Raw genomic sequence first — 144,179 nt, forward strand, 5'->3', positions numbered from 1 at the left:
TGGTGAAAGGTAAAGAGCCAAAGCTACATGGCTCGAGCTTTAAAGGAGGCATACCATGTTGGCATTGCTAGCTCTCCCGCATGCTCATAGGCAAGGTCAAACTTACTGCAGTTTTACCTAATCTACTAACATTTTGTGCAATATTTCTTGCTCTTATTTACATACATAAAGGTATCTGTATAGATATAGTTCAAGTTCAAGTGAGTTTATTGTCATGTGTCCCAGATAGGACTATGACATTCTTGCTTTGCTCAGTAAATATAGTATAAAGATGTAAATTATTTTACATAGCAGGATCCTTCTATTCCCCGAAGATAGACCCAAAATGCTGGAATAACTCAGCAGGACAGGCATAATCACTGGAGAGAAGGAATGGGTGATGTTTTGGGTTGAGAGTTAGGGAAGAGGGAGCCAAGAGATATGGAGGGGTAAGGTGTGAAAATGACAAATGATAAGGAAATATAGAATGGTCCATTATTAGCTGAGGGAAAGGTGACAAGGAGGCATACAATTAGTAATATCAATCAGAAGGATAGTGAAACCTGTCAGAGAACTAGGGTGGGGGAGGAACAGAGAGAGGGGAAGCAAGGGTTACTTGAAGTTAGAGAAATCAATATTCACACTGCAGGGTTGTAAGCTGCCCAAGCAAAATATGAGGTGGTGTTCCTCCAATTTACGTTCGGCCTCACTCAACAGTGGAGGAGGCCCAGGACAACAAGATCAGTGTGGGAATGGGAGGGGGAGTTAAAGTGTTTAGCAACAGGGAGATCGCATAGGCCTAGGCAGAATGAGCAGGTGTTCAGCGAAACGATCGCCAAGCCTGGGCTTGGTCTCGCCGATATCTAGCAGTCCGCACCAGGAACAGCGGATACAGTAGATGAGGTTGGAGGTAGTGCAAGTGAACCTTTGCCTCACCTGAAAGGACTGTCGGGGTCTTTGGATGGAGTCGAAGGAGGAGGTATAGGGACATGTGTTGCATCTCCTGCATGAGTTAACCAGGGAGTTGCAGAGGGAACGGACTCTGCAGAAAGGGGTGGAGATGGGAAGATATGGCAAGTGGTGGGAGTCCGTTGGACGTGGCGAAAATGTAGGAGGATTATGTGCTGTATGCGACGACTGATGGGGTGAAAGGCGAGGACGAGGACTGTTCCTGTTGCGAGTGTGGGGAGGGAAGGCAAGAGCAAAGCTGCGGGATACCAACAAGACCCATGTGAGAGCCTCATCTATGATTGAAGAGTATGACTCCTGTTCCCTAAGGCCAGTTAATTGGCTATATTTAAGAGGGAGTTAGATGTGGCCCTTGTGGCTAAAGGGATCAGGGGGTATGGAGAGAAGGCAGGTACAGGGTACCGAGTTGGATGATGAGCCATGATCATATTGAATGGCGGTGCAGGCTCGAATGGCCGAATGGCCTACTCCTGCACCTAATTTCTATGTTTCTATGTAAAGAATGAGAACATCTTGGATGTTCTGGTATGGAACACCTCATCTTGGGTGCAGGTGTGGCGTAGATGGAGGAATAGGGAGAAAGGGATATTCCCCATTTTACAATCAGCTAGATCACAGCACACAGCCCTGCAAAATGTACTTCATGTTAAGCATCCATGCTTGGTCTCACTCATGTTAGCCTTGACTTAATTATACCCTTCTATTTTTTTTTTTTTAAGAAATCACAAGCTCAAATCAAGATACCCCAGTTGGTGTCAAAAACTGTCTACTACACGAAGATCATTTTCACATCCTCAACTTCGTCTTCCTGGCAACAAGTCTGTGCATTGTTACATGTTTGTTTCTGATACTGGTGATTTACACTGTCAAAAGAAGAAACCCCTTCACATATGACACTGCTGATTCCATCCACAAGACTGGTCTGCCTTTAGAAGGTGAGTGAAATGTGATTGTTTTGAAGCTGCAATGGGATATTGGATGTAATCTTTAGGCAAGCATGCTCATGGTGGGTTGGAGTCATTGCAGAGGGCACAGTCTTGATCAGAAACCCTAAAAAATAAAACCAGCATGATGTGTTGTGTTGTCACCCTATCTGGTGGCAAATGGCCCAAAGGCTCCAGCCAAAATTGTGGCTCAAGGACCTAACAGCAGGTTTGTTCACAGGCTGGCCTGTGTTTGCTGTTCTGGATAACAGCACAGGCAGAAATAGTGGTGGGCTCCTGCTGGCACGAGAGGTTGCAAGTATAGAGAGCTTGGATAGGCCCTCCAGATCCAGGAGTGCAGCAATAGAACTGGCCCTGTTCCTACCCACACACAAGGCTACTGTCTCTGGAACCCGGGCTGGCAGAGTGTAAACCCATAAACAAATGGCATTGGCGACTCAGTCTCCAAAAGATCTAAAACTGTAATATGATGCAAATCCGATCTACCGATGAGAGATTCCCCAAAATCTCACTAAAGGACAATTCTGATGAGGGATGAGGAAAACTCAGACTTTTGTCTCTGATGTTTCAAAGACAAGGGACAAGAGAGGAAGATAAGTCATTTGACGTTAGATCTGCCCGAATAGATTGGGAACAAATAAGGAAGCAATCCTATTACTATAGGTTGATTGGTGAGCCATTTCGTCAATGGTTTTGCTACCATTAGGTTGGGGCAAATCCTTTTACTAAAAATTGCAGAACCTTCGATAATATAGCAGGTTCTTAGATATTTGAACAGCTCATGCCCACATGCAAGATATCGGCACATTGGCCCACTCTATGACTAATTTTATTCAGAGCCTGACCACATCTACTTGACATTCAATCAATATCACTGAGAAATCGTCTGACAGTCTCATCCTGTGAACTGCCATTGACCAGAAACAGCCACATAATTGCAGAAGTTAGTAGTGGATGAAGGTTAGATTCAATTGAAACAGCCGCATAATTGCAGAAGTTAGTAGTGGGTGAAGGCTAGAGATTCTTCAGCAAATGGTTCACTGCCCAACTCCCCAAAGCTATTCCATCCTCCAGTTCACTTCAAATTTTGTCAACTATCATGTAAGTGGTAAGAAGAGTGGCTTGAGAATCATTAGGTTTAGACAGCGGTGTTCTTAGATGCACAAGGCATGGCTTGAAGATGTAGAATCCTTCATTGGTTTTTACTCAAAATCAGATTTATATAGCATAGAAACAGCTCCTTTGGGCCACCATGTCCTTACCAACATTTTTGCCTATTTACACTGCCCATTTTCCTGCATTAGAACTGCATCCTTCCATAAATGTATCTGTCTAAATGCCACTTAAATGCAGTGATTCCATCTGATTTCACTCCCTCCACTGGCAGCGTGGGTCAGATATCAACCAGTGTTAAAATTTGATTCATTAGATTCCCTTTATAACTCTTTTTCTTACCTTAAACTTGTGCCCTCTTGTTTTTGATATCAGTCTATGGGCAAAAAAGTTTCACTGTCAATGCTATTTATGCCTCCGTGCCAGGAAATATATATTGACAACATTTCAGTAGAAGTAGAGGTGATGGATAAATGAAATCTTGACAGGCTGGATGTTTTGGAGATGCTTTGAAAGATTAAGTCATCTGATCCCAAGTTGGGTAAAGGAAGTAGCCTTAAAGATAGTGGAAGGGCTTGTCAGAATCTTTTAACCTTCTCTGTATACAGCAAGTGACAAATGTGGCACATTTCCACATAAAAAGGTGTTAAGGTGTTCCTATGATCTATAGGTAATTCAGTTTAACATAGATAAAATGAATAAAAATGGACAAAATGGATAGATCCCGTTTTAAAACAACCGTATTTTCCGGCAATCAAGACGTTATTTTTTACACTAAAATAAGGCCCAAAAATTTACCTGCGACTTGGAGGCCGAACGTTAGATTGTTAGCCAAGAAAGATAGATTCGGCTATCCCTCAGTACAGCGGCTGTAAAAGGACAGCACCGCTGGGGGGAGGGAAAGAGTTCCTTCCACAGCGTGTGGGGAGTCTGGCCCGGGTCAGCAGGGCTGGGCCGCCAGGGGTAAAGTTGTGGGGAGGGCAGGAGTGTCGAGTAGCGGGGGGTCAGGGATCATGCCAGCAACTCACTCAGTAGTGGGACTGCAGCTAGACCCAGGCCTCACAGGCGACCTGGGAACTGCCAGCTGTTCCCGGGGCTCGCAGGCGACCTGGGAACTACAGGTAGTCCCGGGCACGCGAGGGATCTGGGAACTACAGAAAACTAATTGAAAAACAGGTGAAAACTATGTATTATTAGCATGTATTATTACTAATTTATATATTATTAGTATGTATTATTACAAATTACTAATTTAGTTAGTATGTATTATTACCTCCATTTATTAACAATGGCGATAGATGTGGCCCGCCATCCGCTCACAAACATGGGTCCTGGTCCCTATGCAAAAAAGGTTGCCGACCCTTGGACTAAAACCAAATCCTTGATCCTGTTCCACCAGCCTTTTTTCAAAATTTAGCAACTCAAAATGGGGGTGCGTCTTCAACGCAGGTGCGCCTTCATTGCCGGGAAATACGGTAGTTTTAAACTCTCCTACACTGGAAAGAAAACTTTGAAAAAAGTTCTGACAGTCTACTATCTACGCCTCTCATCATTTTATATACTTCTATCAAGTCTGCACGCAACCTCTGCCATTCCAGAGAAAACAATTCAAGTCTGTTCAACCTCTCCCTGAGGCGAATAACCCCTAATCCAAACATCATTCTGATAAACCTCCTCAGTAACCTTTCCAAAGCCTCCACATCCTTCCTGTAATGGGATGATCAGAATAATGTGCAATACTCCAAATGCAGCCTAACCAAAGTACTATAAAGCTGCATTGTGACAACCCGACTCTTATACTCAATGCCCCAACCTATAAAAGTAAGCATACTTATGCCTACTTTACCACTACATCTACTTGTGTTGCCACTTTCAGCGAGTTATGGACTTGGACCCCAAGATCCCTCTGTACATCATTGCTGTTAAGAGTCATTCCTTTAATTCCATATTTTCCCCTTGCATTGAATAGTGCAACAACCTGAGACTTGCTCGGATTAAACTCCATCTGCCATTTCATCATCCATTTCTGTAGCTGATCTGTATCCCGCTGTATACCTTGACAGCTTTCCTCACAGTCAGCGACCCCAGCAATCTATATGTCATCTGCAATCTTACTAACCAACCCGTAGTGACGTCTATGTTTACAAGTCACTTTCTCAAAAAAAAAACTCGATGCAGTTAGTAAGACACGACCTGCCATGCCATGGTACAAAGCCACGCTGACACTCCCTAATTAACCCTTTCTCTACCAAATGAGAGTAAATCTTATCTCAAAGAATCCTCTCCAATAGCTTCCCTACCACTAATGCGGAATCACCAGCCTGTAATTCCCCGGATACTCTCTACTTCCCTTCTAAAATAAAGGAACAACGTTAGCTACTCTGCAGTCCTCTGGGACCCGCTGAGTTACTCCAGCTTTTTGTTTCTATCTTCGGTGTAAATCAGCATCTGCAGTTCCTTCCACTCTCTAACAACTAATAGTCTTATAGTTCTCTGACTGACGTGTTGAAGTTTAAAAATTGAAATCTTAAGTACTTTCGGGAGGTTAATGTTCGACTCTCCCAGCCTCACAAACGGAGACCGTGCTGTGAGGTTTCAGCATAGCCCCGTAAACAGACTGGGGCGTCGCTGCTCGGGGGTTCAGCCTGGTGCCCCGGGCCCACGCTGCAAGTTTGCACGAATCTTTGCGAGACGGGAGAGCGAAGACAGGCGGGGTCCCCAGCACCTGTTGCCCTGGTTACTGCGAGCCCGACCCACGACCAGGCAGCGGGCAGCCTGGCATTGCCGTAGCACTCCGCCCACTGCGGTCCCGGTAGCCCGGAGCTCCGTTCCTCGGCTGAGACCAAGTTTGGGTAGAAACAAACGTTGAAGAAATTATAGACGAGTGGAAAAGTGCCAGAGGAGATTGAAGGAAAGCAATAAAATAACGATAACATATTTTATCTGTAAGATGTACACGTAAAGCAGCAATTTAGCACAGTAAATCTGCACTCTATTATAGATGGCGCCAACTCCTCTTCAGAAAGACTGCAGCAACGAGGCGTTGAAAAAGACGTCCAGAATCAAAGTATATCCTCCGATCCGTCGGAAACTTGTAGCTGCTGCTTCTCGGAGCAGAGGATCGGCGGGAAAGGCCGAAAGCTGCCGACAAACATCGCCACATCCCGCCAGTGCATCCACGAGCCACCTGCCCTCGACTTACGAACTCTGCCTTCTGAGACAATTCCCCAACACAAGCCGTTCCAGATCATCTGTTCACCCTCGCAACCCAGCACTAAAGAAATAGGGAGCTTCCTGGAGAAATGCCATATGAAGTACTGAAACCACTCGACAATGATTAGAAAGCACACTCTTAACAACAGGGTGTACTTCACTACGAGAGAAAAGCTTTAGAGAATGCTCTGTTTTAGCAAGGGCACTTTAGTTTAATTATTCTACTAGAGGGGAAGGATGTTGCCACCTACTATTGCTATCTAACAGCTATCTTCAGTAAAAGTAGGTAAATCATTTTAAGACATGGACGAGACAATATTTGGCTACTCAAGGATCATGTGTTATTCAGATTTGCTAAGTACCACAGGCGTCTTTGTGCCATTTGAGGAGCTGGATTTGGGGAGGGGGAGAACGGGGAGGGTAAGGGGAGAGGTTAGAGGGGGCAAGGAAACCAGCCAGTTCCTGCAGCTAACCTTATGACCGAAAGGTAAATGACACGAATGTACTGGTTAAATCTATTTTAAAAGCGTTAAGATCGACTAACACTGTGGAAGATTCAATCGTAGTCAAAGGGACAGCTGGATAAATAGCTGAAAGGCAAGCAGGGCTTTAGGTCGAGGGTGAGGAATTGGGAATAGCTGGATTACTCCGTTTTGTTATCAGTAGACCAAAATGCTGTAATAGTGAACTAAACAGAACTCACATACTGCATACATTTGTAAAATGGCTGCAGATTGTTTGAATAGTTTTGCCAGAAAAATGAAGTTTGCAACTTCAAGAATAGAAGAGAATTATAAAATGTCAAAATCTAATAGCAACTAGCAATCTAACGCGAGTTGCCATCACGACTGTTTTACTGCACCTGTTGAATTCTTATACCTACAGATCTTCTACCTTATGTAAAAAATATAAAAACATCTTCAAATTAACCTTCGGGAAGTTGCTGAAAAGGTGATTCATCTGATATTGGGAATTGCACTGAAGGATCTAAAAACGAATCAGAAACAAAGCAAGCTATAGATTTGATGGACTAAATGGCCTTACATCTTAAGGAAGCGTGAGAAATAAAGTTCCAGACCAGTTAACCTTACCTGGATTGTGGGAAAACATAAAATTCACTAAAATAACAAAACTAAAAAGTGAATATTAACAAGTACAATGTCAGACACGATGAACATAATGGCGAATTTAAAAAAAACACATGCATCATGCATCTAAAATACTGTTGACGCTTGGATTTTCAGAGGCCATACCAAGCGAGACTTGTGAAGCAAACTCTAACAAATGGGAATTATAAAGATAAAACAAAACTGATTGTAAAAGGATTTGCATTTTGTATCAATAAAAAAAAAATGGCAACAGTATAAAGTGTTCACAAATCAGGATAATTCAGGCTACGTACACCCATAAGGTTATAAGTACAGAAACTAGTGATCCTTTCATGTGTAAGGAAATAATACCTCACAAATAACAGAATCAAAATCAAGCACAGATTTAGAAAATACTGAACGTAGGTTTAAGACAATGAGAAAATAGGGGCATGATGCATGACAGAGCTAATATTCAAACTTGGTTTCACCAAAGGTCATCAGGGCTAAAACAAGTTTGTTCTTGCTACCACGGTTTACAAGTGAGATTAGGCTATCCAAAATTATATATACTTGGCGGCATTATGTAGGGAGAAAAGTGTTTCTCTGTGGTTGGATAATGAAATCTATAACTGGGAAATATAACATGATACAATACAAATAACTATGTCTCCATGACATTTGAAGACAATATCAAGTAGTCTCCCATAGTCAAATGATTTATTTTGACATTTCGCTTTTTCAGAACATGGAAAATAAAAATCAAATGAGATTACAAATGAAATTGGTACTGCAGGCAATACCACAAATGGAGAACTAGAATAACATAGTGGGGCTGAATTCAAATATACATTACCCTGTCTGGAGGATATTAATGGGAGTCCTTACATTTTTTTAATATAGAGGATAGTGCATTAACAAATGACCCTTAGCATGGGAAATGCCTGACCCACCTGGCACTCCGGGAAATGCATTTTATTTTAAGCAGCTTTTGTATACCAAACACTAATACCCACAAATAAAGAGGGCAACTCTCCGAATGCATTGTGATTACCCAAGCTCATGAGCTGAGGGCATCACTTATCAAACTGGGGAGGCTGATTTTTTTGTAAGCTTTGAGGGCAAGGTGTGTGAAAGCAGTCGTATTACAGTTGGATGTTTTCACTTCTGTTAGTGAATCCATTCCACTACAGTGGGCTACACATCTGTTTAAAGTGGAGCAAGAGTCCATTGCAGGATGTCAGACAATCTAAAGGCCAAGTGACATGTTTGAGATTTTTGCATAATTGTGAATGAAAATAAATAAAAACTCACCTTTTAAAAAAAATAAAATAAAGTAATTACCACTAACAATGCTACTTTGGAGATTATCTAAAACTACCATCAAAATGAATGTTATAGCCAATGCTTAGCAGTTGTATTAACAGTAGGATTATAAGAGTCATGTTGAACATCTTATTTTTGCTTTCAGATCAAAAATCAATTAACATTCATTAGCTATTACATCATTTCAGACAAAATCAGTGCAAGAAACCTGTATTACTAATCTGTACGAATCATTTTGTTTGCACAGCAACATTAAAAAGTTTAGATGGGAATGTATGGAGGGAAAATTTCTTACCACAATAATGGAAAACCTGTCACTTGACCTTAAATGTACGAGAAAACAATTCTCAAAATGTAGCTTACACTGCCATGTGGACATTGCCCATGCCATACCCAAATACTCAAGTTTCTGGCGCACCGCACAATACACAGGGGATGGCATATGAAATGCCCGCGTGGGACTTACACTGCATTCACCTACATGTAAACAGCACAGGTTCTACACTTCACTGTAGTTACAAGAAAACCCAATATTTAGAAGGCCTATTCCAGAGGAATGAACACGAATGAAACTCAACTTGCATTAGTATTTTTAAGCCGAGTGACAAAGTTTTGAGTTCTGAGCTCCTGAGGAATATAAAGCACTCTGGAACCTTTATTTGTTAATACACAGAGAGGTGCCGAGGGGAAAATTGACTAAAAATGCTTCCACAGGTTAACTGAAATTCCACTCCGGTATGACCAATTGCCTGGCAGGCAGATTCAATTGACAGGGTCTCATAATCCAATAACCAGCTGCCATATGTCTAGTTTGTGAATAAACTTATAAGCGCAAATTTCAGGCTAGACCACACATATTTACAATTTCCTGCTGTCGTTTTATGGCAAGAAAATAAAAAAAATCAAATTGAGTAGAACAGACTGTGGAATTCAAACAAATTATTCTATTTTAAAAGGAGAATAGCAAAAGGGAATATTCCAGATTCTATCTTCAGTCTCAGAAATACAAAATCTTGTTATTTTGAGGAGTTTGCCACAAGACTCAGCATTTCCACATGAACAAACTGCTGTGTCAAAGGTTTGGCCAAATTGGAAATAATCATTTATGTGCCAATTCCGTTGAAAAAAATGACATCTTGTATCATTGTAAAGCTTGTATCATCTCAAGTACAGCAGATGCTAGGAAAGTTTAATTGCATCAGTTTGCATTTGGATTGAGTTGTATTCTGCTTTTGTAAAGTTTGACTGTAGTTTTTCAAATATATGGTAAATACCAACTGGGATTCCATCTACTGATGCTACACCAAGAACTTCCTACAATAGTTACCCCGTCTAACTCAAGTGGCTAGAATTTGGATTTGGTTCCACAGTGCCTTGCATTTCTCTCTATGTTGGTGCCCTGATTACTAGCAGCTACACAAAAACCTATCACAATAAGCACAGAGCTGCAGCAACCACGATATGGATGCCATGTTCTCAGAAACATTGGTTTAATTGCTTCCCAATCTAGTAACTACAGTATTTTATGAAGGCTGAACCAAAAGCAAGTAACAAAGGGCTGGCTTCTTGCTCTGGTAGGGGAAGACACATTATTTCATATAGGCAATGGGTCAAAGCAACCCAGTGAGGGATTAACCTTTAACAGGATAATAGTGCAACAAATGGGACCGTGCCTTAAAAAGGTATATTTAATGGGCCAGATGGTTTACTGAGAATCAACATGGCATCCAGGATGCTTGCTAATCACCATGAACTTTTAATCATAGTTATGCTCTGTTTTATGATTTTTTTTTGTGTATAAATAAAACATTTATCTTTAACCGAGATTGTACAACATTATGAAATGAGCAATATCAGCTCCCGTGGAACAAGCTCTTCGGGAGTTGCTCCTCAACATCCCGTCCTGCTTAAGAAAGATGTACAGAAAATTTGATTTGTGAATCATAGTTCCAAAAGCAAAAATACAGAATATAAAAGTGAGAATAAACAGAACGGGCTGCATTTCATCAGCATTCCCTTGACTCAGGCCCCTCTGGTCTGATCACATAGTTTCGTATAATGAAGGCCACTCAGACTGCCACATGGATCCTACTTTCTGACAAAACAGCAAAAGTCTCAAACATTGATCTACTGCTATGCCCAGACTGCATAATTTAAAAAATAAACCGAAGGGAAGAATCCAGAGCAGTCACTGTGGCCACTATTCAAACTGCAATGTGTGTGTGCATGCGTGTGCGCACATATGCATGCACGTACACGCATGCATATTTTAAGACACAAACACAAAATTTTCCACCACTGTGATGTAAGGCCATCTTAAAACATGAGCGTTTGTACAATAAACAAATACCAAGTCCAGTACAGTTTCATTACGGCACAGCTGCTCTGAACCTTTGACAGGAATAAAAATAACAAAGCTAGAAGGCAAACAAACCTGGGCCCAATAGAGAGATCTGTCAGGTTGTATTAATCCGCAGTCCTCTGGCAACACATACATACTGAAAACCTGTCTCAGTACTGCATTCAGTTTTAATGGCCATTTTTCTGAAAATATATGCCTACGTTTCATACAGTACTCAATATCTAAATCCACAGAAGTGTATCTGCAAGTCATTAATACCATCCATTTGCTCTCAAACTCATCACATATCAATGGGATGGTTTGTTATTATTGTTATACACTTGGTCAGCTGAAGCTGGAGCACCATGGGAACAGAAGCAGAGATGTGTACCCTCCCCCCTCCCTTCTTTCCAGAGATGCGGGCTGCAGCTTTGAGGATAACTCGTGCCTCCTCAGTCGCATTCCATTGGGTGCCGTCTCATTCCTTCAGACCAAAGTCAATGTCAAGTAGGTTCACTCAGTGCTGACAGTACTTAGAGTTTCAGGTAGGTTGTGTATCGTTCTGAAGACTTCCCCCAGTCTGATAAGGCTACTCGTATTCAAGGAATTGTTTGTGATAAAACAAGAGATACCTGCAGAGAATGAAATACGTATTAATGTATATACAAAACAGGTGATCAACGTGTATACTAATGCACACCAGGGCTAACCACAAAACTTTATTACAGCAAATGTTTTAAAAGTGACACTAACTGCTGTTGTGCAGACAATACTAGGAATGCAAATACAACTATTGATATAGTATGTTCAGTACTATACAAATTTTTAAAACCTTGTTTAAATGAAAGGAATTGAAAGCTACAGAAAATACAAATACAAAATAAACCAAATAAGAAATCAAGTAGAACTCTATGATAGAAATCAGGAAAAAATAGATGGGATAAACACAAACATCCAGAGTAAATCAGCCAGCTATTATTGTATGCCTGATCCCTCATTCAAAAATATCACCCTACAGCATCCATGCCATATTTATTGATTCTCTTAATGTCTAACATCTTTCAATCAGTCTGCCATCAATACACTCAGCAACCAATCTGTCACCACTCCCCTGGATAGAGAATTATAGAGATTCACCACCTGCCATGTGAAGACATTTCTTCAATCCAGAATAGCTGATTGCTTACTTCGAAAGTAACCCCTGCTTTGAGACATTTAGGAGAAATATCATTGCATCTACCCGGTCAAGCCACTAAATAATTTTGCACATTTCGATGAAATTTTCATTTTTCTAAACGCAAGTATAGCCTCAATCTGCCTAATCTCTCCTCACATAATAAATCCACCACCCCAAGAATCAGTCTTGTCTGTCATTCATCTATTGCTAGTATACCTGCCCCATAGTTGATAAAGCAGATTAACACAATATTCCAAGCGAAGTTTGATGAGAACTTTACATAATTGGAGCGAGTTACAACATGGATTTGGGATTAAAACAAAAATATAATTGCCATAGGCAACAAAGAATTTCCACAAGAAACAACCAAGAACATGGCTAGAATATTATTATGTTTTCTGCATCAAAGCAATTATATCCAAGCATTAGAGGTAATGCAGATATGGGTTAGGACTTTACAAAACATATTCCAAAAAACAAAATTATTCACGAATCCCAGATTCTAAAGCAAACAAATGAATCTAGCCCTGATGCAAGAGTGCTGTAAAGTCTGGAATCGGGAGAAACAGACCCAAACTTGTAAGGAAGAAGATGCTTTAATAATTGAGATGTAACAAATTTTGCAGAAATTGGTGAATGGGTTTGCAAAGATAATCAAAAGGCAGAAATTGCAGTTTTGCATTGACATTTTAGTTACTGTGAATCATCGACCAGCATTTTTTTCATCCTTCCAAAATTTATACTAGCCACTGGTACGCACCCTTCACTATCTAGCACATCTTTTATGCTAGCCTTGGTGATAATTGCATCATCACATTTAAACCACTGGTCCTTGTGTTGTCGAATGAAGCTGGTATAGTGCCCACTTTCCAGTGTTCCCTGATGATTGACTACAGCAAACAGTGAATACCTGCAGAAAGTGAAAAGGACAACGTTACTGAGATCAAAAGATGTGCACAATTTCAACAGCTTGTAGGAGGGATGCATGTTCACACTGATCTGTCATAATTTCACTTCAAATATTCCTTAGGATAGCATTTCCTACCAGCCAAACCTGCTCATATTTTTTGCTATCTTCAAGGCATTTATGCTAAATGTTACTTGCAAATTTTTTCAGCGATCACATGTTCCTTTGTAGCTGCATTCTCAAAAGAAATGCAAGACAATAGATAATAGTGCTCAAGTATAGGGATTGCCCCAAAGGACAGCATCACTGCAGGTGCACAAAAGGGCAGGAGAGGTGAACCTTTGTAAATTGTTTCCCCATTACAGGAGGTGACCAATGTTCACTGTACACATGGGCAAACAATTTAATTGCATACAAGAATCCTCTGCTTTAGTCGCAACTTAAAGTGTCTAGCAGATATGATACATCCGGATCTTCAAAGTACAAGGGTGCTGAAGGAGTACTTTTGAATGAAATTATTTCATAATTAATGTCACATTTTCTCCTTCAATTGGAAGCAGACCTAACCACAGAAAACAGATGATAATAGGGAAGGTTCTGTTTGAGTTGCAATCGGAATCTGTGTTGGACCCCGCTGCTTACTTTTTTCCAAGTTAAATGCTAGAAAATTACATGAAAAGCTTTGCAATACAAAGCCACACAATGAAGACATCAAGTGAAAAAAACCTGCTTGAAATGGATTATATATTGACACAAAGCACATACATGAAGATCAATAGCATGGGTAAAAAGGTTTTTTTTGGCAGATGCCAGTCATTGAAGGGGTCATCAACAAAAACTTGGGGAGCCAATTAGGTATGGTTTTAACATAGATAAATCACTTAAGATCATGCTGGAATATTGTGTGTAATTTCAGTATTCTGATCTGCAAAGCAATACAAATATTAGTGAGGTTCAAGAGAGAGCAACAAGGACTTCTTTATAGTGAAGTCAATCCCAATCTTTAACAATAAAGACTTGTATACATCAATTAGAACAAGTAAACTATTGCCAGACAAATGAGCAAAGCACTAGAAGGCTCCAGTACAATATTCAGTAGCAACAAGCATGGTTAAATTTGCAAGAAAAAGGCATGGAATCCAGTGGAGAAAAACTCAAAATTCCAAAGGAGAGAGCTGATTTGGGTTCAAATGGCGCTCTATTAAAAAAGAGTTGAGAGGAAATTGAACAGAGATAGAAAATGCAGCTTTAGTATTTTTCCTCCCAAGGAAGATGGAGAAAGAAACTTATAGCACAGGGTATTGAAAATGGTATGGGTGGGAAAGCCATGATAACCAAATACTATTGTATCTGTGGTATTCAGAGCAAGAACATGAATTATGCCTGTTCTTGTAGATTTTGTTCTCAAGGCACTATTTTCCAAGTCAGGCAAAGGAAGGTGTAGAATTTAGATTCCTTTATTGTCATTCAGACCACAGCTACACATGGTTAATTTAGGTACTCAAACCAAATGGTTTAAGAGATACAAACTATTTTAAAGAACATTCAAAGAACAAACCATATGCAAAAATGAACAACTGTAGACAAATAATATAGAACAAAATATTTCAATCCATGGTGCTTCAAGTAAATCTACATATATGGCCAATAATGTAATTTAAGATTATGGAAAAAGACCAATGTTTAATCCTGCACAGAACTTTAGGATAACAAAGTTTCTTTCATGGAGTGCAAACAATAAATGTTAACTCCATGTTGATATCTAATGGATTTCGTTTGATTAGCTTGTGATAAAATTTGAATTGTGATTAATAATTTCCTTCAAATAAATTGAGTAGATTTAACATATATCTGATTGGACCAGTCTTCCAATTCTATTCTTTGCTTTGATAGGTTTGTCCCCTACCACCTTGAATGGAATTCTAACTCACATTCTTATGAAATATACACTTGCCTGCAATTATTCAGAAATGTATTACAGTTTGAATGGCTGTTGGAGTGAGATATTCTCTTTAAAGGAACCCCACAATACACTGACGAGTGAGACACTATTTTTTATTGAACACGTTCGGATAACGAAAAGACTCACTTGTGATTGGGTTGCTTGCCAGTTATGATGTCATGCCCACACATACACACAAGTTGCATCTCTCTCAGCCTGTGCTGTTCACATAGGACTCTGGAATGAATAAGTGCACTCACTAAGAACAGGCCTCTCCTTCCCACAACTACACAGATTATTGCAACGTACTCAGCAAGCCTCGTACATCAATGGTACCTCCAGATCAAATTCTGAGAACTGACCTTGGCTTCACAGCTACACATGGTTACTTTTCATATGATTGTATACGAAAGGGAATTGATGGATTTGGTGTGTATTGTGTTTATAATGGGCAGTGATTTATTAAACTACAATTTATAAATACTAGATAGCAAATAACTGTAGGAAACTGAACACCAAACAACAAGTGTCAGTGAATGGAACAGTTACATTTTGTCTCAACTAGAGTTAACTCATGATCAGATTAGGTTATCAAAAGGTGACAATATAATTTAAAATAAGTCCTCAAAAACAACAACCACTTAACAAACTCTAAAATAGGTTTTCAACATTGTCAAATATTGAATTAGACTCTGCCACAGCCCTGCCCCCAACCGCCCTGCCCCCAACCACCCTCCCCCCCCACCGCCCCGCCTCCACCCCCACCTCGAGTGGGTTGGAAAGAGCCACAAAGCATCCCTCTACTACACAGTTATTAAACAAAGCAGCCAGTTTCGACCAATAAATTGGGTGCTCTTAAGGATCGAATGGTTGCCTGCACTGAAAAATGCAGGCAACTTTAAAACCATTGCTGTGTCATTGACTTCCATTATGTACATACAGCATACTGTCCAAGCAACATTCTATAAATTACTGAGAACAATTTTTTGCATTTTGCAAATACAAACTTAAACTTACTTATTGTCATTGCTTAGACTATCCACAGGCTGCTGGTACTGTCCATTCATCCTGCTCTCTTTACTAAAAAAAAAAGAAAAGGTTACAAATAAAAGGCATAACATATTTATAATAACCAATGTGTCTATTTATGTACTCACATGAACACCAAAATAAAAACATGCAATGCAGCTCCTTAAGGACAAAGTATATTTTTAATGAGAAAGCAACACTTTCTGGGTTAATTTGCAATCGTTGGCAGTGCCACATGGTGGAACAAGCAAGGCCATACAAGATTTACTGACAACCCCAAAGTGCTTCCCATAACAATTACCTACTGAAACCATTGCTTGAAAATTGCACGGCTTCACCGCTACAGACTGCAGCAAGCCAAAGAGAACTTTGTCTTCTGGATAACCATCAACAGAACTAAAGTGCCAACAGCTTACTTTGGTTTAATAATCTATGTCAAATTCTGATAAGCAGTGTTTATAATCTTGTAACACAGGAAATTTAAGACATTTGTTCCCTTACACTATCCCAACTAGAATAACATCTTTAGATATGTTAAGGGAAAAAGAGTAGCAAAGTTAATTGTGGGTCCCTTGAAGGCAGACACGGGTGAAATTATTATGGGTAACAAGGAAATGGCAGAAGAGTTGAACAGGTACTTCTGATCTGTCTTCACTAAGGAAGACACAAACAATCTCCCAGATGTACTGGAGGACAGAGGATCTAAAGGGGTAGAGGAACCGAAAGAAATTATCATTAGGTGAGAAATAGTATTGGGTAGGCTAATGGGACTGAAGGATGATAAATCCCCTGGGCCGGATGGTCTGCATCCCAGGATCCTCGGGGAGGTGGCTCTAGAAATAGTGGACGCATTGGTGATCATTTTCCAATGTTCAATAGATTCAGGTTCAGTTCCTGTAGATTGGAGGATAGCTAATGTTATCCCACTTTTCAAGAAAGGATCGAGGGAGAAAACGGGGAATTACAGACCAGTTAGCCTGACTTCGGTGATGGGAAAGATTCTGGAGTCAATTATTAAAGAGGCAATAATGGGGCATTATGAAAGGGAAATCATGCTTGACTAATCTTCTGGAATTTGAGGATGTGACAAGTAAAATGGATGACGGGGAGCCAGTGGATGTAGTGTATCTAGACTTTCAGAAAGCCTTTGATATGGTCCCGCATGGGAGACTGGTGACTAAAATTAGAGCACATGGTATTGGGGTAGAGTGTTGACATGGATAGAAAATTGGTTGGCAGACAGGAAGCAAAGAGTCGGTGTAAGCGGGTCCTTTTCAGAATGGCAGGTAGTGGCGAGTGGGGTACCGTAAGGCTCGGTGTTGGGGCCGCAACTGTTTACCATATATATATATTAATGATTTGGAAGAGGGAATTAGGAAAAACCCCAGCAAGTTTACGGATGACACAAAGCTGGGTGGCAGTGTGAACTGTGAAGAGGATGTTAGGAGGTTGCAGGGTGACCTGGACAGGTTGAGTGAGTGGGCAGATGCATGGCAGATGCAGTATAATATAGATAAATGTGAGGTTATCCACTTTGGCAGCAAAAACAAGGGGGCTGATTATTATTATTATTATTATTATAACGAGACCTGGGTGCCCTTGTACACCAGTCACTGAAAGTTGGCGTGCAGGTACAGCAGGCAGTGAAGAAAGCTAATGGAATGTTGGCCTTCATAACAAGAGGATTTCAGTATAGGAGGAAAGAGGTTCTTCTGCAGTTGTATAGGGCTCTGGTAAGACCGCATCTGGAGTATTGTGTACAGTATTGGTCTCCTAATTTGAGGAAGGACATCCTTGTGATTGAGGCAGTGCAGCGTAGGTTCACGAGATTGATCCCTGAGATGGCGGGACTGTCATATGAGGAACGATTGAAAAGACTAGGCTTATATTCACTGGGGTTTAGAAGGATGAGGGGTGTTTTATAGAAACATATAAAATTATAATGGGACTGGACAGGCTAGATGCAGGAAAAATGTTCCCAATGTTGGCGAGTCCAGAACCAGGGGCCACCGTCTTAGAATAAAGGGGAGGCCATTTAAGACTGAGGTGCGAACAAACTTTTTCAGCAAGAGGGTAGTGAATTTGTGGATTTCCCTGCCACAGAGGGCAGTGGAGGCCAAATCACTGGATGGATTTAAGAGAGAGTTAGATAGAGCTCTTGGGGCTAGTGGAATCAAGGGATATGGGGAGAAGGCAGGCACGGGTTATTGATTGGGGACGATTAGCCATGATCACAATGAATGGCGGTGCTGGCTCGAAGTGCCGAATGGCCTCCTCCTGCACCTATTTTCTATGTTTCTATGTCTTCATCCTTGTTATTGCAGTCTAGATCCAGAAATGTACTGCATCTATCAGAAGAGTTTTTTGGAGATACTTGGCAGACCTGAGAAAATGTTTCATCTCCTGGTGCTAATAGTTTCTTTAAGCAAGCACCTTCCACTTCGGAGATGCAAAAAAGACCATTTCCCCCTCAGTTCTCCACGTATTTTCTTCTCCTTTCCCCATCCAAGTACTTGCCATTCTTCCTCATATTTGCTGTTCGGCATGCTTCAGCTCAGAGCTGGAGGCTGAGGTGTGGACAATGCAACACATATAGGGAGCGGGAAATTGCCTGGATATTTTGTACCCAGGAGGCAGTAACACACCATAAAGAAGAAAGGTAGGCAAGGCAAGCAAGGGAACCAAGATGGAAGCAGCGAAGGAGCCTAAATCTTTGCAATTGTCCAGTGTTTTGAGGTTCTTTCAGCCCATTTGAATGAGATTAGGGGCTAGAGAGAAAATAATGTCACTGACCATGGTACAGAAAGCCATTCAGTGGGTGGGAAAATAATGTTTTGATCAAGCCATAATATAGCCATGGTGATGGTGGGGATGCGTGTCACTCTCTTTGCAACAAAGAGCAAGTCCCGAAGGCAGCATTGCTTGTAGAAACTAGGAACAGCAGATGCTGGTTTACATTTCCTGCCAAAATGAACAATTTTACATTAACCCACGTTATATTCCATTTGCTGATCTTCTCCCACTCACTTATCCTATTTATATCCTGATATTGCCTCCCAATTTTCTCTTACTTTCTTTCCTATCTATGTGTCATCAGCAAATTTAGCAAAAAAACATTTTGTGCCATCATCCCAGTCATTTATATAAATCTTAAAAAGTTAAGGAAATGCCATCCTTATATATCTAGAATAGTTTAGATGAGTTTGTTCTTTGGTTGGCTCTCAAAATGTGTTGCTCTTAAAAACTCTGAGCTTCCCACGTGGACTCTCTTTTTACATCTGCCTTTTCCAATTTATATTAAAATCTCCCATTAGTGTTATATCCTTCCGAGCAGCCTCAATTTACTTCTTCCTTTATGCTCTGCCCTACCAGCTGGTTACTTTTACATAGTCTGTACGCAGGTTCCAAGGTGGCTAATTGGCTTATTTATTTCTCAAGTGTACCCAAACTGCTGCTACATCCTGGTTTCCTGAACTTGACTCATCCCCTTCTATTGCACCAATGAGCCATTCCTCCACTATTCCCCAAGCTCCCTAACTTTCAAAATATTAAGTAACCTTCAGCATTCAGGTCCCAATCTATGTAATCATGAATACCAACCTTTGTCTCTCGAATGACAGTAAGTTATGTTTTTCCAATTCCACTGTTTTGAAATGTGGTGTTTTAAGAACAATCTCTTTAGTTTGTTTGCCCTTATTTTTTAAACCATCCTTTCTTACTGATTTACTCTTAGACATACCGTTGGTCCTTTCACTGTTTATCATTTACCACATTAATATTTTTCTCTCTAGATTTATCTCTACACTATTTGATTTGCAGTTTTGTAACTTTGATTTCCTGCCTCCACTCGTTACATTAAATTCCTCATTGCCTTCCTATTACTTGGCTTGCCAGCACATTTGTCTCAGCATAGATCTGATTTAAACCTTCCCAACGATACAGCTCCACTTTCCCCTTAAATGGTGTCTGTGCCCCAAGAACTAGAAACCACTTTGCCCACACCAGCCAGATATTAATTGATATGATCACATTTGTCCTTTGCCAATTTGCTTGTAATCAGGTAGCAATGAGATTATTTTCTTTGCAGTTCCGTTTCTTCATTTAGCAACCATCTCCTCACATTATTGAGAAACCTGAATCTTGTCTATATTGTTGGCATGTACCATCTACATGTACCACAAAGTCAGATCCTTCCCCTCCCAATGCAAGTTCCTCTCCAGAAACAAGGGAAATGTCCTGAATCCTGACATTGGGCAAGCAGTCTGAAATAGGGTTTTGACCTAAAGCGTCACTTCCTCTTCTTCAGAGATGCTGCTTGACCCGCTGAGTTGCTCCAGCATTTTGTCTCTCTCTCTACGGGAAGTAATGGTGCCCGAAGGGAAAGAGTGCTGGAGTAGCTCAGCGACTCAGGCAGCATCTCAGGACAACATGGGCAGGTGAAGTTTCATTTAAGATCAGGAAATGGAGTACAAGGTGGATTAATGTAAAATTGTCCATTGTGGCAGGTAAAATTAAATGATTCTGAACAGAAACAGGGAAATATTGTAATTCCTATGGAAATTGGATTGCAAATATAGTGAGATTATGCTTCAGTTATATAGGGTATAAGTGGGATCTCATCTTGAGCATTGTGCACAGTATAGATCTTCTTAAGGAAAGATGTTAACATGTTGGAAGCAGTTCGGAGGTTTACTAATATCTGGAATGGGAAAATGATCTTTCAAGGAAATATTGAACATGCTCTATTTGTACCTGCTGGAGTTTATGGGCGAGTGGAGATTTAAGATTCTGAGGTGCTTTGACAGGATCTTTGACAGGTGTCTCTATTTAATAATAATGGATTGTCTATTAAAGACCAAGACGAGCTGACAATTTTCTGAAGGTTATTAAGTCTTTGAACCAGTTCCTCGGTGGGTCTTTGAATATTTTTTATGGCAGAGGTAGATAGCAAGTGTGGGAGTTGAAAAGTTACAGTACATCGTGGTACTGAGTAATTGGTACTGCAATCATGTCAGCCATGATCTTATTAAATGAAGGACCAGGTGGTTTATTCCTGCTACTAATATGCATATTTATACATAATATGAACACTTCACTCCAATTTTTAACTGCAGTGAAACATAACACTTTCCATCATATTGCACATCCCATGAGGGAAATCTCCATTTCTTCCTACATTTTCAGATTTTTAAATGCCAATCTTCGGTCACCTAATTAGTACGTCTTCAATGAACTCACTGACACGGCATTTTATCCCTCACTAAAAATGACACTTCATTGCCACATTGACAATGTGCTACAATGTCTCAGCAGTTAACTTTTAGACAAATGTTTAAAGCAAGACTCGGTCTGATCTTTTCAGGTACAGGTGCACAACCTTTTATCCGAAGATCCAAATAACGAAAACCTCCGAATAGCGGCCATTTTTTCGGTCCTTGAAGAAAGGTCCTTGAAACCGTTCACCGAGGGCGGCCCGCAGAGGTGACAGCGGAACCTCCGGTCGGTCCTCGAAGAAAGGGGAGCTAAATCCCCATTCATAAAAGAGAAGGTGAGGGTATATTGCGCGGGAGGGTTAATAATTGACAATATGCTGCTGCCTGCCCGCTGAGTTAAAAAGTTCCCATGGTAGACTCACGATATACAGTGTTTCGTGAGTCTTGCGTGGGAACTTTTTAACTCAGCGGGCAGGCAGCAGCAGATTGTCGCTCGCTTCAGTATCACCCCACCTACACCCCTCTGCTTCCCGGCCATGTGTGTGACCCCTCCCCTCCCCTCTCCAGCTCCCCGCCCATTGCACCGGCGCGGGGGCTTTGCGCTGTCTTCATGTCGGCGATAACAGGTCAGTGCCAGTCACCGGAGACGTCAGGAGCAACGGGACACCGACCCCCAGGCCCACTGCAAGCACGGAGATCCCAGAGACCCACAGACAGCAGCAACTCCAGCCCAGCCCCGCTCCAACTCCAGAGGAACACGTAGGGGCAGAAGCTGATGGTGTGCAAGGTACGTCTTGTTCTTGGGGTGGCGGATGAGGGGGCGCAGCTCGGGCTGTGGGCAAACTGCCACTTGTCGCCGTAGCGGCCCATCGGGGAGCGGATTCCTCTGGAGTTGGAGGGGGAGGGGGGTATTGTGCTGTTTGATCGCCCCCTGCTATCCCAGGGACAGGGAGACACAGCGGCTTTTTAGACTGGTGGGCAATCACTTCCAAAGTTCTGCCCACACAGTCAGTACACCTCTCCTACACTGCATTTCATACAGACAATTATTCTGCAAGAAAAAACTACATTGAAGACTCAAACTCGCGACCGAGTTTACTGCCGGGATCAAGGCGCAAACTCGCGACCTTGCGGATATGAGCCGAGCACTCTACCACTAACCAGCCATTAAAATCTACGCTAAAAAAATTCCATTCCGAAGACCGACAAATTCTGAATTACGAAAAGTGTCTGGTCCCAAGGCTTTCGGATAAAAGGTTGTGCACCTGTAGATCCATTTTCCTCCAGACCATAACAGTGTACTTTACCCAACAATCACCAGTTATCTTACTATATTTTGTAGGACAGTTATATAATTTAACAATAAAGTTCCGTTGGCTGTGAAGTACTTTGCAAGTCAAAAGATCACATAAAAATGCCTGATTTTAATTATTTTCTTGTCAAGCGTTGCAATGCTTTAGATACGAAGTTCTGAAAGTACCTAGAAGCCATGAACGGAGTCATGTCCAGCTCCAGTGGAAAAGAGACGTATGTAGTGATCTTTCGCCGTAACTTGGCCGAGTGTTCAAACCGCTAGAGGAGTGGAACAAGAGCAAATTTGTTTATTACCAGCAGAATCAAAATTCAAATAACCTTAACTAAATTATCTTCATCTTAGTGTTACTTCAATGCAAATTATGCTAAACATTGCATGTACCGATTCTAATGGCGGCAAAAGTATTATTGAAACAACGTTTTTTTTCCAATAATACTGGAAAGGCTCAACCGGTCAGGCAGCCTCTACAGTAGCATTATTGAAACACGGTTGGCATCTGCAATAAGCATAGCAAGTGCATAGAGCTCAGATCTGTACTCATTCATATCTGGCAAGTGCAGATTAAGAGGAAAGTTTCACAATCATGAGTAATCTTTGCATAGCCTGCAGCATTGTGCAAAACATCGGAACCAGAGCATCTACAGTAACCTCCATAATGTTTGGGCCAAAGACCCATCATTTATTTATTTGCTCAGTACTCCACAATTTGAGATTTGTAATAGAAGATCACATGTGGTTAAAGTGCACATTGTCAGATTTTAATAAAGGCCATTTTTATACATTTTGGTTTCACCATGTAGAAATTACAGCTGTGTTTATATATAGTCCCCCCATTTCAGGGCACCATAATGTTTGGGACACATTAATTTTAATGTAAATTAAAGTAGTCATGTTTAGTATTTTGTTGCATATCCTTTGCATACAATGACTGCTTCAAGTCTGCGATACATGGACATCACCGGTTGCTGGGTGTCGTCTCTGGTGATGTTCTGCCCAGAACAGACAAGAGTGGAGGGTCTTTGTTGCTCCCCTACATGCCAGGGGGCATAATAGGCAGTAAGTAAGTAAGTAAGTAGGTAGTAAGTACTCAAAAATTTACCGATTTTTAGCTTTGAAAAACTCTTTTGTTGCTTTAGCAGTATGTTTGGGATCATTGTCTTGCTGTAGAATGAATCGCCAGCCAATGAGTTTTGAGGCATTTGTTTGAACGAGCAGATAGGATGTGTCTATTTCCATTTAGAATTCATTATGCTACTACCATCAACAGTTGTATCATCAATGAAGATAAGTGATCCAGTACCTTCAGCAGCCATACATGCCCAGGCCATAACACCCCCACCACTGTTTCACAGATGAGATGGAATGCTTTGGATCTTGGGCAGTTCCTTCTCTCCTCCATACTTTGCTCTTGCTATCACTCTGATGTAAGTTAATCTTCGTATCATCTGTCCACAAGACCTTTTTTCCAGAACTGTGGTTGCTCTTTTAAGTACTCCTTGGCAAACTGTAACCTGGCCATCCTATTTTTACGGCTAACCTGTGGTTTGCATCTTGCAGTGTAGCCTCTGTATTTCTGTTCATGAAGTCTTCTACAGACATGGTCATTGACAAATCCACACCTGAAGAGCGTTTCTGATCTGTCGGACGAGTGTTTGGGGATTTCTCTTTATTATAGAGAGAATTCTTCTGTCATCAGCCGTGGAGGTCTTCCTTGGTCTGCCATTCCCTTTGCGATTAGTAAGCTCACCAATGCTCGCTTTCTTCTTAATGGTGTTCCAAACAGTTGATTTTGGTAAGCCTAAGGTTTGGCTGATGTCTCTAACAGTTTTATTATTGTTTCTCAGTCTCATAACGGTTTCTTTGACTTTCATTGGCACAATTTTGGGCCTCGTGTTGATAAACAGCAATAAAATTTTCCAAAGGCGATGGGAAGACTGGAGGAAAGACTTCTTCTTCTTCTTCTTTGGAGTTTTACGGCAGCCGGCATCCACAATGTTGCATTGCTGCCACCTTCTGGCTTCACTCCACAGTCCTCATGTCTTTACATTATATCCTTTTTATAAGGCCAGAGGCCCTCAAGAAATTAAACAACACCTTTACTCCTTTTCCTTCCCCTCCATACTCTAGAATGTTCTTTTCTGATATATCTGTCATTCCAATTTTCTTCATTTCACTGATCAAAACTCTTCTTTCTGTTTCATATCTTCTACATGCAACTAGAGCATGCTGAACTGTTTCCGGCTGATGGCATTCCTCACACAGCCCAGTAGGGTGTTTTCCCAACATTTTTAATGTGCTGTTCAGGTGAGTGTGTCCTATCCTCAATCTTGCTAATACTACCTGTTCTCTCCTGTTCCCCCCTCTTCTTGCTGTATTGCCCACTCTATTTTGTAGCGAATAGAGGTGTCTCCCCTTTGTCTCCTGTTCCCAGTATTGTTGCCATTCCTGATTTATTTTCTTCCACACAATGTGTTTTCCTTCAGATTTGGATAATTGTAAGTTTACCTCTATGTTCTCTTTTTTAACGGCCTCTTTTGCTAATTTATCCACTTTTTCATTTCCTAGCACACCAATGTGTGCTGGGACCCACAACAAAGTCACGTCACTGCCCTTCCTTGTTACTTGGCTTAATAGTAGTAGAATTTCATACACTAGGTCAGGCCGCCTATGGGATGCACCAGACCCAATACTCTGGATTGCAGACAATGAGTCGCTACATATTAATACTTTGCATGGTTGAACCTGTTCTATCCACCGAACTGCCATCAAAATAGCGTACAGTTCCACTGTATACACTGCCAAATAGTTATTTGTTCTTTTGCAAATCTCAACATTCATCCCTTGCACTACCACAGCTGCCCCTGTTGTTTCAGCTACTGGGTCCTTTGATCCATCTGTGAAGATTAAGAGGTGTTCCCTGTATCTATTATATATATGGTTATGGTATTCTGTTTTTAAGTCCGAATTTTTTCCCCTCCTTTTTGCCTCCCATATCTCCAGATCAACTTTTGGGATGTTTAGTAACCATATTGGGACAGATGGCCACAATACTGCAGGGCAGAACTCTTTGTCCTCTACTTCCATGTCCCTTGCCACACCTCCTCCAACCCAGCCGAAGCTTCCAGACTGAGCCACCCCTCTCTCCCAGCACTCCTGTACTACCTGTTTTGTTGGGTGGTTCTCTCCATGACCCTTAAGGCTTAGCCAGTAATTAGCCATTAGTTGTCTGCGGCGCAGTCTCAACGGCATCTCCCCAGTTTCCACCTGTAGTGCACATACAGGTGACGTCCGCACACCTCCTATACAGATTCTTAGAGCTTCCGCTTGGACTTTGTCCAACTCGGACAACACTGACTTAGATGCTGATCCATAAGCTATACTGCCATACTCTAGTCTGGATCTGATCAGTGATACATAGATATGTTTAAGAGATAATATATCTGCTCCCCACTCTAAACCTGCTAAGCATCTCATTACATTGATGGCTTTTTTGCATTTTCCAATTATTTTTGTAATGTGGACCCTCCATGTTAATCTGGAGTCAAAATGGACTCCCAGGAAACGGAAATCTTTTACTCTTTCCAAATTGCTGCCGTATAGTTTTAACTGGACATCCTCTTTAATTTCCTTCCTTGTGAAAACCATTGTCTTTGTCTTCTCTATAGAGAATTTAAAACCCCATTTCACTCCCCACTCTTCCACATGGGCTATCCCTTGCTGCATTTTTCCCACGATAAAATCTATATTCTTCCCCTTTCTCCATAGGCTGCCATCATCTGCAAAGAGCGATCGCCCCATCTCCGGTTGAATGTTTGCAAATATATCATTGATCATGATTGAGAATAGGATCGGGCTTATCGCACTTCCTTGGGGAGTTCCATTCTCGACTACACATTTACTAGAGATGTCTGACCCTATTTTAACTTGGATACTTCTACCGTTAAGAAAATCCATTATCCAGTTAAAAATATTTCCTCCTACTCCCATTAAATGCAGCTTTATTAGAAGACCTTCTCTCCACAACATATCATAAGCCTTCTCTACATCAAAAAATACAGTAACTACAGATTATTTTTTAACTTGTGCTTTCCTTATATCATCTTCCAAGCACAGAACTGGATCATTAGTACCTCTCCCGTTTCTAAAGCCACTCTGATAATTAGCCACTATACCGTTTTCTTCCATTAGATGCATTAATCTTTCATTTACCATTCTTTCCATCAGTTTACACATGTGTGCTGTTAAAGCTATAGGTCTATAATTTACTGGATTACTTGCATCTTTCCCTGGTTTCCTAATAGGCACAATGATTGCTTCCTTCCACCTCTCCGGTATTTGCCCTTCTTCCCACACCTTGTTATATAGTGCAAGTATCTTTTGGAGTCCCTCCTCACTTAGATGCTTTATCATTATGTAGCAAATATCATCCTTCCCTGGGGCTGAGTTCTTACACTTGGCCAGAGCTCTCTTTAGCTCCCCCAAATTAAATGGAATATTGTACTTGTCCTCTGTGATACCTTTCCTTTGTAAGGCCTCAACATTTTCCTCTCTTGTTCTTTCCCTACCTCTTCTTCCTTCATCTGATAAGTTGTGGGAGCTGTGAACCCTACTAAAAGTGTTAACCATTAGTTCTGCTTTGTCTTTATTTGAGACTACAGTTTGATCTCCATTTGTTAGGATAGGATAACTCCACTCCCTTTTATCACCTTCCATTTTTTTAATCATCCCCCATATCTCCCCTACCTGTGTTGTGTTTCCAATTGAATCACAATACTTCCTCCAATATGCTCTTTTTGTTTGTCTTATAGTCCTCATTACAATTGCCTGAGCCTGTTTGTAATTAATCATGTGTTGGTAGTTATGAGTTCTTTTTAATAATCTGAATGCTCTGTTTCTATTCACCACTGCCTCTTTACATTTATTGTCCCACCATGGCACAGCTTTCCTTTTTGATCTTCCTTTACTTTTAGGTATGGAAACTAATGCTGCTCTTTTGATACCTTCTGACAATTTATTCTCAAAGTTTTCTATATCTGTCTCTTCTTGTATCGGTTTTACATATCTATCACTTTCCTCCTTAAATTTCTCCCAATTAGCCTTTCCAAACACCCATCGTCCACTTCTGTTTTCTTTACTCATAGTTAAAGTAATATTTATTTTGCATAGCACAGGATGATGATCACTTCCTATGGTACCCTTTTCATATACTTCCCAGTTACATTTAGCAGCAATCCTATTAGAAACAAGTGTAAGGTCCAACACAGACTCCTTCCCTGTCCTAACATCTACCCTGGTCTTCTTTCCATCATTTAGACATACTAGATTACCATCATTTAATAATTCCTCAATTACCTGTCCATTATTATCTGACTTTCCACTGCCCCATAATGTATTATGTGCGTTAAAGTCCCCACACCAAATAACATTAGATCTGCTCTGGCCTTCTACTTCCTGTAACTTATTGACCTCTAATCGCTTACATGGATTATAGTAATTTATTACTATAATTTTCCTCCTCTCAGACCACACTTCTATTACCACATATTCCTGTTCCTGCCCAATTCCTAATACCTTGTATGGTATCCCTTTTTTAATGAAAGTGGCACAACCCCCTCCTCCCCCATTTCCCCAATCACATCTCACTGCAACATAATCATATAGAACAAAATCTAAACTTGGTTTCAACCAGGTTTCCTGGATACATACGACATCTGGTTTTTCCTTCCTACTGTCTATGAATTGCTTAAAGTCTTGCCCATTGGCTAACAAGCTTCTTGCATTCCATTGTAGGATTAACATTAATATTATTAACCCACACATGTTGACTCTTGGCTCGTCTGGATACTGAGACCATCATGTATTTCCTCCCACTTCAATCCTGCCATGCCCAAGTGGTGGACTGCAGCCTTTACAATGATTTGGATCCTTTCTGTTTTGGATTTTACTTCTGCTGTCGCATTTATTACTCCTGCTATAAATATAACCAGGTTTTTCTTTTCTTTCCATATACTCTTTTCTTTTTCTTTTATTGTTTCCATTATGCCCATATCTTGCTCCCTCCTGATCCTTCTTTCATTCATCTGTTTTGTAGGGTCAGCCTTTTTTGCTGCCTCTGCATAGGAGACCTTTTCCTTCACTCTTATGTTTTGTACTTCAGCTTCACGTTTCATCACCTCACAGCCCCAGTAAGCCACACTATGCTCTCCTCCACAATTACAGCACTTTGGTCTGACCCCCTCTCCACACTGACCATATTCATGGTCCCCACTACACCTTGCGCATTTCCTCGCCCCCTTGCACATTTTAGCTATATGCCCAAATTTCTGACATTTGAAGCACCTCGTTGGTTTGGGTATGTACTCTCTTACACTATATCGCATGAATCCAAAATGGACCACTTTTGGAAGGAATTCTGTCTTGAATTCAAGCAGGACTGACTCAGTTTCCTCTTTCTTTGCTCCTTTGGTCATTCTTTTGGCATTCATAATTAATTCACATTTCTTTCTGAGTTCCTGAACCAGTTCACTCATATTGACTTTGAGAGGGATTCCATAGATAACCCCTTTACACCCTGCCCTCCTCCGTTCTCCCACTCTCACTACTTTGATTATTTTGATTTTGTCAATCTTGTTCATTTTCATTGCCTTTTCAACTTGAGCCTCACTGTTGCACCCTATTAGCATGTTTCCATCTTCCAGCACTCTTGCATACTTTACTTCCCCAACCTGGGCTCTGATTATTTTTGTCAGCTTCATTGGCTCTATCTTCTTTACTCCTCCTTCTCCTTCAAACCTCACCACTACATTTAACGAAATTTCCTTTTCTGGTTCCTTTTCTGGTTCCTTGTCTTCACTCTCCGATCCACCAATATTGCTTTTCCTTCTTTTACGGCTGCTCTTCCTGGGACTACCCCGTGTTCCCACGGTTTCCCATTCCTTCTCAACATTTCCTTCATTATCCTCTCCTCCACTGGCCTCCATACCACTAGACCCACTCTCTCCTGTCATTTTGTAACAGCAGGGAATATTGCCAGAGCACCGTTTACCGGACCTATACAGGCCGTCGGCCGATACCCCAATACAATATTTCCCTACTATTACTACTCAGTGTCTCCTCTCTCTCTCTCCCAACCTCCGGACCGGCGCGGTCCCTCCCTGCAGCTGCACTCAATCGACAGCCAAACTCCGTGAGCGGCGTTCAACCCGCTCCTCAATCAACCTGCAATCCACTGCAGCCTCTTCTCTGGAGGAAAGACTAGGTGCTGAGAGCTCTCTTATACCTGTATTAAGGAGGCAATTAAACACACCTGAGCAATTACAAACACCTGTGAAGCCATGTGTCCCAAACATTATGGTGCCCTGAAATGGGGGGACTATGTATAAACACAGCTATAATTTCTACATGGTGAAACCAAAATGTATAAAAATGCCCTTTAATAAAATCTGCCAATGTGCACGTTAACCACATGTGATTTTTTTCTATTACAAATCTCAAATTGTGGAGTACAGAGGCAAATAGATAAATGATGGTGTCATTGTCCCAAACATTATGGAGGGCACAGTATGTAAAAAGATTTTTAAAATTGAGCTTGTCACTCAAGTCAAAATTCGCTGTTGGCTCTTCGCATTGCAACATACAGAACTTTCATTGCACATGTTAATTTTCAGCTGAATTTTTCAGTTTTTATTAAATCATTTTCTACTTGAAACATCACCTATCCTTTTTCTCCAGAGATCCTGCCTGACCCGGTGAGTTACTCCAGCATTTTGCACCTATTTTTAATTTTCAGCTGCTTGTTCCTATTGAAAAAGATAACCTTAAATGATCAGGATTTTACCACTTCATTTGAGTTTTTTTCGGCAAACATGGACTCGGTAACAATCTCATTTTTTTGCTGCACTTATTGCATGATCAACTTAACGGAGGACTTTGTAGAGTAAAATAAATCTCTTTCAGAGCATATAGAAGTGAATTATTTTGCTTCTTCTCCTATTAGTAATGGAGTTCAACATCAACAGACAAGAATTTAAGTTATTTCAGGTTGCAACTTACTTTGAGATGAAAACAGGCCACTATGGGAAGTTTCTTCATTGTAAGCTGTTTTGTTGATTCTTGGTAACTATGGCAACCACTACATTTTATTTTGGCACTGCTTCCGAGATGCTCAGGTCTTGTAAACCTGGGGATAGAATTAGTAAAAGAAACGATTTTAAAATAAAACATGTGATCTTGGGTATGGGCAAAACTGCTTCGGCAGGATTTATTGTCCATCCATAATTGTCACATGAATCTTGAGTTAATCAGTAAGCAGGCTTGAAGTATCGTAGACCACATCCAGTTATGGTGGAAGTTCTCTATCTCGATAACTGCTGTTTTTCTGAACGCAATTTTAATGGTATTCTTTCTAGCCAGCTCATGTTCCAACCATCTCAGCCATACAGCTCGGAAACAGATCCTTTGGCCTAACTTGTCCATGTCAACCAAGATGCCCATTTACTGAATTCATTTTCACAACTTGCCACGGTGATGATTGAACTCAATTGCTGGATTGTGAGTTAAGCCCCATAAATCAGTAGATTATCATACCATGCTTCCACAACCCTTATTTAGCCGTTATCTAGAATAAATCTCTGCACCAAATGCTTCATAACATGGTTTATAATAAACAACAAAAATCATGAGTTGCTAGAACTGCAATGCTGAGTGAGAACCATTTACAGAAGTTACCTTCGTAGACAGTCTGTGAGTGTGGTGGTACCGGAGGACATATGGCTTTCTCCATTCACAACATTCCCATCAGAGCCAGGGCTTAAGGGCCAGAATGGCGTGGAAGACCCGGGCAAGTCGAGGCTAATATCCCAGAATGGATCTATCGTAGTGGAGACACCACTGAAATAAAAAAGAGATTATGACAAGGTCATAGCAGTGCATAGTGCCAGAAGAACCTGATTTCGTCACACAACCTTTTGCCATTCAGAAGTTATGTTATTATGTTTCAAACCTCAGGTGCCCACAACTGAATGTTAATAGTATCCTAAATCTCAGCAGTATCTAATAACCCAACAGTCTATAATTGAGACGATCTGGCCAACGTGCCTCAGCATTTCTAGAACAAATGGAAAGCCTTTTTTTGAAGTCCACCCTGCAGAATTTCTTCAGCTTACAGTGGTTTTAAATTAGACCTTTATTGTCGTTTTATATATTAATTATCAGAATAACTGGGTTTAATCATTATATGTTTCAGTTGCAATTACCTGTTGAAAAATTAGCAAATGAACTCAACCAAAGGTTGAGTTATTCAAGTCACATTAGGTGGTAAATGGTACAAGAAAAAGTCTGAGAACCATATCAGGTCTACTATGAATTAAGCAATTTGATATTTAACAATAATTCAAGTAGACACAAAATGGTGGAGTAACTCAGCAGGACAGGCAGCAATTCTGGAGAGAAGGAATGGGCGATGTTTCAGGTCAAGACCCTTCTTCCGAAACCCATCCGAAGAAGGGTCTCGTCCTGAAACTTCACCCATTCCTTCTCTCCAGAGATACCTGTCTCACTGAGCTACTCCAGCATTTTGTGCCTATTTTCGGTGTAAACCAGCATCTACAGTTCTTTCCTACATAATTCAAAAGTGTGGTTTTCATCAAAATTCTAATTATCCAATCATTTCTATTAAGCAGCATGAATAGCACTAAGATCCCACTACATTATTTTTTTTAAATGATATGAATTAGCTACCTTGAATTAAGACGAGCAAAGCATACTTGGGCTACAGAGTTTGCATACTGGTGTACTTGGAACAGCAAAAGATTGGAGTTACAGTTGGCAACTTATTTTAAGAGATGTTCAGCATTACAAAATGATGAACCAAACAGAAATCAATGAAGCGACGAGATGGCTGTGTTCCTGAATATTATTTTTGAGCAAACACTCAAGAAAGATGCTAAAAACTAGTACTTTGTTTCTAAGTCAAGGATAGAAATACACGTTCTCCAGTTATAACCAAATATGTGAATATACAGTGCCCTCCATAATGTTTGGGACAAAGACCCATCAAGAGACACCCTTCAGGAGTCAGGTGTGAAATTGTCAATGACCACTGTCCGCAGAAGACTTCATGAACAGAAATACAGAGGCTACACTGCAAGATGCAAACTACTGGTTAGCCACAAAAATAGGATGGCCAGGTTACAGAAGTACTTAAAAGAGCAACTGCAGTTCTGGAAAAAGGTAATGTGGACAGATGAGATGAAGATTAACTTACATCAGAGTGATAGCAAGAGCAAAGTATGGAGGAGAGAAGAAACTGTCCAAGATCTAAAGCATACCACCTCATCTGTGAAAAACAGTGGTGGGGGTGTTATGGCCTGGGCATGTATGGCTCCTGAAGGTACTGGCTCACTTATCTTCATTGATGATACAACTGCTGATGGTAGTAGCATAATAAATTCTGAAGTGTATAGACACATCTTATCTGCTCAAGTTCAAACAAATGCCTCAAAACTCATTGGCCGGTGGAATGGGGGGTGACTGTGCATAAACACTGCTGTAATTTCTACATGGTGAAACCAAAATGAATAAAAATGGCCTTTATTAAAATCTGACAATGTGCACTTTAACCACACGTGATTTTTTTCCAATTACAAATCTCAAATTTGTGGAGTAGAGGCAAATAAATAAATGATGGGTCTTTGTCCCAAACATTATGGAGGGCACTGTAACCAGATCTAGATGGCTTAACATGGCTTCAATTAAAATCTACAACAAAAATCTATTCTCTTACTGGCAGACTTGGCAAGTGACATCAGACTGCAGTCCCCCAGTGAAGATTTGGTCAATTATGCAGTTACAGTGGTTTGGATTGCTGGCTTTCTTCCCGTTATCATCACCTACAATAAAAAGTGATAAAATCCATTTCGAAAACTCAGGGAATTGAAATGATTTAACAGTAAAAAGCAGAAATAAAACTGCAATATCATTCATTAATCTTCTCAGCATTTGCAAAAGCATAGCTGACATTTACTGACTCTTCTGTCTGGATCAGCATGGTTAAAAATCAATGTTAAATGCTTGCTTAAAGTTAAATAAGCTAACACGAAAAATAGTCAGAATTTTTTCAAAATGCAATGTATTTAAATAAGAGTCTGGAAATTACGCTTTTTTGGCATCAAAATAGTATTCTCAACCACCTTAAAAAGTCATAAAGAACAAGAACTTCAATTGTAAGATTTACAGGATAGCATTGTGATGTTGTAAAATGAAATTAATGAAACTAACATTGATGGTTTCACCACCCCCTTCCTCAATGATGTGTTACTTGTTCTCATGTAGGTTAGATTGTTGCAAACAACTCTTAAAGCCCTGTCCCACGGTACGTGTTCATTCCAAGAGCTCTCCCGAGTGTGCCTTGATTCGAACTCGGAGATTTACGGTAATGGCCACTCGTCGGTACTCGGGGCTCTCGTGGACATTTTTCAACATGTTGTAAAATCTTCACGAGTCTTCCCGTGCTTACCTGCCATTAGCGAGTCTTCCCGAGTACCTGCCGTTCGCGATACGAGCCGCTAAGAGGCGTCCCCGAGCTCCGACATACCCGCTACGTTCATTCTCCGTGCTTACCACGAGTTTGATTTTTTTTTAAACTCAGGAGAGCTCTTGGAATGAACTCGTACCGTGGGACAGGGCTTTTAGGGAGCATAATAATTCAAGCAACACTCTTCTACCTAAAGTGGAGTTTGGCTGCAGAATGAATGGAACTGCAGAAATAATGGAACCTGGATAAGTTACTGAAGAAAAGTGATTAAAGTTTTTATTTCAGTACGAACAAACGGTTCAATCCGAAGGCACGAACACAAGTGAATTTGAATGCCTATATTTGGGGAAATCCACCAAGCTAACAAGTGATCATGACCACTCTGACAACCCCCATGGTTTGAAGTGGTAGCTGTAGTCTTATTTGGAAGTATGAAGTCTGAACAAACTTCCTACTGCATCAATTTGCAGCAAACGAGTGATCAGCAGCAGGAGCCCGGAATGATCCCCAAATAATCCCAGAAGAACCAGGACATTATATTTGAGGTCAGATCATCATTGACTGGTTAACTAGCAGAATTTTAACCAAAATTAGGTTAATAAATCTTAGCTGCTCTGGTGTAAATAGAAAGTGATGCACTTTGTTACAGACAATTTGTGCAGATACTTGGGGATGGGGAGGTGCTTTACATTAAAATTTCTTAAGATGCCCAAAATAGCTTAACTCCCAGAAGTCTATTTTCAACAGGTTTTTTTCAACCTTGCCCCACGTTTAAGAACAGACAAAGCAACAGGACTTGCTATAACTTTGACATTTTGTGTCAACCAATTGACTGGTTGATCCTGTTACAGCCTCAACAGTATAGGAAGGAGAGCCTGATGAGTAAAGCTGATAACCAAAGAGTGGTTATAGTGGTGCAGTGGTTATTACTGTGGTTTCATAACTGCACAGATCCAGATTCAATCCTTGCCTTGGGTACTGTGTGTGGAGTTTTTATTTGACCCCAGGTCCTCCGGTTTACGCTCGCATGTTAAATGCCAATTGTGGAAAAAAAGGACTATTTAAATTTGGATTGGGAAAAATAATTTTTCCATCCTGTTCTATGAAGTGGTGCCATACAGAAAGCAAAATAGGAATCTGGAACCACCAAGGCTCAACCTATACTTCCACCCACAATCATAATACAGGCTTTGGCTTGATAAAACTCCACACAGCCGCCTAGAAAACATCAATTTTGAACGTCTGTTTAAAAATAGCACAGCTTGGCACAATACCATTTCATTGACAGTGCTGCACAATGCTGCCAATGACCCCTGCTGTTGATGAGAAAACTTGCAGCTATGAGGTAAAATGGTGCTATGAATTAATGCTTGTTTTTCTCCCTTTAACACATACCTTTGCAGTGCCTATGTAGAACATCTAGTGCAGCGATCAAAAACTCATGTGCATCCTGCTGTTCGTACCCTGCTAAATGCCGTGCATGTGTCCACACCAAATGCAGTAACCTATATGGAATATGTGGAGATCGATATCCAGAGTAGAACTGTAATAAAGAAAAACAAGTGAAAACATGGAAGCACATTTCTCTATGTTAAACGTAGTTATCTGATCTGACACAATTTGACGAATTAGCACAAGAGGATCCAACAGGTGAATTACTTTTCATTCATTGTACGTTGTCAACTGCACCCAGGCAAAACAGGAATATTTACCAAAATATTTGGAAACTCACCAACAAAGTTTGTAATCTACAATCAACAATTGCAGATTTGCTTAGGAAGCTCTGCTAAATTGGCAGGCTGCATTTTGACAAAAATCTGGAGACAATACTCACAGAAACGGGTGTTAATACAATGACATAATAAGCACTTTTATTTTTAAATGTTTAGGAGATGACAAGCAGAGCTCTGAAAGAAAACCTACTTAAGCATTTCACATTGCTTGGTGGAAACAAGCATATATCATTTTATGTTCTAATTACCTTTATGGTTTTTATATTGGATTCTAAAGAGCAAAGCACAATATAGCAACACAAAATGCCTCTTTAAATTTCACAGGGTAAAAGTAAATCATGTGTGCCCCCCCATCCCTTCCCCCAAAATCGCTGTGCCTGGAATTAGATACCATTCAGGGAGAATATGCATGATATATTTTAAGTAGAATATTTGTTGTTTTTTTTACAGAAAACAATGCAAAAAGCTAAAAAGTGTGAGGTAAAGATGGAGGAGAGATCAAAGAGCCCTTGGAACCAAATCCGATTGTCTACTCTGTTTATGCCTCTCATAACTTCATAGACCTCTATCTAGTTTCCCCTCAACTTCCGACTCTCCAAAGAAAACAATCCAAGTTTGCCCAACTGCTCCATACAGTTAATACCCTCAAGGCAGCATTCTGGTAAACTCTTCTGCACTCTCTACGAAGCGTCCATATCTGTCCTGTAATGAGACGGCCACCACTGTGCACAATACTTCAAATGAGGCCTAACCAAAGTCTTATAAAGCTACAAAATGACTTCCTAATTCGTATGCTCAATACTCCAACTGATGGCGTTTGTGCACAACCTTCTTTCCTACTCCATCTACATGTGTTATCATTTTCAGACACTTGCATCCCAAGATCCATCTGCGCATCAATGCTGTTAAGAGCCTTGCCATTAATCTCCAAGAGCAACACCAAAAATTTGCTCAGATTAAACTCCATCTGCCATTTCTCCACCCATATCTGCAATTAATCGATATCATGCTATGACCTTTAAAGCCTCCCTCACCTTCTGCAATTCCATTAATTTTGGTGTTGGCATCAAACTTACAAATCACCCATCTACATTCACGTCCAAGTAATCTCCCGCTCACAGATTCTATGGGAAAGCCAGTTCTGAATTTAAACTCCTAAGTTGCCTTAGATGCAGCTCATTAGGTCTGCTGAATTTGTCAGTCTTTAGTTTCAATGTTTATCTGGAAGCTTCTTCTAACGATAATCATCCCTTAAATTTCCTCCTCCTATATGACATTATTTCCCGCAATTTTAATATGCATGTAGTAAAATCCATTTTACACAGATACAAGACAAGTTTCTGTCTGTCCTTCTGGTACATTACAATGTCCCTTCACAGTACCTATGGCAACAATCTTTACTTTTACTACGTCTCCCAATTTAACCTAAAAATTCTTTCAAACTTATATATACCTTGTTTGTTCACATTTTCCATGTTCAATGAACTCTTTAGTTATCCTTTACCATGCTTCAAAAATCCCCCTACAATTATTATTTTATTTCCAATTTAATACTATATTTAATTTAGTTAATGAACTATCAGTGAATCCCTTGGCATATCCTGTCTTAATTTTCCAACAGTTTAAGTCCATATAAATATTTTTAATGCTTGCTCCTGCCTCTCAATTATTATACCGTAGATTCTAATTTCCCAATCCAGTTCAGCAAAAAAAATCTCAACAGAAATATTGTTACCTTTATTTAAGGTTTAGTTTCAGACTCAGTTATCATTCTCAATCTCTGAAAATTATGCCCTGATCATTCTTGCCCAGGGATCATTTTCTGTGAGACTACCAATTAACTTCAACTTATTATACATTATCTAATCCAAAAAAAAAATCCTATCCCCTGGTAGGGTGTGTAATGCATCATTCTGACTGCCTTGAATCCAATTCACAAAGTCATTCAAAGACTATATTGGGTAATTTGCTTAGACCCATCTATATTCAGATTTAAATTGCCTATATTTATTGCATTAACTTGGTCACAAGCCACTATTCTTATCTGATATTTTATTCAGTGAGACTGCTGGAGACTCAATGGATTGCTATCAATGCTTTCACCTTCTGTTTCACATTCCCACAGAAATGATTCTTCCTGGCTATTTTTGAGTCAAGATAATTTCTCACTGTTGCCCATCCTTAACAGCTAAGTTCTCTCACCAAGTTACCCAATTCTACTTTTTTTTCGAATACCAATTTTACTCCAATATTTTACCAACAGTTTTGGCCAACATGCAATCATTTTCTGTATAGCTAGACTGCAATATTTATCTTCATTCTTCACCATGTACTACATTACAATTCATTCAAGTGGAGCCAATCCATCAGGTTCTGACTTGACCGACATCTACCACAAACCTACTGACTCCCATAGTTATCTTGAGTACACTTCTTTCCACCCGGCTTCCTGTAAAGACTATCCCCTACTACCAATTCCTTCGTCTACGATGCATCTGCGCACAGGATGAGGTGTTCCATACCAGGGCATCGGAGATATCCTCATTCTTAAGAAATGGGGGTTCCCCTCTTTCATTATAGATGAGGCTCTCACTAGGGGCTCCTCAATATCCCGCAGCTCTGCTCTTACTACCCCTCTCCCCATTTGTAACAAGGACAGAGTCCCCCTTGTCCTCACCTTCCACCCAATCAGCCGTCATATACAGCATATAATCCTCCAACATTTTCGCCACCTCCAACGGGATCCCACTACTGGCCACATCTTCCCATCGCCACCTTTTTCTGCTTTCCGCCGAGACCATTCACTCCGTAGCACCCTGGTCAACTCGCCCCATCCCACCCAAACCACCCCTTCCCCAGGTACTTTCCCCTGCACCCGCAGGAGATGCAAGACCTGCCCCTCTACCTCCCCCATCGACTCCATCCAAGGACCTAAACAGTCTTTCCAGGTGAGGCAGAGGTTCACTTGCACCTCCTCCAACCTCATCTACCGTATTCGGTGTTCCAGGTGTCAACTTCTTTACATTGGCGAGACCAAGTGCAGGCTCGGTGATCATTTCGCTGAACATCTCCGCTCAGTCAGTCTTAATCTATCTGATCTTCTGGTGACCCAGCACTTCAATTCCCCCTCCCATTCCCAATCTGGCCTTAATATCCTGGGCTTCCTCCATTGTCAGAGTGAGGCTCATCAGTAATTGGAGGAACAGCACCTCATATTTCGCTTGGGTAGTTTACACCCCAGCGGTATGAACATTGGCTTCTCTAACTTCAGATAGCCCTTGCTTTCTCTCTCCTTCCCCTTCGCAGTTCTCCCACTTGTCTTACTGTCTCCGCCTACATTCTATCTTTGTCCCACCCCCTCCCCTGACATCAGTCTGAAGAAGGCTCGACCCGAAACACCACCCATTCCTTCTCTCCATTGATGCTGCCTCACCCGCTGAGTTACTCCAGCATTTTGTGTCTACCTTCAGGTTTTACCTTTCCATACTTTTGCCACTACTTTTTGTATTATATATCCTGACTTTATATACTCCTTTCATATGAATGTTTGACTATTCACAAACCGATATTCAATGATGTTCACCACTCGCCTCGCCGTCATCCTCTCAAGTTAAACTCAGCAGCAAATAATTTTCCTCTCCAAATCTCTTGTTCAGAAACTGATTGGTTTGTGATGACTTGAGAAGCAGCATCCTGCATTATGTTCAATGGTTGCAACCGACTCTACTAATAATCACTCACCTCCTGAAATAGCCTAGACATTTCACAGACTAGACAGCAATTGGGACTCTGCATTTCACATTTGTGTCGGTCGGAAAGGAAAAAATCACGGAGTAATGGAGTGTGGGTAAGTGCCTGGACAATGCAATTCATGAAGCAGGTGTTCCCTAGGTTTATGAGGCCTCGGAGACCTGAAACAGAGAATACATGAGTCAGTATGGAGCTTATGGTATTCTAACTCTCCAGGACAAAAGAAAATCACTATAAGTACAAATAATTATAAGTTGTATAAATTAATCATGAGTTCTATTTGATACATTTCTACAATTGGCATAAGTGTACGGCCATATACTACCAAAGCAAAATATAATCTAAGAACATGCATTTTCAAATTTCAATCAAAGCATAAAACATACAGAAAGCAGTACAACTTTTCACTCCTGCAGAACACCATTAAAGCATGAATGTTTTGGAAAATAACTGCCCCTAATTTGGATTACAGTTTTGTTTCGTCTAGACTGTTCCTTCAGTTCCAATCCATTTATAAGCAGCACAAAAGCAGCACAAACTTAGATTCTAATGGCCCGTAGCTCACCAGTTCATTTCATTCAGGATAATTGCCATTCACCCAATCTTCCTTTTCTTCCACCTATGCACCTCTCCCCATCCAACAGATTTGGAGCAATAATTATATGGATCAGGAGAAGAGTATATCTTAATCACAAATCAAGAGGCACTTCGGCTGTTGTTCTGGCAAGTGCCCTATCACAGTCATAGTAGTTGGGTTGGTGTTGTATAGCTTATCCATGCCACCCAAGGTGCCTTCCTAAACTATCAGGGCTCGAAATTAATGGTTGCCCAGGTGCCAATGGCCACCTAAAGTCCTGCCGGGCAACCTAAAAGCCATGCTATTTTGCCCGGCTTGGCAAGCACCCGGACTCAACTCTGAGTGGGCCCCCCTCTCTATCTCTCTGTCTGTCACTCTCCGCCTCCGTCCGCTACCCGTATCCGGGCCTTCGGGACTCCGCTCTCCGCCCTGCTCCTCATCCGACGGCACGGCCGGCTGCTTTGCACATGCGCACTGCCACGGCCTGCACATCCTCCCCCTGCACATGCGCACAACCACGGCCAGCACATCATCGGCCGCCCTGCAGATGCGCACTACCACGGCAACTGGCCGGCACCGGGCAATTTCTCCCTCCCTTTGCATTGTGGGAGATCTGTCCGCCACTGCTGTCCTGTCGCCACCTCGACGCGACCGCTGAAAACCAACGGAGAATCACTCCCTGGAGCTGGAGTAATCCCTGGAGTAACTCTTGCTTCTTGGTCCTCCAGAAATATTCCAAATGGAATTTAAACTGGAGTGGACCCTCCACCACCAAAGTGCTCATGAAAAGGAAAGGTTTAAAGGGATGTGGGCAAATGTACTAGCTGAGGAAGACATTTGGTCAACATGGATGTGTTAGACCAAAGGGCCAGTTTCTTTGCTTAACATTCTATGACTATGACAAAACTGGATTGCCCAATCCACTCTGCTGAACCCTTCCACACCTTTACTTTTACACAGCCCATATTTGAAATAATCAAGCAAGTCATTGCGATCATAGTTTGACAGAAGCGAGATATTCAATCCAAAGAATATAGCCCAGTCCCATTTGACATTATTAAGAATTCCAGAAAGAATTTAAAGGCAAATTATTTCCTGTTTGCATCACCTTATTATTTCCCTCACAATGAGGTTATCACAATGAAATACTTAACTCCCTGCAGGCAGTTCATTAAAATCACGAATGACTTGCTTTCACTTCAATCAAGTTATGGAAGAGGTCGGCAAGCAAATTATTTTAACTTGGTATGGCTGTTATCTACCCGCTACCATAATGTGCAGGCTGTGGCAGCCTTAGTCCAATAGCAAAGTCATACAAAACAATTGGAGGTTAGACAATGCACGTTACAGTGAAAGCATTGGAGATATTTGTGGTTTAAGGCTTATGGTGGGACCTGAGCAACTTCATCATCTTGTGTATTCTTCACGACCTCAGACCCAAAGTGTCTGTAAAGCATCAATGTTCTTTGATTCACCTGTATCCATTTGCAGCCATTATCCTGTTAAAATGGATGCCTATTACACATTAAATTAACTAGTAAGTGATGGAAACGACAATATAATAAACTTGACAACAATCCTCCAATCCCTGATACCAAACAGGTCCCACAACCCTCACTCATCTCCCAACCCCAGTACAATTTCATTACTATAAACAACATCTAATACTTGTCCTCAGAATTAAAGGACCACCATTATATGGGATAATTTTCTTGGAAATTGCAGAAACATCTTGCTGTGATAAAAGCAATTGTGAATGCAAGTGCTGCCCCCCACTGGCAGTTTGTAAGGCTGCAAAACTTGAAAGCAATCATTCTAAAAGACACCAAATTTGGCAATTTAAAATTTGATACATTTCCATGTGGTAGTATTGACGATCAATAGGGTTAAGTATCTTTAATTTTGACTTTAGCAGCAGAAAAATATTAAATGGCACCTGGAAATTTGGGCCGGGCACCTGGAAATTTGAGGAGCATTTGCTTTGAATACGATAAGAAATAGAAGGAAAAGGCAATATTGCCCTCAAGTGCACTCTGCCATTCCATCTGATAATGGCAACTCTGATCCTGGCCTCAGCTTCACTTTCCTGCCTTTCCATCATCCTTGACCCCCACAGAAAAATACAAATCTCAGTATATTTAATGATTCAGCCTCCACTGCTGCTGGGATTTAGAATTCCAAGGATTCATAACCATTGGAAGGATAATCCATTATTCTGAAACTATGTCCCAGTTCCAGATCCTCTGCCCTTGCCCCGTCACAGAGGGGAAATGATCTTTCAGCATCTTCCCTGATAAGCTCCTCAGTATCTCCTATGCTTCAGCAAAATAACATCTAATTTTTAGATTTATGTTTATTATTGTCACGTGCACGCATTGTCATGCGGTGGTACACATAGTGTACCTGCTTGCTTCACATTCCTTAAAGACAGTGTCTGATTTAATCATTCTAAACCCAACACGTTTCCTTTTTCTTTTGCAGGTTAATTGGCCTATGTAAATTGCTCCTAATGTGTACAGAGTGGATGTGGAAGTGGGGTAAAATAGAACTGGTGTGAACGGGTGATTGATGGTCAGCATGGACTCAATGGGCTGAAAGACCCGTTTCCATGCTGCATCTCTAAGCAATAGAGACTGTCATGTATTGTTGCATGCACATAGTGGAACTAATAATAATTAACTGTAACTGATGCATTTAATTTCTCACCCGATGGCACAGGTTAATTCTACCCATCCCCCACATTGTCCTGTAATACATGCAAAAACTTTCAACACATGGACTGCACAGTTAAGCAACTAACACTACGGAGATAATCTCATGATACAATAACAATCCACAATAAAAAAATGTTTGTAGATATTCCCCTGTAATAGAAATGAATAACAAGTCTCTGAAGTCAATTGAATCAAGGCTGCAGTATCAAGCAGCAATCCATTTATATCATTTGGAAAACAGATGACTCATTGTGAAGGTCCAGTGTAAATTTTTCTTATCAGCATTAACCATGAGCAATATTATAGGTATACTACAATTGCCCCCTCATCATGACACCTGCGGTATCAAGCTACGCTTAATTCTAGGGATCATCGTTCCTAGATAAGAATCAGCCTATCAGGGAACCTCCCTGCCTGAAGTCAAGAGTCAAGTGAAGAGCCAAGAGAGTTTTATTATCTAGTGTCCCATTTGGGAAAATGAAATTCTTGCTTGCTGCAGCACAACAGAATATGTACACATAATACAGAACAGGAGATAAAAGTTCAGTGTGTCTATATACCATAGACCATATATATATGTACACAATAAATAAATGATAAAGTGCAATAGGCTGTTATTGTTCAGAGTTTGCTTGATGTCGTGTTTAATAGCCTGATGGATGTGGGGTAGAAACGGTTCCTGAACCTGGATGTCCCAGATTTCAAGCTCCTGTACGTTCTTCCTGATGGCAACGGAGAGATGAGTGTGTGGCCAGGATGGTGTGGGTCTTTGATGATGTTGGCAGCCTTTTGAGGCAGCGACTGCGATAGATCCCTTCGATGGTGGGGAGATCAGAGCCGATGATGGACTGGGCAGTGGTCACAACTTTCTGCATTCTTTTCCACTCCTGGACGCTCAAGTTGCCGAACCAAGCCACAATGCAACCAGTCAGTAGGCTCTCTACCGTGCACCTGTAGAAGTTCAAGAGAGTCCTCCTTGACTTACCGACTCTCCGTAATCTTCTCAGGAAGTAGAGGCGCTGATGCATAATAATTATAATTGCATCAGTGTACTGGGACCAGGAAAGATCTTCAGAAATATGCACGCCCAGGAATTTGATGTTCTTGACCCTTTCCACCATATTGATATAAACAGCATTGTGGGTCCCTATCCTACCCCTTCCAAAGTCCACAATCAGTTCCTTGGTTTTGCTGGTGCTGAGAGCCAGATTGTTGTACTGCCATCATTTGGTCAATCGGTCGATCTCACTTCTGTACTCCGACTCATCACCATCAGTGATTCGTTCCACAACAATGGTGTCGTCGGCGAACTTGATGATGGAGTTTGCACCATGTCCGGCTACGCAGTCATGAGTATAGAGTGAGTACAGCAGGGGGATGAGCACGCAGCCTTGAGGTGCTCCTGTGCTGATTGTTATCGAGGATGACACATTTTCACCAATACGGACAGACTATGGTCTGTGGATGAGGAAGTCGAGGATCCAATTGCACAGGGATGCGCCGAGACTCAGATCTGAGAGCTTGGTAACCAGCTTGGAGGGGATGATGGTATTAAATGCTGAGCTGTAGTCTATGAATAACAGCCTGACATATGAGTTTTTGTTGTCCAAGTGGTCCAGAGCGGAGTGCAGTGAGATTGCATCCACCGTTGACCTGTTGTGGCTGTAAGCGAACTGCAGTGGGTCGAGGTTCTTGTCGAGGTAGGAGTTGATATGTGCCATAATCAACCTCTCAAAGCACTTTGTCTGTTGCCATCCCTGATTTGTCCTGTTATTTTTATTGCTTCCAGTCTCTCTCCACCCCCCCCCCCCCCCCGCCCCCACACACCCACAATCAGTCTAAGAAGAGTCCCAACCCGAAACATCACCTATCCATTTTCTCCAGAGATGCTGCCTGACCCACTACCTTACTCCAGCATTTTGCATCTATCTTAATTCCAGGGAATTCAGCAAAAAAAAGTCCTAGCAACAGCAGGCATTGTAAACAGCTTTTTTTCCTCACAAAATACTGAGCCAAACAAAAAATATTTGCAGTCATACACATTTTGAATTTCATGGATCCAAGTGAAAGAGTGTAAAAAATTATTGCATTGAGGAAACAAACTACTGAAAACATTCTGAAGTCTGAAGAAGGGTTTCGGCCCGAAACATTGCCTATTTCCTTCACTCCATAGATGCTGCCGCACCCACTGAGTTTCTCCGGCAATTTTGTCTACCTTCGATTTTCCAGCATCTGCAGTTCCTTCTTGAATACTGAAAACATTACTTGCAGCAAGGAGGAATAACTGGATCCCTGATGGGGTGGATCCCTGATAGGACAAACAAGCCATTGAAGCAACCAAAAATATTAAGCCAGAATCCAAGTGAATTAGGTGGCTCGCATCTTGTCCCAAAAAGGAAAATCAATTGCCAACTGTCAATATAGTAATTCTTTAATGGAGTAAATCTGTCCAGAATCTTTAGCTGGATTAATTTAAATGTGCTAACTCTGTACAGCTAATTTATTACTGCAGAATTCTACCCAAAGAAACATGATGCAACTAAAATGTGCACCAAGGACCGCAGTCCAGATTTATGAATCCCTACCGCAATTAGTGTAAATATACATTTCTGTCGAGATTGCGATGGCTTAGCTCCCTACCTGTAATTCTGCAATTCCCTTCCTCCCTCACATCCCCCAGCCCAAAAATCAATCAAAACAGCATTCAGGTTAATAGGGGCAGTGTTAGATAAGTTTAGGCCAATTGATCCAAATTGTGATGGTGTTGAAATAGATCAAAAGGATTACAAAAGGGAGATAATTTTGTGGTCACGATTCATCAGAACCACATTGATAAATATTTATAATTTATCCAGATATCCGCTGATATATTTTGCACAATGATGCTTAGAGGAGAGGAGGAAAAACCTAAACCACTATCTCTACTGCCGCACCCCCCCCCCCCCCCACCACCACAGGGAACCCCAGTAAAATTCCCCCCTCTCTCTGACATTCAGTAACCCCCCGCTACAGGGAACCTCAGTAAAACAGGCGACTCCACCTACCCCTGTCTCTCGTCTACCCATCAACAGGCCAGAGCCATCACCTCACCCGAGTTCCAGGCTCAGCACCAGGCCCCATAGCCGCCAGGCTGCACGCTCCTACACCACTGGGTCTGACTTTCCAAGGTCCCATTGCACACTTCCAGCCGTCGGACACCTCCTCCTACTGATCCTTGGACTATGACCCGACAAATGAGCACCAGGCCATAATCTCGCAGACTATTTTCCATTTTATAACTTCCGGCTGCCTTCCTCCACAGCCTCCAACCCCTCATGTTTCCCAGCCCCACGCAGCCCGGTTTTACCTTCTCCCCAAAATCCATAAATAGAACTGCCCTGGCAGACCAACCGATTCTGCCTGCTCCTGTCAATCGGAATACATTTCCAAATACCTCAACTCCATTCTATCCCCCCCCCCTGGTCCAATCCCTCCCCGCCCTACATCAAAGACACCTCACACATCCTTTGCCTCTTCAATGACTTCTGTTTTCCAGGCCCCCCACTCCCTCATCTTTACTATGGTCACTCAACATCTCTATCCTCCATCCGGAAGGTCTTAAAGCCCTCAGTTTCTTTCTCGACCACAGAACCAGTCAATTTCTTGTACCAACACTCTCCTCCAGCTGGCGGAGCAGATCCTTACTCTCAACAACTTCTCCTTCGACTCCCCACTCCTCCAGATCCAAGGTGTAGCCATTGGCACTCGGATGGGCCCCAGCTATGCCTGCTTCGTTAAGGGTATGTCAAACAATCCTTGTTCCAGGCATACACGGGCCCTATACCCAAACTCTATCTCTGCTACATTGACATCTGTGTCGGGGCTACCTCCTGCACTCATGCAGAACCCATGGACTTAATTATCTGCATTATTAATTTCCATCCTCCATTCAAATTCACTTGGACCATCTCCGACATCTCCCATTGGTTTCTTAATCTCACAGTCTCCTTCACAGGTGATAGATTATCGATGAACACCTATTATAAACCTACCGACTCCCACAACTATCTAGACCATATTTCTTCCCACCCTGCCTCCTGCAAAGACTCCGTCCTCTACTCCCATTCCCCCTTGATCAATGGTGTTTTTATCATTAATGTTTTATTATTAATGTTTAGTGTTTTCTGAGTCATTCGTAACTGTCACTGTATGTCATGTTGTTACTTGTGGGCGGAGCACCAAGGCAAATTCCTTGTATGTGAATACTTGGCCAATACACTTACTTACTTGTAATGGAACCGTACCAGTTTATGGTTGGGATGAATGCCCCAATCCAGCATGCAACTTCCATGGAATTACATTCCACATGATGTCAAACTGGAAGAGGGAGACTTATTCTTTAAGGATTCAGGTCTAGGTACAGAATTGCATTTCAATCTCACCATGGATGATCAGTCAATTACTGCACCAAATCCATAAAGCAAATAGGCAAAGTGGCCCAAGAGCTGGCAAGCACTGGTCATCGATTATTCTGTTGACAATATTTTTCAACAAAGATATTTTTGTGTGATTCAAACCTTAATAGCTATTGAGTGCTGAAATAATAAGTACATTGGGACGAGTTTTGCTTTAATCTTGTGTTAAATTTCTCTGTTAATTTCATTTAAATATTTCCACCATCAATTTGTTTTTGTCTTTTTGGCTTGATTTCTCTTCAAGCTTACTTCAATGACATCCAGGAAACACTAGGTTTGGAGATTCTGAACTCCTGTATCGATGTAAATATTCAAATCTCAGAAACAGCATTAAAAAATATTAGCAATTGGTTGCTCTAACCAGAATAGCCATAAGTGGTCATGTGCAACAGAAAATAAATACATCTTAAGGTCAGGATATCAACAAAATAATATTGCTTGAGGATGTTAACTAACATGCAAATGTTAGCAACTGAATATTTATTTCTTGATATCCATTTCCAGACACAAGTAAGTAAAATTCAATACTATTAATCTTTGGCACATAAATTAATACTTACCAAAATTTCTTGATACCAATCAAAGACTGTGACAATTGATAGGAAAATTAAATTAATTCAGGAAGAAAGCTGTCTTGCAGCTCTACTTTCAGGATTGTAATAGGGACTATTTCAAGTCGCTTGATGATTTTCTACTTCATATAGTAACATAATATGGTGGACGCAAACCTTTCAATCTCCTACCATAATTTAAATGTCATTCTGACATTGGTGTTATTTTCACCACAAAAGCTTCTGGCCCCATTTTCTCAAATTCTCATTCACTTACCAATGGTACAATTTGTAGTTATTTTCCTCCGTTTAGGATTGTGCCGTAATAGCTCCAATTCTCTTTTTGTTGGTTCCCATGTTGAATACTTTTCACCAACCCCTAACAAAAATGTAAAAGGACATTTCAGATCTTCATAAATTAATTACACCACACTCTAGATTCAGACAGAGACATTTAACCAAAATATTTTTCTAAATTTTCATAAATTTTAAACCCATATCCGCATCGAGCAATTAAAAAAAAAAAATATATATATATATATACACTTTTTTTTTAAGTCTACCATCTGGCTAATGGAACATTGATTATTCCAGATATAAGGAAATCAATGTCATGATCCACGAGAGCAATTCCTCCTTGAGATCACTGAATCAAAGCTCAGCCTCTGACCATCATTTGGTAATTCTATGCATTTCAGACAAGCCAGATCCAAGAGGCCCCATGTCTATTGGTGTCCTTATATTTATCATGTTATTATATATTTAAGCAAAACACTTCAAAAAATCACATTTCAAGTGAAATCTGGGAATGAAGTGTGGTCTTCTCGCCTGTGTCTACACCCAACTATCAGAACATTTAATGCTAAACTTTCTCCCCAGTTTTCTGAGCTTCAATCTTTGTTCATCTATTCCCACCACTGAGGCCCAATTTTCCAACATGCCCTATATCAGCAGACACATCAGCATTTTTGGAAAAGCATAAGCATATACAGTACATTACTATAATGATGTGCCAACTTTGAGATTTTAAATGGTTTTCCGTTCTATGCAAACTGGTTGAGGATTGCAAGGCAACACAGGTGGAAAGGCTCAACTCATTCACTGGTCTTTACATGTTGAAACTCTAGTTTCACTGTACACTAGTACACTAGTACACTGGAGGACTGAAAACCATGTCTCCAAGATGAATGAATGAGATTTGAAAGACAATCAGGCGAATTCTCTCTGGCAACAATCAATATGTATCCCTCAATCAAGCAACCTCTGGGTGGACGAACAGACCAGGTTTTAGTTGGCATACTTGCATTGATAGGCCAGGGAAAAGAAAACAAGAGTTAGGACATGATATTGCAATTTCACAAAACAATGCACTTGGAGTATTGTGTACACTTCTGATCGCTGCACTATTGGAAGGAGGTGTTTACACTGGAGCGGATTCACTGGGATGTTGCCTAGTTTCAAGAAATTGCCTAGTTTTATAGTTTTAAAGACACAACATGGAAACAGGCCCTTCATCCCACCAAATTCGCACTAACCAACGAACAGCCTTACACTAGTTTTATCCTACACTCCAGGGATACTTTACAGAATTAACCTACAAACCTGCACGTCTTTGGAATGTGGGAGGAAACTAGAACACCTAGAGAAAACCCAAGCAGTCACAGGGAGAAGATAAACTTCGTACAGACATCGCCCATAGTCAGGATTGAACTCTGATCTCTAACGCTGTAAGTGGGCAACTCTACTGCTGTGCCACCGAGAAAAGTTATGGGGAGAGATTGGAAAGGCTGGGCCAAAGGTGACCCGATTGAAGTATACAAGATTGAGAGGCATAAATAAGGCAGTCAACATCCTCCTCCTCCCCCCCCCCCCCCACCGTCTGAAGAAGGGTCCTAACCCAAAACATTACCTATCCATGTTCTCCAGGGATGCTGCCTGACCCACTGATTAACTCCAGCACTTTGTGCCTTTTTTTGTAAACCAAGATCTGCAGTTCCTTATTTCAATCCTCTTCCCATAATTGGGATATTAAAAACAAAAAGGCATAGGTTAAAGTGAGAGAAATGCATATTTTAAAGAGATTAGAAGGGTTGTGAGGGTATTTTATCAAGAGGTGGATATCTGGAATCAATACCACACGAGATGGTGGAATCAGTTATAATCACTATGTTTAAAAGGCATTTATACAAACACTTAAATAGGAGAGGCATTGGATGATGCAGACCTCTAATATTTGCAAATGAGATAATGTCGAAGGGTAAATAGTTGTCATGAATACTAATAATAGACACTAATTGGTGTTATCTACAGACCACCAAATAGTGGTCCGGATGCAGGGTGTAAGTTGCAGCAGGAGTTAAAACTGGCATGTGGGGGATTTCAATATGCAGGTAGACTGGGAAAATCAGGTTGGTACAGGACCCCAAGAAAGAGAGTTTGTAGAGTGCCTCCAAGATGGATTCTTAGAGCAGCTTGTAATGGAGCCGACCAGAGAAAAGGCAATTCTGGATTTAGTGTTATCCAATGAACCAGATTTGATATGAGAACCACTTGGAGGTAGTGATCATAATATGATTAGTTTTAATCTGCAATTTGAGAAGGAGAAGGTTAAATCGGAAGTGCCAGTGATGCAGTTGAACAAAGGGGACTATGAAGGCATGAGAGAGGAGCTGGCCAAGGTCGACTGGAAAGAGATCCTAGCAGGAATGACGGTGGAATAGCAAGGGAATTTCTAGGCATGATCATTTCATTCCAAAAAGGAAGAAAGATTCTAAGGGGAGTAGGCGGCAACCGTGGCTGACAAGAGAAGTTAAGGATAGAATAAAACTAAAAGTAAAGATGTATAACACAGCAAAGAGTAGCCGGAAGCCAGAGGATTGGAAAACTTTCATAGGACAACAGAAGGAAACAAAACGGGCAATATGGGCTGAAAAGATGAAGTACGAGGGGAAGCTGGCCAGGAATACAAGGACAGTAAAAGCTTCTTTAGATATGTTAAGGGAAAAAGAGTAGCAAAGTCAAATGTGGGTCCCTTGAAGGCAGACACGGGTGAAATTATTATGGGCAACAAGGAAATGGCAGAAGAGTTGAACAGGTACTTCGGATCTGCCTTCACTTAGGAAGACACAAACAACCTCCCAGATGTACTGGAGGACAGAGGATCTAAGGGGGTAGAGGAACAAATAAATTTTCATTAAGCGAGAAATAGTATTGGGTAAGCTAATGGGACTGAAGGATAATATAGATAAATGTGAGGTTACCCACTTTGGTGGCAAAAAAAAGGGGGCAGATTATTAACTCAATGGGGTTAGGTTAAGTAAGGGGGAGGTGCAGCGAGACCTGGGTGTCCTTGTACACTGGTCACTGAAAGTTGGCGTGCAGGTACAGCAGGCAGTGAAGAAAGCTAATGGAATGTTGGCCTTCATAACAAGAGGATTTCAGTATAGGAGGAAAGAGGTTCTTCTGCAGTTGTATAGGGCTCTGGTAAGACCACATCTGGAGTATTGTGTATAGTATTGGTCTCCTAATTTGAGGAAGGACATCCTTGTGATTGAGGTAGTGCAGCGTAGGTTCACGAGAATGATCCCTGGGATGGTGGGACTGTCATACGAGGAAAGATTGAAAAGACTAGGCTTGTATTCACTGGAGTTTAGAAGGATGAGGGGGAATCTTATAGAAACATATAAAATTATAAAGGGACTGGACAAGCTAGATGCAGAAAAATGTTCCCAATGTTGGGCGAGTCCAGAACCAGGGGCCACAGTCTTAGAATAAAGGGGAGGTCATTTAAGACTGAGGTGAGAAAAAACGATTTCACCCAGAGAGTTGTGAATTTGTGGAATTCCTTGCCACAGAGGGCAGTGGAGGCCAAATCACTGGATGGATTTAAGAGAGAGTTAGATACAGCTCTAGGGGCTAGTGGAGTTAAGGGATATGGGGAGTAGGCAGGCACGTGTTATTGATTGGGGACGATCAGCCATGATCACAATGAATGGCGGTGCTGGCTCGAAGTGCCAAATGGCCTCCTCCTGCACCTATTTTCAGTATTCAGTATTCAGTATTTCTTTAATATCATTTTCACTGAGTACTCGCATACACAGAGGAAACGAAAAAATGTTGCTCGATCGGTTTCTATGTTTCTATGAATATGATGGGCCAAAGGATCCATTTCTGTGCTGTACGACTCTGCAACTTAATCAAGGTTTGCATTTCATTAGCCTATTCTTGATTTTCTGTCTCTATTAGGGACAATTTAATCAAATGTGTACATGGATTCAATCATCTCTTTGCATCCCAACTGCATTGTGTAGAAAGTACTGTTCAGGCCCTCATGGGTCCAAAGTGGATCACACTAAAAACAATGACCACTGGCTACAACTTTGCTGAACTTACTAACGGATTAATGCTGCCATCTGCATTGCTTACAATACCCCTCTTCTTTGTTGGTTATGAGGCACAAATCTGGTTGTGTGGTATTCCAGCCACCATACACGATGCAAAATACACGATGCCTGGGAAACTACTGGTCACATCCTCCTATTAGCTTCTGATCATCAGTCCTTCAATCTCCTGGCTTTAACCAATTTTTTAAAACTTGTCAATTTCCTCCAACAGTCTTTAAAAGTTAAAGGTTTTTTTTAAAAAAGATTAATAACACTCGTGAATGAACAAATTACTTATTTTTGTACAGAAAAATCACATATTTATAGCACTGAAAATGGCCACTCGGCCCAGTGGTTAATGACATTTGGACAAAGGTTATTCAAGACTAACCCCACATATGAATGAAAAAAAATAAAGTGCTGGAGGAACTCAGTGGGTTAAACATCATCTGAAGAGGAAATGGGCAGGCGATGTTTTGGGTCCGGATTCTTCTTCAATCTGGTAAAGGGTCCCGAGTCAAAACATCATCTGTCCAATCTCTCCACAAATACTACCTGACCCTCTAACTTCCTCCAGCACTTGCTTTTTGCTCACAATTCCACCATCTGCAGTCTCTCATGTACCCACAATATGAAACACCAGTCAAACTCTACATTTGAGTGGCAAATTAGAATGTGTTAAAATTGTATGAATTGGTTAAAAAGTAACAATTCTGGAATAAAGCATGTAACAATTGATCATCCTGCTCAAAAATGCATATGCAAGAGATTACAGAAGATAGAACAGTACAGTGCAGAAAAGGACCTTTCACCCACATGGTCTGTGCCATACATGATGTCAAGATAAACTAATCTTATCTGCCTGCACATGATCCATATTCCCCCATTCTCTGCATATCTACATGCTTATCTAAAAGACTCTTAAACACCACTGTTGTATCTGCTTCCACCACCCATCTGTCTGTTATACCTGCCCTGGAAGCCCATTCCAGGCACTCACCACCCTCTGTGTAAAAAACCTTACTCCACGCATCCTTTTTTAAACTTTGCCCCTCTCATCTTACAGCTATTCTGACTGCCTACTCGATATCTCTTATAATTTTGTATACATATCAAGTCTCACCTCAAACTCAGGTGTTCCAGAGAAAATGCCAGGTTTGTCCTTGTAGCTATTACCCCCTAATCCAGACAGCATTCTGGTAAACCTGTTCCACACCCTTTCCAAAGCCTCCATATCCTTCCTGTAATGGAGCAAGGAGAACTGCACACAATATTCCAAATATTGCCTGATAGAGTTGCATCATGACTCTTATATTCAATGTGTATCCAAATCATTAAGAAAGAGCAAATACAGAATTTCTAACCATTACAACTTGTTACAGCAAAGTTGAGTTTCTGATCCTTCACTACACCATCTATAAAGATCATTCCTCTTCAACCCAACTAAGCTTGGTATCTTTCTACCTCAGGTTATCTTCATCCTCTGTCATCTCCAGACACTATTGCAGCAGGACTCTTACCAGTCTTGTTTTCCACCCGCATAAACAATAGCTTATCCAAATTTCATAACTAATGTCTCACGAAATGCCTTTGCCCTCAATGATTCATAACAATCAAATATTGGATAGTTTATTGTATTGGATAGCTCTACACAGTGTATTAGACCTTCCCGACTATATTTGTTACATTTCCTCAAAGCATCCTTAAGGCCAAATCCCAAAAGGAACCAAAATGTTTTTAAAAATTGTGCCACATACCTTGTAACTTCCATGCTTTCCTTTGTTCTTCTTTGGCAATTTGTTCCATGTCTTTGTCATATATATAATCTTGACACATAAAACAATATATACCCCCATACAAGAGGTCTATGGCTAAAGGAGAGAAGAAAACAATAAATAAACATTAAGGAGTCAGCAATAACCACCTTTTGACAAAAAATTCCTAACTGTAATCAAGTACAGGGTGTGAAAGAAAATTACATGTATGGAAAATGTGAATCACTTTTTCCAAGTATTACTGATGCATATTTCTTTCATTCCTTGAAAATTAAGTTTCTAAATCGCTTCAAATAAATAGCACCATGACACCAAGGTAATTAACATGTCTCGAGATTACATATGTACTATAGAAGGTTTTCCGACTTATTATATCATGGCCTGATATGGCAATTACATTGCACAGGGAGAAGACCCACAACACTAACTTCAGGTACAACTACTTTCCAATAACTATCAGGTTCTTGAACCAAACTATACAGCCCTAAAAAAGAAAGATACAAAGTGCTGGAGTAACTCAGTGGGTCAGGCTGCATTTACAGAGAACTTGGAGATAGGGGATGTTTTGGGAACTTGGAGACAGCACTCACGTCTGTCGCTGGATCCTCGGCTTCCTCAACGACAGACCCCAATCAGTGAGGATGGGTGATAAATCATCCTCTATGTTAATACCCAACACAGATGCCCCACAGGGATGTGTTCTCTGTCCCCTTCTATACACTCCTATATACTAGCGTTGTTACAAATTCCTGCCATCAGTGGCGCTCTTGATGTGCTCACAGCCTGTGCGTGCGACTCGAGAGGCTGTGGGGGGCTAGTAAAATGCAGGTTTTTATTGGTTGTTAGGGAGGGATTTCCTTGTAAGACAAGCTTATGAGGAAATTTTGTTCTGTCATCCCGTCCGCGATTTTTAAATTTTTTTAAATGGTGCTGAACTATTGAATCGTTGGATGAAAATCGGGATAACTTCAACGCCTTCAAAATCACAGATCACAAGTTCAGGACAAACCAAAAGGTATGTACTGTAGGACGTTTATTTAATATCTTATCTAGTTTTTGGTGTTATTTCATTTCAATCTAATGATGTGAAATATGTTATTTAGGCCCCGATATCGGCCGTGTCTTGCCTGCCAGCTGTGAGTGTGAGCAAAATCATGGCGGCGGCCACAATCCGATCTCTGTATCATAATCCACAAACATCCACTCTCAAGATAATCAAATTCATTATTTTTTGCACAATCATGTCATAAGAACATCTAAATTATCTATATTTTGTGTTATTGTGTATCCATGATCAATATTTTCGTACTAAATATCTGACTAAAAACTTCCACAGTACACAGTAAAACGGCCCTTGCCTGCTGCAGTGTTATAAACCAACAGAGTATATTTATGGGAATTAAACATCCAATTCCTTTGATTTGGCATAGAAATTCATGACAAAGTGAGATTTAAAATTCATGTTATATTGTGAATTCTTGTGTGAATGGGATCAGTTTGTTATTTAGATACTTTAGCTATTTGAACATTTATTTTTTGCCTTTTCTTAAGAATGGGATAGATGTTTAGATCTAGTAATTGAATTTAGATTAATTTAATTGATTTGATGACACTGATGAATATGAATTTTTTGTTGGGTATTTACTATTTGTTTTAATGTTACAATAATATTAAAGTTCTGATCTTGAGACATTCCCATTTTTGAATTTGAGGCAGTCTGGGTGTTTATTACTATTTCCATCACAACGGTTAATTTTGTAATTAGCTACTTCATTATTTAATTAACTAATTATATACTTTAATATCAGGTCATCCAAGTAAGATGTATCATATTTGTTTCAGAATGCTTCAATCTATAATAACTGTAATTTTCATTCAGTTCTCTTAATTTTTAAGAAAGTTATGGGCTTTTATGTCAATTGACTGTCCTCGATCACAGCTTTTGTGTTAAGTTAATGGAAAAGCAATAGGGTACAAGATGCTAATTTCCGAGTATGAAAATGACCATAACTTTTTTTAATACTGAAGATGTGAAAGTTAATTAGGTATCAAATTGAAGTTCTCTTTATGCTTTATCTGATGGGATAAATTGCAGGTTTGATTTTTAACATCTCAAAATGTTGGAACATCCCTATATATACACTATGCAGCCAAATGCCAGTTCAACTCAATTTACAAATTCACAGACGACACTACCGTAGTGGGCCATATATTAAGTAATGAAGAGATGGAGTACAGAAAGAAGATTGAGAACCTTGTAAATTGGCGCCAATACAACAGCTTCTCCCTCAATGTTGGCAAGACAAAGGAGATTGTGATTGACTACAAGAAACAAAGCAGTACAAACACCCCAATATACATTGATGGTGCCAAAGTAGAACGTTCATTGGAATAAATATCACCAGCAATTTTTCTTGGACCAGCCGCATCGAAGCTATGGCCAAGAAAGCGCACCAATGCCTCTACGTCCTTAGAAACTCAGGAAATTTGGCATGTCCCCAACAACCCTCACCAACTTCTACAGATTCGTGGCAAAAGCAATTTATCTGAATGCATCACAGCCTGGTTTGGCAACAGCTCCATTCAAGACCGCAAAGAATTGAAGATACTCCAACAGTGCTGCAGAGTAAGAGATTGACAGGATTTATATCCAGAAATGAAGGAAAGGCAGGACAATGGGTAAGCTGGCATGGAAAATGTAAGTGATGGTGTGGCCAGGTGCTAAAGCCCTTGCCTTTCTTGGTGGCAGAGGTTACAAGTTTGGGAGAAAACAGATGGAACACAATGGGAGAAATGAGATTGCCTCTCTAGGCAAATGGGGTTGTGTTTCTAGAAAACAGCCTGTATCGCAACTCAAAACTGTGTCAAGGAGTTCAAGTTCTAAAAAAAAATTAGCCTTTAAAAAAAAAGATTGAATTTTATTCTGTCCAGATTCTGAGAGATTAATTTGAGAATTCTGTAGAGAAGAATCTCTGTAACCCAAACAACTGTGAAGCAGGGTTTGCTTCTATGTATTTAATTTAATTTAATGTATGCAGATTTTTAATCTGCTGTATTGCCAAAGTCGCATTGAGTTTCCCTCTCCCCAATGGAAACAGGGTGACTTGCAATCGGGTCCAATATAAAAGATCGTACTGATATATAACCAATTCTTGGAAGTACAACAAAGGCAACACATTCTGCCCTTGGATTTGATTACTTTGCCTCAAGCCATCTTTAACCCTTACATTACAAAATGCTTCAACTTTTTCCCAGGAAATTATTTCCACATATTACCATAGTAACAGCATTTCTTCACAGTAACATAAAAAAAATATTATTAGCTTTAACAACACTGAATTGTGGTTTTACACATACCAGATGATACCAAATCTTATTACATGCAGATCTTATTACATGTATTGGCCCTGTAAAATCTAAGAATTTCTCTATATTTTCTAATTTTCTCATTCAAAAACATCCATCCACACGTTTACTAAAAATTAAAAACCAAGGATAACATCCATTCTATCGGGTATCTTTAAAGCCAGCATGTGCAGAAACAATAGAACGTGCAAATGACCATGTACTCAAGCCGTTATAATTAAATGGGTGGAAGAATGGAAGGAAAATAAATCATGATGGTTAATAAAAACCAGAGAAAGACACAAAGTATAACTCAGCAGGTCAGGCAGCATCTTTCGAAAATGGTAGGTTATGTTTCTGGTCGGGACCTTTCTTCATACTGATTGTGAGGGGGGGGGGGGGGGGGGGGGGAGGATGAAAGCTACAAGACAGGATAGGACAAATATAGATACAAAATGCTGGATTCACTCAGTAGGCCAGGCAACTTCCCAGGAGAAAATAGATACGTGACATTTCAGGTCAGGATCCTTCTTCAGACTGATTGTGGTAGAGAAAGTGGGCGGTGGGGTTAGTTACTTAGAAATTGAGTATTTAATGTACATACTGTTGGGTTATTGGTCCTCCAGTTTGCTTGTGGTCTTACTCTGGCAATGGAGAAGGCCCAGAAAAGAAAGATCAAAATGGGAAAAGCAGTTTCCCAGGATATTGGCTAGCACCTGGGATATCCAATAGGCCTTTGCGGACTGAGCACGTTTGGCGAAATGGGCACCAAGTCTATGTTTGGTCTCGCCGATGTATAGGAAGCCACATGCAGTAGATGCAGTTACAGGAGGCGCATGCAGTCCTCTGTCTCACTTCTAAGGACAACTGCGGCAGGAGGAGAGGGAGGAGGTTCGAGGGGAGACAGGCGTTACATCTCCGGTGCTTGCGAAGGAAGTATCTGGAGAGGGGGTGGTTTGCTGGAAAAGGACGAGTGAACCAAAGAGCTGTGGAAGGCAAATAGGAGTGGGGATGGGAAGATGTGACTGATGGTGGGATCATGTTGGAGGTGATGGAAATGTTGGAGGCAGAGTTGGGTGGAAGGAAAGATAAGGATCAGGGGAATTCCATCTTTGTTCCGTTTGGGGGTTGGAACAGAACCTCAATCTACTTAGGTAGCTTACACCCAAATTGAGCATTGAATTCTCTAATTTTAGATATCAAATATTGAAGAGACGGAGTACAGGAAGGAGATTAAGAACCTTGTGACCTGATGTCGACAACAAAATTTCTATCTATGTCAGCAAGACATAGTGATCGACTTCAGAAAGCAAAACGGTATACATATATTGCAGTATGCATTGATGACACCAAAGTGGAGATGGTTGAAAGGTTCAAATTCCTAGGAATAAATATCACCCGCAACATGTCTTGGACCACCCACATCAAAGCAATGACCAAGAAATCACACCAAAGCCTCTATTTCCTTTTAAGTCTTAAGAAGTTCAGCATGTTCCTAACAATTCTCACCAACCTACAGATGTGCCATAGAAAGCATTTTATCGGGATGCGTCACAGCATGGGATGAGAACAGCTCCATCCAAAACCACAAGAAATTGCAGAGAATTGCAGAGAACCTCCCTTCCATTGATTCCATTTACACTACACACTGTCTCGGCAAGGCCAGCAGCATAATCAAGGACGAGTCTCACTCCAGTCACTCGTCCATCAAGCAAGAGGTATAGAAGTGTGAAAGCGCACACCTCCAAACCTAAATTCTTTCCTCTAGCTTCACAATCATGTTGGAGGTGATGGAAATCCACATCAATACTGAACGGTATTGGGGTTTCAGTATTGATGTGGATAGAGAACTGGCTGGCAAACAGGAAGCAAAGAGTAGGAGTAGGGTCCTTTTCAGAATGGCTGGCAGTGACTAGTGGGGTACCGCAAGGCTCAGTGCTGGGACCCCAGCTATTTACAATATATAGTAATGATTTGGACGAGGGAATTGAATGCAACATCTCCAAGTTAGCGGATGACACGAAGCTGGGGGGCAGTGTTAGCTGTGAGGAGGATGCTAGGAGGCTGCAAGGTGACTTGGATAGGCTGGGTGAGTGGGCAAATGCATGGCAGATGCAGTATAATGTGGATAAATGTGAGGTTATCCACTTTGGTGGCAAAAACAGGAAAGCTGACTATTATTTAAATGGTGGCCGATTAGGAAAAGGGGAGATGCAACAAGACCTGGGTGTCATGGTACACCAGTCATTGAAAGTAGGCATGCAGGTGCAGCAGGCAGTAATGAAAGCGAATGGTATGTTAGCATTCATAGCAAAAGGATTTGAGTATAGGAGCAGGGAGGTTCTGCTGCAGTTGTGCAGGGTCTTGGTGAGACCACACCTGGAGTATTGCATACAGTTTTGGTCTCCAAATCTGAGGAAGGACATTATTGCCATAGAGGGAGTGCAGAGAAGGTTCACCAGACTGATTCCTGGGATGTCAGGACTTTCTTATGATGAAAGACTGGATAGACTCGGATTGTACTCCCTAGAATTTAGGAGATTGAGGGGGGATCTTATAGAAACTTACAAAATTCTTAAGGGATTGGACAGGCTAGATGCAGGAAGATTGTTCCCAATGTTGCGGAAGTCCAGGACAAGGGGTCACAGCTTAAGAATAGAGGGGAAATCCTTTGGAACCGAGATGAGAAGAACATTTTTCACGCAGAGAGTGGTGAATCTCTGGAACTCTCTGCCACAGAAGGTAGTTGAGGCCAGTTCATTGGCTATATTTAAGAGGGAGGTAGATGTGGCCCTTGTGGCTAGAGGGATCAGGGGGTATGGAGAGAAGGCAGGTACAGGATACTGAGTTGGATGATCAGCCATGATCATATTGAATGGCGGTGCAGGCTCGAAGGGCCGAATGGCCTACTCCTGCACGTATTTTCTATTTTTCTATGTAATCAACAACTCAATCCTTTTGTCTCACACCTTCTGTCTTTTCATATCTGGCCTTTATCCAACCATCAAAATCCCCCTTACCTCTATACCTGCCAGACTTTGTCCTGCCCTTCCCCTTTTCTAGCTTTCTTTTCCCCACCCTCCCCTCAATGTCTGAAGGGTTCCAACCCGAAACGTCATCTTTCCATGTTCTTCAAAGATGCTGCCTGACCCACTGAGTTACTCCAGCACCTCAAGTCTTTTTTTGTAAACCAGCATCTGCAGTTCCTTGTTGCTACAATAAAATCAGGGTACTTTCTCATGTGGGATAGAAAATTTAAGTATGAAAGCATGTTACTGATGTACAATGGACGAGTGAATTTGAACTGGCCATGTGAACTCTAGATTCTTACATTCCTTACGGACACAGATAATCCATACTTCATAACACTTAATTTTCTTCCATGTTCTTCAGAACTGCCTGCCCCACTGAGTTACCCCAGCATTTTATGTCTACCGTACACTTAATTTAAATATTTGCAAAAGAAATTCAACCTCAATCTGCAAATCTAGTTCAAATATTTGAACAGCATTTGAAAAATTAGGAGATTCAAATTAAAATCTCCAAATAGAAATAAAAAATCAACAAAGCCAATGAACATTAGCTAGAAAGTGATTTAATGTACAGTAGTGCCGGCAGAGTGTGTTTGTTCTGTGTAGGGGGGTTTCTACTAGGGTGGTGGCGAAGAAGAAGTACTTGAGCAGGGAGGCAGGAAAATGGGAAAGGACAGGAACAAAGTAAAAAAAAGTAGAAAGCAATTAAAACAAAAGAGGGGAAAAATTGGGTCATGGAGCAAAAAGCTGAATAATGCTGGAAATGTCAAACATTTTGTGCCTTAATGCTTAATATTCACAGCAAAGGAGATATGAGCACAGCACAAATAGATAACGGTTATGATACTGTTGCTCTTCCAGAGACATAGCTGCAGGGTGACCAAGGATGGAAACAGAATATCCAGGATATTCAATATTTTGGAATGCAGGCAGAAAGGGAAGGTGGTTGGAGGGATATCAATGTGAAGACAAGGCCAGACATTGGTTTAGTACTGCTATTGGCACAGCCTTGAGGACCAACCAGCATGGAAACATGGGCCGTTAGCATGGGTTGAGTTTGGTCCAGGCGTGGCTGAGATTTTGGCCTACCCGCCTCAGCATACCTCTGGCCAATGTACAATATGGGAAAAGCAACCAGAAGATCCAGTAGGCCTTTGCGGACTGGGTGCGTGATTGGCAAAACGGGCCCATATTGTGTTCTTTGTTTCACTGAAACATGCTTCACCTCTGGAGAGGGAGACACCATGACATTTGCAAGGATGCCATCCCTTACTCCCAATCTTTACACTGAAATAGAGTGGAACTGATTGGGTCTTCAAGAAAGAGCCCAATTTCAAGCAGCGAGCAGGGAATAGTGAGTTATTTAGAATTTAGAGGATACCAATGTTAAGCGGGCGAAGATGACAACCAAGAGCAAGTTTGAAGGAAACAGACAAAGTTTCCAAACAATTTTATAACTATTTGAAGAGAAAAGGGTTAGTGAAAATAAATGTTGGTCTGCTAGAGTCAGGAATTAGGTCATAGGTGGGGTGTAACTGAGAAGAAAAATGGCAGGAAAATTAAACTTTGATTGGTGTTTACAAAAAGATCTCAAAAATACTCTCAATATGTAAATGAACCAAAAAAGGTCGGGGGGGGGTGGGGGGGGAAGGAACAGAGGAAAATTAGCATCAGTAAATAAAGAACATCGCAAAAATTAACAGGGTTAATGATTGGCAAAACACTAGGTCCTGATATTTTACACCATGATAGCAAAGGAAGTAGCCCTGGGAAAACTAGGTATGTTGGTGGTCATCACTTAAGCTTTTTTCATTTGTTTTAGTTTCCATTCTTATAAATTAGAATGCAGCAAATATAATCACACTATTTTCCTCTCCCCAATGAAAAGAAAAGAGAACAGAGAATTACAAAATTCCTGGTGACTTTTATAAAATACACAAAACAGAACACTTGGAAAGCATTGAAGGTCTGAAGAAGGGTCTCAACCCGAAACGTCGCCTACTCCTTCTCTCCATAGATGCTGCCTCACCCGCTGAGTTCTTCCAGCATTTTTGTCTACCTTCGATTTTTCCAACATGTGCAGTTCTTTCTTAAACATTTGGAAAATATTAACAGGATTGGACAAAGTCAGCATGAATTTATGAAAGGGAACTAGAAATCTATTAGTGTATTCTTTTGAGAAAGCAACTAATAAAATAGATATGGGACAAGTAAAGAACGTAGTGCTTTTGGACTTTCAGAAGTTCCTACATAAGAGATTGGTATACACTATTAAGGTGGATGAGATTACGGGTAATATACAAGGAATATATTGATAATATGAGCAGCAAGGAGAGCTTATGGTATTTTGGGCAGCGCTGTGGCGCACCGGTAGAGTTACTGCCTTACAGCGCCAGAGACCCAGGATCGATCCCGACTACGGGTGCTTGTCTGTATGGAGTTTATACGTACTCTCTGTGACTTGCATGGGTTTTCCCTGGGATCTCCGGTTTCCTCACACTACAAAGACATGCAGGTTTGTAGGTTAATTGGCTTGGTATAATTGTAAATTGTTCATTGCGTGTGTAGGATCGTGTTAGTGTGCTTGTCGCCTAAGCCTGTTCCTTTCTAAATCAGGAAATTACTGACCAATGAGCCTTGTTTTTATTGTAGAAGAGCTTACACTCTTAAATATTTGGAAAAGGATGAGTTGATTAACTTTGGATTTGTATAGAGAAAACACACATTTGACCAGTTTTACTGATTCAATGTTTTTCCAATAAAATAGTGAGTTGATGGGGAATAAGTGGAAATATATTCTGCAAATAGCATAAGGATGCAAGAACAAAGACTTCTGGAACTCGTGTTGAAAATTTAGAAATAGATCCACGCTAAAAGGTTACCTGATCATTGTTGGCCATTCTCAGCTCCCCAATGTGGAAAAGGTTAAGAGCAAGATGTTTAAGAAGGAAGGTCAAGTTGAAAAAGCTTGTCATAAGAAAAGAACAATATAATAATCCAGCAATTTCCTTTGCTCAAGAATTATTGAAACAAAACTTTGCCATGAAAAACAACCTCGCTAAATGAAATTGGGCTAAAGCTGTGAAAAGTAATACAAGAGAGGACAAGGAAGTCGAAGCGAAACCCATTAATTAAAACACAGATAATTTTCTAAGTCATCAGTATTCCTGAAGCATTCAGAGCTTTCCATTATCTATTCATCGCAGCTCGCATAGAAAATTAAGTTAAAACAATACTCAACATAGTGACCATATATCATGTCTTATTTTATTCCACAGAACTTCCCGAAAACTTTTTAATGCAAACATCTGGCCATCCAATACTACCTCGCTCATTTATAGTCTATTTCATTCTTGCAGATAAATAAGCTTTAATACAAAAGACTTCATCCCAATTTATCATGAAGGACAGTAAATAACTACAATAATCGAAAATATAAAAGACAAAATACTCAATGTTCCCTTCTCGCATTCAGTTCTTTTCATACGCTTATCATGTAAGCTAGGTCAAACTGAGATTTTTCTCATCCAAATTGGACATTTACCATTTCTTGCTGATAAAACAAATAATTTCCTTTACTGTAATTTGCTTCATATAATTAAATAATAATTTAATCCAGCATTTGAACAGAAACACGATTATATTAAAAACATAAGTATGACTAATATTAAAGTAAAGCAAATTAAAAAAAATTGCATACATTATGTCTATTCATATTATGTGGAAATTGACAAATTAGATATATTGTAGCGAAATCAGCAATGAATAACAAATAAAAAGTGTTTGCAATGTGCTCACCTAAGTTGTGGCGCTTAGACTTTGCGTGCTCGTGTATGTGTTTCTTGGTGAAACAGCCAAAGAAGACACAGTATAGACAGGAATGGAGCCGGTTGAGGTGACCACCACACATATGACAAATGCAAGATTTTGCCTGTTAAAGAAAAAACAACAAATGTCAGAAGAAATAGTGTAGGAACAATCAAAAACACATGGGTTCATTTTATTCAGGTTATCTATCGCCATTCCCTCATATTCTGGGGTGAATGCAAGTAAAACAAAAATTGCAATTTTCACTCTAAATATTTTTCAGAAGCTAATATATGATTGGAGAAACTCAAAGGTACACACAAGGATGCGTTTCAGATTACTAATTAAATTTAAATAACAAATGCACTTCTAGCACGGTGCACAAAGCTCTTGGAGCTTCATGCAGATTTTTGCTACTTTTCCTCCATTTCCTGTAAGGCCTCCATCCCCTACTCCCAATTCATCCGTCTACGCCGCATCTGCACCCAGGATGAGGTGTTCCAAACCAGGGCATCGGAGATGTCCTCATTCATTAGGGAACGGGGCTTCCCCTCTTCTACTATAGATGAGGCTCTCACCAGGGTCTCTTCTATACATCGTAACTCTGTTCTTACTCCCCCCCCCCCCCCCCCCCCCCCCCCCCAGTCGTAACAAGAGCAGAGTCCTCCTTGTCCTCACCTTCCACCCTACCAGCCGTCATGTACAACAAATAAACCTCCGACATTATTGCCACCTCCAACGGGATCCCTCAACTGGCCACATCTTCCCATCTCCTCCCCTTTCGGCTTTCCGCAGAGACGGCTCCCTCTGTAACTCCCTGGTCAATTTGTCCCTTCCCACCCAAACTACCCCCTCTTCTGGCACTTTCCCTTGCAACCGCAGGAAACGCTACACTTCTCTTTACCTCCCCCCTCGACTCCATCCAAGGACCCAAGCAGTCTTTCCAGGTGTGGCAGAGGTTCACCTGCACCTCCTCCAACCTCATCTATTGCATTCACTGCTCTGGGTGTCAGCTGCTCTACATCGGTGAGACCAAGCGTAGGCTTGGCGATCGCTACGCCTAACACCTCCGCTTGGTTCTCAATAACCAATCTGAATTCCCGGTGGCTCAGCACTTCAACTCCCCCTCCCATTCCGAATCCGACCTTTGTCCTCGACCTCCTCCATGGCCAGAGTGAGGCCCACCGTAAATTGGAGGAACAGCACCTCATATTTCACTTGGGTAGTTTACACCCCAGCAGTATGAAGATTGACTTCTCCAATTTTAGGTAGTCCCTGCTTTCTCCTTCTTTCCCCCTCCCCTTCCCAGCTCTCCCACAGCCCACTGTCTCCGCCTCTTCCTTTCTTCTTCCTGCCCCCCCACATCAGTCTGAAGGGTCTCGACCCGAAACGTCGCCTATTTCCTTCGCTCCATATATGCTGCCTCATCCGCTGAGTTTCTCCAGCATTTTTGTCTCACTACTTTGTTTGGTAATTTACAAAATCTGGCTAATTCCAAGTCATTAACGAAGTAATATAAACAGCTGATGTCTCAGCACTGAACTCACTGGTCACCAGGTTGTCAAGCTGAAAATAATCCCCTTATCCCTGCTTCCTGCCCGTTGGCCAATCAACAGAAGAAAAAAGGTCCATAGGACTGCCAAGTGTAGTAGTAGATAATGTTTTCAATAAACGTTTTTTTTCAGACCAATAGGTTGGTGATGGCAATGGAGAGAGGTGAAGAAAATCAGCCAGAAATTATTGGTTCCCTACACACGGCAAAAACAATATGTGTATTGTGGAAGGAGCTTGATGATTCTACATTAAAGTCAAGGTAAGTAATCTCAGTTGAGTGCAAGGTATTGAAACAATTATGAATTTTCAAGAAAATAATAGCAGGAATATGCATAATACAGACTTTCAAATTTGCTTCCATTGAATACAACTGATCTTCCCCAACAACTCAATTTTATTCATAGATTCATAGAAAATAGGTGCAGGAGTAGGCCATTCGGCCCTTCGAGCCTGCACCGCCATTCAATATGATCATGGCTGATCATCCAACTCATTATCCCGTACCCGCCTTCTCTCCATACCCCCTGATCCCTTTAGCCACGAGGGCCACATCTAACTCCTTATGCCTTATCTCTATAGCCCTTTAATATCCAGAAAATTAAACTGGGGTAGAGTCTACTTTGAATACAAGCAGTGATGAACCTCCAAAAGAAATGTGTTATCACTGTCCCAAATTATCTTATTTTGATATTCCGAACTCTAGCTCTGGATGACTTAGCCTGGAATCATCCTTCACCATGTATACTAAATTGCTCTCTAAGACCTTGACACGCATCTTTCTTCTGCAAAATAAATGGCCTCTACTTCTCAATCTGTCCTCAAGTGACGGTTCTTCAAGCAAATGTAGAGTATTTTCATTTCACTCCCTCTGTAGCAGTTGCATCATTCCTAAGGATAACAAAGTCGTATGCAGTTTTCCAGCTGTGTTCTCACCAAGACAAGCGAGTAGTTCCCGCTTTCTCTTGCTTTCCTTGTTTTGTGGGTTCACATTTGAGACTCTCCATGTGCATGAAACGTGCCAGAATCTATAGAATTTCATATGATAAATAGAGTATCCACTATTTCCATGACCATATCTTAAGACACTATTCTTGTCCAAAGTATTTGTTTGACAATATTCCACTTCCACATTTGCACTAGATCCTTGAATCAACAGACTATTTTGTTATTGTCCATTTTAAATTATCCTGCCTAACCCTTTCCTTTTTTCCTAACTGTAGATGTTTTTACAATGTGCTTCTATGTTTCAGCCTCGATTTACTAGCTCAAAAGTGGTGCAAATTTATAAATCAGTAGTTACATTTCCTACATTATACGAGGAAATATGTTTTTTTAAATGCTTCATTTGCAGTAAACACGCTTTGTAAAATCCAGAAAAAAATGCGATACCTATAAATGAAGAGAACTTTAGAAATTAAAGCTCTAAAAGATCTTATACAAGCACTGTTAGAAAAATCAATAGGAGTACCGATACAGAAATTCATACTTAATATCAAAGCAACTATGTCTTTTTTTTTTAAAGCTGTATTTAAATCTTTTGTGATATTATAGAAATTTGGGGTCTGCAGTTTTAAATACTTATTTTGTTTCAGTGTGCAAAAGACATTCTTATCATTTGTTTGTACCAAAAACCCAACCATAATACTAAACACAAATGAGACAACTGCTTCATAAGTGTACTGAGCTATTCCAGTGTCGTTCTATTCGCTGCAATGCACCAGGCACTGCAGTAATGTGGAAAACAACATAACCAATACTGCAGCAGTGCACAGCATTGACTTGACTGCCATGCCAAAAACCTATTTGCCCATCAGTTTTACAGCAGATTGTACATCTCTAGTTGATGAGTATTGATTGCAAACTTAATGGATTATTTACAATGCAAATGCTGACTCTTCAAGTCAAAATACTTAGTGAGCACTTCTTTTGCTGCTGTACTGTTATGGTAAAAAGAGTAAAAATAAGATTCAGTCCCACAACAATTTGTTGTTTAGGCATGATATTTATTTATATTTTTTACAATGTATATGACAGACACACATTGTTCGAAAAGCCGTAGTAAGGTCAGTAGATTTATTCAATGTGTAATTTGAGAGCTACAGACTAGGATCGTTAGAGCTTCTCTGAACTTTTAAAATCAAGATTAGACCTGTACCAGAATTATCCCAAACATCTAGATTTTTCTCTATTCTCACTTTGCCATTCTGAACATTGGACAAGAATGGGAATGGCTTGAGCTGTAATGTCATCTCACAACATGAAATGCCCAGCTGAATCTAGCAAAGCCCAATGACAAAAGTCAATTTGAAATGTTCTAAAGACTCCAAATTGAAAACTCAATTAACAGTGAAAAATAGGTAGAATTTGATACTCCAGCAGGAAAGATGGTGACAAATAGATCTCAGGTGCAGTGAAATGCAAAATCATTCCATTACAACTTGTGAACACTTAACAATTAATTAACATGATACAACCCAAGTGTAGAGATCTGCTCTGACAAGAAATGAGCAGATAACCCACATTTAAATGCCCAAACCCAACTAATCAGATTTGTCAAAATTAGATCACATTGAATTAGGGTGATATTCTGCCGTGGATTGGCGATTGCCATCAGAAAGCAGCAGGAATAAACAAATCCAGAAAGGAGGTTTTGCTATTGTGGACCACAGGAGGGCACTAATGTTAGGGCATTATTCCTACATTATCATGTGTCTGTACACTGTGAATGGATCGATTGTAATCATGTATTGTTTTTCCGCTGACTAGTTAGCATGCAACAAAAGCTTTTCACTGTACCTCCGTCCACGTGACAACAAACAAAACTAAACAAAAAAGATGTTTACTCTGTGCAAATAAATTGGACCGGGAAATTTAAGTTTGCTAATGATACAAAGTTAGTGTCATTTTGAATTGTGGGGAGTATACAGAGTGACTTCCAGAAGACCCAGCAGGCTAAATGACTGGCAGATGACAGCCACGTGAAAAAAATGTGAATTTGGCCACTTTTATCTATTAATATATAAAACTCTCGCCCAAGATTCCGAAACGGAACTCCGTCCGGCTGCCACATTTCTTCCATTGATTCCCTGCAACTCCGAAACTGGACGCAGAATCGCCGACATCTTTTCCATTTCGGTAGAGATTTCACTTTTCTTTCTAAGTATCCGCTCCTCATTACATTCCGTCGTGTTTAAGTACACGTTTTTAATCAAATCCTTCCCCCCCCCCCCCCAATATTTCAAAACTAAACTGGCTTCACACCCACAGAACCTTCACCAGCCCCAGCCCCTGCTGAACGTTCCATCGTGTGATGTCACAATGCCCAATCTTCACATATGTCCAATCGGAATGGATCCATTTACATATGCCTATGCAGGAGCCCAAGCCAATGGTGAACGTTCCATCGTGTGATGTCACAATGCCCAATGCTCAAAGACATCGTTGCCATAGAGAGGGAGTACAGAGAAGGTTCACCAGGCTGATTCCTGGAATGTCAGAACTTTCAAATGAAGAAAGACTGGATAGACTCGCCTTGTAATCGCTAGATTTTAGAAGATTGAGGGGGTATCTTATAGAGACGTTTAAAATTCTTAAGGGGTTGGACAGGCTAGATGCAGGAAGATTGTTCCGGATGTTGGGGAAGACCAGAACAAGGGGTCAAAGTTTAAGGATAAGGGGGAATGCTGAATCGCCGACATCTTTTCCATTTTGGTAGAGATTTCTCTTTTCTTTCTAAGTATCCGTTCCTCATTACATTTCGACGTGTTTAAGTGTACGTTTTTAATCAAATCCTAACCCCCCCCCCCCCCCCAATATTTCAAAACTAAACTGGCTTCACACCCACAGAACCTTCACCAGCACCAGCCCCTGCTGAGCGTTCCATCGTGTGATGTCACAATGCCCAATCTTCACATATGTCCAATCGGAATGGATTCATTTACATATGCCTATGCAGGAGCCCCAGCCAATGGTGAACGTTCCATCGTGTGATGTCACAATGCCCAATGTTCAAAGACATCGTTGCCATAGAGAGGGAGTACAGAGAAGGTTCACCAGGCTGATTCCTGTTATGTCAGAACTTTCATATGAAGAAAGACTGGATAGACTCGCCTTGTAATCGCTAGATTTTAGAAGATTGAGGGGGTATCTTATAGAGACGTTTAAAATTCTTAAGGGGTTGGACAGGCTAGATGCAGGAAGATTGTTCCGGATGTTGGGGAAGACCAGAACAAGGGGTCAAAGTTTAAGGATAAGGGGGAACGCTGAATCGCCGACATCTTTTCCATTTTGGTAGAGATTTCTCTTTTCTTTCTAAGTATCCGTTCCTCATTACATTTCGACGTGTTTAAGTGTACGTTTTTAATCAAATCCTAACCCCCCCCCCCCCCAATATTTCAAAACTAAACTGGCTTCACACCCACAGAACCTTCACCAGCACCAGCCCCTGCTGAGCGTTCCATCGTGTGATGTCACAATGCCCAATCTTCACATATGTCCAATCGGAATGGATTCATTTACATATGCCTATGCAGGAGCCCCAGCCAATGGTGAACGTTCCATCGTGTGATGTCACAATGCCCAGTGCTCATAGACATCGTTGCCATAGTGACAGTACAGAGAGTCAGATGTGGGCCGAGGAGCCTTCAAGACAACATGAGATGTTCCCATATTGTGTGAAAATATTTACGTCATTCACCCCTGAACCTCGATAAGAACACCACCTGCACATCTTAATTAAATTAGAGAAAAACGGAAAAGAGGTCGGGCATTTACACTTTTAAGGCTCTGTGTGTGTCGAAGCTTCGTGTGTGTGATGCTGCACCGCTAACCCCCCCACCACCCCCCCCACGCGTTGCCGAGACGGACCCGACTTCGACGACTTCAAGATACGATATTTTAAGACGGCAGGGACCCGACTTCGACGACCAAATCTCCCCTGGGGGCTACAAGTAGGGAACGGTCTTTATGCACTTTTCCAACTCTGTGTGTGGGGGTGGTTAGTGTGTGTGAGGCGCCCGCCCCCCACCCCCCCCCCAGTGGGGGCTACGGGTAGGGAACGGCTGCGTTGGGGGATCAGACCCAACGGGTTTGCCATTGGTCGTCGTGTTTAAGTGCACGTTTTTAATCAAATCCTAACCCACCCCCCCCCCCCCCAATATTTCACAACTAAACTGGCTTCTCACCCATAGAAGCAGCACCAGCCCCAGCCCCTGGTGAACGTTCCATCGTGTGATGTCACAATGCCCAATGTTCAAATACATCGTTGCCATAGAGGGAGTACAGAGAAGGTTCACCAGACTGATTCCTGGGATGTCAGGACTTTCATATGACGAAAGACTGGATAGACTCGGCTTGTACATGCTAGAATTTAAAAGATTGAGGGGGTATCTTATAGAAACTTACAAAATTCTTAAGGGGTTGGACAGGCTAGATGCAGGAAGATTGTTCCAGATGTTGGGGAAGTCCAGAACAAGGGGTCACAGTTTAAGGATAAGGGGTAAATCTTTTAGGACCGAGATGAGAAAAACATTTTTAACACAGAGAGTGGTGAATCTCTGGAATTCACTGGCACAGAAGGTAGTTGAGGCCTGTTCATTGGCTGTATTTAAGAGGGAGTTAGATGTGGTCCTTGTGGCTAAAGGGATCAGGGGGTATGGAGAGAAGGCAGGTACAGGATACTGAGTTGGATGATCAGCCACGATCATATTGAATGGTGGTGCAGGCTCGAGGGGCCGAATGGCCTACTCCTGCACTTAATTTCAATGGTTCTATGTTTCCCTCTCCGAAACCCCTCTCCCACCCATCCCTCTCTCCCCCACCCCCCTTCCCTCTCTACGCCACCCCCTTCCTCCTACCCCTCTGTCCCTCTTCCATCACTCCCCCTACCCCTCTCCACCTCCCTCTCCACTCTTTCCCCTCTCTCCCCCACCCCTCTCCCCCTCCCTCCCTCCTTCCCTACCTCCCCATCCTCCCCCTCCACCACATCTATCTCCCCATCCCCCTCTCTCACCCCCTACCCCGCTCTCCTTTCCCTCCCAAATCTGTCCCATTTCCTCCACCTCCTCTCCCCTCCCTCCCCTCTTCACATCCCCCCTCCCTCCACCCACCTGTGTGTTTGGGGGTTGGTTAATATGAGTTTGATGCCGCAGCCCCCCCTCCCCCCCCCCCCCCTGCAAAACGCCGTTGGGGAAACAGACCCAACGGGTCTGCACTTGGTCTAGTATACAATAAAAATTAAAAAGGCTTAGAATTTAAATAAGAACTTAAATTTTCAGAGGGTCCTTGGTGTCCTTCGATGCTAGTCAGTGAAAGTTAACACAAGAAGCAATTAGGAAGAATGGTCCATTGGGCAACTATATATTGACATTTATCCTTTGAAGATTTCTACAGAGCGAAAATATCACAGCAATTGATATTGGTTTATTTTTATGGTTTGTGTGATACCCAGTCAAATCATACCATGAGTACAATCGAGGCACACAAGGTACAACGGGTATGTGCAAAGAGAAAAATACCAGAGTTCAGAAGGTAATATTACAGCTAGAGTGAAAGTACAGAAAGAAAAGAGCAATAGTCACAACGAGATAGGTTGGGAGATCAGGAGTGCACCTTAGGTATGCGAGGACCAGTCAGTGGTCCGATATCAGTTGGGAAGAAGCTGTTCTTGAATCGACAGTATGTGATTTCAAGCTTTTGTATCTTCTACCCGACAGGAGATGTGAGGAAAAGGAAGAATGCCCGGAATTTAAGTGGTTCAGTGTTGGAGAGTGGTACTGGGAATTAAAATAAATTATCAGCCACAGCAACACAGGCACGAAAAGCCAAATGACATACTTCCTGCTTCTATTTCTTATGTTCCAATTTGTCAGGTCTCCAGATCCACAAACTAGATGCAGTTGCTTATAGACCCAATCTAATTCTTGTAATGACATAATCTTTCAATAAATAAACCCAATAGCGTCAGACCCTGCCAAGTTTGCATTAGGTAACCAGAGCTAGCCAAATGTGCAAATAGACAAGCCATTAGAAGGTATCAACAAAACAAAAGAGGTAATGGCAAAAATAACAGATTACTAATGATAGGTGATTTAAAAAATATGGGGTCATTGCATAGTTTCAGTTTGGCATTTACCTCAATTATAATGGGTAACGATAAGTTTAAGGTAATTAACAGTTTACGATTTACAGCAAGCCAGCAACAATCCATAAGAAAATAAAGTTGATTAGGCAAAACAAAAGTCCATGCCAATATAATAAATTGACCACTGGAGAAATCAAGACAAGTATGGCTATGGAAAGGGTAAACAAGTATGAAATTGGGGAGTGGGAGAAACATCCTCAAATGGCAAATCACAATCCATAAAGCGTAGTTAAAATAGCAAATGAAGACAAGACACAGACGTGAATTGCAGCATTATCTGTACACAAAATTAAAAACTGGAGCCACATATGATCTGGTTCTCTTTAGCAAAATCAGAACTTGTTTTGCCCATGTTCCCAATCATTAAAGCAAAAGAACACACAGCTGGTAGGCTATTAAAGCATGGGCAAATGAACACCTTGGGGAATTGGAGTGACAATTGCAGTGCTGCTTTTGAAGAGTTCAGATGGTTCAAATGATTGAAATGATGTTCCTGAACAGCATCAGTTTGCTCATGGGCCAATCGGAAGATGTATAAAATGTACAGAAACTATCACAAAAATAGGGACATCATGGGTTCACCACGAGTTAACTAGACAAACATTTGTAGACAAAATGGTCAGTGGTCCTTGCAATCAGTCCTGAATACTTTATTTAATGAGGAGACACAAAAAATAGCCGGTCTAGCTGTTTCTAGATAAACCAAACAAAAAGTAATTTGAACGAAGGAACTATGAACTTGGGAAATAATGAAAAAGAAAATTGGACAAAGGAAGAAACTGAAGATAAAATCATTTAGAAACTAGCTAATTTCAGCAGGATGAAAGTAAACTGGACCAGAATTAACTGACAGGTAAAAAAGTAGATTCAGCATAACTGAGCAGCTATTGGAGACAATTAAATGCAGGACTAAGAAAACATATCTAATGCCAAAATTAATGTGTAAATTTACATATTGTGGTAAACCGAGAACTTAGATTGCACAATCTATTTCCGCAGTGGAACTGATGTACCAGAAATATTTAACTGCACATCCATCTTTAAAAGTAGGTAAAATGGATCTTGAATTTGATAATAATGTGGTACCCAACATAAAAAGTTTTGTTCCATGATAGTCATGCAGTGAATGTGGAAACAGGTCCTTCAGCCCAACTTGCCCACACCAACCAATATGTCCCATCTACACTAGCCCCACCTGCCCGCGTTGAACCCATATCCCTCTAAACCTGTCCTAACCATGCATCTGTCTAAATGTTTCTTAAACGTTGTGATAGTACCTACCTCAACTACCTCCTCCAGCAGCTTTCCATACACCCACCACCCTTTATGTGATATGTATGCACAATGGAGTTACAATGCAAAACAGTTTAAAATTTAAAGAAAAGGTGGCAGCAGTGTTGAATAAAAATTAGCTTAAAACAAATTGATTTGTCGTGAATCGATAATTTTCAGACTGCGAGGCATGTTGTGATTTCCCCTAGGTTCAATATGATTTTCTTGATCATAAAACAATTTTGGGGCATTCAGAGACCACGCCTTGAAAGTGTGGTAAACAGCAAGGAGGATAGTTATAGATTTAAATAGAGTACATGGTGCAAAGGCAACATAAAAGTATACAATTGTAAATGAGGAAAAAACGCATCTAGGTTAATGGAACCAGGCCACTTTAAGAAAGCAATCTTCCTTTACAATGCTACAGAGATTCAAAAAGAGAGGATATGTTGCTCTCTACTCAACATGGTACAACATTATTTTTAACAACAACGCTATCGAACGACATGAAGGCCCTTGCTGGTGCGATAAATGTTTGGACTGTGATGTGCATTTAAAAGGTAATTTAATGGAGGCGAAGGTTACAATTTAGGGAAACAGTGCATAAAGTGGTTATTTCCATTGGGATCTGGAGTGAACGTGAAGGGCAAAAGGCTGCAGCAGTGACTTCAATGAAACGTGCACTTAAGTATTCATTGCAGACACTCGCTGGGCTTAGTTCCATAAACCCTTACACGTCAGATTTTACACAATTTGGAATCACGTTAAAATTAGGTTAAAACAAAGAACTGCAGATGCTGGTTAATGCACAAAACACAAAGTGCTAGAGTAACTCAGCAGGCCAGGCATCTCTGGAGAACACAGATAGGTGATGTTTTGGGTCAGGAACATGTGACGAGTGGTGGGGTCACGTTGGAGGTGGCGAAAATATGATCAAGGACCCAAGCAGTCGTTCCAGGTGCGACAGAGGTTCACCTGCATCTCCTCCAACCTCATCTGTGGCATCCGCTACTCTAGATGTCAGCTGATCTACATCGGTGAGACCAAGCGTAGGCTTGGCAATCGTTTCGCCGAACACCTCCGCTCAGTCCGCATTAACCAACCTGACCTCCCGGTGGCTCAGCACTTGAACTCCCCCTCCCATTCCGAATCCGACCTCTCTGTCCTGGGCCTCCTCCATGGCCAGAGTGAGAACCACCGGAAATTGGGGGAAGAGCACCTCATATTCCGCTTGGGCAGTCTGCACCCTAGTGACATAAACATTGAATTCTCCCATTTCCGGTAGCCCTTGCTGTCTCCTCCCCTTCTCAGCTTTCCCTCAACCCTCGGGCTCCTCCTCTTCCTTTTTCCTTTTTCCTTTCTTCTCCCCCACCCCCCCACCCTCCATCAGTCTGAAGAAGGGTTTCGGCCCAAAACTTTGCCTATTTCCTTCGCTCCATAGATGCTGCTGCACCCGCTGAGTTTCTCCAGCATTTTTGTCTACCTTTAAATCAACTTTCTCTCTTAAATCCATGGGCTCTTGTTTTGATATCCCTACCATGGGGAAAGGATTTTGACCATTCACACAACAATCTGCTGGAGGAACTCAGTAAGTCAAGCAAATTTTTGGAAGGAAAGGAACTGTCACGTCAGAACACTGCATGAGAACCTGCCATGGCACCTTTCTGCAGGGAACATGGCATTTTCCTGTGGTGACATTTTGCAAGCAGCACAACAGCAAAGAATTAAATATAGCAGCTCTGAACTTATTTGGATAAATACAGCACTAATCAGAGCTGTAACTGACAAGCTGCCGGCCCATTTAAATGGATTAGCGCAATTACGATCTCCTGACGGCTATGGAGTTGCTGACGGTAAGGGAATTTCTGATTGTAGGGGATTCCCCAACTTTGCAGAGGACCACAGGTACAGCGAGTAGTGTCAAGAAACACTGGGGAGGCCTCCAATGTGTCCGGAAATGTAGCCAATTGGCAGGCATGCAAGAAAGACAGAAGCACAGGGGATGATGACCCTCCCTCCCTACCATTCTACTGGAAAATAAGTGAAAGACTTAAAGGCAAGGCTGCTTTATCAAAGGGAAATGAAGGAATGCTAGGTGTTCTGTTTCACATAGACACGGGATCACCCTCAGCAATCCAGCCCGAAGGTTTCTCCATCGATTGCATGGACAGAACAAAAGGTGATGGCATCTGCCTCATGGTAAACACTTTGTGGTGCTCAGATGCCACAGTCCTGTCCAACTATTGCTTTCCATACCTGGAGCACCTCATGGTGAAGTGCCGCCCCTTCTACCTCCCAGGGGAATTCATCTCCATCATCATGACCGCCGTGTACATACCACCCAGGCAGTTGCAGACCTAATTTATGGACTTGAAACCCAAGAAATCGCTCTTTATCAACATTCCTTAGTGTCCTACCATTTATTGTGCGCCTTAACCCCAATTCACTTCTACCTCGTACTTGTTAGGATTAAATTCCACCTACAACACTATTCATCAATCTACATCCTGCTGTCGCCTTCAATAATCTTCATTGTCTGCAACAACACCAATCTTCGGGCCATCTGCAAACTTAAACCTACTGCTATTTCAATTTTTTTTTAATGTTCTTACTCAACCAGACACCAACCGTATGTTTTAGACTTCAGCTGGGTTGAGCCAGGTCAGCCCAAACTTAATTCACCTATACCTAACCTGATCCCTTCCTAATGATGGAATGATCAAGAAACCACATCAGCCTATTTACTTTGTTCGACACCAAAGAAGATTCAACATGTCCACAAAGATTCTCTCGAGCTTCACCACATATGATGTAGAAACTATTGTGATGGGATGTATCTCAGTCTTGTATGGCAATGCTCTACCCTTCACTGCCTGAACCTGCAGAGAGTGGTGAACACAGTCCAATCCATCTTAGACTTGTCAACCCCTTCCATCCAGTCCATCTTTACTTTGTGTGGTATCAGGAAAGCTACTGCAACACACAGTGAAGATGGACTGGATGGAAGGAAATTACCATCCTTGATAGGAATTGTCGAGGATCCCTGCCACCTGGTCAAGACATGCAGATTTAAATACAGTTTCTTCCCCCAGGATATCACCTATCACGTATGAACCTTTCACACCCCATTACCAGAGTTGGGTCCGGAGGTGGAAAGCGCAGCTTTCAACTGCAAGTGTGATGGAATGATGTCCTGTGGAACACGGCAAAGCTCCAAAGTACTTAGGTGTGGTCCTCGATCGCACGTTATCATATCGCCAAGATGTTGAGAAAACCAAGGCACAGGTCAACACCCGGAACAATGTCATCGAAAAATTGGCAAACAGCTCATTTGGAAGTGACCCAACAACAATCCGCACTGCAGCCCTGGCACTCTGTTTCTCAGTGGCAGAATATACAAGCCCCGTCTGGAGCCGCTCTAAACATGCACGCAATGTGGACTCTGCATTGAACACTGCCTGCAGGAAAACCACAGGATGCCTGATGCCGACAAAGGTTGAACATCTGTACGAGCTGGCAGGCATCGACGAAGCATCTCAAAGACGTGATCGAGCAACTGCAGTAGAACGTTTCAATGCAGACACAGACCCCCGCCACCCCTTGCACAATCACCAACATGCCAAGAAACGCCTGAAGAGTCGGAACAGCTTCATGGAACTAGAGCCAACCGTACCAGGCACCAAAACCAAACAACAATGGCAGCAGGACACCACCTGTCTTATACTACCTGGAAAGCTCTAAACTGCCTCCGCGCTGGAGTGGGATGTTGCAGACTCAACCTGAAGAAGAGGAACCTCTCGAACTCTGACAAGTGCAACTGTGGAGAGGTACAGACAATGGCCCACCTCCTGCCTTGCGGTGGAGAGGCATGCACTGCGGACAATCTCCGCAGAGGCACAGATGTGGCAGAACGTCGTCTGACACACGAGTGAACGAAGAGTTGCTGCCACCTACTCTTATTCTTAACTTTAACTCATTCAGTTATTCCATTTGTAATTTAATATTCTTCTGCACTACCCAGGTTTTACACTGCAATACTGCACCATTCTGCAATTTTGACTGCTTTCTCACATCTACTCCATCAATATGAAGGGTCCTAAAACGTCAACTGTCCATTCCCTCCACAAACGCTGTCCGAATTTCTCCAGGACTTTGTTTTTACTTAATATTCCAGCATTTGCAGTCTCGTGTCTGTTGTATTAATGTAGTATTTATCATAATTGTATGTATACCATTTACTCATGTGAGCTTCCCGACAACATGATATCCATAACACAATGGTGTACACGACAATAATACTAATCTGATCTCAAAGTGTAGTTATGACTGCCACAAAAAAAAAATTAGCACTAAGTCAGGGAACTCGAGTTATAATTACAATCAGCAAGAATGTATTTATTTGTAATGAAGACTTGCCTTTTATTTTATCAATTGGCATAGACTTTTATACCCATCTCATCCTCGAAACCCTCATAACAATGAAAGAATTGAGCAATATACAAAACAACGATCTGCATTTCAAAGCTGCAAGGCAAAACAGCAAAGCAAAAAGTGCAATTGTGGTATAAAATCCCAAACTATTCATGATTGCAATATAAATTATGGGATACATAGGCTAAAAGTTGCATCCAAAGTCTGGCTGAGGATTTAAAATTTACATTGAACAAGGCAGGAGGAACAGAATTTGGAATGCCATTTGTTTTTAATTGACAATCCAGCAACAGGAATTGAAAGTCAGTGTTGAACCTTAGCTAAGATCGCACTAAAAACTCCTTGTAACATGCAGGCACATCGTGGTGTTCTTTTCAAACGTCTTCATTCCAATCTGCGTAGTTCATCGAGAGCCTCTAGTGGCAGAATTGGAGAATACGGCTAGTTTTACAAAAGATAAAGAACAGAATATTTTTGATAATCATTTATGGAAATCTAAAATAAAAGCAAAGTGCTGGAAATACTGAGCAGCAGAATCTCTGCAGAGAGAAATATTATGGGCAGAAGGGTGCTGTACTGTTGTATTTCAGGTCAATGTTCTTTCATCAGACACTTTTGGCAGTTCATTAACCCATAATACAAAATGCTGTTCCTCTCTCTCCCCACAGATGATGCCTTACTTGAATGGACTTAACACTTAATTGGCAATTACAAGCAACTAGCCATGAGTAAATTCTAAGAGCAAATATATGACATTACTAGCTATTTAGATGCAGCAGGATATTATTGCAAAGTTACCTAGTAAGGATTTATAGTTCTAGTGATCCAGTCACAAAATGAAAGGGTAAGGTAAAATGTCACAGGAAGTGGTCAATCGTACATCTTCATCCACTTCAATGTTATGGCTCATGCTGCCTTAACTTCCATCACTCCACCATACATAATGAGGAATGTTATTTTAAATAGATGTTTTTCTTTCATAGCCTCTCTACTGCACAAGATCTGGAATAAAATGCCAGTATTACAGTCTATCCTGTAGGGCCCAATGAAAGCAGGCCACATCGTTGAAGCTTACTTGCAAAATGGCAAATTAAAATGGATGCAAAGGGAAATAAAATGAAACTGACAGACCAGCCAATGATTTAATTTAGGTACTGTGAAAAGCTTTTGTTCCATGCGAACCAGTCAGCGGAAAGACTATATGTGATTACAATCGAGCCATCCACATTATACAAATACAGGATAACGGAATAACATTTAGTGCAAGATAAAGTCCAGTAAAGTCCAATTAAAGATAGTCAGAGGTATGTTTTTTCATACTTCTGTATCTATTGCCTGATGGGAGGGGGGGGGGGGGGGAAGAGAAGAGGGAGTGTTCAGGATGAGACTATTCCTTGAATATACGGGCGGCCTTGCCGAAGCAGATTGAAGTGTAAATGAGGTCAATGGAAGAGAGGGTGTCTACAATTCTCTGCAATTTCTTGCAGTCTGTTGCAAGACTGGAGCTGTTCCCTAACCATGTTGTAATGCATCCCAATAAAATGCTTTCTACGGTGCATCTGTAGAAGTTGGTGTGAGTTGTTGGGGACAGGCCGAACTTCCTCAGCCTTCTAAGGAAGTAGAGGTGCTGGTGTGATTTCTTGGCCATTGCTTCAATATGGGTGGTCCAAAACAAGTTGGTAGTGATGTGTGTGACTGAAGTCAAAGAACTAGTCTGCACTGTTCAATTAAACTTTGAAATTTGTTTGACCAAAAGGAAGTTTGTTCATAGAAAAAAGAGATTTGTACCTGTAAAAAAAAATTCTTGCTGGCTACAATCAACATTAGATGCAAAACATCAAAGGATTAGCAGGTCTGAAGAAGGTTCTCAACCTGAAATGTCACCTATTCCTTTTCTCCAGTCCGTTGCTGCCTGACCCGCTAGTTACTCCAGCATTTTGTGTATCTTCGGTGCAAATAAGCATCTGCAGTCCCTTCCTACACGAAGGATTAGTGTGCTCTTTAAAAGGAGGTATGTAAAGTACTAATCTAAAATGGTATTCACGGGAAATGTGTTGAATTAATAGAACCAAAATTGTATTTAAAATGCTGGCAATCAAAACATTTCTGCCTTGTAATTTAGTACCCGATCCCAATGTTCATACTGCTGGGGTGTAAACTACCCAAACAAAATATGAGGTGCTGTTCCTCCAATTTGTGGTGGGCCTCACTCTGGCCATGTTATTGCGAACTGAGTGGAGGTGTTGTGCGAACTGATTGTCAAACCTCGCTTGGTCTCACCGAGGTTGATCATACGCTGAATAATCCAACCACATTTTTGTTTGGAAGTGGAAAGAACTAATAGAAATTGCATTCATTGCAACGTGTAAAAAGAGTTGAGATACCGTATTATAATTTTGCTGCGTGTCATTGTGGTATATATCATGTCTTGATTGGAGAATGCTTAGTTGGTGACTTTATTTGAAGCAGAAATATGTGAATGCTTCATTGAGCATAATTTTGACCGGTAACTACGCACTTTGTCCGAGCACATTATGGCACGCGTCATGCAAGCCGTCTTAAATGACCACCTGAACTGAACAGAGAAAAAAAGGTTAAGCTTGAGCCCTGCTAATATTTAGAGAATATAAAATACATACTGAATTGTTGACTATTTGAAGCAGTAGGTTGAAGTTTAAGACAAGCCAGAAAAGTGGGGCCAGACAAACTTTAAATAAATAAATAAATAAATGTGTTGCTGCGTTCAATCACATCTCCTGATGTCACCCAAGTGGAGTTTGCACATTTTCTACGTGAATGCATGAGTTTCCCCAACATCCCCAAGATTTTGTTAGTTGGTGGGTGGGGCAGCAGGTGAAAGCAGGTGAAAGCAGGTGAAAGCAGGTGAAAGCAGGTGAAAGCAGGTGAAAGCAGGTGAAAGCAGGTGAAAGCAGGTGAAAGCAGGTGAAAGCAGGTGAAAGCAGGTGAAAGCAGGTGAAAGCAGGTGAAAGCAGGTGAAAGCAGGTGAAAGCAGGTGAATTGGAGATTCAATGGGTGTGTGAAAGAAAGTTGATTGCAGGGAAATAGGTGTGATGAGTTGGACTGACAGCAATGCTGAGAGGTAACCGAGAAAATGTGAAATAAGACATTGAAATCCAATTTATTACCATTTTAATAATTATGGCACCTCAATTTTTTATTCAATTGATTTCCAGAAGCGCTTTTGGACAATGTTGTGCTAATTACATTAATTTTAAGTTTTGTATCAATTTATTGCATCTCGCAGGCTGCAATCTATATCTTCTATCTATACATAACTAAAACTCTGATCTTGTTATCTTCCGGTTTGGCGGTCTTTCTATTTGCACAAAAACGGTTCGCGATAGTGCTATGATTTTTCGCCAGTTCACTCATCGTTCTCCTGTGCAAGTTTTGTTCTGATCGGTTGAATGTCGAGAAATAAAAATCTTAAAAAACGCGCGTGCGCAGATCGACATCTTCTCCTGCCAGTCAGCGCCGTGCGGATTAGTCTCTTCCCGTCACTCCCCGGGATGGTCCGCCCCTTCCTGCGCAATCACGACTTTACTGGAGCTGAGGATGGCCGGCGGAAGCTTCCAACCGGACACAATTTTCGGAGGGACCCGAAGCAGCCCAGCACCACGTAGCCCAGCGTCGGAGACCCGACCCAGCCCAGAGTCGGAGACCCAGCCCAGAGTCGGAGACCCAGCCCAGAGTCGGAGACCCAGCCCAGAGTCGGAGACCCAGCCCAGAGTCGGAGACCCAGCCCAGTCGGAGACCCAGCCCAGAGTCGGAGACCCAGCCCAGCCATGATTTGGAGATGTCGCCAAACGGAAACTCTGATCCTGGCGGAGAATGACCAGCGCCCGCTGCGAGTCCCCATCGCACTGCCGATCTCCAGCCACTACCCCCCTCTCCCCCATGGCTCTTCCCCGTGTTTTCTTCGAGCTCACTCCCCCCATCCCCGCCTCTGCCCACACACCCCTCTCCCCCACAACTCCCCCCATGCCCACACCTCCCCCCCCCGACACCTTTTCCCTTGTTGATTCCCTCACCACCTGCAACAGACCCAATTTGGAGGGTCAGCGGAGCTTACTCCTGTGTTAGCGCGATCAAGGGACCAATTGAGGTTATTCGCGCTGACACAGGAGTAAGCTCCACCTCCCGCTCTCCTGTTATCCATCGCCCTCTGACCCGCTCCGCTCTATGATCTTTGCTCTTGAGCTGGTCCCCTCACTGTCCGGTCTACATTGAAAGGCACGGACCGGGCAGTGAATGCCATGCAGTGTCACCCAACGCAGCAAGTGAGGCCATGTCCTGCTCCCGGCGGCAGTTGGAATTTAAGTAACGACGGCGGCTCATAGCCACCCGAGCCACATCCCTCCCCGGCCATAATGTGGTGGCTCCGTGCCCGGAGCGCCGCGTAAGTTGCTGGCATGATCCCTGACCCCCTCCTCTTGCCCATGCCAGACTCCCCACATGCTGTGAAAGGAACTCTCCGCCCAATTGGTCCCTTGAATTAGTATTGTCATTCAATAAGATCACAACTGATTCAACTTGTCCCTGTGTCCTCCCGTTTTTCCCCCCATCATCTCTCCACCCCCCACCCATTCAGTCATTCAGAATGGAGGCGATCTGGAAGCGTTGGGCAAATGGAATTGTTACTTTCTTTATTTTAATTTTTTATTTTTGAGCGTTAGAAATTCAATGTCCCGCCAGCCTTTTTTCAAAATTTCGCAACTCAAAATGGGGGTGCGTCTTCATTGCCGGGAAATACGGTAGTTTATTGTCTCATGTACCGAGGTACAGTGAAAAGCTTTTGTTGTGGGCTAACCAGGGGCAGGACTGGCAGGTCAATGTTCCAGGGTACAGGAGAGACGGGGGGTGAGGAAAAAAGAGGGGGAGTTGCATTGTTGGTTAAGGAAGATGTCACGGCTGTTATCAAAGGTGACATTACAGACGGTTCATCTAGTGAGGCTGTATGGGTGGAGCTGAGGAACAAGAAAGGGATGATCACCTTAATGGGGGTTGTACTACAGAACCTCAAATAGTCAACGGGAATTAGAAGAGCAAATGTACCGGGAGATTGCAGACACCTGCAGGTCAAATAAGGTTGTTGTAGTAGGGGTTCAACCTTTCCCAATATAGACTAGGAACATCATAGCATGAAGGGTTTAGATGGGGTGCAATTCCTCAAAAGTGTTCAGGAGAGTTTTCTTAAACAGTATGTGGAGGCCCCCACAGGTGAGAGGGCAACGCTGGATCTAGTATTGGGAAATTGTGATGGGCAAGTTAATGAAGTGTGTGTGGAGGAACCTCTTGGGACAAGTGACCACAGTTCGATTACGTTTACGGTAATTATGGATCAGGACGGAGAGGGTCCACGTGTTAAAATGCTCAACTGGGGTAAGGCCAACTTTGAGGGCATGACAGAAGGTCTAGCCAAGTGGGATGTTTTTAAAAATGTATTGAAGAGAGCTCAGGATGTGTACATCCCCGTGAGAATGAAAGGCAAAGCAGGCAAATGTAAGGAAGCTTGGCTGACGAGGGAAATTGAGACGTTAGTCTAAAAAAAGGATGCATGGGACAGGTATAGGCAGCTGGGATCAAGTGCATCCCTGGAGGAGTTTCGGGAACTAAGGAGCAAACTAAAAAAGATCAGAAGGGCAAAAAGGGACCAGGAGATAGCTCTGGCGGGTAGCATAAAAGACATTCCCAAAAGATTTTATAAACACATAAGGGGAAAAAAGGTTAACTAGACAGAGAGTGGGTCCTCTCAGGAATAAAAGCAGTCACCTCTGTGCGGAGCCACAGGAGATGGGCAAGGTCCTCAATGAGTATTTCTCCTCTGCGTTTACCGAGGAAAAAGACAATAGGACGGAGGAAATTGGGGCAGTCACTGGAGAGCAGTCCAGGTTACCATCGAGGATTAACTGAAGGTACTGTTGTTTGAAGGTAGACAAATCTCCAGGGCCCGATCAGATATAACCAAAGACATTAAAGGAAACTATAGAGGAAAATGCAGGAGCCCTGGTTGAAATTTATGAGTCGTCCTTAAATACAGGAGAGGTGCCAGAAAAGTTAGATCTCATGGAATCCAAGAAGCGATAGCTGATTGAATAGCAAATTGGTTCCATGGAAGGAAGTCAGAGGGTGGTGAATCTTTGCAATTCATTGCCACAGAAGGCTGTGGAGGCTGAGTCAATGAATATTTTGAATGCGGATAAAAATAAATATTTAACATATGTTTTTAGTGTATAGCAGGGTAGATGTGGAGACTTGCCGGGCCAGGATCGCCATTTTCACTGAACATCGCGTTGGAATATTGCGCTGGGGGATAGTTTTTAGGGGTGCCTTACTCACCATTCACCTGCGGTGTGCAGTATCAAGTTTTGTTCTATTTTACAAAGTAATTTGCTTTATAAACTTTACATTTATACTGTGAACGGGACAAGTTTCAAAGTGGCAGTCGCACCTGGACAGTGCGCTCCCACGTGCCAGGCCCGTCAGCCGCGCCTACGCAGTTCTGTGTTTACTTGACTGGCGTCACAACGGGAATCCAACGGGTCCACGGGTCATCATCTGCTGCGCACGCGCGGATAACGGATCCGGTGCCATTTTCAGATCGCAATTTTGATATAATATTTCCGTAATGACTGAATTTTTCGAGGATCTCCGGTGTCACAACGAGTCATCCATCCATCTTCTTTACAACTATTATACTAAAAGTGTGCGTGTGGGCGTGTGTAACTAACTCTCATTTTGTTTGTTTTTATCTATCTATGCGCGTGTATGAGATCCCGGAACTACGCCAAAACGGAACACGATAGCGCTAACATTTTTGCACCACCTTTCTCACAATTGTCCTGTGGTGGTTGTGTCAAGTTTCGCTCAGATTGATGTTATATTTTACTAGTTATTAACATTTTTACAAAATCCCACTTTGAGAAAGAATGACAAACATTGCAGTGCACTTGACAGTTTGAAGCTATGACGTCACAATGGGATCTCATTTACATTAGCTGCCAATAAAAGCTACAATGTTGCTATCCCAGGACACCGAGTCCTTCAGGGGAAGAATCTGTCAGCCTAACCCAGCACATATGTGATTGCAAAGCCACAGCAAAGTTTAATGGCCTTGTCTGTGGCACCTACATCACATTAAAGAATAAGAAAAATGTTAATGCAATTGCATTATTTTTTAAGTTTAAATGAGGGAGGGTGAAAAAATGAGCCAACCTGCACAATTGGGGGCTATGGGTGAGTGGTGGAATATTGCATTGGGGAACGGGTTGCTTTGAGGGAATGGGTGAGTGGTGGAATCTTACGTTGGGGAATGGGTTGTGTTGGGGGACCAGGCCTCCCGTGGGGGCTATGGATGAGTGGTCGAATATTGCGTTAAAAATGAGCCCACCTGCACTGTTGGGGGCTATGGGTGAGTGGTGGAATATTGCATTTGGGGAACGGGTGAGTGGTCAAATATTGCGTTGGGGGAACGGGTTGCATTAGGGGACCAGGCCTCCCGTGTGAAAGGGACCCAACTTGTCCCACTTGGTCACGCGCGCGTGTGCGTGTATAATATATATACAAAATATATATTTTTTAATTTACTCTCATCTTGTTTGTTTGTCTGTTTGTTTGTTTGTTTTCAAAACTCCGCAAAACGGCCCACTTACCATTGTCCTGCGGTGTGCAGTACCAAGTTTCGTTCAGATTTATGTTATATTTTACAAGTTATTGACATTTAAAACTTAAATAACTTAAAATAGAGCCCCCACTTGCCTACCGCGACTCCGCAGTTGGGGGAGGCCCGGCAGTGACGCAAAATGATGCCGTCTCCACGCTCGTGCGCAGTGGGCTCAGGTGTCCACGTGTCGTACGTAGTTGGGGAGGGTTGCTGGACCCGACACCATTTTTAGATCGCCATTTTGACTGGCGTCGCTATGGGGACCCAGCAGGTTCACGGGTCGTCTTCCGCTATCCGTGCCTGCGCAGTTGGGGGAGGGTTACCGTGCCCGCCGCCATTTTCAGATCACCATTTTGACTGGCGTCACAACGGGGATCTCTGGCGTCACAACGGGGACCTAACGGGTCCATGGGTCGTCCAGCAACAATTTTAGGGGTGCCTTGCTCACCATTCACCTGCGGTGTGCAGTATCAAGTTTTGTTATATTTTACAAAGTAATTCACTTTAAAATCGTTAATTAACTTTATATTCTGAACGGGACGAGTTTCAACGCAGCAGTCGTGCCGGAGTCCCACGGACACGTCAGCCGCGCCTATGCAGCTTGGGAGAGGGTAGCCAGGCCCGGCGGCTGCGCGTCTGGAAGAATGAAGAGACGGGATTTGAAATAACTGAATGTCTCGAGGATCTCTGGCGTCTCAACGAGGACCCAACGGGTCGTCTAGTAAAAACTAAAAACAACACCACATCGTAAACACACTTAAATATCTGATCAAATTCAACTCCCAAGGCTGCTGGAAGGATATTCAATGTGGTGCAATTTCACTGAAAGCAGGAGTAATTAAAAATTTGAACATGGAAATTGTTAAGACTTTAAGGGCAGGAATATCCCTACTCCAGCTGGAAAGAGAAAGCTTCTGATTAATAGTGTAGGAATTAGAGAAAGCAAAGTAGAGACACCCATAAACTATGGTAGAGGTGAAGAAAAAGGTATCTTAGAAAGTACCAGTGTAAAAAGTCTCAATATCAGAACTGATATAGCAGAAACTGGGGAATTGAATAGTTTACAAAGTGCACGGCAACCACTTCCAAACCCACAGCCCGAATATTTAGGGGAACAACATTAGCATGCTCATGGTAACAATATATCCACGTCACCCTCCTAGTCATAAATTATCTTCAAAAGGAAATTAAGGATGGGTGATTTTTTAAATTAGAAATGTAATTACTAATTTAAGTGTTCAAAGAAGATCCTGTTCTGTTATATTTAAATTGGCATATAGATGACAGACTTGATTTTACATCACTTTAAAAGACAGCACCCATGGCAATTCAACGTTTATTTATTGAAAGGAGAAAAACAATGTGTGGTCAAGTACAGGCACGAACCTGGAAATCAAATTTCTGACTCAGGACTGAGGCCACAAAGAGCTCCAAGATATCCAGATCGTAGATCTAGTTTATTCCTACTTCAGAAGTATCTACATGCCAGTTTTATATTTTACAGAAAACGTTGTGAGTAACATTAATATGTAAGCATCACGTCATTATCCTCAAAATAACATCTTGCAAGCAAGATGCCAGACTCCTCCATCACAACCCGACCCAACAGCAGAGCAGTATCACCAACATCCTCCCAAAGCTGATTAATCAGCACTCCTCAATGTTGAGCAGCATTTGGTAAAAACTCACTCAAACTAGCAAGGTCACAAATGTAATCTGGATGGAGGACTCCAATATTCATCAGCATTGTGACTTGGCAGCACTTGCACTGTCCAAGCCCTGAAGGACATGGCTGTCATACTTGCAGGTAATTTGAAAACAAACCCGAGGAATAAGCTTACCAGACTTCATCCTCACCAATTCATCTCTCGCAGATTCAACTGTCCGTGACAACAACGGTAAAAGGTGGAAATGAAGCCCTTTCACAGAGGAGACCCTCCATCACGCTCTACAGTAATATAATTGTGCTATATGAATAAATACAGAGCACACCTACCTGTTCAAAACTAAGCCAGAGGCTCAGTGGACCACCAAAAGCAATAGAATCTACACCACGACTATTACCATTGGTGCCAACACAACCAGGGGACTAATCCTAGTTCTACAAGACGCCGGGAGCAGCACAGATGCGTCAACATGGCAAAGCTGCACCAAACAATGTCACACTAAAAAAAAGACACACACAACAACTAAAATCCAACATATAAGATCAAAACACTGCCATCCAGCCACAATATTGTTATTCACCTGACAAATGAGGAACATTTCCCAGTCGCCTATCAAGAAATATGGGGAAAGCTACAATAAATGTTTCATGGTTAGGCGACACCAAAAGTGATTGTCAATGTCATCAGAATTATCAACTAGTAATTTCTCATGAATAGCTCGGCGGCACAGCAGTAGAGTTGTTGCCTTACAGCGCCAGAGACCCTGTACAATCGTGACTTCAGGTGCCGCCTATATGGAGTTTGTATATTCTCCATATGATTGCATGGGTTGTCTCTGTGCTCCAGCTTCCTCCCACACTCCAAAGATGTACAGGTTTGTAGTCTCACTGGCTTTTTTAAATTGTAAATTGTCCTTGGTGTGTAGGATAACGCTAGTGTACAGTGCGATTGCTGTACGGCACGGGCACGGAGGGCCGAAGGTCCTGTTTCTACAAATTCACAACTCTCTGGGTGAAAAAGTTTCTCATCTCAGATTTAAATGGCCTCCCCTTTATTCTGAGACTGTGGCCCCTGGTTCTGGACTCCCCCAACATTGGGGACATTTTTCCCGCATCAAGCTTGTCCAGTCCTTTTATAATTTTTTATGTTTCTATAAGATACCCTCTCATCCTTCTTAATTTCAGCGAATAGAAGTCCAGTCTTTCCAACCTTTCCTCATAAAACAGTCCTGCCATACTGGGGATTAACCTTGTGAAACTACACTACACTCCCTCAATAGCAAGGATGTCCTTCCTCGCATTAGGAGACCAAAACTGTATACAATACTCCAGATACGGTCTCATCACGGCCCTGTACAACTGCAGAAGGACCTCTTTACTCCTACACTTAAATCCTCTAGTTATTAAGGCCAACATGCTATTAGCTTTCTTCACTGCCTGCTGTACTTGCATGTTTACTTTCAGTGACTGGTGTACAAGTACACCAAGGTCTCATTGCACTTCCCTTTTTCCTAATTTGACACCATTGAGATAATAATCTGCCTCTTTGTTCTTGTCGCCAAAGTGGATAACCTCACATTTATCTACATTATACTGCATCTGCCCACTCACTCAACTTTCCAAATCACCCTGCAACCTCCTAGCATCCTCTTCGCAGTTCATACTGGCACCCAGCTTTGTCATCTGCAAATTTGCTAGTGTTACTTTTAATTCCATCATCCAAATCATTATATACAGTGCCCTCCATAATGTTTGGGACAAAGACCCATCATTTATTTATTTGCCTCTGTACTACACAATTTGAGATTTGTAATAGAAAAAAAATCACATGTGGTTAAAGTACACATTGTCAGATTTTTGTCACATTTTAGTTTCACCATGTAGAAATTACAGCTGTGTTTATACAGTCCCCCCATTTCAGGGCACCATAATGTTTGGGACACATGGCTTCAGTCATTTGTAATTGCTCAGGTGTGTTTAATTGCCTCCTTAATGCAGGTATAAGAGAGCTCTCAGCACCTAGTCTTTCCTCCAGACTTTCCATCACCTTTGGAAACTTTTATTGCTGTTTATCAATACGAGGACCAAAATTGTGCCAATGAAAGTCAAAGAAGCCATTGTGATACAGAGAAACAAGAATAAAACTGTTAGAGACATCAGCCAAACCTTAGGCTTACCAATATCAACTGCAAGTAAAATCATTAAGAAGAAAGAGAACACTGGTGAGCTTACTAATCGCAATGGGACTGGCAGGCCAAGGAAGACCTCCACAGCTGATGACAGAAGATTTCTCTCTATAATAAAGAGAAATCCTCAAACACCTGTCCGACAAATGAGAAATACTCTTCAGGAGTGGATTTGTCAATGACCACTATCGACAGAAGACCTCATGAACACTGCAAGATGCAAACCATTGGTTTGCTGCAAAAATAAGATGGCCAAGTTACAGTTTGCCAAGAAGTACTTAAAAGAGCAACCACAGTTCTGGAAAAAGGTCTTGTGGACAGATGAGATGAAGATTAATTTATATCAGAGTGATGGCAAGAGCAAAGTATGGAGGAGAGAAGGAACTGCCTAAGATCCAAAGCATACCACCTCATCTATCAAACACTGTGGCGGGGGTGTAAAGGCCTGGGCATGTATGGCTGCTGAAGGAACTGGCTCACTTATCTTCATTGATAATACAACTGCTGATGGCAACAGCATAATGAATTCTACTGTGTATAGACACATCCTATCTGCTCCTTCAAACAAATGCATCAAAACTCATTGGCCGGCGGTTCATTCTACAGCGACAATGATCCCAAACATACTGCTAAAGCAACAAAGGAGTTTTTCCAAAGCTAAAAACCAGTAAATTCTTGAGTGGCCAAGTCAATCATCCGATCTGAACCGAATTGATCATGCCTTTCACATGCTGAAGACAAAACTGAAGGGGACTAGTCCCCAAAATAAACATAAGCTAAAGATGGCTGCAATACAAGCCTGGCAGAGCATCACCAGAGAAGACACCCAGATGTTCATGAATCAGACTTCAAGCAGTCATAGCATGCAAAGGATATGCAACAAAATACTAAATATGACTACTTTCATTTACATGAGATTGCTGTGTCCCAAACATTATGGCGCCCTGAAATGGGTGACTACGTATAAACACAGCTGTAATTTCTACATGGTGAAACCAAAATGTATAAAAATGGCCTTTATTAAAACCTGACAATGTGCACTTTAACCACATGTGATTTCTTCTATTACAAATCTCAAATTGTGGAGCACAGAGGCAAATAAATAAATGGGTCATTGTCGCAAATATTATGGAGGGCACTGTATATTGTAAATAATTGTGTCCCCAGCGCCGTGCTCTGCGACACTCCACTCGCCACTGCCTGCCATTCTGACAGGAACCTATTTATTCCTACTGTTTCCTGTCTGCCAATCAATTCTCTATCCATGTCAATACCCTACCCCCAATACCATGTTCTAATTTTGCCCACTGATCTCCTGTGTGGGACCTTATCAAAGGCTTTCTAAAAGTCCAGATACACTACATCCACTGGCTCTCCTTCATCCATTTTACTCGTTTCACCATCAAAAAATTCCAGAAGATTAGTCAAACAGGATTTCCCCTCCATAAACCCATGCTGACTTGGACCAATCCTTTTACTGCTATCCAAGTGTGCCATTATTACTGCTAATGTCAGGCTAACTGGTCTATAATTCCCCGTTTTCTCTCTCGCTCCTTTCTTGAAAAGTGGGATAACATTAGCAACCCTCCAATCCACAGGAACTGATCCTGAATGTATTGAACATTGGAAAGTAATCACCAATGCGTCAACGACTTCTCGAGCCATCTCCCTGATGCGGACCATCAGGCCCTGGGGATTTATCAGCCTTCAGTCCCATCAGTCTACCCAATACTATTTCTCTCCTTATGAAAATTTCTTCCAGTTCCTGTCGCCCTAGATCCTCTGTCCTCTAGTACATCTGGAAGATTGCTTCTGTCTTCACTGAAGACAGAACCAAAGTACCTGTTCAACTCTTCTGCCATTTCCTTGTTCCCCATAATAATTTCACCTGTTTCTGCCTTCAAGGGACCCACATTTGTCTTTACTAATCTTTTTCTCTTAACATACCTGAAGAAGCTTTTACTATCCTTCTTTATATTTTTGGCGAGCTTACCTTCACATCTTTTCACCCCGTATTGCCCTTTTTGTTACCTTCTGATGTCCTTTGAAAGTTTCCCAAATCTCTAGCTTCCCGCTACTGTTTGCAATGTTATACACCTTTTCTTTTAGTTTTATACTGTGCGTAACTTCCCTTGTCAGCAACGGTTGCCTATTACTCCCTGTAGAATCTTTCCTCCTCTTGATTGAAATGATCCTGCATCTTCTGGATTATGCCCAGAAATTCCTGCCAATGGTGTTCCACCGTCATTCCTGCTGGGATCCTTTTCCAGTTGACCTTGGCTAGCTCCTCTCTCACGCCTTCATAGTCCCCTTTGTTCAACTGCAACACTGACTTCTGATTTAGCCTTCTCCCTCTCAAATTGCAGATTAAAACTCGTTGTATTACGGTCACTACCTCCTAGCGGTTCCCTTACCTTGAGTTCCCTTATTAGACATCACTAAATCCAGAATTGCCTTCTCGCTGGTCGGCTCCAATACAAGCTGCTCTAAGAATCCATCTCGGAGGCACTCTACAAACTCTTTCTTGGGGTTCAGAACCAACCTGATTTTCCCAGTCTACCTGCATATTGAAATTTCCCATAACCACAGTGGCATTACCTTTGTTACATGCCAATTTTAATTCCTGCTGCAACTTGCACCCTATATCCAGGCTACTGTTTGGGGGCCTGTAGATAATTCCCATTAGTGTCTTCTTACCGTTACAATTCCTCAATTCTATCGACAGCGACTCTACATCATCAGCCCCTTGCAAAGGACTGAATTTCATTCCTCACCAACAGAGCTACCCCATCTCCTCTGCCCACCTGCCTGTCCTTTCTATAGGACGTATAACCCTGAATATTCAGTTCCCAACCCCAATCCTCCTGCAGCCACGTCTCTGTAATCCCCGCAATGTCATAACTACCAATCTCTAACTGCGCCCCAAGCTCATCCACCTTACATCTTACACTTCACGCATTCATATATAATACTTTTAATCCATTACTCACCTCACCTTTCACATAGATTCCAATTTCACTTGGCCATACTCTCCTATCCCTTTGTGACCTTTCTGTCCCGTTAATTCTGGTGTCTTTATAAACTTTTCCTATACTCTTTCCCTTAAACTCTATCCTTGTATTTCCAATTTGTCTCTCCCCCCCCCCCCCCCAACTATTTAGTTTAAACCCACCCGTGTAACAGTGGAAAATCTGCCTGCCAGAATGCTGGTCCCCCGCCTGTTAAGGTGCAACCCGTCCCTTTTGTACAATTCACCCATACCCCAAAACAAACCCGAATGGTCTAAGAATCTAAATCCCTGCCCCCTGCACCAGCTCCTCAGCCACACATTCAGATCCCCTGTCTCCCTGTTCCTGCCCTCACCAGCACGAGGTACTGGAAGCAAACCGGAAATAACCACCCAGGAGGTCCAGCTTTTTAGCCTTCTTCCGAGCTCTCTAAAGTCACGCTGCAGATTCTCTTTACACCTTTTACCGACATCATGTGTGCTGATATGTACTACCACTTCTGGCTCCCCCCTTCTCCCTCGATTATGCCCTGCAATCAGTCAGTGATGTCCTGGACCCTGGCACCAGGGAGGCAACACATTATCCTTGAATCCCGCCTGTTGCCGCAGAAACCCCAGTCTGTGCCTCTCAATATGGAGTCCCCTACTACCACGGCTCTGCCTGATGTCTGTCTCTTCGGCTTTGCCTCAGCGCCACATTTTGACTCGCAGACCTGTCCGCCGCTCAGACTGGCAATGTCTTCTATCCCAACAGCTTCCAAGAGGGTGTACCTGTTTTCAAGAGGTACAAACGGTCCTTCATGAGCTGAACCTGGACACACTTTCCACAGTTGTTGCAGCCAGAGGCACCAGCAGTATCCCTGACCTCCCACATCCTGCAAGCATCTCACTGAATCAGCTTGCCTGTCATTTCTTCACTGCGTCTCGCCCTCGCCAACTTTTGGCGTATTCTCCTCACCTCAGCCTCCTTGCCGAAGACTCTCGAACCAAAGACTCTCGAACCAAAGACTCTCGAACCAAAGACTCTCGAACCAAAGACTCGCACTTTTCTCACAAGGCACCTTGAAGGTATGTGTTGCAGCCGGGCCCCGACCAGTTTATAAATCACCCGCTCCTGAAAAAACACTGAAAAACTCAGATTACCTTCTCAGCCAATCCCCGCACTCACTCCTTCACCTCCTCTTCTCTGCCGACCTTGAAGGTCCCGAAACATCACCTGTCCATTTTCCTCTACACAAATGCTGCCTGACCTGCTGAATTCCTCCAACAATTTATTTTCCACAAGATTTCAGCATCTGCATTCTCTTGTGTCCCCATTTAACAATCAACATTATTAACATTGTTTTACACAGTAAAGATCCTGATGGGTAGAGCAAGAATCACAATGACCAGAAACTCAACTAGATGAGCCACATATATACTCTTGCAACAATAGCAGGTCAGAGCCTTGGGATACACCAGCAGGGGGAATGGAACTGCTGCTTTAAAATAAAAAAAATAGCATATCGTGGCAAAGACGAGTAAGGAGATAATTGTAAATATCATCTCGCATTTTGAATTGCTATTTTTTTACTGGTGTATATATTATACTGGACATTTTTTAGTGCCTGTAGCTGATGAAAACAAAATCATATTCAGATCTTGCCATTCTGTTATGGCAAATGAAGGACACTAAACAATTGCTGTAGAAGGAAATCATGCTGCTCGATGTTGCATGGAAGTATCCCCTGTTTTCCTTACAAATTATTTACATCCAGATTTCCATTGAAAATTATGAAGAAAAAAAAATTCTGAAAAAAGGAAACTCCCTATTCAACATCTGAGCCTCTGACCCAATTCAAAATGAACTTAAAACACTAATTCATTCTTAGGGAAGTGAAAGCACCACAAAATCTCAAACTAACTGCCTCTGTCCATATCAAGATATCTACTTCCAGTTTTGTGTGCAAAATATAACTAGCTGAAAGCAAATGGTATGCCTTGATGGTATTTTGAAAAATAACATTTATCCCATCTTTCTTGTCCTTCATCACACATTTTACTGGAGCTATACATTTTAATCAAATATAAAGAATCATACAGCAGCCTGCATATACCACGTGTTTTGCCAAATCAACATTTCTTCCTTGGACTTGAAAATACTGTAGCATTCTGCATATTCTATTCATGTCAATGTTTAGGATCAACTTTAAAAACTTCCATAACAATTACATCTGGAAATTGTAAACATCCAAGAATGGCATACCATGCATGAATGCCAAAATGCTATTTCAGGGTCCACAAATAAGGTTTAAATAGAAAAAGGAAAAACAGGGGGTGAAAGCCTCCACATAAATAACATTGTTAAATACACCACCAGAAGTGAATTTTATCTTTCAGGAGTGAAGGGCCACTAGAATCTCCTCCCCCTGATAGGCAATAACAATGTATATTTGTGGATGAAGCCACTAACTGTTGAGTTCAGCATCAAGATGGCCGCGACGGCGGCCGCTGCAGGAAACAAGGTACCAGGAAGCAGATTGGAGTCTCATCTCCAGTGCCCTCAAAATCCCACTGTATGCGACAAGGTCGGCTGCGAGAGGCCCGGGGCATGAAGACTAAATGGTGGCAGGGTGAAGCGAAGGAAGATGATTCGCTGGTCGACATGTCCAGATCAAGGTTATCATGGAGTGGACCTAGAGGCCCTGCAGCAGCCTGGGGATCAAATGGATCAATTGGCACCACTCCAGGTAGCAAAGTGCACGTCAGATGTGGCCTGCAGTGATGGAGGATACCAACAACTTCACTTGGCCAGGCTGACCCTGCAATGCCACCAGGACACTGGACTTTTCTGGTAAAGTTAAGAACTCTACAGTTATAACAAAATGGACTTGAATCGTGAAAAATGGCACCAAAACATAGCGACTCTTGTATACGGTCTCAGTATACTTATTCCTATAAACTTGTACCTAACTAAGATTATACACATATAGTAATACTGTTACTAACTTTATTATCAAACAGTGAAATTCCTTTCGGTATAAAGTACTGTTGAACCATTAAGTTTTACTATTTCAGCAGGAATTACATCTTCTTCCGGGGCCTCGTTATGTAACTTGGAATACGGTCTTGGACTTATCGGTCAAGAGGCATGGTATGCATCTGCAATACTTACTCACTATTACTGCCGCCACCTCACCCCAACCCCACTGCCACCCCACAACACCACCTGGCTGTAATTTGGAGCATATCGCACACGTTTCTTTGTCATCCTCAGTAGACACAAAATGCTGGATTAATTCAGCAGGACAGGCAGCATCTCGGAGAGAAAGAATGGGAAATGCTGCCCGTCCCGCTGAGCTACTCCAGCATTTTGTGTCTCCCTTAGATTTAAACCAGCATCTACAGTTCTTTCCTACACTCTTTGTCATCCTCCATCAGCACCAGTAACAAGGAGACGCAAGGAACTGCAGATGCTGGAATCTTGAGCAAAACAAAAAGTGCCAACCCGAAATGTCATCTATCCATTCCCTCCATAGATGCTGCCTGACCCACTGAGTTCCTCCAGCACTTTGTGCTTTAGTGCCTGTAATAACTCATTTTCTACATAATTTCCAGCCACTATCAATCAGATATTCTCTTTGTCTTTCCCTTGGCTTCCCCACCTTTTGTCACAGATATTTCCTTCTGCAGCCGTAGTCACATATTTTGTCCTTCCAAGTTTCATTGGTCTTTTGTATGCAAAACATTAACTTTAACACTTTAACATGAACACTTTCCACTGATGTTGCCCAATCTGTTGGTTGTATCCAACATATTTTATTTTTGTTTCAACATCCCAAGGATATCAAAAGTATTTAGCCAACTATACAATGAAATTCTGCTATCCCCAAACCTAGACACCTTAATGGGCTTGTCATGCAGACAGCCTTTAAATATGAAAAATGCAATGGTAAATGTGCAAGATAAAACAAAATTATTTTATGAAATATATAAGGGAATGCTGTAAATCAAATAAAGGCATACAATACTGGAAATGATCTGCAATCAAGCAACATTCGCTGAGTAAGAAATATTGCAATTGTTAATAATCCACATCATCTGAACTGAATAAAGTTGAAGTTATGTAGAGTGATTTGTGAAAGTCGGGTGGATATATAGTTGTGACTGTTGCTAGTTGCTCAAAGCAGGTCCCGCTTCTTCCCAAATCCCCACTCATGCTGTTTAATAGTGTAAATAGCTGAGCATAAATGTATGATGGGAGAATCAAAAGGGGCACGAGACAGAAAGTAGGTTGCAAAGAAGGTGGGAAAATGGGATTGATGGATTTGGCTCTGAAAGCAAGCATAGTAGCACACAAAGACCACGTCATAATAAAATAACATGCCATGATGGGATTAGAAGTATCACAGCTGTAAATAAAAAGTTGGGTGGTTGGGGAAATAAAAAGATAAATGACAACATAAAAATTAGTTCAGTAAGGCAAGAAAAAAAGTGAAATCATCGGTCACAAGTTACCCAGTGAAGCACACCAAAAACTTGCAATTACTCTGCAGGTATTTTAGAAAATCAATGCAACATTTGTGCACATTGCTGAATAGAGTGTCCAAGTAAATGCAAATCAGACCCATTTAGTTCCTCCTCACTGCTAACAAATACCAGGAATTCACGATGACACCAGTTCTGGCAAAACCTCATCGCTCCCACCCATGTTCTGTCAAATATCATCCATGGGAATTCCAAATTACACGTCTGAAACAGCTCCCTCAAAGCAGCAAACACCCAAGATTGTACTTTCAGGAGTACACTTTGCAGATCAAAATTCCAGATATCAAATTCAATTTAACCTCAGATGATCTAATTCAGCATGTGCCCCATATTCTCCTCCCTCAAACGATGAGGTTTCTGTTATCACATCTCTTTATATTCTCCCAGATTTACACAGTTCCTCAACCCAACACATTGCTGCCTAAACCATTCTATGAAACAGAATAGCCTTTACGTAGGTTTATCTCATAACAAGCTCCTGCCCATGGATCATCCTGATGTTCTGTTGAAAGTGAGAGCTGTCAGAAGGCATGTGTGGCTGGCATAAAGCTGGGGAAAGCTGATACCTACATCTTAGTAAAATAAAACACTGCTCCTGGACTGTGCCAAAACAGGTCAGGGGTGAATCACCAACGATCCGATTCCTTCCTGCTACATGTTCTCCACTTTTACAAAGAAATGAACAAAATAAAGCATTCTCAAGCAAAGAAAAATGTAGAGGGAAAAATTAACCCCCCATTACCAGTTATAAATCAAAATCACAATACCGTGATTAGAATTTGAATGAGTATTTCCTGTAAATCTTCGAGCCTAGCCCCATTCCCTAAATGTAATCACAATTATATGTAATAATGACAATGTTTCATCCTCATAAGGATATTTTATTTAGCAGAAATAAATTGATAAACCAGGACCTTCCAACATAGTTTTAATCAAATACATCAGACAATAATAAGACTCATAGCAGCAGAATTGTAAAGAATTGCCAAAAATTTGAAACCACCAACCTGAAATTCATCCACATACACCTACAAGAACTTGGGTGAGATGGGCAAGAACCTGCAGCTTCTCCCATCTAATTCTATGTGAATTCTGGTGACAGAAAGAGGTGACAGATGCTAACATATGTATCATTCAGCTCACCCATAACTTAAGGGTCTGCATAAGTCTGGGACTTGTTTGCTTGGAAATAGATAAACACCAGAACTTATTTTCTGAACTGCTGGCCCAAAAATAATTGATTTTGTGGACAACAATCCTCAAGGACCATACAACAAAACAGAGCTGATAAAGTCTCAACTCCAGCATTTTGCGTCTATCACTTCATTCCTTTTATTTTCCCACTAAACGCATTTACAAATCATGTGCATCTTGAATTTTTTTTTTAATGCTGTACCAAAAGAAATCCAGAAAATAGCAGCAATGCAGTTAGCAGACTTTTAGAAGAAAATCAAGAGTTGGGAGTCAGTGAAGGGTAAAAAATATCAAAATTATAAACTATCACACAGCCTCCAGAGATAAGCAAAGTGCAAGACACATTTCATCTTTTCGCTCTCCCTTTATTCCCAAGAGTTATATAATGATTATTCTGACTCAGATACAGAAAAGTCTGCAACTCAATGCCTGAAGAGTAATTCCAACCATAAAGACAGCAACTCCTCAAATGAACTACATTCATAGCTAGCTGAATTCCAAAAGTGCCCCAATCAACCACCAAGGCTCTGTGGTAACAGGGCATCTCCTTGCAGGGAGAGAGTGCAGATTCCAGAAAGAGGGCAGAAGGTAAGAGAAGCAGGAAAGAGGACAAATGAGAAAGTGGGGGGAACTCCATAATAGCTGTGTTCCTTTTGCAGGTTTGAGGAAGACCGAGCCACTGCGACAAACAGGAGATCACCACCACCACCATGTGGTCAAGACTGGGCTGCAGTAAGAAGCCCAAGAGAGCCAGTGCCTCTACTGAGGCTAAGACTGAATGACTGGGGCAAGCCTGAGATGCCAGTGCCCCATCCTGCCCTCGGACAACAGCCACACACAGAGGAAAGGACTGAGCCGCCAGGACAAGCAGAGATCGCCAGCGCCACAGCACATGTGCCCCGACAATGAGGGACAGCGCCCCCATACAGTCCTTGGCATTCTTGTCACCGTAGATAAAACATATCATGCACGTCTACTGTACTGCAAATGACTGTGTGATCACTGCCGAACCCGGCTTCAACGACGGCCCCACAGTTTTCACGCTTGTAAAGCGAGAGGGATGTAAGAGGTGGCGCTTACTCCACTAATCAAGGATAACGTCACTGCAGCTCTGACAGATATTATAGCTTGTCAACTGAGCAATATGGGTAGTGCAGAAAAGTAAGAAAGGTGCAATCACTAATGGGATTGTACTATAACTGCCCCAATAACCAACAGGAGATAGATGAACAGATAAATAGACAGCTTACAGAAAGATGCAACTGCAACAGGATTTGTCAGTTTGTGAATTTAACTTTCCCAATATTGACTGGGACTTGGTGCATAAGGCGTAGGTAGGTGAAGCAGAATTTGTTATGTGTATCCTAGGAGGGTTTCCCCAAAGCAGTATGTGGATAATCCAACGTGAGGTGGGACCATAGTTGGCCCGGTATTCCTGGTGATGGACACAAAATGCTGGAGTAACTCAGCTGGTCTCTGGAGAAAAAAGAAAAAACCGACATTTTAGATGAGAAACCTTCTTTAAACTGAAAGTAGAGAGGGGGGGGGGGGGGGGGGGGGGGTGGGAAATAAACTGCAGGTGAGAAAAGACCTGACCAAATCAGGGTCGGCAACAGATGACCTCAGGAAGGGTGGAGTCTATAATGGCAGATTGTAGGTTGCAAAAGGTGTCATAACGAGAGGGATACAAGGATGACTAGGGTGGGGGAAGGGTTGAGAGAGGGGAGGGGAGGGGAGGGGAGGGAATGTAGGAGTAACTTGAAATGAGAGAGAACAAGAGATCGTTCTGCTGGGTTACAAACAGCACAAGCAAAATATGAGGTGCTATTCCTCCAATTTGCATGGTGCCTCACTATGACAGTGGAGGAGGCCCAGGACACAAAGGTATGGGAATGGGATGAGACAGTATGAGGACAGGTGTTGCATCTCATGTGGTTGTATGGGAAAGCCCCTGGGGAAGTGGTGGTTTGGATCGGAAGGGATGAGTGAACCAGGGAGTTGCAGAGGGAACGGTCTCTGAGGAAAGCAGAAAGGGGCGGATATGGAAAGATATGATCAGTGGTGGGATCCCAATGGAGGTGACAAAAAAGTAAGAGGGGGACGTGTTGATGGGGCGAAAGGCGAGGACTAGCAGGACTCTGTCCCATTTGTGACTGGGAGGCGAGGGCAAGAGAGGAACTACGGGATACCGAGGAGACGCGTGAGGAATAAATCCCCAGGGTCTGATGGGATATATCCCACGTTCTGATAAAAAGCAAGAGAGATTGCATGGACCTTGACAAAGATGTTTGCAATTTCACCAGCCACAGGCAAGGTCCCAGAAGACCAGAGAGTAACCAGTTATTTTGTTTAAAAAGGGAAGTAGAGTGAATCCACAGAATTATAGGCCATTGAGCCTCACATCAGTGGTAAGGAAGCTATTGCAGAGGGTTCTTCAGGACAGGATTGGCTCCCATGTGTAAGGGAATGGGCTAATTAGGGACAGTCAGCATGGCTTTGTACACAGTAAGTCGTGTCTTACTAATATGATAGTGTTACAAGATGACAAAGGCAAATAATGAGGCAGAGGATGTTGTCTATAAGAGTTATAGGAATGCAATTCATGATGTTCCCCATGATAGAGTGATCCAGGAGATTAAAATGCACAGGATTCACAAAGACCTAGTGATATGGACACAGAACCGTCTAGCTCATAGAAGACGGAGTGCTGTGACGGAAGAATGTTATTTTGGCTGAAGATCTGTGACTAGTAGAGTTCCACAGGGATCTGTGCTGGGACATCTGTAGTTTGTTATGTATAAAATGTTTTGTATGTAAATGTAGATAGATTCGTTTGTTAGTTTGATGAAAATACCAGAATGCTGGAGTTGCAGATCATGGGGAAAGCTGTTAAAGTATACAGCAGGATGCAGACCAACTACAGGAATGGGCAGAATAGTGGCAGATCATGTTTAAATCAAACATGCACTTCGGGAGGTTGAACATAAAAGGAGGGCAAGATTATTAACAGCATTGAAGTCTTGGGGTCCAGCTCCATAGCCACCTGAAATTGGCATTACAAGTAGATAGAATGGTAGAGAAGATGCATGGCATGATTGCCTTCATTGGTTGGGGCATCAAGTCAGGTTGATGTAGGTTGATGTAGACTACGTTTCGAGTTCTGCGTGTAGGCCTGATCACCCCATCACAGAAGGATGTGGTAGCTTTGGAAATGGTGCAGAAGAGGTTTACCAGAATGCTGCCTGGATTAGGGATTTTCAAAGGCAATAAGAGGTTGGACAAACTTGGATTGTTTTCTCCAGAATGGCAGAGGTTGAGGAGAGACATGATAGAAGTGTAAAATTATAAGAAGCATAGACAAGGTAATTCAGTCATAACATTTTTCTCCCCGGGATGGTGGTGGAGTCGCATACAATTATGGCATGCAAGAATGTTTTAGGTAGGAATGTGGATTTCCTGGGAATAGAGGGGTTTGGATCGTGTATAAACAGTTGAGATGTTCATGTTCTATGCTTTCCATGGCTTCACTTTGTGTATGGCTGATCTGGCATCTGTGATGGGTACAGGACCATCTGGCCAACTGAAATAATTTCACTGATTTTCTGTTCAAAACAAGCATTGAGTGCATGGAGCTCATTGGGGAGAGAGGTGAATTGTGGCCAGTGATTCTGCCCAACTTAGTTGTATAGGCCACTATAGCAGGCTAGCCTTGGCACAATCAATACGTGTCACTGAGCCAACATTTAGACATGTTCCATATAGAATTCTGAGCTTTATGATCAATGCTAATCTCCTCTTAAACTTGGGGGAAATTTCTCTCCATACACACCGTTACTGCCTCACCAGAGTATTTCCAGCATTTTCTCGATAAATGTTCACATCTGCATATCTTGGGGTTTTTTTTCAATTCAACTAATCTATGTAGACAAACAAAATAGGGATGCTAGGTAATCTTCCAGACTGGGAATTTTGACATACAAATATCCATTTCTTGCTGTCCTCCTGCCTCAAAGCAATGAAGGGTTCAAAACCAGTCTCAACTTTCCCCACTGTGAACAGCATCAGAAAAAATAGCATTCTCAGAGTCATCCAACAGAGCTGTGATATTCAATATATGCAGCCACTAATCTTTCTTTGGCGGTCACTCAGGATCAAATATGCTTACTTATACTCCATTTCCATTAGTTCTGAAATGACCTCTGAAGCCAATATGGGATTTGCAGACTCATGCCATAGGTAGGGCAGAAGATCCTTGATGGAGCTGTTTGGAATATGACACACTCTTCCACTGATTGCGTTATCCTGGTGTGTATTCCCAATGTGTGAACTTTTGGTGCTCAGTTCTAACTCAAGTCCACCTCCTTTATTTTGAACACAGTCATGGGCCAGGGATTACCAGCAGTGGTTAATTAAGAAATATTTGAAAAGGAATATCCTTAAAATGTATCTCTAATGGGCAGCACGGTGCTGTAGCAGTTGAGCTACTGCCTTGCAGCGCAAAAGACCCGGGTTCAGTCCTGACTACGAGCACTGTTTTACGGAGTTTGTACATTCTCCCTATGATCTGCGTGGGTTTTCTCAGAGATCTTCGGTTTCCTTCCATACTCCAAAGACGTACAGGTTTATATGTTACTTGGCTTGGTATAAATATAAAAATTGCCCCGAGTATTTACAATAGCGTCAGTGTGCGGGGTCACTGGTTGGTGCGGACTCGGTGGGCCGAAGGGCCCGTTTCTGCGCTGTATCTCTAAACTAAAGATTCACACATCACACAACTGTCAATACTATAGGAAATAAACTACCATCATTGTAGTACACAATATTCTAGACAAAAATATGTCTGGGAAATAAACCGTAAGAGGAGAGGGACTAGAACATAGAACAGTACAGGAACGAGCCCTTCAGCCCATGATATTTGTGCCAAACACAATACCAAGTTAAACTGATCTCATCTACTTGTGATCCATATCCCTCTATTCACTGCACATCTATATGGCCATCCAAAACCCCTTAAACATCACTATCGAGTCTGCCTCCACTGCCACTCCTAGCAATACGTTCCAGGCGTCAATCACTCTCTGTAAAAAATCGTGCCCTGCACAACTCCATTAAACCTTACCCTCTTATCTTACAGCTATGCCCTCCAGTGTTGGACATTTCCAATCTCAGAAAAAAGGTTCAGATTGCCTACCGCATCTATGCCTCTCATAATTCTATATACTTCGATCAAGTCCCTCGATCTTCGCACATTCCAGAGAAAACAATCCAAGTCTATCCTACCTCTGTCACCGAAACCCTCTAATCCAGGCAACATTCTGGTAAACCTGTTCAAAAAGGAACTGCAGATGCTGGAATATCGAAGGTACACAAAATTGCTGGAGAAACTCAGCGGGTGCAGCAGCATCTATGGAGCGAAAGAAATAGGCGGCGTTTCGGGCCGAAACCCTTCTTCAGAAACCCTTCGTCTGAAGAAGGGTTTCGGCCCGAAACGTCGCCTATTTCCTTCGCTCCATAGATGCTGCTGCACCCACTGAGTTTCTCCAGCAATTTTGTGTACATTCTGGTAAACCTTTTCTGCACTCTCTCCAAAGGCTCCACATCTGTCCTGTAATGCGTCGACCAGAATTGCATGTAATACACCAAATACAGCCTAACCAAAGTCCTATAGAGCTGCATTGTCACTTTCTGACTCTTGTATTCAATGTCCCTAGCAATGAAGGCAAGCCTACCATATGCCTTCTTTGCCACCCAATCTTCTATTGCTGCCACCTTGGGTGAGCTATAAACTTGGACTTCAAGAACCCTCTGCATATCTATGTTGTTAAGGGTCTTGCCATTAACTATATCTTCCCCTTGCATTCAACCTCCCAAAGTGCATCACCTCAGATTAAACCATGACTAATCAGAAACCAAAGAAGAAATTTATTCATGGAAGCAGGGACCAATTTTAACATACCAAGTGCAATATGGAAAGCCCAGCTATACCCAATAATCAGTATATGACTCAGATGCCTTGCATTCTAGCCTGCTAAGAGACCAAGGGAGGAAACTGCAGAGGTGTTACCTGTATTCTTCCAAGCATCTGTAGAGTCTGAGGTAGTCCCAAAGACTAGATTGGCAATTATTAAATCTGTGTGTTCAAAGGGGGAAATCAAGTAACTTCAGAGCACAATTTGCTTAACCTTCATGGGGAAATTCTAGAAACAATCAGGGACAGAATTAGTGTCACTAAGACAAATGTGCATAGACAAGAGAAACGTGGCATGGTCTTCTGAAAGACAAATTATATCAAACTATCATTGACTTTTTAATTACAAGGGTGGCAAAGTGCATTGTTGAGGAAAATGCAATTAGTGTAACAAGGACTTTCCGAAACACATTTGATAAGGTGTCACATAGTTGACTTGCCATCAAGATTGAAGAGCATGGAATAAGAAAAACTGCAGACTAAGTAACCAGGAACTGCAATAGTAAAAGGCTTTTGGGACAGAATATAAAGTGAAGATTTTCCCCAGGTCAATAACAATACCTCCATGTTTAAAAAATAAATAAAACATGTTAATGATTTGAAAGTATGTGCATGGATTAAATTTCCTCGTTTACAGATGGCTATACGTGTGGAGGATAGAAATAGACAAAGATGATATAGACCGGCTGATGGAATGAGCAAAAATAAAACATTGTATGTCCATAACTGGAGTAGCGTGTCTAGTTCTAGATGCCACACTTAGGGCTGATTCAAAGGTTCCAACGAGTGGAAGGAATTTACTAGAACAATTCAAGCAATGAGGTACTATACTTCTTTGGATACACTATTACTGCTCTTCTACATACAGGAAAGATAATGAGACAATCTGGCGGGAAACATGGCTTTGTATCATGGCATCCATACATTGGCTTTAATGTATAGGGAACGGATGCGAAAGTGGGATAACAGAGCTAGTGACTATTTACCTTATACCTTTATGAGGTCACCCCTCAACCTACTCTACTCCAGGCCAAACAAGCACAACCTATCCAATCTCTCCCCATAACTAAAGTCCACTAATCGAGGCAAAATTCTGATGAATCTCCTCTGCATTCTCTCCAGCACAACAAGAACCTTCCATTAGTGCAGCAACCAGGACTGCACACTATAAACCTTGGTAGACAAAAATGCTGGAGAAACTCAGTGGGTGAGGCAGCATCTATGGAGCAACGGAATGGGTGGCATTTTGGGTCGAGACCCTTTTTCAGACTGCTGTGGGGGTGGGGGGGGGGGGGGCGGGAAGAAGCGGAGACAGTGGGCTGTGGGAGAGTTGGGAAAAGAGGGAGAAAACAAGGACTACCTGAAATTGGAGAAGTCAATGTTCATATCGCTGGGGTGTAAACCACCCAAGCGAAATATGAGGTGCTGCTCCTCCAATTTGCAGCGGGACTCACTCTGGCCACGGAGGAGCCCAGGACAGAAAGGTCGGATTCGGAATGGGAGGGGGAGTTGAAGTGATGCGCCACCAGGAGATCAGGTTGGTTAATGCGAACTGTGCGGAGGTGTTGGGCGATGCGATCGCCAAGCCTAAGCTTGATCTCACCGATGTAGAGCAGTTGACACCTAGAGCAGCGGATGCAATAGATACAATACAATACCGTTTTTTGTCATTTGAACCTCAAATGAAGTTCAAACGAAATTTGGTTTCTGCAGTCATACAACAAGAAAAAAAAAAAACAAAGACACACAATTAACACAAACATCCATCACAGTGAATCTCCTCCTCACGGTGATGGAAGGCAAAGTCATTGTCTCTCCCCGTTTTCCATTTTTCTCCCAATGTTAAAGCCCCCGGCGGGCGATGGCAAGTCCCGCGGCCGTTAAGGCCGCGCCTGACGATGTAAGGCCTTGCTCGTGTCTTGATGTTGGAGCCCCCGGTGGGCGACAGCAAGTCCCACGGCCGTTAAAGCCGCGCCGGACGATGTAAGACCCCACTCTGGGTCGTTTTCAACCCCGTAATTCGGGCGGGAGAAGTTGCCTTTGCGGGAGCTCAGAAAAGCAGTCTCCCACCAGGGACCCACGAGCTCCCGATGTAACCGTCCACCAGGCCTGCGGCTGGAGCCTCCGAAGCTCTGAAGTTGGGTCACAGCCGCACACCACCACAGTTCTCCACGCTCCGAAGCCCTCTGGAGCCCCCGGTTGGAGGCCGCTTCACGGTGCTAGGCCCCAACAACAACGGAGACCCGACAGGGAAAAGATCGGTTCCCCGTACAGGGAAGAGACCCTCCCCCCCACACACATATACACAGCTAAAAACAATATATAAACTACAACCAGACTATACACTCAACAGGACAAACATTTTTTTTAAAAGATAGATGGACTGCAGAGGCCGCTGCCGCGAGACGCCGCCATCTTTACACGATGAGGTTGGAGTAGGTGCAGGTGAACCTCTGCCTCACCTGGAAAGACTTCTTGGGTCCTTGGATGGAGTCGAGGGGGGAAGGTAAAGCGACAAGCATAGCATTTCCTGCGATTGCAAGAGAAAGTACCAGGGGAGGGGGTGGTTTGGGTGGGAAGGGACAAATTGACCAGGGAGTTACGGAGGGAGCGGACTCAGCGGAAAGCCGAAAGAGGGGGGGGGGGGGGGGGGGGAGATGAGAATATGTGGCCAGTGGTGGGATCCCGTTGGAGGTGGCGAAAATGTAGGATTATCTGTTGTGACGGCTGGTAGTGTGGAACGCGAGGACAAGGGGGACTCTGTCCTTGTTACGGGGGGGGGGGGGGGGGGGGGGGGGGGGATGGGGAGTGAGAGCGGAGCTACGAGATATAGAAGAGTCCCTGGTGAGAGCCTCATCTATAGTCAAAAGGGGAACCCCGTTCCCTAAAGAATGAGAACATCTCCGATGCCCTGGTTTGGAACACCTCATCCTGGATGAAAATGTGGCGTAGACGGAGGAATTGGGAGTAGGGGATAGAGTCCTTACAGAAAGCAGGATGGGAAGAAGTGTAGTTCAGATAGCCATGGGAGTCAGTGGGTTTGTAGTAGTTTGTCAGTATTCTGTTACCTGCGATGGAGATAGTGACGTCTAGAAATGGTAGGGAGATGTCGGAAATGGTCCAGGTGAATTTGAGTGCCGGATGGAAGTTAGTGGTGAAATGGATGAAGTCAGTGTGTTCTGCGAGGATGCAGGAGGTAGCACCAGAGCAGTCGTCAATGTAGCGGAGGTAGAGTTCGGGGATAGGGCCAAAGTATGCCTCAAACAAGGATTGTTATAAACCATATGTAGTCTCACCAATATTTTGTAAATGTGTAGGAAGGAACTGCAGATGCTGGTTTATACCAAAGATAGACCCAAAATGCTGGAATAACTCAGCACGTCAGGCAGCATCACTAGAGAAAAGAAGTAGGTCACATTTTGGGTAAGAACCCTTCTTCAGACTGAAAGATAGAAAAGGCTGGAACAAAACAGCACTGGTAAATATGCCATATGCATTCTTTATTGCCTATCAAAAAACAATCCTTCCTCCATTATCATTTGCCTCCTATTACCAAATACACTTCGGATCAGATTAGCCAATTCCTTGGATCCAAGGTGCCTTGACTTTCAGGATCAGCCCACCACTCAGGGCCTTGTCCGTTGCCAAACTAAAGCCCATATAGACAATATCTACTGGCCTGTCTTTTTAATCTTCCTAGTTACTACCTCAAAAAAAAATCAATCGAATGAGGGAGACAAGATTTCCCCACTTACAAAGCTATGTGTCAATACCTAATCAGCCCCTGCCTTTCCAAATCAACATAAATCCTATCCCTTAGCATTGGCTCTAATAATTTCCTTACCACTGACACAAGATTGACCACTGGCCTGTAAATTATCTGGCTTACCTCTGCTGTCCTTCTTAAATAAAAGGGAAACAAATATAGCTATTCCCCACTCTCCTGGCAGCTTAGCTGTGGCTAAGATAGATGCAAAAATCCTTGTCAGTGCCCCAGCAATCTTCTCCCTTGCTACCCACAACAACCTGGATAGATCTCCTTGTATCCTACAACTATCAAAACCTTTTTTATACTACCCTGTTCCAGTATTCATTTGGGACCACGCCCACATTGCCTGGTCCCACATATAGATTCTGCTTTTGGCCTCCCAAGAAGAGCAGCTCTTGCCTCTTGCTCCTTCTAACATTCAAGGAACATCTTGGGATTCTCCTCCATCTCACTTGGTCCTATATTTCCCATCTGACTTTAAAATATTATCTCCAACATATTCAATGTTCCTCAAGAGACTCTCTTGATTCCTGTTGCCTATACCTGCCACATGGTTCCTTCTTTTCTTCCTCAAAACCTACAGAACAAGTTGTTGGGTGGCCTTCATAAAACAATAGTTTTTCCTAAATAGATACTAAACAAATCATAGCAAAATGTACAATCGATATAAAAAAGGAGATAGAAAGGAATTACATTGTGTAGCAAATATAATCACAGAGCAAGTTTAATCATGGAGTACAGTACAAAGCATTCTCTGAACAGACCTGCATCTATAAGGGATGTGGCAGAGAATGCGCAAAGAAAAGGAGGTTTGTGACACATTGTAGGCAAGGCATGATGGGGACACGCGGAGCAGCAGTGATGCTCTCTACACCATGTTTGCACACACCTTGCATGACAAAATTCAATATCCAATTCATGTTTAGATTTTGCCACAATGCAATAAAAATGAAAGTAACCAATAAAGTAATTTATTATTGTCCAGAACGCACATTACTAAAAGCTTTTAATCTTGTATTCAACTGCAAAAATTCAAAAACTATTTCCCCCCTTATTCATTGCTATATTTTTCCTATTCCAAGATTCCAATAGACTATGTTTCAACTTCCTGGTATGTAATACTGAAAAATAACAGATGGTTACCCCTCTTGGTATTAAAAAAAATCATAAAAATTCCATCCAAACGAACCCCAACTGTACAAGAGCAACTATTTTCCTTGAGGCAAATCTTCCTGCATTCACAAACAGATCACTTCTCTACTTTCTGCATTAGCCTTCTGTAATTACATACAAAATGTAGATTAAAAATGTACATTGTGCACAACCTTTTCCATATCCAATCACAAATTAGAGGAACACCCCCCCCCCCCCCCCTCCCCCTCCCTCCCATCCCCCTACAATGCTACCTGAAGATGAAGCCCTGTTACATTCCTTGTTTTCTGCTGCACTACTGTAAACTGATCCCCATGTGAACAATATTCTGGGGCTATCGCATTATTCCTACATCTACCTCACCTGAACATTAAGTTTGACAAATTGTAAAACTGACAAACTTCTCAGCAATCAGTCAGCTTCTTGTCAGACAGACAGAGACTCTAAAATACAAACATCACTAAGACATGAAGTCAATCTTAGTGAATGTTATCAAGTGCAGATTACGTTAATTTTCTTGGGTGTGGTGGGGTATATGTAAATAAGACCAAGTCAGAAGAGCAATTCGCCTTGTGCTAGATCTAATGATCACAAATTGTTTCCTTTGTCTTGCTGGTTACATAAAGTCATCAGTTATAAAATGCACAAAATGGGGCCACACATCCCACCAAGATCACTATTCCATAGAAACTACTTTTAAATAACATCCCACCATTCCAGAAAATATTAGCTCCTCTATAATCAAAAATGTTTCCCAGTACTAATCCCAATTTGACCCTTTTACCAATAAATAAACTTGTCACATTTCAAATTAAAACAATGTTGCAGATTAACCAGTTTCCTATCGTATGCATCACCTTACACATTTTTATCCTTAAAGTTCAGGCGTTTTACACAAAAGATCAGCCATATAGGCCTTTTATTTCACCAGTGAGGGGCGCCCATTCTGCCCACCCCTCAGTGAACGAGGCAAACGGTCCCTCTGCATCTGTCACTTATTGCACATGAAAAAACTCCCCCAGCATCGGTCGATTACTATGAAGTGATAGACTCCACCCATTTCCCTACCTCTTGTAACTCCATCCCTGTTTAACGGGGAGAGGCACCAAATGTACCACTGAATCATTGATAGGGAGGTATCCCGTACATCTGTCCATCACCGGGTCAATAGGAGTTATCCCTACATACCTGGCCATCACTCTGTCAGTCAAAAGGACATCAATACATATTTGCCCATCAGCCTATCGATCCGTGCGCCACTGTAACTCGTTCCAGGTAGGGCTACGCCAGTATCAGTCCCCGTGAGCAGCGACTCTTGTGCCAGTGGCCAAGCCTCCCTCTCCATCACTCACCGGGGTAGAGAAACTGTTCTAACAGGAGAATCCCTAGCCGCATCGAGACCGCCCTCAGCCACAGCCCTTCCCGGCGCGGCCCGGCGCAGCGCTTACCTTCCTCTTCCTGCTCTCCGCAGTCCCGCTCCACACAAAGCACTGGTAAATCACTCGCAGGCTCTGCTTCCAATTGTCCGCCTTAAAACTGTTCACATGGGAGCACCCGGCCGGACTCATGACAGGAGCCGCACCACAAGCACTGCCGCCACCACCGCGCAATCTCGGGCAACAATCTACCCCCGCGCCGCCACCTCCTCCACCGCCACCACCTTCACTTTCCACCCCCAAAGCGCCGCCCGCCGCCGTCGCGGCTCCGATTATTTATATGGAGAAAAGCCCATAGTGTCGGCAAAGGCTGATGGTCGTCAGGCGATAGCGCCGCGGGGGGAGGGGAGCAGACTCGCCGCACTGCCGGAAAATCCGCCCACTCCTTCTATTCTCATTGGCCCAGCGCCAACTCCCTTCTGCCCAGACGCACAGCTGATTGGCCGCAGACCCGTCCGTCAACTGTCCGTCCAGGTGAGCTCTGAGTTTCGGGAGGAGGAGTCCAACTGGCAGTGTCGCCGGAAGTACCGACCAGACACTTCCCCATTGGACAATCCCCTTTCCTTTTCGTTTAACTACCTCTTCGATTGGCTAGTGACCTGTCCATCATCGGCTGGTTCCGGCATATGGGACGGGGCAGTTGGATTTGAATTGGACTGGTGCGTTCTTTCCGGTTCCTGGCGACAGGGTTTCCTGTAAATGGAAAGGCGGATAATTTTGTTGCTGTTTCAGTTATGGGGGGAAGAGAGAAAAACTGCTTGGTTCTGGTCTATCTTTTAACTAGGGGAAACCAGAAAGCGGGATAAATAATAATTGCCTATTTTTTTCCTTTCCGTTTACCTTCAGTTTTTGGCGGTTGCCGTGGAGATAGGGCAGTGGATGCTGTGCGTAGTGAGGCTCTAGGCCGTTGTCAATGGCTTTTTCTTTCTCCCGCACTCCCAGTAAACATTTTCTCTTTCACAATGTCCGCTCCCACCGACCTCCCCTCCCAGGAACACCCTGTTTACCACGATGAATGGACGTTGTGGTGTCGGGTAGCGTCTGTCCATTAGATTGGCCGCGCCCTGCAGCAGCAACCAACGTGCAATCATTTGTGATTTATGCCACCTATTAAATCTCTTTAAATTGTCTCATTGTATGTATTCTCACCACAATCTCTCCACTCTCTGATCTGTATTAATGATTCAGGCTGTTTGGGAAGCGGACATTGTGTGTGAACACTTACATTGGGTGTGCCCACATACACACTTTTATTTTAATTCATTCTTTTTGGACTGGGTGTTGCTGGCTAGACCTGCATTTTTTTAAATTTTTTTTTGCTAATCCAGAGGATGATCTGATTAACTTAAATGTATCCATTTATCATAGGCAATCAAAGTACTTTATACACAGCAAGATTACTGGAGCAGTGATGACAATGATTTGTATAAAAGTTGTGAGCTAAATTCTGGTGGGTCACTGGGTTATCAGGTATATTGTCATGGCAGGAGTTTTATTGAACATCTGACGGTATAAGAACAGGATGAAAATCCACTGGTTTTCTTCAGGGAAGGAAATCTGCTGCCCTTGCCCACTTTGGCCTTTGTCACTCCACCCCATTGCAGTTTTAAATTTCAATTGCAGCAATGTGGCCACTAACTGATCACGTTAGTCTCCATTGTGCGGGAATAATGTCACTGCGCCTTCTAACATTGTTAGAGGCATAAAATAAATATTTATTTCTGCGCCTACTTGATAGAAGGCAAATATTGGTAACAGAAATAATAATAATAATAATAATAATATCTTTTATTGTCATTGCATGTCAGTGCAACGAGATTTAGTGTGCAGCTCCACTAATGTACAAGAAAGGTAAATAAATACAATACATAAATAAGCAAGCTGAATTGATTGACGTGACCATCTGAGGGAGACTGTCCAAAGGGGGTGGGTGGGGGGGGCACTCATTTGGGCCGGTTCAGAGCCGCTATATCTATTGGGATAAAACTGTTCCTGAGTCTGGAGGAACAGTTTTATCCCAATAGATATAGCGGCTCTGAACCGGCCCAAATTAGTGCCCCCCCACCCACCCCCTTTGGACAGTCTCCCTCAGATGGTCACGTCAATCAATTCAGCTTGCTTATTTATGTATTGTATTTATTTACCTTTCTTGTACCCTGAGTCTGGAGGTTCGGGCGTAGAAGGCCTTGTAACGTCTGCTGGAGGGAAGTAGTTGAAACAGACCGTGACAGTGGTGTGATGAGTCCTTATGGATGCTGAGGGCCTTCCTGAGGCACCGCGTGTGGTAGATGCCCTCCAAGGTTGGTTGCTCTATCCCGATGATCCGCTGCGCTCTGTTGACGACGCGCTGAAGAGCTCTCCTCTCCGCCTCCGTGCAGCTGAGATACCACACAGAGATGCCATACGTTAGTATGCTCTCTGTGGTGCAGCGGTAGAACGTTGTCAGCAGCTGTTGGGGCAGACCAGTCTTTTTTAATGTCCTCAGGAAGAACAGTCGTTGCTGTGCCTTCTTGACCAGCGCAGCGGTGTTTGTGGACCATGTGAGGTCTTCTGAAATGTGAGTGCCCAGAAACTTAAAGCTGGACACTCTCTCCACACTTTCCCCGTAAATGGAGTTTGGGGCCTGTTCTCCAGTATGGGACCTCCTGAAGTCAATAATCAGCTCCTTGGTCTTGGAGGTGTTTAGTGCCAAGTTGTTATTGGCGCACCAGTCCGCCAGGTTCTGCACCTCCGCTCTGTAGTTTGTTTCATCATCGTTGGTGATCAGCCCAATCACTGTTGTGTCGTCTGCAAACTTCACGATGGTGTTGGTGTCGAATGCAGGGACACAGTCGTGAGTGAAGAGGGAGTAGAGCATGGGGCTTAGTACACTAACTCCTTAACCAATTATTTAATGGCAGGGAAATTGAGATTCTTAAGAGAATGAGGAGCAGACACTTAATGATAGGGAAAATATTGGTAAACTATAACTGTATTCTAGTGTGCTCAAATAATTGGTTAAGGAGTTAGTGGATACATTAATGATGATCTTTCAACGTTTCTGATACATTGGAACAGTTAGCATCTTTGAAGGCAGCAAACATAATGCCCCTGTTTAAGAGAGGAAGGGGAAAATGGTAACAAACCATTGTCAATTGCTGTGTCATTTAGTGGCCTTCGATTCCTTGTGTGTTCAGATCAGCCAGTCAATGTGGTTTTTTGAAGGGAGATGCATGGTTGATAAATCTAATACCCATTTGAGTTTGCAGTGAGTAGGATGAACAGGGAAAATAAATGTATGCAATATATTTAATTTCAAAATGCACATGATGAGATACCACACAAAGGTTATTCATTACTAAAGGGTGCATGGGCTGTCATTGAGGTATAGACCAATACAGAATGAAAACAGGCCACAGAGTCTGAACTAACCATCAACCACCCAATTTTACATTAGTCCCATTTAATTCTCATTAACTTCTCTCTGGTTCTACCATCCACCTAATTTACAGTGGTTATAAAGAAGGGTCTCAACCCAATAGGTCACATTTCCGTGTTCTCCAGGGATGCTGTCTGACCTGCTGAGTTACTCCAGCATTTTGTCCGAGTCTGTTAACCTGGAGGAAATCCTTGCAATCTCGGGGAGAATGCAAATTCCACACAAAATAGCACCTGAGATCAGGATTGAATGTGTTTCTCTGGAATTGTTGGGCAGTGAGCCACTGTGCTGACCTCATTAGCATAGACTGGTTATAGGACAGAAATCAGAGAGTGGGTAAAAACAGAGGTAAACTAAAATGCTGGAGAAACTCAGCGGGTGAGGCAGCATCTATGGAGCGAAGGAAATAGGCAACGTTTCGGGCCGAAACCCTTCTTCAAACTGGGTAAAAACGGACTGTTTTCAAATCTTCTGACCTATTTGTGCTGATCCTCATAATTCATACATTATGTTAATGACAAATGAAAAGTAAGGATGTGATATGACCAAGTTTACAAATGATGCAAAGCAGGTTGGGAAATTATTATTTAGGAGGTAATCGGTTAGGAAAAGCGAAGGTCAATCAATGCACACCAGTTGCTGAAAGCAAAGGTTTAGGTGCAGCAAGCAGTTAGGAAGCAAATGGTATGAAGGATTTGGTTATACCGGATCTTCATGATGTTGGTTGCCTTATTTGAGGAAGCACGGGGGGGGGGGGGGGGGGGGGGGGGGGGAGAGTGATGACCCATTCTCCCGTCTCCACCGGCTTCATCCGCAGGATTTTCCTTTGTGTTAACTTATTTCCACTGTGATACATTAGTAGCACTCCTTACATAAGAGATTCTATTTGCTACAAATGTTTGAAAGCATTTGTTTTTGTTGTTGAAGTATTTAAGCACCGTTGTACTATCATTCTAGAGGATAGATTCTTCCAGCTGAAGCTGTAGTTCTTTTTGCAGCATTATGTCAATTTTGACAGCTATGACTGCATTCTGGGAATCATCATTTGCTGCAATGGTGCCACTCTGGCCTTTCCCATTAAGAATGCAACATGTACTTTGTTGTTATCATTCTCCAGTCTTAGATGTGAAACAATACCATAGCCACTTTCAACTGCATCTGAAAAGTGATGCAGCTGTGCATATCTGATTTGACCAAAGTTTGTAGGCTTCATGCACCGGTCCACTTTGAATTCTGAGACCTTGTCAAGATCTGCTAACCACTCTGTCCATCACCGAGAGAAGGTTTGCGTTATACTCTCATCCCATCTAAGTTTTTTTTACAGAGCTCCTGCATAATTAACTTGGCTAGCAGAGTAAATGGTGCAAGAAATCCCAAAGGGTCGTATCAATCACTGATAGGATGCCCCGTCTTGTACATGGTCTTTCCTGAATCGAGATTCTGAATTGGAACACATCAGTATTAACACACCAGTGCAATCCAAGTGCTCTTTCCATAGGCAGATTGGCTTTGTCCAAATCCATCTCCCTGGTCTCCTTGGCTCTATTATCTGGTGGAATGGTTTCCAATACAGCACGGCTGTTGCTGATCCACTTTGAGAGCATGAATCCTCCGTTTTGGCAGAGGGAAGTCTTTACCATTTGAATTGCTTCATCTTCCGAAGACATGGATTTTAAACAATCATCCACACAGAAGTTGTTCTTTTTAGTGTTTTTATCACTTCTTCCGTAAAGTGAGCTTTATTGTCCTCGGCAGTTTTCCTTAATGCAAAGTTTGCACAAATTGGTGATGACACTGCTCCAAAGAGATGTACTTTCATCCAGTATTCAACGAGATCTTGTTGTGCGTCACCATCAGGCCACCAGAGGAATTGCAAATAGTCAATATGCTTTTCTGATACTTTGACTTGAAACATAGCTTTAATATCAGCCATCAAAGCAACCTTGTCTGAATCTAATGAGAACTCCAACGAGTGAGTTGGTAAGGTCTGGACCCTGCAGTAGTTAACAGTTAAGTGATGTACCTTTGAAGACTGTAGCACAGTCAAAGACCACCCTCAAGGTCCCTTTCTTTGAGTGATACATCGCATGGTGTCGGATATACCAAAGATCTCTGTCACTTCAATTCAGCTGGTCTGTTTACCATTTCGGCATAATCATTGTCAATCATTTCCTTTAGGAAAGATGTATATTAATCATGACATTTTGTATTTTTGCCAAACTTGCGTTTCAGATTCTGGGTGCACTGCTCTGCAATGCAACGACTATTCGGCAGACTAACACTTTCTTATTTTAAAGGTAAGTCTAGACAATAGTGTCCGACTGTCATCTTTACTGAGTGATTCATAATATCCAAGAACTTTATCACCTCTCTGGACATTTTTTCTGATTACATGCTGGTTTTTTCATTGAAACATAGAAACTAGGTGCAGGAGTAGGCCATTCGGCCCTTCGAGCCTGCACCGCCATTCAATATGATCATGGCTGATCATCCAACTCAGTATCCCGTACCTGCCTTCTCTCCATACCCTCTGATCCCCTTAGCCACAAGGGCCACATCTAACTCCCTCTTAAATATAGCCAATGAACTGGCCTCGACTACCCTCTGTGGCAGAGAGTTCCAGAGATTCACCACTCTCTGTGTGAAAAAAGTTCTTCTCATCTCGGTTTTAAAGGATTTCCCCCTTATCCTTAAGCTGTGACCCCTTGTCCTGGACTTCCCCAACATCGGGAGCAATCTTCCTGCATCTAGCCTGTCCAACCCCTTCAGAATTTTGTAAGTTTCTATAAGATCCCCTCTCAATCTCCTAAATTCTAGAGAGTATAAACCAAGTCTATCCAGTCTTTCTTCATAAGACAGTCCTGACATCCCAGGAATCAGTCTGGTGAAGTCGTGATTGATTCAGATTCAGATTCAAACTTTATTGTCATTGTGCAGTGTACAGTACAGAGACAATGAAATGCAGTTAGCATCTCCCTAGAAGAGCGACATAGAATATGAGCAATAAATATATTTACGTACATACAGTCGTAGTAGTGCAATTTTTTCCGGTGGAAGGACTGTCCGGGGGGGGGGGGGGGGGGGGGGGGGGGGGGGGGGTGACTGGCAATCACTGAGGTACAGAGTTAAGTAATGTAACAGCCGCAGGGAAGAAGCTGTTCCTGGACCTGCTGGTATTGTATTACTTAATCAATAGCTATCCTAATTTTACGTTAGATATTCGATTGACAGAGACAGCAGGGTAGTTATTCTTATTCCTGCTTTTGTTTTTCCTTCTCAAGGAGCCATAGAAAACCCATCCGAATAAGGTTCTCATAGCAAATGGCCCGTCCACTTGACTGCTGACAAACTCTCTAGCTTCCAATGCCTTCAAAGCACTCGTTCCGATAAGTAGGTTGATACCAGAATTTATTTTAGGTATCTTGACATCCTCCAAGTAAGGCCATTATTTCAAGTCATCCTGCTTGGGTATATTTAGATGGTCTCATGTGTAAATACATCAGATAGTTGTATAAAATTGTCTTCATCCAGACTAGATATTTCTATACATGTAATATGATGACTACCGCAGCATTTCTTTTCATTTATGGTACGTAAGAGAATCTTAGTCTTTTCTCCTGTAATGCCCAGCCTTCTCATCAAGCTTTCTGTGCAAAAGGTAGCTGAACTTCCATGATCGAAAAATGCATATGTTTGCAGCACTGTATTCCCCTTGCTGCTCATTACCTGTACAGGAACGAAGGAGAAAATACAGGTTTCTACCCTGGCCCCAATATGCGCATTTATCTGAGGTGAGGTAACAGCATCACTCATAGTTGGCTTCTCCTTCTGTTCTACTTGCTCTGACTTCTCTGTAAGGTCCTGTTCAGTGTGAAGTAATTCAGGATGATCTTGTGTGCACACATAACAAGTTATACGACTCTTGCAGTCTTTAACCATGTGTCCTTTCGTCTAACATCCAAAGCAGATTCCCTTCTCCTTTAAGAAATCCATCTATTCATTACATTCCTTCTTCTTGAATTTTCGACACCACCTTATGACACAAAAAAAACAAAACCCTTGTGGCTTAATAGTATATGCATCTCCTTTTATTCCATATGTCATTTCTGCAGGTATTACAGCGGTAGCAAAACTGCTTTCCTTAGGTCCTTATCTTCCTTTTGTTTTAGTAAAAGTAGAACCTTTGACAGTTGCAATTGATTTAGGATCTTGGATACTACCATGGCGTGGATCTAACATTAACTGTACTTCCCTTTCCATGAAATTCACCAGGCCAGGAAACATGGCCTAATTATAAGTTTAATATTGTGCCAAAGAAACTCAATGTTACACTTGCTCTTTCAACCAGCATGCCAAATTCCACCATAATCAGAGTCATACAGCCTGGAAACAGGCCCTTCGGCCCAACTTGCCCGCGCTGACCAACATGCTCCATCTACACTAGTCCCACCTGCCTGTGTTTGCCCCATATACCTCTAAACCTATCCTATCCATGTATCTGTCCAAATGTTTCTTAAATGTTGTGATAATACCTGCCTCAACTACTTTCTTCAGCAGCTTGTTCCATGTAACTACCATCTTTTGTGTAAAAAAAAAGTTACTCCTTAGGTTCCTATTAAATCTTTCCCCTCACAACGGAATCCTATGTTCTCTGGTTCTCGATTTTCCCATCTCTGGGCAAAAGGCTGTGCATTTACCCTATTCAACCTCATAATCTCATTCACCTCTATAAAATCTCCCGTCATCATCCTGCGTTCCAAGGGGCAAATGTCCATCACAATAACACTAATTTATGCAATATTCAGCATGCATAGTTACTTTAATAAAATTTTGATAGCAAGTATGTAAAACATAAGGGCAAGTTATTTTAAAATAACATTTGTAATACCACCTATTTCCTCAAGATGACTTTACAAAGCTACTTGCTGCAGGTCTCTGATACAACTGCATCATTCATTGACATTTTTAGGTACTGCAGGGATGATATAAATGCAAGATTGCAAAACAATAATCGATAAAGCCTGTCTTTCATATTTCAGAAAGACTGGTGGTCTCTTTACTATGACATCCAATTGTTTATTTTAATGATGCCAAGGTTTTTCCTTCGACTATAACCAGAAGTCAATAGTGAAGGTTGCCTATGTGCCAAATGTGATGCTTGCAATGTGATATTTGTGTGTTAAAAAATGTTTTTATAATAGAGCTCAAGGCTGATGTTTTAACATCACAGATAACTGGGGTTTACAATATTTAAATATCAGAAATATATTTTTTGTTAACCTCATTTTATGGCAAACTGTAGATTTTCAGACATTCCACCAGGCGGCAGCAAAGCTTCAGGTGATATATTTGTTTTTAACCACAGCACCACTTCCCTGTACTAACCCTTTATAATGCCATCAAACCTATTGACCTCCACCTGGCTTAGCTCAGCAAATGAGCTTTTTTAGCCATTGTGTAAAGAATTTCCTCTCTGTGTAAAGAAATGTTTCCTCAGATCAGCAATTAATGACCAAGCCTTAATTTAGAGAGTGGCCCTGGCTCAAGAGACCTAAGACCCCAGCTAACGGAAACGTCAATTAAAAGGCAAAATGCGACTGGCCCGGACAGCCTGAATTTGAAAGAGGTTTGCAAAAAGGACATAAATATTTTAGCCAGAATTTTTCCTCGGCTAAATGTGGCAAAATACCACCTAGTATTAAGATCTGTTGGACTGTTCTCATTCACAAATGAACATCTATCCTATTAAATCCTTTAATATATTTGTACGCAACAAGCTCAAGAAACAATGAGCTATTGGTTGATTCACAGCCTTGTTTGGTAACTCAAATGCCCAGACTTTTGTGTCTATCTTCGGTGTAAACCAAAGATCATAGAGCTATGGTCTTCGGTGTAAACCCGCATCTGCAGTTCCCCCTGAACGGGTGGGTTGACAGTGACATTCCGAGATGATTGACACCAGATCCGCCGTGGCCAACGTGGGGCGGGTTTGGTGGAGGTGAAAGGTCGGGAAGATGGCGGCGCCCAGTAGGAGATGTACGTTGGAATGAAAGATCATTGCCAGCGTCGTACGGCTGGTGAGAGGTAACCCGTGCCCAGGTTTTCCCGTTAAAGTGGGAGGATGCTGGCCCGCCTCTGGACCCGGGCTCCCGCAGGCTTCAGACTGGGGCATGGTTTACGTTTGACGGGAGGCACGGTGGAGTGCAGGCGACGATACCCGACTGCAGGTGAGCAATAGTAACAGCGGAGACAACTATAAAACTAATTTGCTTGAGCCAATTGTCTATCATGTTATGAATCCTGTCTGCAACATTTCTTCTACTCTGACTCAACCGGGGAAAACGGGTCACGACCCGAAACGTCGCCAATTCCTTTTTTCCAGAGACGCCGAGTTACTCCAGCTGTTTGTGTCTATCTTTGGTTTAAACCAACATCTACAGTTCTTTCCTACACAACTATATAATTGTATCAAGGCTGGCGAGCGGAAACCATAGCCTCTGGGTCCAAAGTTTAGAGTCTAGGCTCTATCCAAACTATGCTGACTTCCACTATGGGGAGAGCATTAAAAAATGCAAGAATATACCCCCGGTTGTAGTCAGAGTAATGGAAATGTTGCATCCAGGATTCATAACATGATAGACAATTGGCTCAAGCAAATTAGTTTTATATATATAAAACCGTAGATTTTATAATAGCCGTTACAGAGACTTTATTGCAATATGAATATAATATTCCCAGATAATTATCTTTTAGAGAAAATTAGCAAAAAGTTAGAATTGTAGTCCCAATAAAAAAGGATAGTTAAAAATAAAAAGAGAAGAACGTCCTAGATCAGAAAACAAAATGGAATAAATGAAGCTGAAAGCTGCAGCTGCTGTCAATCTGAAACAAACACATAACATTGCTGGAGATGCTTGGCAGATCAGAGTAAGCTTCTTTGAGAGAAAGATATAGTCCATGTTTCAGGTTTTCATCATAACTGGAAAACAAGTGTGCATTAAGCTACAGGAAGAAGGAAGGGCAAAAAGAACAGAGAGAATGTCTGTGAAGGTAGAGATGAAGGGGGTATAGCTACCAATTACTTTCAATGTCAGCCGCTATAGAGAAAATAAATAAAACCACTTGCTAGAACTGTCATTTGAATGGTACCAGGACAACAACCGTGCTCTCAGCAAGAGTAAAACCAAGGAACCGATTGTTGACTTTAGAAAAGAAAGGCCGAGGATCCATAAACGGGTTGGTGATGGAGAGAGTCAGCAACTTAAAGATCCTGGGCGTGCATATCTCTGAAGATCTGTCCTGGACCTAGAACATTGATGCAATCACCATGAAAGCCCATCAACGCCTTCACTTCCTTAGAAAATTGAGATTTTGTTTGTCAACAAATACTCTCTTGCGCTTCTAGAGAGGTAGAGAGTCTATTGCCTGGTTGCATCAGGGTCTGGTTTGGCAACTTGAATGCCCAGGAATGAAGTAGATTACAAAAAGTGGTGAACACTGCCCAGTCCATCACCACCATCGAAGCGATCTATAGGAGGCACTATATCTTATAAAGGGAAGCTAGCATCATCAAGAACTCTCAACACTTGACCATGCTCTCATATCTATCAACATGGCTGTGAAGTGCTGTTCCTTGAGCTTGTGTTCAGCATAGTTGGAACAATGTAGGAAATCAAACACAGTGAGTGAGTGGGAGTGAGCTAGAACAGTGTCTCCTCTTCCATCTAGGCATAGTTTGGAGTTAAGAACTAAAGTTGGAACTAAGAAACAATAAGGGGTAGGAACCATTGATGGGAATTGCCCATAGGACTACAAATGTTGTCACACTATGGGATGTTCTATAAATCAGGGAAATTAAACAAAATATAACAAAAGTATTTTGATTATAGGTGGCTTTAATTCACCTATAGACTAGAAAAACAAAACAAATTAATAGTATGCCGGACAAAAATGATGCAGTGTATATAGGAGTCTGGAAACAAGGATCTGCAGATGCTGGTTTACCAAGGAAAGATACAAAATGCTGGAGTAGCTCAGTGGATCAGGCAACATCCCTGGAGAGCATGGATAGGTGGCAATTCAGGTCGGACCCTTCCTCCCATCAATTTGCTGCGTGTAGGACAAATCTTCAGAGATATGCACGCCCAGGAATTTGAAGCTTTTGACTTTCCATCACCGATATAGTCCACAGAATGATCAATACAACAACAAATACGACACTGAGTGCAAAACAGCAGAATAATGCAAAGATTGTCATGCAAAATGCAAATAGTGCAAAAGAATGTTAAAGTATAATAAAGGAATAACCAAATGAGGTAGAGTTAAGAGTAAGAGAACATAGTAACACCTCTGGGAATGGGATGTAAAAGAGAGATTGGTTCAGTAGTCGGATAGCCTTCCCCCTCTTCACCCCCTCCCCCCCCTCCCCCTGTATTGGTTCACAGCAGATACAAGCCTTGCATGATGTTTGTTTGGAAATAAATTGTCTGATTTCTCAAAATTTTCTCAAATTTTGTAGAACGAAAGAAGTTTTATCAGAATGTGAGTATTTCACAAGGAGAAGGTAAGATTTTTGTGATTGAATCCCTTCCTAACTCTTTAAAACCCTTCCATCATCGCCAAGGGTTAGGTCATGTGCCTGATCCAGAAAGACAAGCGACTGCAAATGCTGGAATCTTGAGCAAATAAACAAGGAGCTCTGGCTGTCAGACAGCATCTAGAGCCAGAAAAGGATAGTTTGAAGAAGGGTTCCAACTCAAAATACGGGTGCTGCCTGAACCGTTGAGGGCCTCCAGCAGTTTGTTTTTGGCTCAAGCATGTGATGCACTCTGTTTCTCTTGCCACAATACTTTTGAGAGATTTTCTGAGATTATTCCACTCTGTTTTGTTTTAGTTTTTATCCAGTCATTGGATGAATGTCTTTCTGCTAACATTTAAAAGTTAAATCCTATGCATCATGCAGCCCTCCTGATTGGTATTCTGTTTCTCAACTTTCTACCACTGCATCAAGATTCAGCACTGATTGATGCAAAGGCTTCTTCAACAAAACTCTCAATTTCTACCATCAAGAGGGATGGGGGTGGTTGGTGTCTGGGCATAACACAATCTGCCCGTACAAATTCCCCTTTCGGCTAATACACTGCATTGTCAGTTCAAAATCCCCAAACTCCCAACAGTATTAGAAATTTAGGGAATTATGGGATATCTTGATGTTGTAAAAGGCTCTATGTAAATGTAGCTTGTATAATGGTAGATGCTTATTGATATTGGGCAGTCTGTGAACTTTTGAAAATTTGTCTGTCAGACTTTTGAATGTTTTTTTCAACTTTAACCATTGTGGGAACTTTATATAGAACATAGAATAGTGCAGCAAAGTAACAAGTCTTTTGCTCACAATGATTGTGCCAAACATGATGGCAAGTTAAACTGATCTCATCTACCTACACATGATTCATATCCCTCTATTCCCTGCACTTCCATGTACCTATCTAAACGGCACTATTGTTTCTGCCTCCACACCATTCCTGGCAGTGCGAGCCAGGCCTCCACTACTCGCTGTGTAAATAAAAATAACCTGCCTCACACATCTCCATTAAACGTTCTCTCTCCCATCTTATATTTATGCACTCTAGAGTTGGACATTTCCACCCTGGGAAATCAGTTCTGACTCTCCCCTATCTATGTCTCTCATAATTTTATGTAGCTCTATCAAGTCTCTCCTCAACTTGTTCCAGAGAAAATTGGAGCCAAAAGCCTTTAATCCAAGCAACATTCTGGTAAACAGGCTTTTTGTACCTTACCCAAAGCCTCCATGTCTTTCCTATATAGGGTGACCAGAACTTCACTCAATACTCTAAATGGGGCTTAACCGGAGTCCTATAGAACTGCATCATGACTTCCTGACTCTGATATTCAATGCCCCTAGCAATAAAGCCAAGCATACCATACACTTTCTTAACCACCCTATCTACTTGTGGTGCTACCTTCAGTGGACTATGAACTTCTACTCCAAGATCCCTCTGTCCATCAATGATGTTAAGAGCCTGGCTATTAACTGTATATTCGCTTACATTCAACGTCCCACTGTGCAACACATCACACTTGCTTGGGTTAAAACCCATCTGCCATTTCTCTACCCATTACTGCACCCGATCTACATCTCACAGCCTTCCTCATTGTCTGCTCCTCCTCCTATTTTGGTGTCATCAGCAAACTTACTCGCCAATCCATCTATATTTACGTCTAGGTCATTGAAACATATCACAAACAGCGGAGAACCCAGCACGGATCCCTGCGGTACTTCACTGATCATAGACCTATAGCCAGAATGTCTTCCTTCCACCACAACCCGCTGCTCGCTATGAATAAGCAAGTTTTGAATCCAGATGAACACATCATCGTAAATCCCGTACATCTTAATCTTCTGGATCAACCTACCATGAGTGACTTTATCAAAAGTCTTACTAAAATCCAAGTATACAATATTCACCGCCTACCAGCATCAACCTCCTTCGTCATCTTCTCAAAAAGCTCCAATCAAGTTAGTGAGTACAAAGCCATGCTGGATATCCCTAATTAGCCCATTCTCTTCCAAATGGGAATAAATCCTATCTCAAATAATTATCTCCAATAGTTTTTTTACCACTGATGTGACACTCACCAGCGCTTAGTTCCCTGGATTCTCTCTACATCCTTTCTTAAACAAAAGAACAACATTGGCCACTCTCCAGTCCTCCGGGATCTCACCTGCTTGAGTTCTTTCCCACTCACTTTATATTCCTCATAAGCCTCCTCTGATGCAATCTTCTTAAACCTGATCAACCTTCCTTTTTCTACCTGACCAAATCTCCTTGGTCATCTATGGTTTCTTTACTTTGCCTTCCTCTTCCTTGCTGGAACATGCTGATTCTGCACTTTAATCAGCTGGCCTTAAAACTGCTCACACATGTCATCTGCAGACTTGCCCAATAACAACGGCTCCCAATCTACCATCCTTAATTCCTGCATAGTGACATTGTAATCTGCCTTGCCCCAATTAAATACCTTCCCCCAACATCCAGACATATCCCTATTAAAAACCATCTTAAAACTTATGGAGTTGTAAGACTGATTCCTGGGATGTCAGGACTTTCATATGAAGAAAGACTGGATAGACTCGGTTTGTACTCGCTAGAATTTAGAAGATTGAGGGGGTATCTTATAGAAACTTACAAAATTCTTAAGGAGTTGGACAGGCTAGATGCAGGAAGATTGTTCCCGATGTTGGGGAAATCCAGAACAAGGGGTCACAGTTTAAGGATAAGGGGGAAATCTTTTAGGACCGAGATGAGGAAAACTTTTTTCACACAGAGAGTGGTGAATCTCTGGAATTCTCTCCCGCAGAAGGTAGTTGAGGCCAGTTCATTGGCTATATTTAAGAGGGAGTTAGATGTGGCCCTTGTGGCTAAGGGGATCAGAGGGTATGGAGAGAAGGCAGGTACGGGATACTGAGTTGGATGATCAGCCATGATCATATTGAATGGCGGTGCAGGCTCGAAGGGCCGAATGGCCTACTCCTGCACCTATTTTCTATGTTTCTATGTAAGCACTATCTCCAAATTCTTCTTCCACAGTGACACCGATCTCCTGGCTAGGCTTGTTTCCCAATACAGGGTTCAGTATGGTACCTCCTCGAGTCGGACTACTTACATGCTGTTTAAGGAAACCTTCTTGGATACACCACACAAATTCTACCCCGTCTAATCTTTTTGCCCTGAGTGAGTCCCAGTCAATATTGGGGATGTTTTGATTTAAAAAAAATATATATATATATTGATGAAGTTAAGGTCACCCAGAACATCAATCCTGTGGTTTTTGCACCCTTCGGTAATCTGTCTACATATCTGATCCTCTGTTCCCACTGGCTATTGGATGGCCTATCCCTTTTGCCAACCTTATCCCTTTTCCTATGTCACTTTGCTGCTCTGTGATGCTCGATAACGCGTTCATTTAACAGGAAATGTTTTAGTTGAAATCTTTGGTGTTCAACTTGGCACTTTGAAAACTGAGACAAAGCTGAGTGAATTTATTTTACTTCACCTAATGTTAACATTGCATTTCATGTCTTTTGAAATAATTCAAATGCATTGGATAGCAGTTATATTGCTAAACTACTTTAATATTTACATAATTTCAACATAATTGGTGCCAATACATAGAATTATTTGCAAAATTGAAATTTGTATATGATTGTGTAGTATTTTTATTACTACGATAGTGTCTTTGTTAAACTGTCTGAGTGCATGTCTCAAGGATTGCCGAAAAGATATGCTTGTGCTGACCAGACATTTTTAAACAGCAAATGAATTTTCTTGGTAGAAATGTAAAGTGTTCCTTTGTTTGAAGGCTGCTATGCTCTGGTTTTGTTTTCCTGGCTGCTGCAGGAGGAATATTCGAGATAAACCTTGACCGCAGAAAGCTGAAGACTCCTCAGGGCAAGTTGTTCACAGTTCCAAATGAAGCCCTGGCGATTGCAGTTGCCACTGAATGGGAGACCCAAGGAGATGTACTACAGCACTTTACCATGCATCTGGTAGATATGTGTCTTTCATTATTTTTTTAACATGGACCAAAAATGTTAAACATTTTAAGTAGGCAAATGAGATTGAAATAAAATGAGAATGTATAGAAACAAAAAACTGCAGATGCTGGTTTAGAGACACAAAGTGCTGGAATAACTCAATGGGAAGGGTCCTGACACCACCTATCCCTGTCCTCCAAAGATCTTGACCGGCTGAATTGCTCTTGCACTTTGCGTACTTTTGTCTATTAACCTTCATCGGCAATAACAGACACCACTCCCTCTGCTATGGTCCATGTACAGTAAACTCTTGTTATAATTGACCATAGCCGGGGAAGTGGTGTCCATTGTTGCCAATGACGACCAATAATATTTAATAGACAAATTGCATAAAGTGCTGGAGTAATTCGGTTACTGGGAGAGGTTGGATAGACTTGGATTGTTCTCTCTGGAACTTTGGAGACTGGGGGCAAATATCGTAGGCTTCATCAATCCCTGAGGCACACCACTAGTCATAGGATTCCATTCCAAGAAACAACCTTCTACCATCATCCTCTGCTTCATTTCATGAAGCCAATTTTCTATCCAATTGGCTGGCTATCCCTGGATCTCGTTTGATCTAACCTTCCAGAGCAGCCTACCATGCGGAACCCTATCAAATTCCTTGCTGAAATCCATATAGACAGCTCTGCCCTCATCAAGCTTTTTGGTTACTTCATCAAAAAAAACTCAGATTTGTGAGACATGATCTCCAATGCACAAACCCTGACTATCCCTAATCAACCCCTTTTTAGCCAAATGCATATGGTTCAATGATTCTTTTATTGTCACGTGTACCAAAGGAACAGTGAAATACATTTTTTGCGTATAGATCAGTGATATTATTGCCATACACAAAGACAATCCCTAATTAAGTACCCCATGCATAGAAACCACCTACTGAGTCCATGTGCAACAGTCACCAGAGTTTGGCACCATTTTACATAGTCCAAGCTGCAGCTGGCCATAACGGCCCGTTACAGCCATCACCTCATTTGGTTCGCCAGCTGACCTGATGTAGAAGATTAGACCCCGGTTCTCCTACCGGCCCTTTGTCTAACTTCCGCCAGTGTCAGAGACTATCCTTCGGCCTCCGGCCCTCTGGGGCAAGCTGGTGCTCAGACCCATTCTAGACGGGCTCCCCCAGTTCTGCAGCTGGCTGCCTGTGGGGGTTTGGCAACCACCCGCACAGCCCTCTGAGAGCTTCTGCCGTGTGGCCTTGTGTTCATCATCACCGGTGTCTCCTCAGGTCTTCGGGGATGGGCAGGGCCGAGTTCCTTCGACAGACTACGGCCACTGGTCTTATGAAGTCTGGCCGCTCAGCTTGCTGGTCTTACAACCAGCGATATATATCTTTTCCCTCTGAATACTCGCCTACCATGGATGTTAGGCTCACTAGTCTATAGTTCCTGGGCTTTTCTTTGCAGCCCTTCTGAAATATAGGCACAACATTAACCACTCTCCAGTCTTCCAGCACCTCACCCAGCATGGCAACTCATTTCATATGTCTTTGATTTTCCCTGTTGTTTCACTTATTATCAGTGTTAGTTAAATAAATAGTTAAATCAGGCAATATTCTTTTTAATTAGACAAATTTGTGCAATACTGCACTGGATAATCCAACACACAGAACAAAAGAACAGTTGATTAGATCAGCTCTCAAATTCCTGGACACAGACACCGTGTGGTGAGTTATATTTGCTATAGGTGAGATGGTTAAATTGTGCATGTGGATGCAGACTCAACATTCAATCTATACCAATTCAATTAATGAATGAATCTACTAACATTGGCTTCGGACACTCATATTGAGGTGTGTTGAGTGGGTTGAGTGGGGTTGGGGTGAGCGGAAATGGACCAATGTTGGGTTGGGTTGACGGATCGTGGCAATATCTTTGGGGGAAACAGGGTAAAAGTGACTAGGTGGCCATGTGGATGGAAACGGTATGTCACTGAAGCATTTTGAAAGAATTGGGAATGCAATTTCATAGGAATGGTGGCAGGCCACCTATCATTTCATGCTCTTTAGGTCTATCTGTGTCCTGTTGGTCTTTCTTCTATGTTCCTGATGCATCAGCAAGTACATTTTCAATGATGAGATGAAGAAGAACAAAGTTTGGGAATTTCGTGAGGAAATGAAATGTTTGTGGGTAGTTGATCACTCATATGAATAATTTCAACTTAAAATGCCAATTGGTCTTTTTTTTTAAACTATAGCTCAATCATTGAACTTGGTTTAGAGATACTGCATGGAAAGAATCCCTTCAGCATGGTTCACCTCTGGCAGTCTGTACCAGATCTTTCTGGATGTATGGACTTTGAATATGATTTTGGGCAAACACAAACTTTGGCAACTTGATTTGGATTCATTTTCCATCACTATAATCTTGGTATTGATTGCTGAAGGAGAATTACACTGTCCTGCGCTATTTGTAGTTGTAGATTCTTCTGTCAGAAGATAAATATTGATTGATATGTAAATCCCAAAATCCAATTCGCAGTCGCAAATTGGCTAAAAAAATCATCACTTTTACTATGGACATCTGTGTAATGAAGGCAGATGCTGGAAATAGCAGGTCAGATAGCATCTGTGGTGGGAAAGACAGTTGATGACCTCTCAGTGGAACTAATTTGTTACTACTATAGGCCTAATTTAGATTCACTGGTTGATCCATCATCATCATCATCATCTTCAGGAAGATGAGTAAACAGGATTTAGGAAATGAAAATAGAACCTCAGCCACAAGTTTGAGAAGACCGGAATGATTTTGGGATGGAGGAGGAAATTGAAGCTGCAGAAGCGAACTATAATAATGAAAGATTGCGTTGACACTTTAATAGTGAAAAGGCTGCACAACTCGTAGAAGTTAAAGTAACTATTGGATAGAGCAATGGGGGTGACATCAGGGTCTTCCTTAAACACTGGGTTTGAACTGACCTTTATTCACACTGGCGTTTGTTTCTGTAGTTACAGAGTGGAGGAGCCACCTGGCTTAGTGGAGCTTCAGAAAAATGAATGGGATCCTGTGGTCGAATGGATAGAAAACAGGTAAAGTTTGATCCTGGGTATTTTCCTTGGAATAGGAGCAGGCCAGTGTAACACTTCACGTGGCATGGTATCACCAGGTGCCCAGAGTGTTGAAGGAATGAGGGATGGTGTTTAAAATCTACGCACAATTGGTGTACAGGTAAATCTGCTATAAGATGATAGTTGCGTTCCTTTGCAACCTAGCTTTGGAGAAAATCAAGTTATAAAAACAATGGTGTTGATAAGGAAAAAAAGGGTTGGGGCTAGAGAGTTTCAGACTCACAATAACGTTATTTTCCCTACAAAATTTTCAAATAAAAAGTTCTTAACAGCTATAAGTTTATTTTTGTTAATGCAAGTTAAAAATACTAGAGGCTGTACATCACACTATTTAATCGCACACGTGTCAAGGGAAGGATAGCTTGCATAGTTAATTTCAATGGCCTCCCGCAGTATCTTATTACTGCAGGGAGGTTACATGGAAATAGTTTTTTCCCACCCCCCTCCGCCCAAGAGCTTTTTTTTCTGCTTGTTAATTTCCAAAGAGGTGTCAACAATGGCTACCTCGCCTGTCTGTCTGTCCTTCGTTTTTGTTTTTTTTTAGTATGTGTTAAATGTATGTTTTTAATGTTCTTTAGCTTGTTTTATGTGGGGGGTGCGGGATTTTTCCATATTGTATCTCCGTCCGCGCTACGGCCTAACATCGAGGAGTTGCTGGCCTTTGCTGGAGACCGACTTCGAGAGCTCCACCGCGGGAGCCTGCGGACTTTAACATCATGGAGCTTGCGATCCCTGTCAGGTGTCGACTTTGGGGCTCCAACCGCGGGAGCTTGCGGACTTCAACATCGTGGAGTTGGCGGTCTCTGGCCAGAGGCCGACTTCGGGAACTTCAAGCCGCAGGAGCTTTGACCGCTCCGACACAGGAGCTTCGATCACCCTGACGGATGGTTCGACTGCCCCGACCGTGGGAGAAAAATGAGGGAAGAAGATTAGACTTTATTGCCTTCCATCACTGTGAGGAATGTGGGGAATCCGCTGTGGTGGATGTTTATGTTAACTTTTATGTAGTTGTGTGCCTTGGTGTTTTTTTAGTATGGCTGTATGGTAATTCGTATATCACTGTACCTTAATTGGTACACGTGACAATAAGAGACCATGAAACTTTTGAAGTAGTTCTCTATACCCGAACAATGTCTCGTTGTAACTAATTTGGCCTGTATAATATAAATGGTGATCCCTAATTCATCAATCATGTTATATCCAATTTGTGATAGAAAAAACGTGACTCATAAAGTCATACAGCACAGGAACGGGTCCTTTGGTCCAACTCATCCATGACAACTAAGATGCCCCCTCTAACCTAGTCCCATTTGAGTGGACTGGCTGTGAGAGGGAGATACCTGGCTGCAGTGTGGAGTGGGTGGTTTGTGGGGTGATGTCTCCGAGCCATGGGCTCTCTGCCATTTTTCTGATGTATTCTGTTTAAAATTGATTTATGATCTTTTCTTTAACAGGTACAATGTTGTGATTGGCTCTTCCACAAATATCTTGGGACCAAATATTCCAAAGGAGACAAAGGAGACCTTCGAACAGCATCTTTCCTCATACAATTCTTGGGCACTAATTGGTATGTGATCAGTTAATCCTTGTCGCCGCTGGATATTCTGGATCAAATAATAGAACTTAAAATAAGAATTCCTTGTTTCCCAGTTTAGTGCCGGATTGTCTGTGCTTCACAAACTAAAATTCTCCTAAATTATGCTACCCACATTCTGACCCTTACCAGGCATCATTCACCACACCCCTGCATTCACTTCTCGTCTGGCTATGCTGTTATTTTTCAAATCCTACCGTTTCGAAGTTTCTTCATATCTTCATCCGTATTACTTCCTTCATGCTTAAAGCACTTAGACATATGCGCATTCTTTCAATTCGGGCAATCCGTGATTTTAGTCAATCCACCTTTGGTGGTACCTTCCAGGTCTTTCTCTCTTTTGTTCCTTTAAGACATTCCTCTCTGGATTATTTTTTGATCATTCATCTGATTTCTCAACATGTGAATCATGATGTCAAGTTTTATTCAATAATACCTTGTGAATATCCTTCTAAGATATGATGTAAATTATGGTCATCAGTGGTAGGAGAAGAAAGGCTATTTGGCCGATCAAGTTACTCTGGCATTCAATCATGGCTGATCTATCTCCCCATGACCTCTGACACCTGTACTAATCAAGAATCTGTCTCTGCCGTAAAAATATCCACTGACTTGGCCTCTACAACCTTCATGGCAAAGAATTCCACAGATTCACCACCCTCTGACTATATACATTTCTCCTCATCTCCTTCCTAAAAGAACGTCCTTTAATTCTGAGGCTATGACCTCTAGTCCAAGACTCTCCCACGCGTGGAAACATCCTCTCCACATCCACTGTATCCAAGCATTCCACTATTCTGTATGTTTCAATGAGGCCCCCCCTCATTCTTCTGAACTCCAGCGAGTGGAGGCCCAGTGACGACAAACACTCATCATAGGTCAAACTACTCATTCCTGGGATCATTCTTGTAAACCTCCTCTGGACCCTCTCCAGAGCCAGCACATCCTTCCTCAGATATAGTGCCCACAATATTCCAAATACAGCCTTACCAGCTCCTTTTGGAGCCTCAGCATTACATCCCTGTTTTGTATACAAGCCCTCTTGAAATAAATGCTAGCAATGAGTTTGCTTTCTTTACTACCGATTCAACTTGCAGATTAACTTCATGGGAATCTTGCACCAGCACACCCAAGCCTTTGAAACTCCGATTTCTGAATTCTCTCCTCATTTAGAAAATAGTCTACGCCTTTATTCCTATTACCAAAATGCTTGACTCCACGCTTTGCTACACTATATTCCATCACTACTTCTCTGCCCAGCATCTGCAGTTCCTTCCTACATATTGTTTCCTTCAATGTGTCATGTGAGTCTAATGGAACCTTGCAACTCATGGAATGAGGAAGTAGTCTCCCTGAACTACCATTGGCAATTCCCTTTTAAATTATTTCTTAAATAATTAAAACAGTAATTTGAGTACCAGGTACATAATACAGCTGGTCTTTCACTTGTAACTTAAGTATTCATTTGAAAGTTGAAAATATCTTGAAATTATTTCTTTGCTTGCTTTTTCATTATTTTAGGTCTGGAGTATGTCATCCATCAGCTTAAATCTATAGTTCTTTCACTAAATTTAATTGACCGAAACCTTGGTGTAGAAAATGCTGTGCTGCTCTCTCGACTGGAAGAACAGTATCAGGTAGGAGATGTGTTGCTGACAGAGTATACCATGTCATGTTCTCCACACTATAAACTTCTACTTACTGATGCTGACAAATAAGCACAATGTTGAAGGCAATAGGATTGACGTTTGCAGAACAGGCAATAGGATTGAAGTTTCAGGCCGAGGTATGAATTCTTGACTTGATTGTATATCTGATCTGTTTGGATAGCATGCAAAACCAAGCTTCTCGCTGTACCTCGATACACGTGACAATAATAATCCTAACCTAAACTGAAAGAATTTTTAAAGACATAGTGAAGACATATTAAAGATGCTGGTGTGTAAAGCCTTGTCATCAGAACAGTTGCAGTGGAAGAATGGAATAGTGTCCTTGCAGGAAGCAGGGTGGGAGGAGGTGTACTTGAAGTACAGTAAACCCTTGCTATAACGGACCACACGGGGGAAGATGGTGTCCGTTATTACCAATGGTCCGCTATAACTGAATAAGGGAGTAAGTAAATACGTACAGTATTAATGGAAAAACAGCCAATGAACATACACTACACAATAACCAGTGAAGGACCGCAAAATACATAATACCTTGGGACGGCACAGTGGCAATGCAGTAGAGTTGCAACCCTGCAGCGCCAGAGACCCGAGTTTGATCTTGACATCGGGAATGGGTGATGTTTTAGGTCTAGACCCGAGTTACTCCAGCATTTTTTGTCTATCTTTGGTGTAAATCAGCATCTGCAGTTTCTTTGTACACATTTCGTCTACTTCTAAATTGTTGATCTATAACTCCTCCATGAAAAAGCCCCGAGAGAACAGTAAAGGTTTAAGTGGCTGATGTTTAAGATTATCAGCAGCTCCCTAGATTTGTGCATTAATAATGTTACTCGGGTGGCACTGCCTTTGAAAAGTACTCCTACAATAGTTAGTCCAAATATGTTGAAACTGGGGAAACTGCCATTAAACAAAAATCATACATTTGTATAAACTTTCAGTTGAATTGCAAATGTTATTTCCACAATGGGATCTTGTTAAATTTACTCCTTTCGGGAAATCGAGAGGGGTAACAGACCTCGATGCAGGACTCCCTTGTAGGTTCAAGTTGCAAATTTGTTTTTGTGTAGAAACTGCTATATATTTAACCTCAAAACAGATGAGCTAGTAAGTATACTTGGTTGCTAAAACCTTACAGATATTGTGCTGATCACTAGAACTGCTCTGTTGTAAGCAAGGTGGTGATTATTTTTGTTTGCAGATTGAGTTTTGGGGAAATGTTGAATGGGCACACGACTACGATCTCTACGAACTACGATCGCGAACTGCAGCAGGAGCCTTGTTTGTCCATCTATGTTCGGAGAGTTCCACCATGAAACATAAACTGCTGCAAGACTGAAGTAGCTGATTGTTTATTTCGTTCCTTCCTGTAACTTGGATTCTCTTCCGCATTGGATAAATGATTGTAATTTAAAAATATAAAATTAAAAGCATTTTTATCTGAACATTTCTATCCATTGAGAATTTTTTTTAAAATCGCTTGTAAATGTTTGTGTTGATAACTACAAACATTGATTTCAAAAACATTCATTTATTTCATACATTTAAGAGTTGATAATCATACAGGAGGAAAAAATAAGCCTCATTAACAAATCAGATATGCATGAGCAATATTAAGTTTAAAATTATTTTTTGGAGAATGGTTTTCTGTTGCTGTTCTAATTCAGCAAAAGTCATAGTTTACAACCTCTCAATAGTAATTTAGGAATATCACTTACCTTACAGAGTGCCCTCCATAATTTTTGGGACAAAAACCCATGATTTATTTATTTGCCTCTGTACTCCACAATTTGAGATTTGTAATAGAAAAAAAATCACATGTGGTTAAAGTCCACATTACCAGATTGTATTAAAGTTTTTTTTTTATACATATTGGTTTTACCATGTAGAAATTACAGCAGTGTTTATACATAGTTCCCCCCATTTCAGGGCACCACAATGTTTGGGACACATGGCTTCACAGGTGTTTGTAATTGCTCAGGTGTGTTTAATTGCCTCCTTAATGCAGGTATAAGAGAGTCTCAGCACCTAGTCTTAGGACGACAGATGGCACAATGGGCTAAGTGTTCGGCTGGCAACCGGAAGGTAGCCGGTTCGAATCCCGCTTGGAGTGCATACTGTCATTGTGTCCTTGGGCAAGACACTTCACCCACCTTTGCCTGTGTGTGAATGTGTGTGAGTGATTGGTGGTGGTCGGAGGGGCCGTAGGCGCAGATTGGCAGCCACGCTTCCGTCAGTCTGCCCCAGGGCAGCTGTGGCTACAGAAGTAGCTTACCACCACCGAGTGTGACTGAGGAGTGAATGAATAATGCGATGTAAAGCGCCTTGAGTATTAGAAAGGCACTATATAAATCCCATTCATTATTATTATTATTATTAGTCTTTCCTCCAGTCTTCCCATCACATTTGGAAACTTTTATGCTGTTTATCAACATGAGGACCAAAGTTGTGCCAATGAAGGTCAAATAAGCCATCATGAGACTGAGAAACATGAATAAAACTGTTAAAGACATTAGCCAAACCTTATGTTTACCAAAATCAACTGTTTGGAGCATCATTAAGAAGAAAGAGAGCACTGGTGAGCTTATTCATCGCAAAGGGACTAGCAGGCCAAGGAAGACCTCCACAGCTGATGACAGAAGCATTCTCTCTATAATAAAGAAAAATCCCAAAACACCTGTCCGACAGATCAGAAACACTCTTTAAGAGTCAGATGTGGATTTGTCAATGACCACTGTCCGCAGAAGACTTCATGAACAGAAATACAGAGGCTACACTGCAAGATGCAAACCACGCAAAAATAGGATGGCCAGGTTACAGTTTGCAGTTAAAAGAGCAACTACAGCTCTGGAAAAAGGTCTTGTGGACAGATGAGACGAAGATTAACTTATCACAGTGATAGCAAGAGCAAAGTATGGAGGAGGGAAGGAACTGCCCAAGATCCAAAGCATACCACCTCGTCTGTGAAACATGGTGGTGGGGGTGTTATAGCCTGGGCATGTATGGCTGCTGAAGGTACTCGCTCATTTATTTTCATTGACGATACAACTGCTGATGGTAGTAGCATGTGAATTCTGAAGTCACCAGAGAAGACACCCAGCAACTGGTGATGTCCATGAATCGCAGACTTCAAGCAGTCATTGCCTGCAAAGGATATGCAACAAAATACTAAACATGACTACTTTCATTTACATTACATTGGTGGGACTATGTAAATGAAGCCTTTCTCAAGCCTTTCTTGATGTCCTCTGAGTGAGGGCTATATGTATGTATTTAAACTATGAACCACTGTTGTATAACGTTAGTACCTCCACCGATGTAAAGCACTTTGGCCAACGAGTTGTTTTTTAAATGTGCTATATAAATAAAAGTGACTCGACTTGACTTGCTAAACACTTGTAATTTCTACATGGTGAAACCAAAATGTATAAAAATGGCCTTTATTAAAATCTGACAATGTGCACTTTAACCACATGCATTTTTTTCTATTACAAATCTCAAATTGTGGAGTACAGAGGCAAATAAATAAATGATGGGTCTTTGTCCCAAACATTATGGAGGGATTTATTTTGTAATTTCTCACTGCAGCAGGTAGTTAATTTTGCCATTGGTTCATAATTCTTTATTTTGGCCAAAGTGCGATTAGATTTTGTTAATGATTAGGGCATTAACATCAGGAAATCGCTTCCTCTGTTTATATCAGTACTATTGATGCAGACTGCTCTCGCTATTTAACTAGACACAAAATTCTGGAGTAACTCAGCAGGCCAGGCAGCATCTCTAGAGAACATGGATAAATAAGAGTCCTGATCTGAAACATCATCTATCCATTAACTCGAGATGCTGCCTGACCCACTGAGTTACTGCAGCATTTTATCCTTTTTTTGTATAAACCAGAATCTGCAGTTCCTTGTTATTATAAATTGTTTTCATTATTCGTTGGTTTCTATTGTCCTTAATTTTTTTGGAATTTCAGGATTACCACTTTGTGAATTTAAACTGCATTTAAAACTTTACTTCCAAATATTGTAATGTTTTAGACTTGGTCCATCCACTATTCTTGGCATCAAACCTTCATCTTAAACTTGGTACAAAACAATATGTCAGAAATATTAAGCAGGTAAGACAGCAGCTGTGGGAGAGCGTTGTGTGCAGTTCTTGTCACTCAGCTACAGGAAGAATCTCCATAAGTTGGAAAAGGTACAGAGGAGATTGAACAGTATATTACCTGGGCTTGCTGGATTGAATTACAGGGATACAATGGATAGGCTGAGATTTTTTTCTTTGGAGCATAGGAGGTTGAGGGATGACCTAATTGAGGTATACAAGATGGGGAAAAATGAATGCTTGCAATCTTCCTCCCAACGGAGAAGTTTATAAAATAGAGGCCATAATATGCTTAAGGTGAGGGGATAAATTTGAGGGACCTCGGGGCAACTTTTAACTCGGAGGGTAGTTTTTATCTGGAACGAGTTGCCAGATGAAGCTAGAGAAGCGGATATAATTACAACCTTTAAAATATATTTGGACAGATATATAGATATTTAGAGGGCTACTGGCCAAATGAGGCAAATGCGACTAGCCCAGTATGCCAACTTGGTCATTTTTGAATTTGCTGCAATGACAGGACATGATTTTCAAATATGTATTTTAAATTTATATGAAATTAGTTAAATAATGCATTATTTAAAAAATGAGTGAGCCAAGTAATATTGCAAATGCCATGAGGTTACGTAAGGAATGCAAATACACTTTCTTTAAATGTATAGTTTTATTGAAAAATAATGTTTCTTTTTCATATTCTGATTGAAGTAAACCAGATAAGGTGTTGTACTATAAAGTTATCTGCTTCCTTCAGAACAATAATTGAGTGTATCCTATTCTAATATTTAAAAAAGAGTTGAAAACAAAGTTCATCATCCAAATCACCACCAAGGCTGTGAAGGCTGGGAGAGAAATTGGACAAAAGTGGTGAATGGAAAAACACCAAACCTGCATTTTTTTTAAAAATGCAACCCAGCAGGAAGGTTGGAGTACTTGGTCTCTTGATCACCTGCTCTATATTAGGTCTGAAAATGTATATTTGCTGAAACATAAGGTTTTCATCTCTGCTGAAAGGTTCATTCCCAGGTCTGGGAATATCTATGAAATATGTAGTTCAGGGGACACCCAACTGCTAAGTAGTGCAGTCCAATCCCTCTGCTGGGGTTACAAACAATCAGAGACAATAGTGGAAGTCATGAAGCTATCTCGTATACAAACATGTCATAGAGAAGAAACCACCTTTAAAAGTCACAGTAATCCAGGTTTCTGGTTAAACTCCCACAGCAACACAATTCATGAAACCACAGCTCTCACTTCACTTTACGTGTCCTGAATATCAAGGAAATCTAGTTCATCTCGCCAATGACTGACGTAAATGTTAATTTCCAGAACTCGCTTACGATTGCGGGCTATTTCATCTGTATGCAGCTGCCAAACAAAAAGTATGTTACAATCTTGTAAATGTAAACATCTGCATATTCCCCACTCTTGTTTCTTGAAGTATATTCTTGTTATCTAATTTTCTCCGATCTCATCAATATACTTATAATTAAAAAGGTGATCAGAGCTTTATTAAACTGAGATCTTTGCAATTTCTGCTTTAAAACCCCTGAGGCTTCTGCACTATTCTTGAAGATTACATGGGGTCAAGACAGGAATCAACCTAAGATGTGATGAAGCATCAGATCTTATGCTCCTTATTTATCTTGAGTTCCATGCACTACTAACATTGCCATAAGTTAGTAAGAGAAATCCAGTGATGTACTGATAACTGTACACGCACGCAATCACACTATCTTCTCCAAGCAGAGAAAGCACATATGTACAATCAGTCAATCTAAACAGCACCAACTCAGATTGTAACTTAACTGGCCCATGGGGGTAAAAACAATTGGAGATGGTTGAGCACTAATCTGTAAATTCCAGTGTTCTGTCATAAAACAGAATAAGACGGTGGTAGAGTAGCCATCTGGGCTCTAAGATATGAAGGTACCAAATTTGGCAGATTATAATTTTTCCATATGATAAACTATTCTAAAGGGCCTGCCCCACTTTCCCGAGTTAATCACGAATTCTCCCGAGTTTTCCCCTTGATTCAAACTCGGAGATGCCAGCCGTAGGTACTCGGGGCTATTTTTTTTACTCGTGGACATTTTTCAACATGCTGAAAAAATGTTCCGACTTACCTGATGCCCCGAGTACCTACGGCTGGCATTACCAGCCACTACGATATATCTACGGACTCGCTACGGACATTCTCCGAGTTTGAATAAAGGGGAAAACTCGGGAGAATTCATCTAACCCGGGAAAGTGGAACAGGCCATTTACACCTTTCATCTCCTTCATATTTGATACCCTTTTGTCTCCTTTTTATCTCAAATCTGTGTCACTGTCTCCACCCACCTGCCAATCACCCCCACCTGTGTCCACCAATCACTTGTCAGGCCCACCCCACCTCTTTTTCAGGTCTCTCCCCATTACTAGTCTGAAGAAGGATCCTGACCAGAAACATCATCCGTCCATTCCCTCAACAGATGCTGGCTGACCGATGAGTTCCTCCAGGACTTTGTTTTTTACTCTTTTCTTACTCCATTTTATTGAACTTTTGAGTTTCCCTTTTGGCAAATTTATTTTCTTTCCTTTCCCTAACCCCAATTTTTCTATTAGCCACTGAAGCTATTCGACTTCACATTTGTTTTCAGATGCCAGATTTCTCTTACCATCACCACACTCAATGTCCAACTCGTGTTGAATGACTTCTCGGGTGTGAGAGTTGTCATCACCCAGTCTGATATTTTGTTTTGATACTATCCCTGATTTCCCTTGTTATCCACGGATGCACTACCTTCCCTGATTTATTATTTTGCCAAACTGGGATGAACAATTGTTGTAGTTCATCCATGCGGTCATTAAATGCCTTCCATTGCATATCCACCGTTAACCCTTTAAGAATCAATTGCCAGTCTATCTTGGCCAATTCACGTCTCATACCCTCAAAGTTACCTTTCTTTGAGTTCAGAACCCTTGTTTCTGAATTAACAATGTCACTCTCCATCCTAATGAAGAACTCAACCATATTATGGTAACTCTTGCCCAAGGGGCCACGCACAACAAGACTGCTAACTAACCCTTCCTCATTACTCAATACCCAGTCTAGAATAGCCTACTCTCTCGTTGGTTCCTCTACATGTTGGTTTAGAAAACTATCCCGCATACATTCCAAGAAATCCTCTTCCTCAGCACCCCTGCCAATTTGATTCACCCAATCTATATGTAGATTGAAGTTACCCATTATAACTGTTTTACCTTTGTTGCACGCATTTCTAATTTCCTGTTTGATGCCATCCCCAACTCCACTACTACTGTTAGGTGGCCTGTACACAACTCCCACTAGCGTTTTCTGCCCCTTAGTGTTTCGCAGCTCTACCCATATCGATTCCACATCCTCCAAGCTAATGTCCTTCCTTTCTATTGCGTTAATCTCCTCTCTAGCCAGCAATGCTACCCCACCACCTTTTCCTTTCTGTCTATCCCTCCTGAATATTGAATATCCCTGGATGTTCAGCTCCCAGCCTTGGTCACCCTGGAGCCATGTCTCCGTGATCCCACTATATCATATTCATTAATAACTATCTGCACATTCAACTCATCCACCTTATTATGAATGTTCCTTGCATTGAGACACAAAGCCTTCAGGCTTGTTTTTACAACACTCTTACCCCTTATACAATTATGTTGAAAAGTGGCCCTTTTTGATTTTTGCCCTGGATTTGTCTGCCTGCCACTTTTACTTTTCACCTTGCTACCTATTGCTTCTACCTTCATTTTACACCCTTCTGTCTCTGCTCATGCTCCCATCCCCCTGCCATTTGGTCCGTCGAATCTACAACAATTTGAAGAACTGTTTATCTTCAGTTTGTTCTATTCATCTAAAATGTACCCAATGAAATAAAATTACAGAACTAAAGCATTTTACCTTCTCGAGAACATCCCTGACCCAGGCATTTGACTTTGTAACCATTTTGTCTTCTTGGTTGTCAATCTTAAGTAGATGCAAGTCATGTGATGCATTGACTGTATTAATAACTGTATCTTTATCAATAAAGAGCTGCATAAAAATAAAACAAAACATATATATATATATATATATATAGCATTTTCATTTTAGTTTTTAACCATTAAGTCCCAAGTGATTCACAAAAGTGCGGGAGGAATTAATGATAACTGCAGAAATGAACAGGTCTTTTTCTGGAAATTGACATTTGCTGGTATCACTGGTAATCACATTAACAACATTTATTACTTTGCATGGTTAGCATAGCTCACTCAAAGCTTAGCACATGAATACAATGTTATCTTAGTTGATAATTTGTAATGTTGCTTATGGTGAAGGGTTGTGTTTTATATCAGCTGTTAACCATATACTACAAAAAGGTGAGTGTTATGATGTTTGAAGGAACAATGCCATGTGCAAATGGTTAAAATATCCTATAAAGATAAAGTATTATATTAATGTATATCACTGTATATTCATGCAATATATCAACAGTATAAATAACCTAACTTAAAATTATAATATAATTACTTGTACAAATTTGTGCAAAATGACATTTTGATCCTTAGTAATCAGATGAACAATGATGATTACCAATCATATGGTTAGCAATGAACTATTCAAAGTAGTAGGACATTTGTTGCTTGAGTGTCATGTAACACTTTCTTGCACTTTACTGTTAACCATCTTTTATTAAACACAATCCTTTACCATGAGTAACATCAAAAGAGATTGAAAACAATTTTATCCATATTGCACAGTGATGAATGTAACAAGTAATTTGTTTGCTCACAGAGACTAATGACCAACCTGCTACTATTGTATTGCCCAACATTTTGCATCCAGTGCTTCCATCCTCCATCATTAAACTGTGGCGGCTCCCAAATACTTCTTGGTGCCTCTCGAAATACCTGACTCCTCTCTTTCCTTTCGAGACCTACGCACCACAAAACACTATTTAAATCAGATCTTTACCATTTTATCTTTGGTAAGATCAAGCTGATTAACCTCACTGGAATCTTCTGGGAGCTGGTATCTGAATTAAGATCATGGGCAGTAGTTAAAGCTGCAAACCTGTGATGTGGCTCAGTTGAAGGGAACATATTGTCATAAAGGCCTTGATGGCAGGAACGGAGCCTGTACGGATAACAGGATGGATTCACTGAAGAAGAGTCTCGACCTGAAACATCACCTACCCATGTTCTCCAGGGCTGCTGTCCGACCTACTAAATTACCCCATCATTTTGTTCCTTTCCTCGGCAAACCATCATCTACACTTCCTTGTTTCTACATTCTTCTCTATAACCTTCCTGCCGTATTTAGATTTCCCTGCAGAACATCTATGCTATTAGTCTCAACAAATGATAACACATTCCACATTCTCAATCTTCTCTGGAAAGAAGTTCCACCTGGTTTCCCTATTCAGCTGATTGATAGCCATTATCTTACATTTAGTGTCATGGAGCTAAAGAGAGATTCAGCACAAACAATTCCTTCAATCCACAGAGTCCACGTCAGCCAAAATAAAACTAATTTATACCAGAGTGTATAAAGGAACTGCAGAATCTGGTTTAAACTGAAGATAGATACAAAATGCTGAAATAACTTAGCAGGCAGCATCTCTGGAGAGAAGGAATGGGTGAAGTTTCAGGTCAAGACCCTTCTTCAGACGTCTGAAGAAGTCTCGACCGAAATGTCACCCATTCCTTCTCTCTCTCTCGAGGGATGCTGCCTGTCCCGCTGAGTTACTCCAGCATTTTGTGTCTATCTTTAATTTTTAATACTTTTACATTAACCCCACTTTTCCTCCACCCCCCCCCCCCCCCCCCACAATTCTCATTAAATCAGAGATTCTACCACTCAGCCGCACACTATGGGCAATATACACTGGTGAATTAACCCACCAATTTATGGACTCTGGTACAAGACAGAAGCCATTAGATGGAAAAGGGTCAAGATGGAGCAATTTTTTAGGGTTGCATTCGCTCATCCAGTGGAAGATGTAAATGCAACCCACCTGTACTGCTGTACGGATCAAGGGAATGGAAGAGAAAATATCAAACATGGCATTTTATGAAAAACATTTAGTACCAAAAGCTGAACAGATAAGCGGTAAATTCTCTTACAGCTCGGAGTTCCTCTGGCATTTCCTCATCCCCTTCTGTCTTTCCCATCTTGTCATAACTGCTCATAGCAATTTCCAACATGTTCTCGTGGTTACGGTTCTCCAGGTCCCGGCACTGTGCTATTGTAGATAGTGTTAAAGTTGCAAAGACATCTACCAGTGAAAAAAATATTATTTGATTCATAAGTAAATATTAGACTTTTATGGGGCATCAGATCCAACCAAATCCTAATATCCACACATTCAGCAGAGAAAGTCAAATGCTTTGCCTTAATTGTTGAGACCAAATCCACACAGATCAAAGATAAAGTACAATAACTTCTTGATAAATACACTTTCATGGCTAATCTATCTTTCACTTTCAACCCCTTTCTCCTGCCTTCTCCCCATGATCT

General features: G+C 41.8%; 3 protein-coding genes across 8 annotated transcripts in view; 1 reads left to right on the top strand and 2 right to left on the bottom strand.

Annotated features, from left to right (window-relative positions):
* Positions 1 to 8,009: 8,009 nt before the first annotated feature.
* On the bottom strand, positions 8,010 to 111,554 carry usp22 (ubiquitin specific peptidase 22). 2 transcript variants are annotated; one of them, XM_033040774.1, is made up of 14 exons: positions 111,209 to 111,535; positions 64,201 to 64,333; positions 54,008 to 54,121; positions 48,146 to 48,247; positions 39,564 to 39,733; positions 35,485 to 35,632; positions 33,340 to 33,445; positions 31,284 to 31,445; positions 30,609 to 30,735; positions 22,722 to 22,813; positions 16,017 to 16,079; positions 15,147 to 15,236; positions 12,911 to 13,060; positions 8,010 to 11,605 (listed from the first exon to the last, which is right to left on the bottom strand). In XM_033040774.1, exons 1-14 carry the CDS (start codon positions 111,326 to 111,328, stop codon positions 11,563 to 11,565), a joined length of 1,620 nt encoding a protein of 539 aa, XP_032896665.1. In that variant the 5' UTR covers positions 111,329 to 111,535; the 3' UTR covers positions 8,010 to 11,562. The 2 variants fall into 2 exon arrangements, with proteins under 2 accessions (XP_032896665.1, XP_032896666.1); XM_033040775.1 differs by lacking the exon at positions 15,147 to 15,236 and having other exon boundaries at positions 111,209 to 111,554.
* Positions 111,555 to 120,591: 9,037 nt separating this feature from the next.
* On the top strand, positions 120,592 to 135,006 carry atpaf2 (ATP synthase mitochondrial F1 complex assembly factor 2). 2 transcript variants are annotated; one of them, XM_033040777.1, is made up of 9 exons: positions 120,592 to 120,694; positions 120,727 to 120,841; positions 123,133 to 123,177; positions 127,037 to 127,185; positions 128,802 to 128,899; positions 130,181 to 130,261; positions 131,755 to 131,867; positions 133,416 to 133,531; positions 134,763 to 135,006. In XM_033040777.1, the coding sequence occupies exons 2-9, from the start codon at positions 120,736 to 120,738 to the stop codon at positions 134,898 to 134,900; spliced, it is 846 nt and encodes a 281-aa protein (XP_032896668.1). In that variant the 5' UTR covers positions 120,592 to 120,694; positions 120,727 to 120,735; the 3' UTR covers positions 134,901 to 135,006. The 2 variants fall into 2 exon arrangements, with proteins under 2 accessions (XP_032896668.1, XP_032896667.1); XM_033040776.1 differs by having other exon boundaries at positions 120,597 to 120,841.
* A 2,715-nt stretch (positions 135,007 to 137,721) lies between these two features.
* Positions 137,722 to 144,179, bottom strand: part of drc3 (dynein regulatory complex subunit 3) — a 30,496-nt gene continuing 24,038 nt past the window's right edge. For all 4 annotated transcript variants that reach the window (XM_033040797.1, XM_033040796.1, XM_033040795.1 and 1 more), the window contains 3 exons: positions 143,786 to 143,909; positions 141,582 to 141,713; positions 137,722 to 139,033 (listed from right to left, as the gene is read on the bottom strand). In XM_033040797.1, the coding sequence (XP_032896688.1) occupies positions 138,926 to 139,033; positions 141,582 to 141,713; positions 143,786 to 143,909 (364 nt within the window). In that variant the 3' untranslated portion in view covers positions 137,722 to 138,925. The remainder of the gene's footprint in view (positions 139,034 to 141,581; positions 141,714 to 143,785; positions 143,910 to 144,179) is intronic.

Source organism: Amblyraja radiata, chromosome 22 (assembly GCF_010909765.2).
Source record: "Amblyraja radiata isolate CabotCenter1 chromosome 22, sAmbRad1.1.pri, whole genome shotgun sequence".
Taxonomy (NCBI): domain Eukaryota; kingdom Metazoa; phylum Chordata; class Chondrichthyes; order Rajiformes; family Rajidae; genus Amblyraja; species Amblyraja radiata.

What these genes read in the sequence shown, in the direction of transcription:
- atpaf2 (XM_033040777.1), top strand. Translation starts at nt 120,736, where the DNA reads ATGCTGGCCCGCCTCTGGACCCGGGCTCCCGCAGGCTTCAGACTGGGG. An exon ending in GCGACGATACCCGACTGCAG is followed by an intron (nt 120,842 to 123,132) that starts GTGAGCAATAGT and finishes CAAATTTTGTAG; the next exon opens with AACGAAAGAAGTTTTATCAG. An exon ending in CTGGACACAGACACCGTGTG is followed by an intron (nt 128,900 to 130,180) that starts GTGAGTTATATT and finishes TTGTTTCTGTAG; the next exon opens with TTACAGAGTGGAGGAGCCAC.
- usp22 (XM_033040774.1), bottom strand. Translation starts at nt 111,328, where the DNA reads ATGAGTCCGGCCGGGTGCTCCCATGTGAACAGTTTTAAGGCGGACAAT. An exon ending in TGTCTAGGCTATTTCAGGAG is followed by an intron (nt 35,633 to 39,563) that starts GTGAGTGATTAT and finishes TCTTTATTACAG; the next exon opens with TTCTACTCTGGATATCGATC. An exon ending in CTCACAGACTGTCTACGAAG is followed by an intron (nt 30,736 to 31,283) that starts GTAACTTCTGTA and finishes TTCTATCCCCAG; the next exon opens with GTTTACAAGACCTGAGCATC.